Genomic DNA, 144,179 nt, shown 5'->3' with positions numbered 1-144,179 from the left:
TCAGATTCCCAAACTACCGCAGTGACAGTCTTCTATTAAAAGCAATGATTTTGGATCCAAGGTTCAAGTCTATACTATTAACCATGGAGGAGAAAAAGCTTGCAATCAGTATGATCAAGAGGGAAATTTCAACCTTCAATGAAGAAGTGGAACCGGAGGATCCAGTTGATAAAAGCGCAGCCAGTGCTAATGCTGTCAAAAGAAAACGTTTGTGGAGACACATAGGCAAAAAGACGGATCAAGCTAAAAAGGCAAAAATGGGCCTAAGTGAACAAGTTAATTTTTATATTGAGGAAGAAGTAATTTCTAGTGAGAACAATGCATTTGACTATTGGCGTGTTAGTCAGTCGAAATGGCCACAGCTGTCCCAACTGGCTAAAAAATACTTGTCAATTCCTGCTTCGTCGGCTACAAGTGAGCGTTTGTTTTCTGCAAGTGGTGCTACTATGACGGATAAAAGGGAACAACTTCTTCCTGAACACCTAGAGCAACTCACACTGTTAAATATCTACCTCAAGAACAAGACAGCTGGGAAGGCTTGTGTAACCTCGGATGATAATTAATTTCATTTGAGTACTTTCTATCTCTATTTTCTAACAATTTCTATCTGACATTTTTAAGCCAAAACTGACATTTAAAATATCAAAAATTGTTATGTAGACTAAGTTTTTAGTTTTACAAGATTTCAAGACTTAGATTTCATTTACTCTATCGCTAGCTGTGATACAATCAGATATAAGAATAGTTGTTACTAGTTATTTTTAGTCAATAAATATAGTTTATTTTTGAAAAATGTTTTACTTAATAAACACAATTATTCGGAGCCTTTTTAAGCTAAATCTATCACGGAGTACTCGAAACCCCCTTTATAAAGCTAGGTCTTAGTAATTATTCAAGTACTCGAAACCCTCTTTTTAAGCTAAGCCTAATTCTTCGAGTACTCGAAACCACATTTTAAGCTATGCCTAAAAGCTCGAAAGCTCGGTAAGATTTTAAAGCTCGGCTCGATACTCGAAAAGTGAAATTTTTAATACTCGAAGCTCGACTCGAAACCCAAAAATCAAGGCTCGCACATGCCTAAAAAAGGTATTTTTTAAATTTTTAGTAATTAGAGCTGCGGCTAGAAGTCGTTATAATCGTATGAACCAAGGCGGAAACACTTTATCAAAAGGGACGGTAGTACCTATGCATGGTCCAGGTATAGAGTAGAGCACCTACCCGAGCACTTGCTATGTTATCTCGAGTAAGAATGAAGCCGATTGTACCCCCTCCTATCTCAAAAACTATAGGTCGTATCAAAACAAGTGATGCATCGTTTGAAAGGTTACAGGAACTCGACAAACATATACGAATTCCATCGAACAGGGTTGACGCGACGTTTCGTAGTAATGGGGCAAAATAAGGCTTAATTTTTCTTCTCCTTCTTCTATCTTCTCCTCGCAGACCACTCTACAGCAAAAACTACTGAACCGATTTAAATGCAATTTGGTATACAGTTTAAAATTAAGCTCCCATTGTGTCCTTCAAAGGAGAAGTTCATATCTGGTATAGGTCTTGAGCTAAGGCGACAAATGTACAGTTCAGCGAGTCGGTAACATAGCCAGTGAGTCCTGCCCTGAGTTACATTTTCATAGCTAGGGGGCATCTACGAATCAAATTTCGGGGCGGTTTTCGCTTTTCGGGAAGGTTGGGAGAAAAGGAAAGGTGGTGGAAGCATAGCTTTGAAAGTGTTAAATCCCCAAAACCCTCCTTTAATACGCCATTGTTTATTAGTAGTAAACAAAAGTCTCGCAAAAAGAGTCGCATAAGGGGGCCCCCAAAAAGAGTTTCGCGGGGGGGGGGGCCCCGAGGACCTTAGTTACGCCACTGTCCAGGCGCCCTCGCGACCTTATGGCGGCAGCCTTGAAAAACGTGCGCTTTTGTTGGGATCTTGCTACCTGATGGTGGGCTAGTGGCCCGCGAACATAATAATTGTTCCATGGGATCGCTGTGAGCTAAGGGGATATTATTGGTCTAGTTCGGCAAGGTTTTGGGATAAAACCTGGGTTGGGGCGGCTCGGAATGTATTGCACCATGGTCTTGTGACCGAGAAAAAAACACTTTCATTAGCCAAGTATTAAATTTTAGCCTTGCTGAAGGCAGGGATTTAGTTTATAATTTATTGTGAGAGAATGGTTTAATTAATTAGCTAAATTTTATCATTTATAGCGGGGTCGATCGAGTTCTATTGCATGTATTAACTTTATTTATTTCGTATGTGGCGTTCAAAAGTTATTTAAGTTTTTAGTTTAACATGAATTTTAATTATATATAACACTGGGATTAGTTTCTATTAAATAGGTCTTTGAATTCTAAGACCTTTGATATATGGGGCTTTAAGAATACTTAAGAATAATTATAAATCTAGAGGGTCATGATTGCAGGGGAAAATGTAACAGCAAAAGTAAATAAAACACAGAAAAATAAAAAATAAATTGAAGTATGCGGGGGAAAGTGAATTTAGCGTTTCCAATCGAAAGTCCCGGGGGGTTTATATGGGTAAAACTACACTGGTTCTTAACAGTTTAATGAAAAACGATTCCTATTTTTTATAATATTTACTGAAACTTAAATTATAAATATAATTTTTGATCATAGCTTATGTAAGATATAATTTACGTTAAATAAGGTTCGTTGAAAAGTTTTTTTGTTCTATATCTTTTCTGATGCAGTAGGGTACGCGATGACACAAGTTTACAGATAATTTGTTTATGCTATACTAATAGCGGAAATCCATTTAAGATTTTCATTCAAGTGTAAAAACGGGGCTAAAAAACGAAAATTACAGATAAATAGTGAATAAGGAAAAAGCAAATGTGCCAAAATTATTATTTTTTTGGTAATGTCTATTTTAGCCCGTTTTTCGAGTTAAACTAGCGCGCCGTGAAGTTTTTAGCTATTTTAGCCCGAAAACAGGCCAAAATAGTCTCGGCATTATTAGCATGTTTTTCGGGCCAACGAGTTTGAATGCTAATTTAGTTCTTATAGAGTCAAATCACTAATTTGGCCCTGGATAAAAGCGAAAATAAAAACAGGCCAGTATGGTGTTCACCGCGCGCCCGTGAATATTCTCCCCCTACGTTTTCTTTTTTAATTCATAAGTGCACTTTTGTTTGGGGTCTTCTATTTGCAACCCCTCTCGTATCATTTTAGCCGTGCCTTCTTCCAACGCCATTCTTGTGGAAATTATTACTTATATGCCCCCCCCCCCCCCTCTACCTGCCAGGCCAACTTCAACTACTTAAAACCAAAAGTGTGACATTCGGACCTTTTCCTTTATGAATGCTACGAGCGAATTAAAAGACGGGAGGAGAAATAGGGTATGCCTTGGTGAGGGAAGGAAGTTAAAACGCCACGTAGTGAGGAACGGAAGAAGTTAGGTCTGGTGGTGATTTGGGTATTAGCTTAGATGATTATTATTATAATTGCTTTGTAGCAATGGGCCAATCTAGCGTATCTATCGAAGTCGCTCTATGGAGACACTATCGCCAGCTATCAATGATATAGTACAAAAAACTAAAAGATACCAAGAGTACGATCTTAAATAGTCTTCTATGTGGTCGATCTAGAGTCGATTCTTCATTAAACCTTGAGCATAAGTCCATAAGAAAGTATAGGGAGTGTCACTTTTAGTAATTATGTCACTTTTGTTAAAACTAATAAGTGGCGCATTGGCGCGTGATCTAATGCGCCACCTCTCTCGCAACGGACCCTCCGTGTTAAGTCAAAAGCTATTAATAATTTAAATAGGAATTTGACTAGGGTGTCAATCGCTAGTTATTACCGCCCTCTATTTAACCATGCCAGTGATGCTGATATTATTTAAAGGGGGTTTACATCTCTCAAAAAACATTTGTAGGTTAGGCAGTGATGACGAAGAGAGAGCCACTCAATAATTTCGTGACCTTTCCCCTAATTGAGAGTTAAAATGGCTAATAATACGTATAGGACCACTGGCTCCGACAAGCCAACCCGTGCCCCGCGGCGTAAAGTTTGTTCTTACGTCCTCATGATCAATGAGGCAGAGAACGTTTTCGACGATCGTGGCACGTAACGTTCGGTAGTCATTCGCGACCGAATCAGTTCTAGGTGGCCTTGGGGCGCCCATGTTTTCTCGCCACCTCTTCTGTCCCTAACGTCTGCTAGAGCCGAAAATGCCTAAATCTGGGAGTCGATGCTATCCTGTGTCATATTGTGATAATAAACCAAGTAAAAAAATATATTTTGATCAATAGGTGATTCTATAAATTGTGAGGGGAAAATGTTGCCCGTGAAGTCGTTCTGTCAAGTAAGAGGGCGCTCGTATTCAGAATGATAAGATTCTAGCGATTCTGTGAGAAAGAGAGGCTCTCATTTCCAGAGTTATTTCGGGCATTTTCGGTGGTGAAACTGAAGTCGTTGCCTTGGTATTTTAGTAGATTATTTTCTTGATTTACTAACAATTTAATTATATCTTAGCTTCTACATTATATTTACAATAATCGGTTACGGTTTTTATTGACGTTATGGCATTTTAACAAGTAATTTTTTAGAAATTTAGTGTAATTTATACTCTAGCCTTGGCCTAGATAATAACTTGCTCTTTAAAAACTGTAGTCATTAGTTTTAAAAAGCATGGTTGGTAGATATTGTTGTGTACCTGGTTGTACGTCAAGTACTTCAAACAATCGCGGTGCAACCTACAGCCCCATTCCAACAAATGAAAGCTTGCAACATTGTTGGATTAGGATTATAAATAGAAATGCCAAACCTATCTTTAGCGAGGCCTTGGAGCACACCTGTATCATGGAGGCGGCGGGGCTGAAGCCCCCATTGGGAAAAATCAGTGGGGGCTTTGCCCCCATTGGTAAAACCGCCGGTGTTAAAGGCCGTTTACTTTTAAGCATCCGTAGCAAGAAAGTGTTGCCAGCAGCCTCATTCCAAGTTTATTAGTGAGCTTCGGCCCCCATTGGGAAAATAAGCGATCGGCGCCACTGGGCTCTGGAATTACTAGCAGAGTTCCATGAATTCACGCGCGAACATATCCAACAACGAGAACTGCGATCAAAGCCTTCTACTTCATAATTATCAAAAATAGTTTATGAACAAATAACATAAATTATGGGAAAACAAGTTATAGACAGATTTATATCTGAAATAAATGGTGACTCAATTGTGAGGACTCAACAACAGATTTGTCCCACAATGACCAACTAGCTATTATAGTACGATATTGTGTTGAGAGAAAAGTATGAGAAAAATGTGTATCTTTCATCAAAATTACTAGTCACAATGGCTTATCTTTGCTCAATTCTTTACAAAAAAATAGAAAAAATGGACTGCCTCTGGATAACTGTCGACGACAGTCGTTTGACAACGCTGCAAATATGTCCGGCCGATAGAATGGTGTGCAACCGCATCTCAAAAAAAATTAAATTCGCTGATTATGTGCCGAGGGGCAGATCACTTCCTTGATTAACGACGTACCCCTCAAACTATTAAATCCGATTTAATTGTGATTATTTTGATTAAATTCAATTTAATCACGATTAAGTTGATTAAATCACGTTTAATCATGATTAAGTTGATTAAATCACGTTTAATCATGATTATAATGTTTAAATTGATTAAAATGATTAAATCCTGATTAAAATGATTAAATCCTGATAAAAAAATTATATCGTGATTAGTATGATTTAATCGTACTTTAGTTTTGATTTTAATGATAAATTATCGATTTGACCGATTATATTGATTAAATCGTGATTAAAATGATTAAATCTAATTAAAATGATTAAATATGTTTAAATGATTAAATCCTGATTAAAAAGATTAGATTATGATTAGAATGATTAAATCTCGTTTAAATCGTGATTAGATTGATTAAATCGTGATTAAATTTTCTAATCTTGATTAGATTTTTTAATCTTGATTACCCTGATTTAATCATTTTACTATGATTAAGACGCACCCAAAATGGAAGTGACCTGCCCCTCGTTATGTGCCGTGTGCTGCGCACTCCCTAAATCTAGTTGGTGGGGAAGCGGTTAAAGTTGAAACTCAAATTGTGAACCTTTTTGGAGTAGTGCAACAAATATATGTTTTCTTTTCCGCATCTACCCATAGGTGGGAACTTCTAAATGGTAAAACAAAACTATAATTTTCGATAAAAACTTTAAGCCAGAATAGATGGTCTGGCCCCGGCGTCCACAACTAGCAAATACTCTCATGTTACAGTATATACCTAAGAGCTCCAGAGAAAACGCACCCACCTTTCCATTAATGCGACTGACTGTTATAAACTGCCACACCGTTCCAATACACAACGAATGCCACTCCGGCACACCTACTGGACAACAAACCGTCAGTAAACCCCTCTACCCCATTTAAATTGGGTAGTTGCTCCTTGATGTTTATATTGCCCCTGACCAGCTGGGTGGTCCTCCCATGGGTCACCTGGGTATAGGTAGTTACCACTTCGTAACTCCACCTCGAGTGCTTGCTGTCCACTCTGAAACAGAAGTATCTGAACACAGCAGCTTCCTGACTCACCATCAGGTCCAACGGTTGTAACCCATCAAGGACCCTTAGCGCATCGCTTGAGACAGTTCCGTATGCACAAGTTAAACGTAGTGCAGCAATTCTCTGTATCGAGCCCAACTTCCTCACCATAAAACTGTTCCACGTGCTCTTCCACCATGCACCGCAAGCGTAAGCCACCACTCTTACAATGCAGCCATTGTAAATAGTCCTTAACACTTTATGGTCAAGGCCCCACTCAACCTTTGCAAAACAAGCAATAGCTTAGTAACAGAAGACAGACATAGAACACGGCCCTATAACCGCGAAGGATCTCGTTCGTGTTCATTCGTTCAGACAGAGAGACACACAAAACGTCGCCGATTGTCTATATAAAGAAAGATCGTTTTGTGTCAATGAAATTTATAGGAAGCGAAGACAGCGAAGATACCAGCAAAACTTGCTAACTGAAATGAGGTTAAATCATTTTTGGTACACTCTTAAAACAAAAGGTGTATATTCTTGTCCCATATTTAACACCTTAACAGGTTTATAAAGGATGTTATTCTACACATTAAAAAGCAGTTTTCCTGCTAGGGTGTTTATTTACACTGTTTGGGATGCTTAGGTCCTCCGTTTTGGTTACTTTGTTATACAGTTTGTGGTATAAACCTATTCCCTTCAGGGTACAAGACTACTCCTTTTAGGGTACCAAACGACTCCCTTCAGGGTGCTACAATACTCCCTTTAAAGTGTTAAAATACTCCTTTTAGGGTACTAAACTACTGCCTTAAGGGAGCTACACCCTTACGAGGTGTTAAATCACTCAATTTACGGGGTAATATAACACCCTTTATACACCTTTTCAAGTTTTTAATTTGGGACAATAAAAATCCCTTTAGATCGTTTAAATTAACATTAAATAGTGTTTTTTTACAGATATTACACCCTTAATATACCATTAAAACACCCTTTTTTTAAGAGTGTATGTTAACTAAATTTAAATTTTAATTCAGCTTAATTCTTTCTTAGTTTTTTTCCGAATGTCTAAAGACCAATTTGATAAGCTTCTGAAGTTGGTGGGATCATCAATAACTTAGAAATACACAAGGTTTAAAGAGGCTATTCCTCCAGAAGAAAGACTTTCATTGACATTGAGGTAATCAGTATTTATCTATCTTAAAATTTTAATTACAATTTTATCCTTAACTTTTTCTTTTAACCTTATTAGATATTTGGCAAACGGAGATATGCAGATAAGTCTGCCATTTGGATTCCAAATTTCAACACCTAGTTATCCTTAACTTTTTCTTTTAACCTAATTAGATATTTAAAAATCGGAGATATACAGATAAGTCTGCCATTTGGATTCTGGATTGCAACACCTACAGTTACTAATATTTTACGTGAAACTTATACCGCAATTTGGAAAGTACTGCAGCCGATTTATCTTAACATGCCTAAAAGTGTTCCCAATTGGTGGAAGATTTGCGATGGATTTGAAAGAAGGTGGAATATGGCCCATTGCCTCGGGAGTATCGATGTCCTGCTGATGTCTTCTAATGTAAAACCTAATGAGACCTTTTCCTGGTCAATGTTTACTTTTTAGAAAAAAGGTTTTAATTATCGTTTAAGCCGGGTAAGGAGGGCTATTGAAAATTGTTTTGGCACAGCAGCTGCACGATGGCGTATCGTTCAAACACCAATTAAACATTGTTTATTAGCATAAAAGCTGGATTTTCCGATGCCATAGACATGGATGAAAATACGATTGAAGGTTGATGGAGAATGTATGATTTGGAAAACAAATTTTGTGACTCGATCGCGCTACTGAATGTTTGCTTCTTCGTCTATTTTTTCTTTTATTTGCTACGTAGTTTACAAATCCATAACGAGGTCGGTGTGGGGATGGGGCGTTAGCTTTCCAAGGCTGGTGTAGGGCACGTATGTCTTCCGAGAGAGGTGAAGTTTCACCCGACGTTTTATTTTAGGTAGTATCATTTTAAAGGGATGTGCAACATAATTTGTAGAAAAATGGTAAAAGTTGGGAGTAGTGGGAATACGAAGTGAACGCTGATGCTGTTAGAGGGATACAAAACATCATTATCATTAGAGGGATACAAAACATCATTATCATTAGAGGGATACAAAACATCATTATCATTAGAGGGATACAAAACATCATTATCAGACTGATAAATTCAAATGCTGCAACGTAGGTTGTGAATCCCTTGAAATGCAAAATTTTGCATTTCCTGTTCCCTTTAAATATAAACCAAGAAATAACCTTAAAGGGAATATAACCTGCAAAGCAATCTTTATGGAAGACCCCTTCCATTTTTCAAATTACCCTGTTCAGTGGCGTCAAACATTTCTGAAGCCAAAGGCAAGAGCTGTAGGATCTGCAAACGTTGGTGTTCCACACCAAATACCTGAGGTTATATTCCCTTTAACCAGAATCAACTAAGAATATGACGGATCAATTAGGAAATACGGAATTTAAGTAAAATTTTGATTATTTGGAAACTTATCAGAATCTTAAAATCAAGCAGAATCCACGGTTTTTGAAGGAATGCACGGAGTTCGAGGGTGAAATCAGAAAAATCAATTTGAATTACGAAATAATCAGAATGGAATAATGGAAATTATGGAAACAAGGCGGAATCACGGAATCAAATGGAATAACTTATTTTTGGAATCAACGAGAATCAACTCTAAGATACCTTGATTCGAAAACTGCCAAGTGAAAACCGCGCTTTAGAATTGACTTTTCGTACTTTTTCGAAGCGCTTTAAGGTCGCGACTGACAATGTTCCTTCTAAGCCGGTTTAAAGCCTCACCAAAACCTCAGGTTACGCTGTCGAAAGTTTCGTGGCCCTTTTTCTGCTTTTTCGAAGCTTTCTAAGGTCGCACCATCAAATATTCTTTCCCGTCGGTTTAACGCCGCGGCTGAATCTGCCGGAACGTTAAGGTCGGATCCTGAGCGCGCGTTGCTTTGGGTTGCGAAAAGTCCAAAGGTATCCTTCCAATTATGATGGTCCGCACTCCTTCTGTTCTGGAATGCCAGTATTTAAACTGAAATTAAAAGTGCACCGACGACTAAGGCAAACTAATTAACAGATATTACAAATCCTTACCTCTACCTGCAGATCTTCATTAAAAACCTTGTCTATAAAGATATATTTTATAATTTGTGGGGTCTTCAGAATTTTTGTTTCGCAACATTTACTTATAAAAATTTGATTTTGATTACAATACGTGTAAACTCTTGAACTACTTTTGTTTACAATCACCCAGCGGGGGGGGGCGGCCACTTCCGGATAGTAATATGATAATAGCAAAAGTTCGCCCCTACGATAAGCTCCCTCCCACCCTTACCCCGCCCAATACCATGAATCTATTTAACCCATGAATATTCAACTATGTCATTAGCTATGGTATACTCCAACTTCTAAGCAAACGTGGGGCAGACGAGTTATTCACTTTTTTAAGTCAATAAGAACGAATCAGAAATGATGTCATTTTAGGGCAAGATAGTTTACGAGAGTACTAGAAGAACTACAGCGAAATGACTTCTCACGGACGCGAATGGGACGGTTCGCGTTATTTTGTGAAAAATTTGTAATGTAAGCATACAAACTATCTCTGAAAAGCTACGCCTCGGTGATACTTTGGAATAAATCCTGAGTCAGTGTTTGCCATTTTATTATTATTAAAAAATTAATGCGCTGTTATAATTTTACTATAATAATAACTATTCTAATAATATTAAATAAATGCATTAATTTATTTAAAGGGAATATAACCTGCAAAGCAATCTTTATGGAAGACCCCTTCAATTTTTCAAATTACGCTGTATAGTGGCGCCAAACATTTCTAAAGCCAAAGGCAAGAGCTGCCAGAGCTGCAAACGTTGGTGTTCCACACCAAATACCTGAGGTTATATTAACTTTAAACAAATAGATTCATGATAAATACTGCAAAAAAGGAAACCTAACCCTAATTCACTATTTTAGGAAATAACGCGTCAAAATTCTAAGAAGGAATTCTTCTCTTGAGAAGAGTTCTTCGTGAAAAAATTTCTCGCTCGAAATTTCTCTCCATGAGAACTCGCTTAAAAGCGTCAAATCACTGACCGTGTATCTCTAAAGATACACAGAAACGATGACAATGAAAGAAGAATAGGCTTAGCTGTGGCCCTAACTTAGCTCAATTATTCCTAGTAGACCTGTCCGACTAGTATAAGATAATTGTATTTTCTCTCGCACATTCGAGAGGGCTACCTACTGCGTTTTGAATTTGACACTGGGTATATCTACTATTTTTTTAAAAGCTATTGTTTACATATATACTGTATAAATATACGAAACGAAAACCACCTAAAAATGGACCAAATCAGCCATCTTTGACTGACTTTAAACCAAAATAACGTGAGCAAATTCCGGAAATCTTTTCGGTATGGATAAGCAGGGTGTCATTTACTACAATGACGATGAAAAACCTTTGCGAGAGTTGTAACCTTTGACATTCGAAATGACGAAACAATTTCTTTATTATAGCCCGAATCTAGCCTAGATTTGCACTATTTTGGGCTCGAAAAAATTTGTTGTTTATAAAAAAAATTCTACCTAAATTTTCCTAAAAATTATTAATTTATGAATACTTATTAATTTATTTTATTTGCACTAATTATTAAATTCAAAATGTTCGGAAACATTTTAAATTTGGAAATTACACGATTTTAACATAAATGTTGAGTTTCAAATTCATTGCACAAATTTATTTATCCACATCTGGAAGTAATTAGGGGTCCCAGTAGAAATATTTTTTCAATTGATAAGTCCGGGCTAGAAACCAAATATGGTAATGTATTATATGTAAACTCCGCAATGTTTGCCCAAAACGAGTCATTCTGTTAGAGGCGATCGCCGCGTTCGGGATTTCCCCTTCTGCATTTACCATGAATAAAGGACGAACGCGTACATAACGCACTCTTTGTATTCCTCCGCCGAGAACGAAAGCTCCGCGCGCACCTTAAACCAAACTAGTAGCGCCTCTACTGGTGTCTATGTAGATACACAAAACTTTCGGGGCCTCTCGGACTCTTTGGCTTTGGGGAAATATTGTAATCCAAAGCGCCCCCCAAAATGCAGCGCTCATAGGCCTTATAGGCATATACGCCCACGCGGTCTCAACGGTATGTAGGTATCAAGTTCTCTCTTGTTGAAGACACTATATATCCCTAAGCGGACGAGAAACGCTCGAATTTTTAGATCCCACCACAGTCGCTTTGCGGCCAACTACAAGAGTTCGTATCGATCCAAGTGCCCCAACTGAATAAAGACGGCCGTACTTTAAAAACGGAAGATTTCAAGTTCATGTGAAGCGCTTGGAAGCTTACGTTTGTTCTCCCCTCTTTCAAACCGCGACTTTAATGCAGGAAGGTAAGGCGATTTCTCGTCCCCTGAGAGATATACAGCGTGTTTCAAAAGGTTATGCAAAGATTTTAAGCAGTTGTAGGGGCTGAGTTGAGAAGTATGCCTTTTTTTCCCATTTTCCTACGATGAGTTAAAAGAGCGCCAGAGCTTCAAAGTGTTACGTACTAGCCCCTGGAAGTAGGCTGCTACAAGCTTGAGCTAGAAATAGTTTAAAGTTCGCGCTCACGCTGCGATCGCTTCTGTTTTCAAGAACGCTTGTATTTTGCGCTTGGAGTGTGCGCTTGTGAAAATGGATTGGAACACGCTTCTAGCGCCGATCAAATCCAACTAGGTTTTCTTACGCCAAAGCGAAAATTTCGCGCGTGACGTCGGTCCATGTGACTTCAGCCAGCCAATGGGTATGTAGTATGTTTGTTACGAGGCTTATCACACTATTGTACGCTGTTCGAAACAAATAACAATGAGTTTAACCACAACCAAATTAACCAAAAAGCAACAAAAATAAATAGAAAAAGAAGAGAAAATAACAAAGGGAAATAGAAGTGAAAAACGATTTTATAAGCCATGTAAAAAATAACCCAATAATTTGGAACCGAAAATTAAAAGAACACCGAGATAGAGATGCAGTAAATGTTGCATGGATAGAGTTGAGCAAAATTATGCAAACAGGGTGTACCTTCTTTTATTGTTTTTGGCTTTGATAATTGCTAAAAGTTTAAGTAATAACATTTTTTCTTAAAAATAAACGCGGCAGCCACCAGCTCACGCGGCACGCTAGAAATATCTTGCATCATGAAAACGTGAACCGCTTTCCTTGCAGCTTGAGCGCGAAATATAAAATAAAGTATACGCTTCCCGCAAAATGGAAAAATCTCAATCTTTTCTTTTTCAAGCTACAAGCGTCCATGAAAACCCGGCTTTATAATATTCGGCCGCATTCTGCATGACCCGGCCAGTAAGAAGGGAAAGGCCTATCTTGCTTCGGCGCTACCATTGGACGAGAGCTCACTGGTTTCCCTCTTCTTTCCCCTCTTACTTCTCTTACTTGGCCAATTGAAAAGCTTCGGTGACGTTACTAGTGTGATGTGATTTGTTAAATAACGTTAAAATGTTCCTCTCATCTTTTTTTAAACTTCGTTCCGTTTGTTCTATGTCCGTTAGTCCACACTCTCATAGGACAAACGTCAGACTTAAGAGGTTGGAGAAATCGGCATTGGCCATGTATGCATCACAATTAAATATCATAAAATAAATTTTTATTCCTGCAAACTTACAAAACATGCTAAAAATCCAATAGAACTAAATATAACTGAAGCATATTTCATTAAAAATCAATAGACATAATATTTGTTTAAATCGTGACCTAGGACCGGGAGTAGACTACATAAATAACTGGAATAAATTATTTCGTTTTAAAAAACTGTTAATAAAATTAACCCAAAAAACTAGATACATAAGTTATATATCTTTTTTACACATTCAGCTTCAATGAACAATTTATTGAAATTAATTTACATAAAATACATCCAATTTTGAACACTCGGTTACCCGGAGAAAACGAAGCATCCGTTAAGTGATGCAATTTCTTTACATAATTTACTTTATGGAATTAAATTCTAACGTAGCAAGAAATATGGCCTATAGAAGTAGTGAATGGTCGCTTGTTCAGTATTATCAGTAGCTATCAGGCGGGTCGAGCCCTATCCCTACAGCTGAGAGAATTGACCTTCTTATGTTGCTATAGTTTTTTGCATTGGGATGGCGCCAAGTGCTCTTAGATTCTCAGGTTTTCCCCAATCCCCAAAAATAACTAAATTTCTTATAGTATTATTTGAAAATTGTGCTTTGTAGTCCATACAAATTTTGTGAAATACTTGCATAAGCACTTAACAATTGTTTAGTTAGGCCTAGTTATTATGAAGTCAAAAATGTAAAAAGGGTGATGAAGACCCTTCCGAGGGGCTGATCACTCCCAGTAATCAGTATAATAATAAAGTTTATTAAACAGGAAAAGAAAGTTTACACTTATTGCGCCCTGCTTTAGTAGGGAATGGAGGAAATATAAAATGCCATGAATGTTACAAAAAATAAGAACGAAATAACAGCAATTAGAAAGGAATGGTGATGGATATGGCAAAAGGTACAGTTAGGAAAAGTAAAATATAAATAATTATTTTTTGTCGTGTTATACAACTATGTACAAGAAAGATATTTACCACCCGTAAAACTTGTCAATCCGACTCTTAAAGGCAGAACTAGAGGATTTAATCTTAATTAGGGAAGGAAGGGCATTCCATGAGTTTACTACACGCTGTGTGAAGAAAACACGGCGCGAGGTACAAGCATTACGCTCCTTACATATCGTAGGAGCTTTCCTGCCCGTCCAGCGAATGGTAAAGAAGGAGGTGGCCTGGACGTCATACAAATGATACAACTCATAAATTAGTTTGAAGGCCTCAATCAAATCATTTCTCAGACGGATATTCGAAAGGGACAAAAGACCAAGGCGCGCAAGACGTTCAGGGTAAGACAGAGAACGAAGGCCAGAGACCATCTTGGTGGCCTTACTCTCACTTACCTGATTATATATTTAACATTACCAAAGACTGTAAAAGGTGTACAGATTTATATACAGTGGTTAACCCCTCGAACCATTCATATTCTGCAGATTAGGTATAAGTCTCTACTTCCCATCTTGAACAACCGAAATGTGAAGAGCAGTGTTCATATCAATGAGCAGAATAATCGATGGGCAGCATCTGATTTAAGAACAACCGAAACAACCTAAAATCTGTTGCAAGATAGAACAATACAATCCTGGCATTCTTAAAAATTAACCACATTGAATAAAACAGTTGAACAGTATTTACATCTGAAAAGGGTCTTCGAGTATTGCCGGCCACGTGCAAAGTCACCTAGTGAGTCCTAAGCTTTGGGCAACATTTTTTGTCGTATTTTTTTTTAATCGTTTTCGGAAAATGACGGTATATTTTATTCGTTATTAAAATATTTTTTCATTATACTTTTTATTTAAAAGTATTGAAGCTTACAAATACAACTTAAACGCAATCTTTCGCACTTTCTAGCGGCGAAATCGTGAATTAATAATTAATAATCTAAGGAATGACTTATTTAGTAGAAATTATGTTTAATTCAGAGAAAACGGCATGGTATTAGAAGATAAAACTTATTTTATACAAGACGTTTCGAGCCGAGGCTCTTCTTCAGTCGTTCGTTAGTTTTAATTTGATTTAAAATTTTACCACGCGCCATATTCAAGTTCTAATATCACGCGAGCAGAAGGTCAGCGTGTTAAAAAATAAACAAAAGTTTTACTGATTTTAACAATTTACGTGTGTAATAGAATCAATGTAACCGATAAATCCAAAGTATATGTAAGTCAGTGTGAATTATTAAAATATAAATATAAAATAAAATAAAATTTTAAATCACAATATTACCCCAATTAGTTACTTCTTGACATCCTTTATCTAAATTTAAATTACCTAGTTTACGAATATACAATCCTTCATAGAATTTTCTTTTGTACCAATTGGTTTCCCGTTTTAAAATTTTGTAATCATCCCATTTAATAGAGTGGTTTAACGTAGACCAAATATGTTTTGAAATTCCGTTATTCATATCGCCCTTAGCCACGCAGGATTTATGTTCACGTATCCTGTCTAAAATGGAACGTTTTGTTTCACCAATATACGTTTTTCCACATGAGCAAGGGATTTCATAAATAACGCCTCGAATGGCGGAATCTTCTATTTTAGGTTTTAAATGAGAAATTTGATTTTTTAGTATATTAGTGGTTTTTGATACTAAGTTTATTTTATAATTTTTCAAAATACGTTTAAGTTTCTCTGTGGTTTTAGGTATATAGGGTAAAACTAAAACCTCCTCTTTAGGTTTACTTTTCATATCAGAAGGCATGCTGATTAAGTTTCTGTCAAATATGGTTTCTATAAGTGTTTTTGGATAATCTGATTCAATTAACTGATTTTTAATTTTTAATTTATCCGCAATTGGGTTATCAGATATGGATTCAATATGGTGTTTTAAACCTTTTACGACTGATGTTTTTACATGGTTGGGGTGGTTTGAATTAAAGTTTAAAAAGGTTTTTGAATGAGTAGGCTTTTGGAATAATGAAAAGGTTAGTTTACCATTAACATTTTTAATAAATAGGTCTAAAAAAGGAATTTCGTGGTTAACTTCTAGTTCAAGAGTGAAGTGAATAGAGTTATGTAAATTATTTAAATCATTGTGAAAAGTCGTTAATGAATCCAAGTCTCCCTTCCATACAAAAAATATATCATCCATAAAACGAAGCCAGCAAGCCAAATGATTTTTGTCCATGTCCGACCCAAAAATGGTATCCTCTAGATTTTCCACGAAGAGATTTGCTATAACCGGTGATAATGGATTCCCCATTGCTAGGCCGTCTTTTTGTTTATAAATTTGGGAATTAAAGTCAAAATAAGTACTATTTAAACATAATTCCGAAAGCTTAAGAATTGTATTGATTTTAAGAGGAGATCTTTGTAATAAATTAGGGTCATTTCTCAATTTAGATTCCAATAATTTAAGGGCTTCATTTATAGGGATACTACCATACATATCGGTTATATCAAAACTCCCTAAGACGTCATTCTGGGATAAGACAGGGCAATGGGATTTTAGTTTTTTAATACAATCTTCAGAGTTTTTTAAACAAGAAATATTGTTTCCAATTAAAGGGGAAATTATATTACATAAAATTTTTCCCGTGTTGTACGTTGGGTTTCCATATGAAGCTACTATAGTTCGTAGTGGGTTATTCGGCTTATGAATTTTGGGTTTTCCATAAATATGAGGGGTCTGAACATTGTCATTATAGAATCTAAATCTCTCCTTTTCCGTAATTTCTTTTGATTTCACCGCTTGATTTATAATAATCCTAAGTTTCCTATCAATGTCCTGAGTACAGTCATTTTTTAGCTTTAAGTAATTGTTCTTATCTAAAGACTCAGCCATCTTGTGAACATAATCAAGTCTATCCATAACAACTACTTTTTTACCCTTATCCGCTTCTAAAACAATAATGTCCTTATTTTCTTTAAAGAATTTGAGAGCTGTTCTTTCAATTTTGTTTAGATTTGATGGAGTTAAGTTTTTCACTTGTTTCTCGTGTTTGAACGAATTTTTGATTAGACTCCTTATTTCCTGTTTATCTTGATCGGATTGTTTTGAAGTGCGTAAGAAATTTTCAGTTGTAGCATAGATATCATTGATATTGGGATTGGTTTGTGTTGGTTTGAAGTTAAGACCCTTTTCTAGTAGCGAAGTTTCGCCGGTTGTCAATTGTCGATTAGAAAGGTTGGTGATTATAGAAGGGTTAGATGGATGATCAATGTGATGTCTCGATTTCGGATTACTTGTAGCGTGTCTGAGGCACAGTTCGTTGAATTTTCGGATATGTTTAGATTTAGCTTCTTGGAACTCTTTAGAGTTAGAACGTGAGATAACGTCAAGTAAAATTGATAAAATCTGAGTATCAAGGGTGTTGGAGAGGCGGTTAGAGAGAAATTTAAATTCTTTTTGAAGGTCCGCTTTCTTTCGTCTTAGGGCTAGAATACTATCATGAAGGATGCTACTCTCCAGAGTATAAGTGTCGCGTTGAATTCTTACATTCCCACCCGACGTGGGTGTATAGGATGATCTAATTCGTAATCCATTAGGTATCAAATTCCATGACTTACATTTACTCAAGAAGGTTAGTTGATTCGATACTCTTGCCAAAGTATTGCCAACATGACGAGTCCGATAAAATGATGATACATGTCTCTGATCATGTATATAATCGTATATATTAAACTTATTATTTACCATGGTGAATATTAGTAGAAATTATGTTTAATTCAGAGAAAACGGCATGGTATTAGAAGATAAAACTTATTTTATACAAGACGTTTCGAGCCGAGGCTCTTCTTCAGTCGTTCGTTAGTTTTAATTTGATTTAAAATTTTACCACGCGCCATATTCAAGTTCTAATATCACGCGAGCAGAAGGTCAGCGTGTTAAAAAATAAACAAAAGTTTTACTGATTTTAACAATTTACGTGTGTAATAGAATCAATGTAACCGATAAATCCAAAGTATATGTAAGTCAGTGTGAATTATTAAAATATAAATATAAAATAAAATAAAATTTTAAATCACAATATTACCCCAATTAGTTACTTCTTGACATCCTTTATCTAAATTTAAATTACCTAGTTTACGAATATACAATCCTTCATAGAATTTTCTTTTGTACCAATTGGTTTCCCGTTTTAAAATTTTGTAATCATCCCATTTAATAGAGTGGTTTAACGTAGACCAAATATGTTTTGAAATTCCGTTATTCATATCGCCCTTAGCCACGCAGGATTTATGTTCACGTATCCTGTCTAAAATGGAACGTTTTGTTTCACCAATATACGTTTTTCCACATGAGCAAGGGATTTCATAAATAACGCCTCGAATGGCGGAATCTTCTATTTTAGGTTTTAAATGAGAAATTTGATTTTTTAGTATATTAGTGGTTTTTGATACTAAGTTTATTTTATAATTTTTCAAAATACGTTTAAGTTTCTCTGTGGTTTTAGGTATATAGGGTAAAACTAAAACCTCCTCTTTAGGTTTACTTTTCATATCAGAAGGCATGCTGATTAAGTTTCTGTCAAATATGGTTTCTATAAGTGTTTTTGGATAATCTGATTCAATTAACTGATTTTTAATTTTTAATTTATCCGCAATTGGGTTATCAGATATGGATTCAATATGGTGTTTTAAACCTTTTACGACTGATGTTTTTACATGGTTGGGGTGGTTTGAATTAAAGTTTAAAAAGGTTTTTGAATGAGTAGGCTTTTGGAATAATGAAAAGGTTAGTTTACCATTAACATTTTTAATAAATAGGTCTAAAAAAGGAATTTCGTGGTTAACTTCTAGTTCAAGAGTGAAGTGAATAGAGTTATGTAAATTATTTAAATCATTGTGAAAAGTCGTTAATGAATCCAAGTCTCCCTTCCATACAAAAAATATATCATCCATAAAACGAAGCCAGCAAGCCAAATGATTTTTGTCCATGTCCGACCCAAAAATGGTATCCTCTAGATTTTCCACGAAGAGATTTGCTATAACCGGTGATAATGGATTCCCCATTGCTAGGCCGTCTTTTTGTTTATAAATTTGGGAATTAAAGTCAAAATAAGTACTATTTAAACATAATTCCGAAAGCTTAAGAATTGTATTGATTCTCGCGTGATATTAGAACTTGAATATGGCGCGTGGTAAAATTTTAAATCAAATTAAAACTAACGAACGACTGAAGAAGAGCCTCGGCTCGAAACGTCTTGTATAAAATAAGTTTTATCTTCTAATACCATGCCGTTTTCTCTGAATTAAACATAATTTCTACTAATATTCACCATGGTAAATAATAAGTTTAATATATACGATTATATACATGATCAGAGACATGTATCATCATTTTATCGGACTCGTCATGTTGGCAATACTTTGGCAAGAGTATCGAATCAACTAACCTTCTTGAGTAAATGTAAGTCATGGAATTTGATACCTAATGGATTACGAATTAGATCATCCTATACACCCACGTCGGGTGGGAATGTAAGAATTCAACGCGACACTTATACTCTGGAGAGTAGCATCCTTCATGATAGTATTCTAGCCCTAAGACGAAAGAAAGCGGACCTTCAAAAAGAATTTAAATTTCTCTCTAACCGCCTCTCCAACACCCTTGATACTCAGATTTTATCAATTTTACTTGACGTTATCTCACGTTCTAACTCTAAAGAGTTCCAAGAAGCTAAATCTAAACATATCCGAAAATTCAACGAACTGTGCCTCAGACACGCTACAAGTAATCCGAAATCGAGACATCACATTGATCATCCATCTAACCCTTCTATAATCACCAACCTTTCTAATCGACAATTGACAACCGGCGAAACTTCGCTACTAGAAAAGGGTCTTAACTTCAAACCAACACAAACCAATCCCAATATCAATGATATCTATGCTACAACTGAAAATTTCTTACGCACTTCAAAACAATCCGATCAAGATAAACAGGAAATAAGGAGTCTAATCAAAAATTCGTTCAAACACGAGAAACAAGTGAAAAACTTAACTCCATCAAATCTAAACAAAATTGAAAGAACAGCTCTCAAATTCTTTAAAGAAAATAAGGACATTATTGTTTTAGAAGCGGATAAGGGTAAAAAAGTAGTTGTTATGGATAGACTTGATTATGTTCACAAGATGGCTGAGTCTTTAGATAAGAACAATTACTTAAAGCTAAAAAATGACTGTACTCAGGACATTGATAGGAAACTTAGGATTATTATAAATCAAGCGGTGAAATCAAAAGAAATTACGGAAAAGGAGAGATTTAGATTCTATAATGACAATGTTCAGACCCCTCATATTTATGGAAAACCCAAAATTCATAAGCCGAATAACCCACTACGAACTATAGTAGCTTCATATGGAAACCCAACGTACAACACGGGAAAAATTTTATGTAATATAATTTCCCCTTTAATTGGAAACAATATTTCTTGTTTAAAAAACTCTGAAGATTGTATTAAAAAACTAAAATCCCATTGCCCTGTCTTATCCCAGAATGACGTCTTAGGGAGTTTTGATATAACCGATATGTATGGTAGTATCCCTATAAATGAAGCCCTTAAATTATTGGAATCTAAATTGAGAAATGACCCTAATTTATTACAAAGATCTCCTCTTAAAATCAATACAATTCTTAAGCTTTCGGAATTATGTTTAAATAGTACTTATTTTGACTTTAATTCCCAAATTTATAAACAAAAAGACGGCCTAGCAATGGGGGATCCATTATCACCGGTTATAGCAAATCTCTTCGTGGAAAATCTAGAGGATACCATTTTTGGGTCGGACATGGACAAAAATCATTTGGCTTGCTGGCTTCGTTTTATGGATGATATATTTTTTGTATGGAAGGGAGACTTGGATTCATTAACGACTTTTCACAATGATTTAAATAATTTACATAACTCTATTCACTTCACTCTTGAACTAGAAGTTAACCACGAAATTCCTTTTTTAGACCTATTTATTAAAAATGTTAATGGTAAACTAACCTTTTCATTATTCCAAAAGCCTACTCATTCAAAAACCTTTTTAAACTTTAATTCAAACCACCCCAACCATGTAAAAACATCAGTCGTAAAAGGTTTAAAACACCATATTGAATCCATATCTGATAACCCAATTGCGGATAAATTAAAAATTAAAAATCAGTTAATTAAATCAGATTATCCAAAAACACTTATAGAAACCATATTTGACAGAAACTTAATCAGCATGCCTTCTGATATGAAAAGTAAACCTAAAGAGGAGGTTTTAGTTTTACCCTATATACCTAAAACCACAGAGAAACTTAAACGTATTTTGAAAAATTATAAAATAAACTTAGTATCAAAAACCACTAATATACTAAAAAATCAAATTTCTCATTTAAAACCTAAAATAGAAGATTCCGCCATTCGAGGCGTTATTTATGAAATCCCTTGCTCATGTGGAAAAACGTATATTGGTGAAACAAAACGTTCCATTTTAGACAGGATACGTGAACATAAATCCTGCGTGGCTAAGGGCGATATGAATAACGGAATTTCAAAACATATTTGGTCTACGTTAAACCACTCTATTAAATGGGATGATTACAAAATTTTAAAACGGGAAACCAATTGGTACAAAAGAAAATTCTATGAAGGATTGTATATTCGTAAACTAGGTAATTTAAATTTAGATAAAGGATGTCAAGAAGTAACTAATTGGGGTAATATTGTGATTTAAAATTTTATTTTATTTTATATTTATATTTTAATAATTCACACTGACTTACATATACTTTGGATTTATCGGTTACATTGATTCTATTACACACGTAAATTGTTAAAATCAGTAAAACTTTTGTTTATTTTTTAACACGCTGACCTTCTGCTCGCGTGATATTAGAACTTGAATATGGCGCGTGGTAAAATTTTAAATCAAATTAAAACTAACGAACGACTGAAGAAGAGCCTCGGCTCGAAACGTCTTGTATAAAATAAGTTTTATCTTCTAATACCATGCCGTTTTCTCTGAATTAAACATAATTTCTACTAATATTCACCATGGTAAATAATAAGTTTAATATAAATGACTTATTTAGTTTTAAATTTAAATCATTGCTTATCCAGGTATTCTTTCCTTACTCATCATTGTGCGTTGGTATGTCTTATTCAATTTAAGCTTAGAAAAGCTTCCTCCTGCACTAACAACTGAAACAGGCAGAGTTAGCATAATTCGCAGAGCAACAATCAGATTTGGAAAAATTTCAGAAACTGTTAAGGAAAATGAGTAGCAGCGTTGCCAGGTCCCAAAACTGAAATTATAGTATCGCAGCCCAAAAATTATCGAATTTTCTAGAAAATTATAGTACACAAATACGGCCAACTTTGATTACTCGCTATAGCATGGTAGCACTTTATCATAGTTGGCCGTTACTAACTTATTTCGATTTCGTTAGGCTACAACACGCTTGATTAGTCACGTGGCTGTATTTTCGAGTAAAAACCAAACACTCCAAGGAGTATAATATTTCAATAGTTCTTTTTATAAAATAACCTTGGCCATCTTGTTGAAATGTTGCCTCCCCGTTTTCCCTCCCACTAAAGAGTTTATGAACTCATTCTTAGGCATTGGCTGAACTATTCCAGGGCAACATTTCAACAAGTTGGGCAAGCGTAACGATATTTTATAAAATCAACTATTCTTAGCCTAATAGGTGTAACATAAGAAACTGGAAACGCCGTTCTTATGTTAACAAAAAGGAACTTTCTAATATTTCTTAAATTATCGCACAGATATCGGAAATATAGTAAACCTATAGTACAATTATCGCAAAAAGCGTACTATATAGTACGCGATTGAAATTATAGTACGGAAAATTTCGAAAGGTAAAATTATCGAAATGTACTATAATTATAGTACGGTTGGCAACGCTGATGAGTAGACGACTTAAAGCTTCTTCGGGTAAATGTAACAGATGGGGTAGGAAGTTGCAAGATCTCTGACCAACCGTTAAAGGGGTTTTGCCCAGAGCTCTTGGGTTTGCCCTTTCCATAAAACCTTGATGAGATTAACAGTAATAGTTAATGTCGGGAGCTTTTGGCTCACGTGGAATGAAGGGCTTGCCACCACCTTTCTACGCATTGTAACCCGGCTGCCTGAATTAATTGCTTTAAAAGTATCTCGATGACTTACGCCTAAGGTGGTGCCTTCGCTATTAGCCTAGCTGGTTATTGGATGTAATTAGAAATAAGATCCTTTCCTGGGACGGTATTTTTTGAGATTTCCAAACCATAATGAATTTGGTCTCTGTGAACGGTTTGTTTGTGGTGTCATGTCTGTCCTTTTTTAAGCCATCCGATTTTTTTCTACATGGAAGCCGTAGGAGCTGTACCGTTTATGGAGTTAAAATATTTCTTCCAGGTTTCAAGTATTAGGGGGTGTTCTTCACATTGTTCGGCGTAAACAATGAACTTCCTTTTGCGAGGCCTGAAGGCCTATAGTCCACCAAGGGGAGCATGTGGACAATTTTATTTCGTGAACTGAATATAAAATCTCATTGCTCGGCGTAAACAGTGGCGAGTCGTAGCCACATGTTTAGCTTTAAAACTGATTCACCTCACATGTACGTTGCAGTTTTTCGTATCTGTATAGTACATGCCACAGCTCGGAGAGGTTGGTTTCCCATTGCATTGACTTCGTAATGTCCAGTCTTATGACAAACCTTACACCGTAACGGTCTCGTTTCATATGAGCATACTTTACAGGGAGTTACGGATAAGTATCATAGTATGTCAAAAATGAAGTGAAGTGTCATATTGAGTCGAAAATGTCTTGTGAACATGGGTCCCTAAATGCATTGCTTCCGAGTAATTGGCCTTCAAAAATCGGTCTCCAAAACGTCGAAATACGGGCAAATGTTCAGTTTCTATTATTCCTTGGACCCAATTGTTTCATTTTACTTCGAATTTTTTTTTCGAAAAAGATAAACCATCACTAGTATTAAAAGTGCGATATTAAATTATAATAAGTAGGATAAGTGTGTAAATTACATTTTAAGTAAAACGAAGGTGTTTCAAAGTATCACCGTTGTTTAAATGAATGTTTTTATTTGAATTGGGAGCTTTTAATACTTCAAATGTCATGAAACATGTACAAATTTTATTTAAATACAACAATGGTTCAAACTGACCACGCAAATGATTCTTAAACCCGTTGGAAGATTCCAGGCATTTTCGGATAGTTTCACAGTCATCAATTATTCGTTGTCGTATGTCATAAATGTCGCGAACTTCAGTCTTGTAAACCAAGTCTTTAATGTGTCCCCAGAGGTAAAAGGGAGATCGAGCGGACGACGCAATGGTCCCCCCCTCGACCAATCCATCTTAAAGAAAACGCATCATCAAGAGGTGCTCTTACTTCTCGGCTAAAGGGTGGTGGAGCTCCGTCGTGCCAAAACCACATGCACCTCAACGTTGCTAATTGTACGTCTTCCCGTAATTCTAGCGAAGTATCTCGTAGAAACCGTTAATACTCCTCACCATTTAGCCTGTTGGTGTGATATAACAGTTGTCGCGTGAGGGTTTCTTTGACTCCACTGATGGTTATTGTGCAGATTGATAATGCCGTCACGATAAAAATTGGCTTCATCAGCAGTTAGGATTATAGCCGGAAACTGTGCATCTTCAGCGACTCTGTCCACAAACCACTGGCAAACCTCAACTCGCCTAGGATAGTCTGCTTCGTTCATAGACTGGACCTTTGGCAGATGGTAAGGGCGATACTGGTGACCATGAAGTATTCGCCACAATATGACGTGATGTGCCCCCAATTGCCTTCGCACTTGCCGGGTACTTCTTTCGAGATCATTTTCTAAAATGGTATACAAAGCACCAAAATATTAGAATTTTTAATTATTGACTCTTTATATATTTATCAATAAATGGAAATAAATACTATTTTCGGTAGATTAAAAGCTACGAAGAAATGATTATAAAAATGCTCGTTTTAAGAAAAGGTGCAATTACTTGTTCTTCGACGTGTTCTGGAACATCTTCTGCTCTTTCACGATTACTTGCTGGTTGAATATGACCACGCTCTCGTAAACGTCTATCAACGGCTTCGAAAGTGCTTCTATCTGGTAATCGTCTATCGGGGAATTGCTCATGCTATAACCGCCTCGCTTCTAAACTATTACCATGTGGCCGTTCGTACATCAAATGCCTATCCGCGTACCTAGTGCAAGGATCGGACCGAGCCTCGGCCTCGGTCCGAGGGTCGTCTAAATATAGCCGAGGAACCGAGTATTTTTTCGCACTTATTAAAAACATGAATAACTGAAATTTTGGACCATTTTCTACCGTAAAATCTATATCTAAGGTGAATGAATATGTGGAGACGATCGTCCGGCTACCCAGTAGTGGCCCCAGCAAGTTTTTCTGGTGGTGCGAGATCTCATTGTGAGGTCAGGCGTTTCGGTCTTGCGGTCAAAAGTTATTCATTGGTTCCGTCGTCATGATCCCGTTTCGGCGCCCCCACCTATGACGGCGCCCGGTGCGGTCACACCGTTCGCACCGCCCTAGGGCCACCGCTGCGGCTACCGGCACCTTGAACGCTTTTTCCCCTGTCTTGCGCGGAGGAGGAGTCAATACTCGAAAGTTTTAGTTCTAGTTTTGTAACTTTTGTTTTAGGTTCTTTTCGTGGGAGCCGTCGAAAAGCGAAACGTGAGGGGGCGGGGCTGCTTGGAGGGGCGAAACATCTAGAACTTACGAGTCTCGACGTAGCCATGCGCTAAAATTCGGTAGTTTTTTAGTTTTAGTTTTGTTTTAGAATCTTTTCGTGGGAACAGTAGAAAAGCGAAAGGTTTTAAAGAGTCGGTTGCAATTTGTTTCAAAACTTTCAATGTCTCTAGTGTGGGATTTTTTCGAGGTTTGTTCCTATGATTCAGCCAAAGCTAAGTGTTTGAAATCATTTAAAAACTAAACATGTACTTCTATACGTTTATTCATTTAACCGTTGCCTCGGCCTCGGCCTCGGCCCAAGGCAGTTTTTCGACCCTTGTTCGATCCTTGACCTAGTGTTAGTGAAATTCCCCGTAGCTGGTATCATTTTGACGCAAAGTAATAGTTTTTCGAAGCAGCACGTTATTTTATAAGTGAAAATTAACCGTTCTGTTTGTGAAAGTTCAAAGTTCCCCTGCTTTATTGTAGCTTATCGAAATACTTTTTTATAACTAGATTTAACTCCGTCACTTTTTATAAACTTAAAAGAACGTAAAACACCCAATATTTAAGTAATTACAATTTTTAAAGGTGATCTCAGTGACCACGATTCTACATGAAATCAGAGAAAAAAAATTACAGAAACTGTTAAAAATACCAAGAAAAAAATTATTTATCTGAAATTTTTTTCTTAATATATATACATTTGATATTTATATTGCATAATTTCTTCCCCTCCAAATTCAGTTTTTATTTTATCTTCTCAACATCTGGTCCATAAATATTTTGAATTAATGAAAAAAATTACATTTAATAGTTAAATATAAAACACTAGTAAACTTTGCGGTACTTACTTCTTATATTTCCAATGAAATTTGACATTTAATTAATTGAGCGGAACGAGCGAGCGAAGCGAGTGAGTGCAGCTCTCATTTTCGTGATCTCGATGGGAAAATTTTTGTGTTCGTCCGTAGCCTTTGGAGGAGGGAAGAACGGGGACGGCACAAGATAGGAGAGAAAAAATTTGGCCCTCAAAGGGGGGGGGGTGGAGTACGGGAACGGGGGGGGGGAGAGTAGAGAGAAAATTTGGCGTTGTGCCCGAAATACTAATACGTGTAGAGGATTTTTTTGTTAAAAAAAGGTTTTATTTTGTACATAATTATTAACATTATAAATAATATCTTACTAACAGTATAAAAAATAGCTTACTAACATTATAAAAAATAGCTTACTAACATTATAAATAATAGCTTACTAACATTATAAATAATAGCTTACAAAACTTCTAATTAAGATCTTCGACATTCTTACTAACCTTATTAAATATGTTAAATATATTAAATGATAATGGTTGCACGCGCGTTCCGATCAAGTTTTTGTGGAGAAAACCGGTTCCTGGTTTGGGACGTCCTATTTTATTAACATAATAATTCAACTTTTTAAAATAATAAGAAACAATATGCAGACGTTCATTACTATAAAAAATTAACACTAGCGACATCGCGTATAGAGATCCTCTCTTCAATTCCCGTATTGTCCAAAAACTGGTACGAAATTTTAACATTACGGGAATAGGAAGAGACCTACACTCTTTGGTTAAAATTTCCATTTTTAACAAAACAATTCATTGTTTATCCGTAGTTTCAAACCCCAAGAAATGTTTAAAAAAAATTCGAAATAAATATCCCCGTAAATCCTTCGTACAGAAAATATAGCGCCATCTATAAATAATAATAAATCTTTTTACAAACTTTGGTTCCGCTACAAGCTATATGGGCAAATTAGACCTCGGCTTAATCTTTTTAGATCATACCAACAAATGAAACAAGGCTGACCAAAAATATTCAAATGTTATTATCTTTATAAAAACAAATGATAAACTTAATATTTCAACGATTATAATTTATTAATTATCTCAAAACGTGTAAAATGTAAAAATTTCAGAAAAAAAACCAACGGGTGTAGGCGAGTTGCAGACGATGCTGGCCTTCTTTCTTTGCCACCAAACGACTAATTGCGCGAAGTGGAATAACTCAATCGACTCTGATTGGCTGAAAGATTCTGAACCAACTTGATTCAGGCCCCACGATAGAGGCCGCATCAGTGTGAGAAATAAGGCACTATCACAAGCCAATCGCCAGTTTAAAAATTAACTCGGCCAGTTTAAAAATTAAATGCTTGGGGTGTTAGTGGCCCTGGTGACCACTTAATTAATTATAAGTTTTTTCCCTTCATAATTTTAGTTAATTAAAAAAATACTATATTAATCCCTAAAATTGTTTGGTCTTTGCTTCTATGCTGTGTGCTTGGCCTTGTGTTAATTGTGTGTGGGTGACTGGATGTCGTGAGTTTGTCTATTCTAAACTCTACACACAGTATATAAGAAGCGAATTTAGCAGTTACCATAAAGAAATATAAACACTCTCTCTCAGTAGGCTTGTTCGGGTCGGGTCTATAGCACATATTGCCAAGAATAGATAATTTGACCATAAATTATGAAAGCCTGATGTTGAAGGTTGAAAATTAAACTACCTAGGCACCTACTAGTAGAGGCCACAGGCCCAGTTTAAATAAAATCCTTATTTCTCACCCTGGCCCGCATTCTAGTTACTTTTCCATGTTTTACCCTATTAGATTTCTATGCTTATAATACGTGCTAGTGTATTTATTTTAATTATTAAATCATAAATATCGAGTGTTTGAAGAAAGCGGAACATTTCAACGTGACATCTATTGGACAGACAGGTCTACTCTAACCTATTATGCCATAATAAAACATTAAGTCTTATACTTATCTGCCACTGAAATAAAATCGTGTAAAATAAAGAAGGGAAAAGGGATAAATATTGTAATAACTTATCAGCACTTGCTTAACTTGTTAAATATTTAAAATTTTAAAATCATCTCAAATCAGTAATGGTATTCAATGTCATTAGATTGTAAAGAGGAAGACTGGATTTTTATTGCGAATTAAATTCCCTTTTATTATTAATTTTCTTTCTATCACTTTATTATTTTCAGTAGATTTTATTTAAGCTTAAAATTGATGTTCGTAGGCAGATAAATGAAAATCTTGAGGTGGCGCCGCACAGTCACAGCGAACTGAACTGAACTAGACTGCTTCGATCGCGTTCACTTCTATCATGGAGAAAAGAGGGTAGGGAGATGAAATAAGTGGGGTGCTTCGCTCCCCTTCCGTGCCGCTTTCCACCCAAAGTTGGGAGAATTGGGGGACGACCAAAAGGGGTATCCAGGTAAAATATTTGTCACGTGAACATGCTGTAACATCGCGCCCTCTTTCCATATAACAATATACATCTACAAGGTCATGCGTTCGGATTATTTTTTTTGTATGTTTTTATTTCCTCCAATTGAAGTTATTATTACTAATTTCAATATAATTATTGATCATACTTATCATAAATCACGTAATTTTAAAAAGCAGTCAAAGACAACTAAATAACATCGAAAAATGTTAAAAAAAAACTAAAAATAAATGGTAAGCCTTGGTGTAAATACGTTCACTAGCTCCAAATAACGTTTCTGTTTAGGTGTTGGTTTTAACAAAAAAATCTCAGCGTTTTCAAAAACCCAAACCGTTAGAGCATGGCCATGGCATGGCCTAGAGGGAGCCAGGTAGCTAACAATATCACGTGACAAAAGTTTTACCTGGATGCGCTCCCTCTTTTTTTCAAGCCCCATCCACCCATTTGGGGGATTTCGGCATCAAAAGCCGGGTAGAGTTTCGAAAATCAATTCATCTCCCTACCCTCTTTTTCTCCATGCTTCTATAATAATTCAATCTGATCACCGCCCTCTGGAGGTCGCTCACGTCGCATGCTCGCGCCGAAGGTTGCTAGGGGCGTTTGTATGGCTCCCGCCCACGCCAACGACTTCCGCAGACAGTAATCGGATGCTCATCTATGTACCTATGGAAAATATAGTTTAGGAATGGCTAATGGGCCGAATTATCGTCTCAAGACACTTTAAGGCATATTAATTTCCAGTAATATTATGGCTAAATATATTATAAACATTGAAATATATTAACCGAAAGTTCCCCCCGTAAACCTTTAGCATTACGATTTAGTCTTGCCAAAACTAGTTGCTATTCCTCTAGCGGAGCCTACGTTATTAAAAAGGCCTGTGCACACTCGATATCTAGGGGGTGATAGCAGCTTGTGACTTACGCGTGAAAGACGAGTAGGTGGCGGTCTTCGCTGTCTTTAACTTTTCAAATATTTGGCAGTTCGCGCCATAATTTGAATTTTATGGCGGGAGCTTTAATTCCAAATTAATTTCTCTTCGGTTTTTCACAACTTAAAGCTTAACTTTAAACTAATAAGTAAAGCAACTTAGTATGAAATATATTATATAATATCAGAAGTAAATGAAATAAGGAAGTAAATTTACTTAAAATAATACTTTTAATAAAATTGAGATCTTTTAAAACCATGGAGCTGTTTTTCTCCGTGTTATCACAGTGAAGTTAGCTAGCTTTTAAAACCTTCCTAGACCAAGGTTTGACATTTAATTTTTTTCTCACTTCATTTCTATCTGAAGCGTCAATTGCGTGGTTGCACAAAATTGGTCTTCGGAACTTTTTTAACAAGATTCTTTGGGTGTGGTTTGCTCCACATTCACAAGCGAGTGGTTTAGAAAAATATGGTAAAATTATCATTACTTAAGACTCAAGAACTTGGCTTCTAGGGAATAAATGTAACGATGCTTTTACAAAGTCGTTAGTAAGTTAACAGTTGAGGAATCGGGTCGGTTATTTTTAAGCAAGTGTCGGCTCGACGTGAAGTGGCTCTTTTATCAACAGATGTCGCTAGCGTCATGATCAAAACAAGATTCTTAAGCTACATTTTTCCTAAAAAGCGGAACATAAAAGTACCCCTCACGTTGATTGGCTCGTTTGTAAATTTGACAATAACTTAAATTATAGTCATTTTTAACAATATATTTTGTATTGGATAAATAATTTAGGTTAAAATTCACTAACAATGTAAGTAGAGTATAAGTTGTCTAATTATAATAATTATAAATGGTTCTCTGACGACGTTATTGTTTCGCTATTTACCATTTTAGCTTCCTTTGCCATTAATAGATGGCATCCCGCTCTCCAGTAAAGTCGTTATTTCGAAGAATCGGATAGATTCATTGCCATCTCTAATAACAAGGGCCTTATCATAATACAGGTGACAACGATAGATCCGACTGTTGCTTTAACCCTCCATTGTCTTAGGCTGATATGAGAACATGTAGTGGTGACTTTGATTGGGGAACAGACAATTTCTCCAGGCAACTTTCACATTTGGTACGCTCCTCTGCCACTCTAACTATAAACCCTCCAGCTTGTGCTATGCTGCAATTTTGAATATAGATAAAGCAGTTGTCTAAATATAAATTCGACATATTAAAGGACGACACCTTAAATTTTAGTAAACAAATGCAGTACCATTTTAATTTTTTTTATTTCGCCAAGTAGACCTTGTAGAAATGGGGTTAATTCTATAGTATCTGGCTTTAATCTTTCTAGCTGCCTGACAGGTTTGATTTTCTACCGTTTTTCATTGTTATTGTCCGAAATCCCGAAATATTGAAGCCAGAATTAGACCATTAATGCAAATGGTAAGTGTACCGGTATCTTACCAATAGGTTCGATTTCCTTCCCCCATTTGCATTGGAATCTCCGGGGGCTTTCATTATTCCTAATTTCTTGAAAGCCCCAGAGTTGGTTTTGGCCAGCGTTGAACTTTCGATATTTTCATTGTACATAGTACGCAATTTTTGATAATTCAGCTCATGCGTACGATAATGTACGATATTCTTTTTAATTGGCTGAAAACCAGTTAAAACTGGGATTTTTAAATATAAGTTTTCAATCGGTCGAACTTTAAAGGCTAGTTCCCACTTGGCGAATTTTCGAGACGAATAAAATTTTCGCGCAACGAAAAAAGACGCCTTTTTTCGGTCAAAGCGGTTCTCACTTTAGCGCGAAAATTTAAAAACGCTGAAAACAACTCGTGCGGGTTTTTAGTAATGTTTTAATTAATCATGAATATAAGAGCTCGATTTGCGTACTGCTTGGTTCTTCCGTACGGACCAAAATCCACAAAACCTTCAATGATGTCGTTTCCTTGATTGTAATTTAGTTTTTCTTTTAAGCACATTTCGTCAAAAGAAAGTACTACAACTCTTTCACTAATTTTCTTATTTTGAAATTTTATTTTCAAGGCCTCAAGCGTTTTGTGGTCGAATCCAGGTTCAATTTTTATGTGAGCTAACCATTTCTCCAGCGTTCTCTTTGTTGGAAGGCATAAAACACCTTGCCACATTTCTGTATGCCTGAGGGCTGTGATAAAATATAGAAAGAGCCCATTTCTTTACCATTGTTGAGTATCTCCTTCCCTTTTTCTTTCTTTGTCTTGGTTTCAATTCAGAATCAAATAATTCCTTAGCAAAGTCAGATAAGAACCTAGTAGCATTTGTGACATCGCAAATATTTTTACTGTCTGCCAGTTTAACTTTCATACTTGCTAACTGCTTTTTCATTCTTAGGATTTTGGCATTTTTCTTATTAAGTCTTTTAAGAAGGCTTAACTCTCTTTTGGTTTTAAATCCTTTGGTTTGAACTGACTTACTTTTTACTTGCTTTTCCGAAACTACAATTTCTACCTCTCCTCCTATATTTGGTACTAGTATAATAATTTAAGTAGTTTAGTTAAATTAATTTCAATAAATATCAAAACTCTTATCTTACCATATTCATTATTTGAAGCGTAGCTTTCGTTTGGATGGTTATAATTGTGTTCTATTTGAATGCGTTTAGTTGACAATATCAATTCTGGGTTTAATCCAAAGTTCTTTTTCCATTGCCATTAAGTTTATCAACTGAAATGTTTTATCAATTTAAATCTAGGGTTGATCTGGGTTACAACTTCAAATTCAAATTACCATTTTGGCAATTTGATTCATTAGGGAAAGCGTAATTGTGGATTTTGGAGAATTTGTTTTGTCCCGTTTATCTCTGACCCGTGTGTAGCCAACGTGTTTTCTTTTGAGATATTTTCTAACCCATTTTCATTTGTCCAGTTTTCCTTTACTACTTGTTGGAATAATTAATTATTAATAAATATTAAGAAGCAAGTTATCCTGGTAGATGTTTTTATACCTTTAATAGGCGCACGGGAAACTGAAATTTGATCTTCATTATTGCAAAAAATAGTTGGTATAGCAAATGTTGTTAGTCTATTTCTGGTTTTAACATTCATGAAACAATCGTCAGTAAAATGGAGAGAACAAAGTGTTGGTTTGTGTACAAATATTCAGTTGTTTTATGTAAGAGTTTGTCATTGTTGACATTTTGCAGTCACAATATAGAACTAAAGTTTGAAAATTAATATATATGAATATAAGACTATCTAATAAAAACGCGCATTCACCCGTCTTTATCGCTTGCAAACTTAAAAAAAGATAAACGAGACTTAATTTTCTTAGTTGAATTTCTCAATCACCGAGCAATACATAATTAAAAGATTTATTGATGTTAATTTATCCAACAAATAGAAATTTTTTTGCGTCGTTCTACGCCTAATATCAAAAGTAGCTCTTGCCTTAGTTTCCCATAATTAACTCCAGGTTCATCAAGATTTTTTTAGTTCTTCTTTGAATGGAACGCCAGGAAGATAGTTGTAAGATATTGGAGCTTCTTAACGCTTCATAGACAGCGCGGCTGCAGCAGGCAATAGCTAAAGCTTTAAAAAAATTGTGTTAAAATTAAATATGCAATTCAGTATTTTTCCAATGAAATGTAAAGTACCGATTCTGTATGTGATAACACTCCACTTATTTTTCCGACTTCCAGTAGCTATGTCACATAAAATAAAAATTAGTTCGACTGAATTGTTATTAGAACTACAATTTAAAGGGGCTCCAAAGTAATAATCATAATCAGCTAGGCTAATACCCAAGGCACCACCTTAGGCCTAAGTTCGTCAAGCGACTTTTGAAGCCTTTAATTCAGGTGGCCGGGTTACAATGCGTAGGAGGGTGGTGGCAAGCCCTTCATGCCACGCGATCGAGCCAACAGCTCCCTACACTAACTATTACCGTTAACCTCAAAATGTGTGTAAAGTCAGTAAAGTGCGAAATTTACGGTTGACTCTGCCCGCCTCTGCCAAGGCCGAGTGAGGGGTTGGGGGGGAATGAAAAGCATGCTCAATTTTCTTTTTTTTTTACCACTGAACTTTGGAGCCCCTTTAACTTACGGTTTATGGTTTGATCTTTGGCAAAATCCTTCGCTTCATTTTCTAGGTATGATGTACAATCTTCATTCCAAGCTTACCGCAAACGTTTCCTCTTCTCAGTGGCAGTTTCATCTTGATCAGCGTTAGCTTCATTCATAAAGAGTGTCTACGTTATCTGCAAATTTATCTTGGATTATGGACGTTATGCTTTTCATTTCATTGTGTTGTTTTTCGTTCAACTGCATTTTCAATGAATCCATTTTCTCTTTAAATTTGTCAATCTTTTGCTTCATATTCTGAAATCTTATTTGCGTTAAACGTTTTTTCCTAGCCACACTATACGGAGACAAAAATTTCGATGGCAATCATGGCACATGTGAAGATGGGTCTGATTTTATTATATAGCCCCAGATCTCCGTTTCAAACATACACGTAAATATCTCGATACAGTTTTTACAAATTTTGCTCTTCTCAGATTTAACATTTACATGTTTTCGAAAGAAGATTTCACATTTTATTGACATGAAGTGAGTTACAAGGTGTTTGCAAATAGCCAATTGTTTTGGTTTATTCGGAAGCTTGAGTAAAATATCACTAGAATCACATCCAAGTCCTTCGCAAAAAAAAATCTTCACTAGGAAAATCTTGAAGAAGCTGTTTTGCCAGAAATGACTATGAAATATATGTTAAAATAATTAGTTAAAACTATTTATATTATTCCCTGGGATGACAATTTGGTAACCGAAAAGATGCAACACTAACCTGTTTATCTGAAGACAACTTCCCTACCCAAGACAATGAGTTAAACGGTAATAGTTAGTGTAGGGAGCTGTTGGCTCGCGTGACATGAAGGGCTTGCCACCACCCTCCTACGCATTGTAACCCGGCCACCTGTTACTTGATCACGCACAAGCAACATTGCTTATGTGGTCGAAAGGTGGTGCCTTGGGTATTAGCTCAATTTTAAAAAAAATAAGCTAATCACTGTGATGATAGATTTTCCAAGCTCACGTGGAAATAATTTTACTGACACAACCTCATCCGTTTGATCGACCACAATTGCAGTTTCAATTTCAGTTTGAACAAATGCATTAACTGTATCGCGACTATCACCCTCAATTAACTGATTTGTTCCATCTGTTTGCACATACACGTTGCTAAGCCTAGCTGCTTAGGACTAGGACTGAAGCCTAAATTCGCCGCATCATATTTTGAAGTTCTTTGCTTTGTTATTTGAGTACACACATTTTTCTTCTTCTCAGTCGTTTGCGAGCTAATGCTTCTTGTCTTGACATTGTTAATATTATTGCATTGAGTACAAATTTGATTATTATTAGCAAAAGTAGCATAAGACCCAAAAGTGTGTCAGCTGTACCTTCGCGCCTATTAACATTTCTAGTGAGACCTAGTCACCCTATAGACTACATAACCTACTAGTTGGAATAGTACTAACAACATTATATTTAGTCTATAGTCTGGCCGGCGCGATTTTCTCTCTTCTATTTACTCGCCCGTAGACGTATGTTCTAAAACGCCTCACTCGGCGGCGCTGGAGTAACTCGATTTTGATGACGTATTTTTCGACCCCTCTTCGTTTCCCTTTTTTACTTTGCAACAAACTCTCATTAACTACTATACCATTCTGACACACTTTTGGGTCTTATGCTACTTTTGTTATTAGCCATGACAAATTTCCGATGCAAGGGAACTCGAAATCTCAACACGAGCTTACGATATCGTCCCTACTTTTTATTCTCGAGAATTCTATTGGATAAATTAGAATTTAAATCAACCAACGGGAAAAAATCGACACTTTCACACCAAGCCCATAGATCAATCAGTAAATTCTAGTACTTTTCCATTTAGTATAGTATGTTAGGCGCGAAGGTACAGCTGACACACTTTTGGGTCTTATGCTACTTTTGCTAATATTAAATCGAGCGCCGCTCGAGGCGAATGGTGATAGTGGCGCCCTCAAACGTCCAAGACTAGTGGACATTTTAGCGAAAAAAACATGCGACGGATTTTTGAATGAGAGGCGCCTCTCTATACTTTACACTCTGCTAATACTATCGAGATAGATTACATGGAATGCTACACTAGAATGAGCGATGTCCTACTTTCTGGTTTGTTCTTTCGTTTCGTGTTCTGTATTGAAACGTAGATAGATGGCGGTAGTGTTTCCGTCGAGGGGCAAAAAAATCAATAAATTAGGCGACAATATTTCTACTTTTGAGATTCATTCCGTTTCGTCGATATTTTAACTGATATCACTTTTTAAATTATACTCACAGACCGTTTCTAATATCATATTAACTGATTAAAAATAATTGAAAGTTTTATTTGACGAAATCATTTTAATTTGTGGTGTTTAATACGCTCTCTAGAAGCGTTTTAATTTGCTTAGTTGCGTCTATACGTTTATTTAGTACTCTCGTCAGTCCTCCTTCAACCCAAAAGTGACTTTTTTGGAAAATCAGCATGTGTGTAGCGGTTGAGAGTCTCCTTTGACCAAGTCCTGTAATTTCTATCTTTCATTTTCTTAGATGACTCTAGCAAGAACAATGCGTCATCGCCCGTTTGGTGATTCTATAAGGTTTCGCGGCGAGTGAGTATGTTATCGCATTATCTCTACATTTACTCAGTCCGTTCATTTTATCTATTTCTTGTTATTGCAACAGGGAGATATCCGAATGAATGGGGAAAAAGATGTATGATTTATGGTTGTTATACGGGAAAGGATGAATTTCGATTTGGTCTTAGTGTCGCAACATAACAAATCCTAATTGAAAGGATTACATTTACTGTATATTTCCACAAAATGGATTTCGCCATTCCATTACCACCGCTAAAAGAACTATGTTTAATACAAACATCTATATGTCTGTGGAGCTCGGAGGACGTAGTGCAGCTTATTCTTGAGCACGAACAGGTTGAGTACCCATAACTTTGAACATATTTATAAAAAAAAATTATTTTACTAAAGCAGTTTAAACACAGATTTAAGGGGGGTGGCGGAGTGGTTAGCGTTTTCGCCTCGCAGCAAGAGGAGCCGAGTTCGATCCCATTAAAACTTGTAGAGGTTAACAGTAATATTTAGTTAGTGTAGGGAGCTGTTGGTTCGCATGGCATGAAGGGCTTGCCACCACCCTCCTACGCATCGAAAACCCGGCCACGTGTTTAAAGGCTAGATAACTTGGGCCTAAGGTGGTGCTGATTATTATATCTTATATAAATGGGAACTATCAAGGATCAGATATTGATGATATTTTACATTTACAGATGAAGTTTTGGGAATATTTTTAAAAAATAAGGTGTATTTTAGTTTATTTCATAAATGTTTTAATATAATTGTACATGGAAATATCATAATTAACTAGAATTTGGCCGTCTTTGGCGGGGCATGGAGCAAGTTGGTCTTAAACATTTCAGACAATGTCCTAGTGGTTCCGCTTCGCTCAATAGGCGCTTAAATAAAACATCCTTCAAGGAAATCGCCAAGAAGTAATATTTACGAGAGCCAGGACGTGCACGTACTTTTTATATAGTGCTTGTTGAAATAATGGAAACTTTTCACCTGTAAACAGAACGTCGTGTTTTTGCCAAGCCTTATTATGTCAAAAAAGCTACCTGATTAAAACGGAACACTTGTTGCATACCGTATAGGTGAAAAGTTTCCATTATTTTAACAAGCACTATATAAACAGTGTCTTGCAGGTCCTAGTTCTCGGAAATATTACTTCTTGGCAATTTCCTTGGAAGATGTTTTATTGAAGCGTCTATCAGACTTAATTTTGCGGCGACAATAGCTTTAGCTCGGTAAATTCACGTAGGTTTTGGCTGTAACTTTTCGATGTTGAGATTTCAAAGGTTTTGAGTTATTTATTTGTCTATAATCGAAATATGTTTATTATTTGTTTTATTTTTATGTAATAATTATAAGGAACATTTGATGCGTCGTTTTGAAAGAAATTAGCCATGTTTCATTTGATGGTGTGCTTTAAAAACCTTAAGCCTAGGTGTAATCTGCCTAAATAGCCTGTAATAAAGTTTATAATACGTTCTTTTTTCCATCTAAATTATGTTGATTATACGGGGTGTTACGGATAAGAGTACCGAATCTTCTATATTGTATTCTATGGGTCCCTACGAGTTTAAAATGTAAAATGAACCATGGTCCTATAAAGCGCCATTTCAGAGAACTTAACGAGCTCTCAAAAATCGGCCTTAAAAACATCGAAATCGACGCCCATGTAAAATCTTCATTTTTCTTTGGCCCCAATTGTTTTCATAAATTTGTCGGTGTTTTTTTAGCATAATAAAATTGTTATCTTTTTTAATAAAAACAAAAAAATATTTACAACTGTTAAAAATGCCCACCTTTGGCTCTAAAACACAAACGACAACGTCGTAAAAATGACTGACGAACGTTTTTAAAGATTTCTGGTGTCTTATGAATAGTCTCACATTCATCAATTATGCGCTGCGGAGTTAGTCTTTGATATGTCCCTAAAGATAAAAAACGCGTGGGTTCAAATCGGGAGATCGTGGCGGCCATGGAATGGCCCCTCCTCGTCCTACCCACCTCAAAGGAAATGTCGCATCAAGATGATCTCTTACGGCACGGCGGAAATGTGGTGGCGCTCCATCGTCCAAGAATCACATTCGCTGTCTAGTCGCTAACGAACTTCCTCCAATAGCTCTGGTAATGCTCGTTGAAGAAATTCTAGGTACGACTCTCCATTTAGCCTATGCGGAAGGAAGTAGGGTCCCGCTAAATTGTCTCCAACAATGCCACACCAAATGTTGAGATTGAATTTCTCTTGGTGCGCTGCGACAACAGCTCCGTGAGGGTTGTTTTGGCTCGACTAGTGGTTATCGTGCAAATTGAGAATACCGTCTCGGGAGAAATTGTCCTCATCGCATATTTTGATAAAAAACCATTAAAAGGACGATCATTTTTTTGCCATACCAAATCATTGGGGAAATTACATTGTCCAAACAAAACTATTGTCTCTTCAGGTACACTGTTTAATCAAATTCGCATATTTCACCATATTAATACACTTTCCATAATTTTAGTGTTCAGGTGTTGAAACTGGTTACGTTTATTTCTACTTCATCGTCAAATATATATCTGTTACCATTAGAATTCGAGTACTTTGACGCTAATAATAATAACATAAGCCTATCATAAGGTCCCCATAAATAAAGGACTGGCATAGAGCCCCATGTTTACGGCATAATTGTCCATGCGAGAAGAAAATTAACGTACGACGATAGGGCAGCCACGCTCGGGTTGTTAAATGCCACACAAAACGCATCTAAATCTCACATTTGAAAAAAAAAATACCTTCAGAAACACAACTCTTATTTCTAATAGCCAGTTTTAGGTTCTGATGAATCATTTTGCAAAGATTAAGTGTTAATTTTAAGTTTTAAACCCACAGAATTGTGCATAAGCCTTGGCTACGGTGCTAAGGGCTGACGGCGGAGATTTCTCCTTAGTTTCTAAATTTCTAATGCATTTCGTGAAATTTATTTCAGAAATGCATAGTTGAGGACGTATGCCACTACTAGGTGCAAATTTTGAATACCTACCTCTTAATAACGGGTATTTTATCGTCCAAAATTTGGCCTAGACCTTTGCTTATGGGGACCTTATGATAGGCTTATGATAATAATAATATTATTTTCTATGGTTTTTTTTTCATCTTCTGAAGGGCACCAGTATACTATAATCCTAATATACATTCAGAGTGCCCTAAATTTTAACTTTTGATACTATAATCCTACCTGTATTTTAATATTTACAGGATGAAAAATTGGTGAATAAGTAGATAAGTCCATAATGAAAAGGGATAATAAAGCTAAACCCTAAACAAATTTGAAGAAATTCAAAAACTTACTAATAGCTCGTACCGATAGGTCTTCGAGCGGATGAAAACGCGAAACTCGGACCAAATAGATCTTCGAGTGAATAATTAAATAAAATAAAATAAAATAGCCAGAAAATCCAACGGTAGACCGGTTTCGTCCTATTTGGGACTCGTCAGTACCGTGCGGGAAATCTGGCTTGCGACTATAACACCGAATAGAGAAACTAAGCCTAAATATCCATAATGAAAAGGGATAATAAAGCTAATTTTCTATGGTTTTTTTTTTCATCTTCTGAAGGGCACCAGTATACTATAATCCTAATATACATTCAGAGTGCCCTAAATTTTAACTTTTGATACTATAATCCTACCTGTATTTTAATATTTACAGGATGAAAAATTGGTGAATAAGTAGATAAGTCCATAATGAAAAGGACTCGTCAGTACCGTGCGGGAAATCTGGCTTGCGACTATAACACCGAATAGAGAAACTAAGCCTAAATATCCTATTCGGTGTTATAGTCGCAAGCCAGATTTCCCGCACGGTACTGACGAGTCCCAAATAGGACGAAACCGGTCTACCGTTGGATTTTCTGGCTATTTTATTTTATTTTATTTAATTATTCACTCGAAGATCTATTTGGTCCGAGTTTCGCGTTTTCATCCGCTCGAAGACCTATCGGTACGAGCTATTAGTAAGTTTTTAAATTTCTTCAAATTTGTTTAGGGTTTAGCTTTATTATCCCTTTTCATTATGGACTTATCTACTTATTCACCAATTTTTCATCCTGTACAATGCAGTCCATAGGTGGTTCCTTTTAACTTAACACTTTTAATATTTACAGTCGATCAGAAATACATTAAATAAAAGGATTGATTTGGAAAAGCGTAGAAATGAAACCGAAAGTCATCATTTATGGACAAAGTTTAAAAACCACGTGAAGGATAACCTTTCCAAATTGCCATTACCCGGCATCTGTAAATCCGCCGTCACGAAGTATATCGATCCAATCGCTGGCCAAATAGAAAGGTGGTTGATAGACAGTACCCCGTTTCCGGTGGTAAGGAGCAATTTCTATCACCTGTTGCGGCGCAAACGCGGCGGACATTCCGTTTGCCGTTTCTCTTGGTCCAAAGCGAAAAACTGGATCACGACGTCCGTTTCTCCGTCACAAAGAGTGGAACGGGAACTGACGCGTTTCTACTTGACGCGTTTGCCCTGGACTTGCTTGGGTGTCGTCGACAGGAGCAAATTGGCTCCTTTAATAGTGCGCGACGAACGAATTGAAATTAGGCATCGTTACCTCGTCGCTTACTCTCACAACTTGATCCGAGAAGTGTTCGACATGAACGCTCGTTGGTCGCGTGAACGTTTGCTCGACTTCCACGAAAACCACAGAGACGAAATATTTGACGGTAAAGACTTCGCGATTAAATTCTTTTGGAGTTCCTTATCGACGGACGAACGAGAAAGCTTGATCACTCGTTGGCAACCTCATTTGATATCGGCGGAGACGGCGCTTTTCTTGCTGAATCGTGTTGGTATCGCGGAACAAGTGAAATTTTTGGAAAGAGGGGCTTACGTTAGACTATTAGAATGGCCCTATCTGAATCTTTTCGCGCGGGTTTCGCAAAATTATCCGGAACTTCTTCCGGAGAAGCTGGCGTTCGCCGCTTTGATCTTTTTGTGGCAGATGATCGATCTGAAAGGTTACGAGTCCGTAGAAGGTGAAACTCTTAAATACTACTTGCTATTGCTACCGTTAAAAGGGGTTCAGCTCTTCGCGGCGTTTGCGTTGCTTTTAATTATATACGAGGGCAAAGATTTATATTCAGATTTGCTGCCGCAAAATTATTCAGAGTTCAACCATGTTTTGGAAACGGAATACGAAGTTCGGTATGATTTGAAATGCGGAACGTTTTTATTGGATATTCACCGTGATCTTAGAGAACGTAAAAACCTGAAAGAAGACGATCTGGTCCGACTAACTAAGTGCCTGTTAAGCCATTATTTGAACGAGTGCTCACCCGACGCCTTGGATTCGACAAACAGCGTCGACGAATGTTTTTTAGCTCTTGAGTGCGAGGTGAACCTTTTAGGGTCCCATCACGTGGCATTTATTCGCATTTCGGTCGCGAAAATCCATCAAGCGAGATCGACTGTGATAGAATATCTTGAAATTTTAAAGCAGATTTCGTAAGCTATCCGGTGATTAACTGGCAGCCCAGCGGTCCTATAATTCCTATGTTATACTATACCTTTATACTTAACCTATATTTTTAAACTTATCCTTAATTTTTAAACCTATCCTATATTTTTAAACTTATCCTTAATTTTTAAACCTATCCTATATTTTTAAACTTATCCTTAATTTTTAAACCTATCCTATATTTTTAAACTTATCCTTAATTTTTAAACCTATCCTATATTTTAAACATATCCTCTATTTTTAACCTATGGTCAATTTTTCAACCTATCCTCAAATTTTTCAACCTATCCTCAAATTTTTTAACCTATCCTCAATTTTTTAACCTATCCTCCATTTTTCAACCAATCCTCTATTTTTCAACCTATCCTCCATTTTTCAACCTATCCTCCATTTTTCAACCTATCCTCCATTTTTCAACCTATCCTCAATTTTTCAACCTATCCTCCATTTTTCAACCTATCCTCCATTTTTCAGCCTATCTTATATTTTTAAACCTATCCTATATTTTTAAACCTATCCTATATTTTTAAACCTAGTAGAGTTGTTAATTTTCCGGGAAAATAAAATGTGGAAAAATTTCCGGATAATATTCCGCAAATTGGAAAAATAAAATGTTTATAGAGATAGGAGCAACTGTTTGTTTGATATTAAAGAAAAACTTCGGTATTATCTATAGAATTTTTTTTTATAAAATATTTTTTTAGAAAGAGGTTACATTATGTTGTACAATTATTAAGATATTTCGCTATGTTGTACAATTATAGAAGAAGTTCCACTATGTCGTGAAAATTATGAAAAAGGCTCCGTTATCGTGTATAAATTATTTAGGAGGTTCCGGTAAACTGTACAAATTATTTAAGAGTTTCCGCTAAACTGTACAAATTATTTAAGAGGTTACCACCTGTTACTTATATAGTTTCTGAATCATGTTTTGTTGAACACAGAATTTTCCCACCTTAAGTTTATCTCGATGACTCTGCAAAGAAATAACGCCACTACACTTGATTTCTTTCAGCTAATGCTGCTTATCGCTATTATCGAATTTTATCATTTATTTTGCGGTACAAAGTTTCTAGATCCGATAAAGGTTGATTTGGTCGTTGACTTTTAACTAACAACGTCAATATTGTTCATTGAAAAGTTTCTGGTACTGTTTTTTCTAATGGATTTGGCACCTTCTTTGCCGCCGTTAAAAGAACTGTGCGCAATGAAGACAGCTATATATTTGTGGAGCACTGAAGAGGTAGTTCGCCATATTCTTCGTCAAAACAAGGTTAAGTAGCGCTAAATATTGATTTTCAAGCGAACAATATTTACAAATATTTTACTACGTTTCAGATACAACATTCAATCTCCGTTTGCGCAAAAACGATTGGTTGTACGATATTAGGTGGTTTCTTTTCGCTTGTTTCGGGATTTCGGAGTAGGGTAAGAAGAGTAAGGCTATGACGTCATTTTACTCCGATTCTGTGGTGGCGAATAGTTTGAGTTGGAGTATAAAGATTTTTCCAAAATGGCTGTCTGTGGTTTTTTTCGGATAAATTGTGGCTAGCAGACGACAAAATCCGAGTTTCTCCTTTACACTTCCTTTTTAGGAGTAAAAAGAGTAGCCCTTATACTCCGGAACAAGCGAAAAGTTTATGGGAGGAGTAATTCTCATCCCTGGAATTGGCGAATAAAACGTTTTAGGTGATAAAGAGTACACATTTGGTCCGAGAACAGGCGAAAAGAAACCACCTAATAATTCCTTAAGCCTTTATTGCAGAGCATTGGCTAAGCATTAATTTGGTTTTATAGCTCTAAATGCAAATCGAAAGTATCATTGGACCTTTATTGCAGAGAAATGCGTTACCTTCAATTTGGTTTATAGCTCTAAATGCAAATTGAAACTAGATATTATCGGAAAACCATTTTTGTGCACCTATTTTCCTTCATAAAATATTACGCATGCCACCAAATGATGGGTGTTTTGATACATTACGTTTAAATTCAGAGCGGTTGCAGTTGTTTCGGAAGTGAAATCCTAAAGTTACTGGCAGTAGGGTTACCAAAATGCCACATTTTGTTTACTGGCTGTAGGGTTACCGAAATGCCACATTTTGGTTACTGGCAGTAGGGTTACCGAAATGCGACATTTTGGTTACTGGCAGTAGGGTTACCGAAATGCCACATTTTGGTTACTGGCAGTAGGGTTACCGAAATGCCACATTTTGGTTACTGGCAGTAGGGTTTACCGAAATGCGACATTTTGGTTACTGGCAGTAGGGTTACCGAAATGCGACATTTTGGTTACTGGCAGTAGGGTTACCGAAATGCGACATTTTGGTTACTGGCAGTAGGGTTACCGAAATGCGACATTTTGGTTACTGGCAGTAGGGTTACCGAAATACCACATTTTTAGAGAAATGTACATGCTAGTGGAAAAAAGTGGCTAATAACTAACTATTGCATTAAAATGATGTAAATTAGGTAAATGCAAAAAAAGTAATGGTGAAGCATGATTTAGGAGAGTTAAATACTTAGGATTAGGAGCGTTGGATCTTTTGAGAAATTAGATGGCTCAGATCACTCAAACTGAGCGTTTCATTACCATAGACTTTATATGGAAAATCCTTCAAAGAAAATCACGGATTTTGATAAAAATCCAAAAACCCGTAATACAAAAGTCCAACCACTCGTGGGGAGCTCTGGAACCCTTTTTAATTTATAACGCCTAGATGTTTTCTACTGTTTGGAAAATGCATATGAAGTTAAAAAATTTAATTTACACATTTGCAGGCATAGTTTTATATAAAGTTGTAATTACTACACTGTAAAATCATGGCCGAAATTAAAAAAATACCCGATAATTTTGATTACTCTTCTTATTTAAGCATTTCATATCTTTCATTATTTAGGAGTAAACCCACAACAAAAACCTACAAATGCATTAGTTGCCCCTTAATTTGAAGTATATTTTTGGGGATGAGTAAATGCCCACGTTTTGCAACATTCCCGTAAACACTTATTTTTTATTTTAATATTCACAGCTCATACGTAAAATAAATTACAAGAAAAGGAATCGAATTGAAAGCAAAAGACTTAAATTGTGGACAAAGTTTAAAAATCGTGTCGCGCGTAGCCTTAAGAACTTGCCAATACCTCACATTTGTAAATCCGTTATCACGAAATACATTGATCCTATTTCTGGCCAAATAGAAGAATTTCTCATAGACGGCAATCCGTTGGCAATTGACAGAAGCAATTTCTGTCAACGGTTACGCCATGAACGCGTTGGACACTTGATTCGCCAGTGTTCTTGGGCAAGAGCGAAGCAAGCTACCGCAACCTCGATGCGTTCGTGGAAAATGTTAGAACTTGAACTAACACGGTTCTACTTAAGGCACTTGCCTTGGATTTGCCTGGGAGTCGTTGACCAACACAAATTCAACTTATTAATAGTGCGCGACCAGCGAATCGAAACTGGATATCGCTATTACGTCGCTTGTTCGAACAACTTGATACAAGAAGTGTACAACATGAAGGATCCTTGGGCACCGGAACCTTTGGGAGAGTTTTACGAGAAACATAAAAACCAATTATTTTATGGAAGAATTCTTTTGGAGTGTGCGATCCTTAAGGCGCAATTTCAGGGTCATCAATAAGATGTTTCGATTAATTAAATACTTGATAGCTCAATCTGGCTGCGTGCGAATATAACAACCTCGAATAGTGTAATGCGCTGCTAAGACAAGTGGCTTATGTCATTGGATAGCATTTGAAGATTCAACAAATATGGCAACGTACTTCCCAGAAAATAATTTAAGAAGACTCAACTATTTCGTCGTCTCATAATTAATAACAAGTTTCGATAATTCAACTCAAATTCTAATAGTTAATAAAAAGTCATTTTGTAATTTTGATTAGAGATATTTTAAAGCTCCCTTAACTGATTTGTTTATGCAAGATATGTTTCTAACAACTCAAATTTATTTGTGTTTTAGTATTTTTCTATTGATGATTACTTTTTAATCGAAGTGAAACCACTGTAGAGCCATATGTTATCAGGTACAATAATTAAATTTCAATACTCTGTAAAACATTCATTGTGTAGAAACCAACTAATACGTCACTAACGGTTTAAATACACAAGATAATTAACTAAAATTTTCGATTGGAACGAGGGCGAAGGAAAAACATCACCAATGAGATGCAGGACTTATTTGACGTTACTCTTCGACCATGAGGGGATTGTGAGCCCCGCTAGAAATCTTCTCAACTCACATTCTTCACTGGTGTTCTGAAAAAATGGAAGTATAGTTTGAGGGGACCTAATCCTTTCGCCATCCTAATTGACGCTACGATGGTAATCGTGTTCCAAATTCATTTAAATTATGTCGCTGCAGAGTTTGTAAAGCGACTAATTCGTTAAATTTATCGAAACCGTGGGGTGCCGGAGTGGTTAGCACTTTCGTCTCGCAGCAAGAGGAGCCGGGTTCGATCCCAGCTTGTGGCACTGGGTGAAAACTCGGAACAACTCCTTCTGCGTAGAGTTTGCAAATTATTTCCCCACTGGATTAAGGGGTTTTTCCCGAGTTATTCGGTTTCCCCATTCATTAAAACTTGTTGAGGTTAACGGTAATAGTTAGTGTAGGGAGCTGTTGGCACGAACGCGTGGCGTGCAGGGCTTGTCACCACCCTCCTACGCATTGTAACCCGGTCATCTGAATTAATGGTTTCAAAAGTCGCTTGATGACTTAGGCCTTAGGTGGTGCCTTGGGAATTAGCCTAGCTGATTATTATTATTACTTATGTTACAAAAAATTGATGTATAATATTGAAGTATTTTTTATTAAAAGACAATATTATTGGTTGGAAAAATAATTAAATCATGTACAAATATTTTCTTTATAGGTTCCTATAAAATCCCCTGAATAAATCCACTGAATAAACATTAATTAAATGTTGACGGAATTTGTAACTAAAAGTAGCAATGGTTCAATATTTTTACTGGTCAAAGATTCTTTCACAAGCCCAAGTAATGTTTCATACAAAAGACAAACGATATGAGCTTACTATTATAGTAAACTATTTCAATCCAACCTAACGTAACCCTAACCTAAATTAACCAACACAATACGAAAAACTAGGTCTAGAAATCGATTCACGAATCAGATGAAATCGATGACGTAAGTTGCCAATCGTCGCTTCTTTGATGGTAAAATTGTTTTTTTTTAACTTCAATATCATGACAAATTCCTCGAAACATTAGACAATATTTCCACAAATTTCTGTACATCAGAAAAGGAATTATACAGAGGAACTGCCGCCACTCTCAGGACACTGGTTCTCTCGTCACACTAGAAATGAAAAAACTATGTTGAATACTGACCAGAACTCATAGGTGCTACTAAGAATAGTTATCTTCTACGGTACGACAATGACCGAACATTTGTTTAGACGAATTTAACCTCACAGCTTGCCAGTATGCTCCTCCCGTTAAAAAATAAAATCAGTGGTTTATCCTTGGTTCCCTAAGACTTACGTGACGGAGAGAGTGTATTTAGGAGAATGAGGATGTTGCGAGATTTTAACCTTGGCCTTATAAACGTTTAAAAAGTAACTTAGCACCACTTACAATAACACCTCGTTCGAGTAAGGCTCGGTGTACTTGGCTTTATTAACTTTAAAAAATCAACTGATCACCACTTACCATAACACCTCGTTCGAGTAAGGCTTGTTGCACTTGGCTTTACAAACTTTTAAAAATGGACTGAGCACCACTTACCATCACACCTCGTTCGAGTAAGTCTTGGTACACTTGGTCTTATAATCTTTTACAAATCTATTGAGCACCACTTACAGGGAGGCTCTGTATTGATTGAGCACCACTTACCATAATAACTCGTTCGAGTAAGCTTGTTGCACTTGACTTTATAAACTTTAAAAAATCAACTGATCACCACTTACCATAACACCTCGTTCGAGTAAGGCTTGGTGCACTTGATGAGTTTTCCCCCCGAACAAAAGACTCAATTGACTTCCTCTTTGTTTCGGATCGGAAGGCGTTATTATCGGAATTTCCGGAAGTTTCGACTTTAACAAGTACTCCATGTACCCGGTTAAGAGATATTGTTTTTCCAAAAGCATTTCACGCTTCGCATCTTCAAATATCTATTATAATAAATATGTCTTTAAATTTCTACTAGGGTAAGAAACCACCTTTAATAAAGAGATCTGTAAAAAACGTTACTTCAAGGCTGCTCAACAACATGGCGGTCAATACGGGTGATTGGTTGCTTAATTTAAATCGATCCGCGCCCTCCGCTGGCTCGAAATCTAAGAACAACACGCCCAAGAAAATTAGTACTGTGTCAAACCAGAAGTTTCTAATATATATCTGACGAAAGAGTATCCATATAGCCATTAAAATTAATTTAGTACTTTCATAGGCTCGGAACTGATTCCGTTGGGCGCCAAAAAAATGCAAAATGTAAAAATTACACCGCGTAGGGATATTAACCTATTGATGACCTATATTTTACGGATGGAATAGAATAATAAAATAAATATATTTAGCCTCGCACTATTTTTTCTTCCCAAAGGGTTTTTTTTTAATATCCAACGGGGCCCTGCGTAGGCACATGTATCATGCGAGATAGGTAGATGAATTGCTATTTCGTACGAGGTATATAATTTACTTCTGGTCCATCCTATTCGTTTCAATCGATCCACAGAATTCCAAAAGAAAATTACCTACATTCATGGAAATCAAATCTAGTTTTCAGATCATTTCCCCACCAGCCTTTCAAGAAACGTGAGTCGCTGTCTTCACCGGTGTATTTCTTATTGACGTAAAGACCTCCAAATCCTCCAGGTCCTCCGTTCAAATACTATTTAAAAAAGTCGAATATTTTGAACTTCTTCAATCGTATATCTCAAGCAGGTTGATATGGAATCAGTGACTACCTTGTAACAACACCAAACTGCAAAATCTGGATTCCATTTATCTAGTTCCACCGGGACATTTCCAACTGAATGTGCCAAGTCCAATCCGATTACGCAACCCTGCAAATAAACAACATTTTAACGCACACTCTTATAGCGTTTGACCGCTCTCAAGCGCTCTGGATCGCTCTGATCAACAATGTTCCATTTGCGTGCTCGGATCTGCTCCGATCAAGTTTCGCGTGTTCCATTTCCCGCCCTCGGGTGCTCCGAGATCGCCCAAAACCAATCGGCCGATTTCGACAGATCAACGGATCGAGATCGAGATCGGAGGAAATTTTTGCGTGTTCCTTTTAGATTTTTTGGCAAAATGGCAGACCAAGACGCGAAAATTCAAATGACTAGCAGACGAAAAACAACAAAACGCGTGAATATGATAATGGAATGTTCCATTTGCGGTTTTACTCTAGGCGATTGGAGCGAGATCTTTCACGTCATAGACAGGTTCGGAGCGAATCTCGAGCAATCAAATGCAAAACGCTGTTAGAAATCGCAGTTCCGACCATAGATATATGATATAGTATAGATCCACAATTCTACGGAAGTGACAGCTAGCAGGCAACGTGTATTTTCTGGATGCGGTACTTTATAGCGCCATCTTTCCATCAAAAGCAAAAGAAAATACACCTGATTTCAACTCCACGTTACTATAGGGCTATCAACATTATTCGGCCTAATCTACCGCGTTCATTTTTCCAAATACTAATTTTGAACACCGATAGATGGTACTATTACGTAGCGCATTCAGAAAATATTTTCCAAATAATAATTTCGGTTACCGATAGATGGCACTATTACGTAGCGCATCCAGAAAATATGTCTTCTGCTAGCTGTCTCTTCCGTGTTCTTCCAACGGGCCGTATGCAGCGTAAGGTATGCTATTTAATATATCTATGGTTCCGACCCTGTTCTATTTGAAACTAGCCAGTTATAAATAGAACAAATTCGGTTCTATCTTGGCAAACACTGTTCCCGGGGACGGAAATAGTTCTACTTAGAATTTGGGAGTCAATGAGAACTGTACTCAATAGAATTTTTTTATTTTGATCTAGATAGAACAGTTTATATTTTAATTCAACACTGGTTTATTTATAATTTCGACTTTTCAAAGAAGCAATTTATAATATTTAAATGCATTTAATAAATTGTGTATCGATACTTTTAGTGGCCTTTAAATATTAATTTTAATTAACATAAAAATAAAGATGGTGCTCTTAACCGGTAAAAATGTATTTTATCTTTCGAACCCTTACCCTAAATTTCTGTTGTAACAATAGGCCAAATAATTGTTCGCTATTCCACGGTAATTAGTGTAAAGACAGTAAAGAGTTTTTAAAAGATGGCGTAAGATGGTTTTCTACATGTTTTGAGTCATAGTCCTTTCAATAAATGATAACTCATAGTCGATTATAGAGTTTGTGCTGCTGCGATTGGACATATTACTGGTTTGTATATGGTTTTTCTTTATACTGCCAAAGCTGAGAATTTTCTATGCATAGATATGGCTGCTGTGGTGTAGTACTAAAAAAAAAGAACCGGGGCGCTCCCGGGTTACAGCCAACTTCGATTTCACGCGTAATCGAAGTTGGCAGTACCGGCCACTATATATGTACGTCCAACTTCGATTTTTAGCGTGACCGAAGCTGGCCGTACCTAGGTAACGATTTGAAATTGTTATGGTATTTTCCTGTGAGCAAAATATATAATAAATTCACACACCCTTTATACGAGAAAAATGATTTACGAAATAGAAGCAAGGTGCGCCCTGGCAAGTTGAAAAAAAGAGGCAGGGCGCGCCCTGGCAAATTGGAATAACCAAGGCGTGGCGGCGCCCTGCCTTTGAAAAAAGCACCGGGGTGACGCCTTGGCCCGACTACACCACTATTCTGGCAGCATTTTTAAACAGGGTTCAAGACAGTCATAGTGAAATTTATTTAAGAGCCTATTAACCTTTTCAGTTTCCATAGAGCTCATAGGCTGCTGGATTTTTGTTTGCTCAGCCGACGATTTCCCATTATAAAAACAAAGCGTCTGTTTAACCGATGAAAGTCGAGCAACTTACGAACTTCTTGTCTTGGCCGCTACGTGGGCCAATGTAAACTGAAAGGACTAATTTGCGGAGTTACTAATACAAATGGGCACGCTAACCAACTGCTGATTCATACCCGAATCGGTTGTTCGGGTTGCGGCGTTCCATAGCTAACGGACAGGCGCGGATCCAAAGGGGGGGGGTTGCACAAAAAAACCAAGACGAATGGAGCTCGGGGACTGGTCGCATGTATGAAATAACTTGTATATTAAAAAAGTCTTAAAATAAAAACTTAATTTCTCTTTTCACATATAAGATGTATCGGCCCCCCTCTTTGGCAGATCCTAGATCCGCGCCTGATAACGGAAGGGTATCAAATTAACCTATTCGACGAGCTAATTTTTCCGATTCGTTTGGAACGGTTTTGTAATCGTCTGCTTATTGTGGAATATTTCTTTTAGTCGCCATTTTGATTGATTAGCCTTAAAATGTTTTTTAACGTTTTGACGTTGAACAATGTTAAATAATCAAAAGAAACTGTAAAGCTTGTTTTCCACTAGCGCGCGTCATAATGTTATTTTCTTTACGCGCGTTAAACCGTTAGAACGTTTCAAAGCTGAGAAACGCGTCGTTGCGCGCGCCAGTGGAAAACAAGCTTAACGCAATCGGACGTATCGGGACCCAAAAGTGTGTCCACTCTAGCTTTGCACCCTTCAAAATGTTTTTGGGAGCTAGTCTCAGAAAAGACTACATAGCTTACTAGTTGACAAAGTACTATCAACTCTATATTTAGTCTATGAATCTGGCGCGATTCATTTATTCGCCCGTAGACACACGATCTAAAATGACTCACTTAGTGGCGCTGAAGCGGAGAAAATTTAGAATTTTTATGACGTGTTATTTACCACTCTCACACTACCGATCTGACAATTTTGGTTGTAGAACGAAGCCAATTTGAATTTTCAAACGATTTTTATAATTACAATACAGATAAATTAGAAGGTAATATTTCCAATTGTCATTATTACCGATTAAGTGTAAAAAGTGTAACCCTAAAAGTCACAAATACAACGAAATTCTATCAATAGTTTAAGTTGTAGGGTTTATTTATGGTAAAATTGGGATGCTAATAATTTGTAAAAAGTGTATCCTTTTCTTTCCGATCTAAGAAAATTATTTTCATTTACTTCTGGTAATGGGAATTTCGTCTGTCAAACATTGGCAACACTGTTTGCAGATTCGCCCACGATTTCAACCATTGAAATCTCATAGGTAACTAGAATGCTGCCGTGTAACTGGCAAATGGACCAAACGCCGTGGCAGACGATAGCCAGATTTCAGCCAATCAGAGCTCAAAGAGTGGTTCTGCCAAGAATTTAATGTCACCAGAGAGAATGACGTCACCTATCTCTCGCTATAGTAGCGGAACCAAGGAGGATTATTATCCTCCTTGGCGGAACCACTCTACGGCCTCTCATTGGCTGAAGGTTCAAGGCGAACTGGCGTCAAGCTCGGCCGTAGGCGGCAGCATTCTAGTTACCTATGAGATTTCTATGATTTCAACGAGTATACAATTATTTTATATACTTTTCGATATTTAATTGTATATTTATTATTTAACTCAGGATGCCAATAACACCGTGAATGGTTTTGGAATTAAAAAACGTTTTGTCATCGAACATCTCTCTCACGTTTGAAGATCAAGAAATATTTTGGTCGAATTCAAAACGAGCGATTATTTGTTTGTTTAGCGCAAATTACGCTTTTCATCTACGGTATCGTCTCAAATTAAAATAATCTCTATGCAATCAATATACAAAAAAATATTTTCAGACTTGACGCCCAAAAAGTGTTAATTTCTATAACAAGTTTTGTCAACAGGATCGCTTAAATTATTTTTAATATTCATTCAAAAAATGGTTTCTTTATAATGTAAACTTTAATAGATTATAGTTTAGTACTAGAACTGTAAAAAGTTCTGAAATAACAGAATGAAGTTCCGCCCGATAACGTCATTTCATTTCAAATGCAACCGTATTAAGTTCGGCCCGAGAACGTCATTTCATTTAAATTGAAACCGTATTAAGTTCGGCCCGATAACGTCATTTCATTTCAATTGAAACCGTATTAAGTTCGGCCCGATAACGTCATTTCATTTCAATTGAAACCGTATTAAGTTCGGTCCGATAACGTCATTTCATTTCAATTGAATCCGTATTAAGTTCGGCCCGATAACGTCATTTCATTTCAATTGAAACCGTATTAAGTTCCGTCCGATAACGTCATTTCATTTCAATTGAAACCGTATTAAATTCTGCCCGATAACGTCTTTAATTTCAAATGAAACCGTTTAAGTTCCGCCCAAGATCGTCATTTCATTTCCATTGAAACCGACACCGTATTGTAACGGGGAGCCGTATCGGGAAGCCTCGGTGTGTTTGTTTATGTTCATAGTACCCTCGGGAGTGTAGAGATGGCGCCACCAGTCCGGCGGCAGTCAGCCGTATCTGGAGTTCAAGGGTCGGCAACAGCGGGCTTTCGGATGGATATAAAGAACGTGCTGGAGAGTCCGAGGTCATTGCGAATCCTGGGACCGATCAACAATCGATTTACCTCCTGTATTAAGTTTAATTTGTAATCGGTTGGTTTAATAAAGAGTTTTTAAGAATGAATCCTGTAGTTTCAATTCGGTTGGACAACAAATAACTCAGTGACCAAACCTTGGTCTCCCGTACCCCTACATTTTTGGAGGCACCGTCGAGATCCTTTTCGGTTTGGTAGCTGGTGAGTCGGAGTTTTTTTTCTCTCCCCGCTTCACGTTTGAGGTCCTGTGGCTATTGCTTGTTTTTAATTTAAATTTTATTGGGTTTATTTACTTTTTCTTTTTAACTTGTTAATTTGTTACGTTTTTAGTTATTGGGTTTTTTTCTCGTATTTTAGTTTAAGGGATTTTTCCCTATTTTTAGTTTTGAATATGTATCTATGGTTCATAGCCGTGTTCTGGTCCTTAGGAGTTATTGTTGGCATTTGGTTGAGGGGCTGTTGGGTGGATCCCTCTCTAGGTCATCTTGGCGGTTCTCGGTTGTCTCGGGGTAGGGGCCGGTCTCGGTTGCCTGGTCGGGGCGGTCAAGGGCAACGGAGGCGAAGGTACAGGGCTCATCGTTCGTCGGATAGTGATCGGTCCTGGTTTCCGGGGGTGTCTAGCTCCGATGGGGATACTGCGTATCGGACCATGCGGAGGGAGGCGTTAGACTTCGAACTCCGTAGACAGCGTCCGGGGGCTAATCCTGTTCTGAGGGAAGTAGATAGGGATTTAATGGATCTAGTTGCTGGGCGTCCGTTAGCTCCGGGTGCGTTGCCTGATCCGGGGGGATCGCTGCTCAAGTTTTTCCTGTACCTGTTAACAACGGTCGGTCGGCGGATGTGGTTGAGTCCTCGGAAACTTTATCGGTGGGTGCAAATTCGGATGATGTTGGAGTGGGGCGATCTGGTTGTTCCGTTTCTCACGGTCATCAGGGTGAGAGTGGGTCTGTAGCTGATCTTTGCCGGGTGCTGACTGAGTTGGTACAGGGGTTGTCCGGTAGGGTTCCTCAGCCAGGGCTTAATATGCATAATCCTTTGGCAGGGCCTGTATCTTCGGGGGGACAGGGTTCGATTGGTGACCCATTTTCATGTGCCTGTTGGGGGGGCAGCGGCTGGAATTCTTCGGGGATCTGGGGTTTCCATCTCTTTGCCTTCTTTTTTGGGTATTCCTTTGGAGGATCCTCGGGTTTTTTTGGGGGATTTCGACGATTACGTTTTGTTTCATGGGGTTGGTCCTCAGGCGGTGGTTCTTCTGTTATCACAGGCATTGCTTGATGAAGCCGGCTTGTGGTTTCGCGATCTTAAGACGCAGCTGGCGGGGGCGGTGACCTGGGATATATTTACTCGGGAATTTCGGGATCGTTTTCTTTCGCCTGATAGGGAGAGTGCCCTGAGGGCTGATCTTTGGGGAATTGTCCAGTCGGAGGGGGAGAGCATTCCTGCTTTTCGTCGGCGGGCGGTTGCTTTGAATTCTCTTTTGGGGAATCCGTTGCCTGAATCGGAGCTTCTGGGTCTTCTGTTGTCCAGGGTCGATCGGTGGGTTTGGGTCTGTTTTTCCCGGGCGCCTTGTAGGTCTATTAAGGAGTTTGACGCCGTGGTTAGGAATCTGGGGCTGGAGCATGGTATAAGGGGAAGGGTTCCTCTGGATGATCCAACTCGGTTTCATACAACGCATGGGTTTGGATCGGTGTATAGGCTGTCTGGGGGTGTGGCTCATGGGAATCCCTCTCAGTTATCGGTTGGTAATCGGAATGGGGGCCAGACTCTTCGGTATGGGACGGAATTGGTTTCAGAGGGGGTGGCTGCCGAGGTAGGTCCTTTGGGGAGTTTTGGTGGCGTATCGTTGACTGTTCTCCGGTGTTAACGACTCCGGGTGTTGTCTCGGTTGGTTCGGGGGTGGTGTCCCTAGTTCCGGAATCTTTGGCTCAAGTTGATGGGGATGCGTGGGAACGGGGTTCTGGGGAGGTGTTGACTTTGCCGGGTCGTTATGGGTGGAATCGGTTGTTGGTTGCTCGGAAGGAGAGTCCTCGGCAGGACGTTTATTATATTACCCCGGGGCCGGTTCGGGAAAAGTTGCGGTCGGGTCCTCAGGTTGCGACGTATCTGCGGGATCATCCTAGCCAGGGTCGGGTGTTGAGTTTGGATAACTTCACTTTTTCGTCTCGGGCGGTTGATTTATTTTCTTGGTCTGGGGGGGTTTTTCCTCTGGTGGGTTTTTCCCGAGGCTTCCCTTTTTTGGGGAGGGGGAAGATGTAACGGGGAGCCGTATCGGGAAGCCTCGGTGTGTTTGTTTATGTTCATAGTACCCTCGGGAGTGGAGAGATGGCGCCACCAGTCCGGCGGCAGTCGGCCGTATCTGGAGTTCAAGGGTCGGCAACAGCGGGCTTTCGGATGGATATAAAGAACGTGCTGGAGAGTCCGAGGTCATTGCGAATCCTGGGACCGATCAACGATCGATTTACCTCCTGTATTAAGTTTAATTTGTAATCAGTTGGTTTAATAAAGAGTTTTTAAGAATGAATCCTGTAGTTTCAATTCGGTTGGACAACAAATAACTCAGTGGCCAAACCTTGGTCTCCCGTACCCCTATAGTATTAAGTTCCGCCCGAGACCGTCATTTCATTTCAATTGAAACCGTATGAAGTTCCACCCGATAACGTCATTTCATTTCGAATGGAATAGTATTAAGTTCCACCCGATAATGTAATTTCGATTCAAATGAAACCGTATTAAGTTCCGCACGATAACGTCATTTAATTTCAAATGGAACCGTATAAAGTTCCCACTGAAATCGTCATTTAATTTAATTTAAAATCTATTATAAAAACGATATTAATTTCTAAATCGAACAAGGCCTTGCTGTTCTAAGTTTACCAGCGAGAGTTGTTCTTAAAATAACAAAATTTTATCAAATACGGGACAAGCACTTAAAACCGCCTTTTGTTCGAAGTTGAGTTTTTTTTCTTCTAAGAGTGCGTGTTTCAATCAAATGCAAGTTAAATAAATGTGAATTGATGGTTGGAAACCAGGGATAATAGTGATTGCGATCAAGAATGTATTTATTTGTGGTTAGGGAAAACGACTATGTTGAAAGAATTTTAGCTATGCGCCCAATCTACCTTACGCTCTAGCAGTTAAGCTCCTTCCTCCAAAAACAAATCAAATCAGCCCGGTATCAAATAGGTTCCCTAAAAATGTCGTCTCCGCCGGTGACGTTTTGCCCTTCCCCCTCAATCGTGCTGGTGGTTAATTGACTGTGCTGCCCCCAAGCACAAATAAATTCGTTATTGTCGCGATATAAGTCATATTCGTTTTAAGTACTCTATGTACTGGAGACTCACCTTATTGCGAGCGGCAGCAATTATGGTATCTGGTTCGAATCGTTGTCCAGTGTAATATTGGACCCCTGGCCATAAAACTATGGCGATTTCATCTCCATATTGTTCTATTAGTCGTACAATATCTTCTATTCTTAATGCGTATTCATTCTAAGAGACAACAAAATGCTATTTAAATACAGGAAAGTCAAGGGGAATGTTAGTGATGGAGCACTTGGAAAAGGCGACTGCAGTTATGCATAATTTGATTACCTTTTCGTGAAAAACAACACTTGCCTCAAGGTGGTATCGAACCACTAACCTATGGGTTATGGTTCCAAAGCCGCTACCATTAGCCTACCGAACCGGCCTCGGTTGTCCAATGTATCGTAGGACCCGGTTGACGGCCGTTTAGGTGGTTGATGTGTGTAGTATTTCACAGTCAAACATTTAAACCAGGTACATTGGACGTCCGAGGCCTCTTCATTCCTTGTCTCGGTAGTTCAATGGTGGTGGCGGTAGGACGATTCCACATCGAGGCAGTGGAAGTTTTTTGGGGTCGAGAGCAGAGTATCCTTGATCCAAAGAGCTATTCAAGTTAATTAAATATTTCATAATAATAATAATAATCAGCCAGGCTAATACCCAAGGCACCACCTTAGGCCTTTGTCATAGAGCGACTTTTAAAGCCATTTATTTTAGGTGGCTGGGCTACAATGCGTAGGAGGGTGGTCGCAAGCCCTGGAAGCCACACGAGCCAACAGCTCCCTACCCTAACTTTTACCGTTAACCTCAACAAGTTTTTATGGAAGGGGAAACCGAGGAGCTCGGGGCAGAACACCTTATACCAGTGGGGAGAGAACTTGCAAACTCAACGCAGAAGAAGTTGTTCCGTGTTTTCACCCAGTGCCACAAGCTGGGATCGAACCCGGCTCCTCTTACTGCGAGGTGAAAGTGCTAACCACTCCGCCACCCCACCTAAACAAATAATTTCTCAATAATGTACAGTTGTATTTGATCAAGAAGCTAAATGGAAAAAGCATTTAATGTATTTAGTTCTGACTTCCGTAACGTCATCCATCTTAATTCCCGATTCCATAATCAATATCACAAAATAGCAGTTGCCCTTTAATTAATATTGAGCTAACTGTTATTTTGCGTCGATGTCATCGAGCTTTAAGCCACCACCATAAGTAACATAATATCCTTAAATATGACACTTCCAATTCTTCTGAAGCATTTTTAAAAAAATAATGAACTACTTCACCATAGACCGTATAAATGATTACGTATCTAAGTACTGAGAACTATCCGTTAACTGTTACCAGTCTTTGATAGCATCAGTTAACGGTAGGATCATATAAGGCTTATTGAAAATTGAAACGCTTTCGACAATAACTAACCTGCCGGTAACATACTGTATAACTTTTACCTTTCGTGGCTTAGCGAGTATCAAAGCCGTCTTGGGGTCGTACCCACTCTTTAGCAATTGAGATTGAGCAACATACTGGAATGATTAATTTAATGATTACATTTTCTTTTAAGCTAACAAGTGAATTAACTTACCAGATCCGAAGAAAATGCGTTTTCCTCCATCAATATCTTATATCGATTTGTGGTTGGTTTGTAAAAATATGTCTGCATATAAATTATTGTTATTATTTTTTGTACAGAATTTTTCACTGACGGAATCTACATGTAATTATCTTGAAAATACTTTTAGGTTTAATTCCACCCATCCCAATTTTGTGATATCAGCAAATAAATTGGTTACATATTTTTTTGCACTATTACTTACTATAATATACGCGAAATCTATATCTGCTACTAGGAATAGTTAAACTCACCATCATCAAGTGAAGATTAACTGTCAGTCCATTTGTAGCTGTTACGTCTTTATAACTACAACCTACAAATAAATCTTGATTAATTGTAGCGTATAATTTTTAAAGCAGAAATCGCAAACCTACCACACAAATTTGCCAATAATGTTTTTAAATATGTCTCGCTATTAGCGAAAGGAAGAAATCCCGAAAAATGAGATTCAGAGCCACTGGAGGGGTAAATATATTTGAACCAAAACTTTATTATTAAAAGCAAGGATGTATTTATTTATACTTGAAGAGAAAGACTTAGTTAAGACGATACGCGAGGTGAAAATGACACCGGCTTCAATTAAGTCCGAAGACGTAAGTTTTAGGGTACCAATGAGGTTAGAGCATGACGTTTACTCCTCGAGCAGGAGTGTAACCGGGAGCAGGAGTGTAACCGGGAGCAGGAGGGTAACCGAAAGCAGGAGGGGTTCCGAGAGCAGGAGGGGAACCGAGAGCTGGAGGGGAACTGAGAGCTGGAGGGGTTCCGAGAGCAGGAGGGGAACCAAGAGCCGGAGGGGATCCGAGAGCTGGAGGGGAACCGAGAGAAGGAGGGGAACTGAGAGCTGCAGGGGTTCCGAGAGCAGGAGGGGAACCGAGAGCCGGAGGGGATCCGAGAGCTGGAGGGGAACTAAGAGAAGGAGGGGAACTGAGAGCTGGAGGGGAATCGAGAGCCGGAGGGGATCCGAGAGCGGGAGGGGAACTGAGAGAAGGAGGGGAACTGAGAGCTGGAGGGGTTCCGAGAGCAGGAGGGGAACCGACAGCGGGAGGGGAACTGAGAGAAGGAGGGGAACTGAGAGCTGGAGGGGATCCGAGAGCAGGAGGTGAACCGAGAGCCGGAGGGGATCCAAGAGCAGGAGGGGAACCGAGAACCGGCGGGAAAACGAGAGCAGAAGGGTAACCTAGAGCAGGAGGGAAATCGAGAACCGGGAGCAGAAGGGGAACCTAGAGCAGGAGGGGAACTGAGAGCAGGAGGGGAACTGAGAGCAGGAGGGGAACTGAGAGCCGGAGGGGATCCGAGAGCCGGAGGGGATCCGAGAGCCGGAGGGGATCCGAGAGCCGGAGGGGATCCGAGAGCCGGAGGGGATCCGAGAGCCGGAGGGGATCCGAGAGCCGGAGGGGATCCGAGAGCCGGAGGGGATCCGAGAGCCGGAGGGGATCCGAGAGCCGGAGGGGATCCGAGAGCCGGAGGGGATCCGAGAGCCGGAGGGGATCCGAGAGCCGGAGGGGATCCGAGAGCCGGAGGGGATCCGAGAGCCGGAGGGGATCCGAGAGCCGGAGGGGATCCGAGAGCCGGAGGGGATCCGAGAGCCGGAGGGGATCCGAGAGCGGGAGGGGAACTGAGAGAAGGAGGGGAACTGAGAGAAGGAGGGGAACTGAGAGCTGGAGGGGATCCGAGAGCAGGAGGATAACCGAGAACCGGCGGGAAAACGAGAGCAGAAGGGTAACCTAGAGCAGGAGGGGATCCAAGAGCAGGAGGGAAACCGAGAACCGAGAGCAGGTGGGGAACCGAGAGCAGCGTTAAAAATCGTCACAAATCGAGAATCGTCACAACATTATCACTAACAATTGTTAGTGTAAATAAATATATTCTTGAATGTATTTAGGATTGGCATTTTTATAATAGATAAACACTTACCGATCGCTCCAGTCTTTCAAAACGCGTTCGATATAATATTTGGTTTTCTTCGGTTGTAGTCCCAATGAATGGCCGCACAAATAAATACATTCATCTGATTAATAAAAGAAAGTCATATACTAGCAACCAACTGCCTCAAGACATTTGTGCATGCCATAAATCTATAATAATATTCCGTAAGTATTTCTTTACTTTCTAAATGCTTAGTGATATCTTTGGTAGAGGCCCATTTCCGTACTCGTGTGAGGCGGGCGAAAAGTACCAAAAATCCCACGCTCGGTTCCCGCTTTTCAATTTTTATGGGAGCTAAAGCGGGTGGCATGTTTCGAAGTTTTAATCAACTTCCGCTTACGCGTCGATTAAAATGATTACGATATCTCCAGCTTTCTCGTCGATCGAAACGATTCGGTTATTTCCCGCTTTCGTGTCGATCGAAACGATTCGGTTATTTCCCGCTTTCGTGTCGATCGAAATGATTCGGTTATTTCCCGCTTTCGTGTCGATCGAAACGATTTGGTTATTTCCCGCTTTCGTGTCGATCGAAATGATTTCCCCATCAGTTTCCCCTTTCTATAAAAACTTGTTGAGGTTAACGGTAATAGTAAATGTAGGGAGATTTTGGCTTTCGTGACATGAAGTGCTTGCCACCACCCTCCTAGGCAATTTTATCCAGCCACCGGTAATTGACTTACGCGCCGGTTAAAATGATTCGTAATTTCCTTCTTAGGTGTTAATCAAAACCATTTGAATATTTCCCGCTTACACGTCGATCAAAAAGATTCGGATATTTCCCATTTACATGTCGATCAAAAAGATTCAGATTATTTCCCATTTACACGTCGATCAAAAAGATTCGGATATTTCCCATTTATACATCGATCAAAACGATTCGGATATCTGCCGCTTACGCGTCGATTAAAATATTTAGGATATTTTCCGCTTACGCGTTGCTTAGGCTCTAAGAGTTTATTTGGCTGAGAAGAACTACCAATACCGTGATAAGTTAATCTGATTAGATCATAATTAAAGTGGTTAGAAGATACTTAGAATAACTAGTTCATATAAAAGATTAAGTTGTAATAAAAATTAACAATTTAAATGTTCGTGTCGAAATTGAAATTAACATAAATTGAAATAAACAGTTGAGATAAAATAAATGTAAAACTAAAAACGGCCCACTGCGCATGCTCTCGCGTTCTCTCACCCATAGCGGCCAGCTCAATCAGCCCAAAATCGCGAATCCCATTTGTGGCCGCTACGGAGATTGTGGCGCTATAATCCTACGGAGATTTGTTGGTTTCTGGTTCATTATGAGGAAGATTGAGAATTAGTCGACATTTTCAAGGAAATGATAGACAAAACCACACTTTTTATACATTTTAATTTGTTTTTCCCGTCGAAAATAATATTTTAAAACCGCCAGATGTCAGTGGCTCTCGCTACTGAGTCAGCTGTTGACAACATGTGGTTGTAGTCGAAGAAAAGAGATAAGAAAGGAAAAGGATAATCGTAAGAGAATAAATAGTTAAAACATATGTACTTTTCGCTTGTAGCTAATTACTAGCCAATAATAAACATTTTAATAACGAAGAAGTCGAAAGTAATAGAAGTTTCTTTTAAAGCAAGGAATACTTCTGCCCATGATTCCATACCAGAGTGACTGAGAAAAATCATATCAACTCGGGCAGGAATTGAACATACAACCATTGGGTTACCGTCCCAACGCCACTACAAGTTATTATTTACATAGTTACAATATGTAAATAATAAATGTTGTACTGAATGTTTCACATTTTGAGAAACTTTCTAGATTGCGGCAGGTTCTTTTACTTTCTCTTAACGAGCTGAAATGGTCCGTATTATATTATCAACTAAAGGTGGAATTATTTTGTGACAGATAAATTTTTCAGTAGTTGAAGCATGGGTGTCATTGAAATCACACTGTAAAAGAGGTTATATGGAAAGTTTCGGAAATAGGTAGGATTAAATTTGGTTACAAATTCCAGGAGATTCTCGAAAATATGAATCCCACTTGTTTGCTTCTGTTATAAGCCACTCTTTAATTAGTGATGTTACCCTAGTTTATCCGTTGATTCCGCCCAAATTAAAAGTACTCTTTGTGAGTCTTTGAAGGCGATCTTAAGTAGCCAGATTTTAGTGGGTGTCTGTAACCCTTGGGAGAAGTTATTTTCCAAATTGTACATAGCCGAACGGCAGTAGCGTAGACAAGGGGGGGTTTCCGGGTCCAGACCCCTCCCTTGGGCCCACCTTTGACTGTACTAAATTTCCACCCCCTTCTCGACCCCCTCTTAACATTCACATACTTCGACCCCCCTCTTAACATTCACATACTTCGACCCCCTCCTTGACGAATTTCTGGCTACGCCACTGCCGAACGGTAGCGATGTTCCACGTTGGTCTCTTTTTGTAGTTGTTGATCAAATCGAGTAAAAATAAATGCCTGGTCATCACCCTCTTTAGCGTCATTAATAATAGTTTGAAGTTTTTGAAAAGGTTGTTCCGCGTACTGTCTGGTTCCGATTTTTACAGAATCAATTTTGTCTTAGGCCTATCGGTTTTGAAGTTTTAAATTTGTCGCTACATTTTGGAGTGTAGATATCTAATATTTATTTTCATTATCTCAGGTCTGACGAAGCCCCCGAACGGGTATGGCGAAACTAGTCGTCTCCTTTTAATAAAAGTGCCGTCGTTATTTCTATTATCTTGGAAACTACTGCAGTGAAAACTGAATGGGGTCGGATTACAACGCTCCCGAACCACGAGAACACTATTTCGCCAACTTTTGATTCGCGCCAATACACGGATTTTGCATTCTTTGACGCGGCCGCTATGGGCGAGAGGACGCGAGAGCACGCGCAGTGGGCCGTGAACTAAATTACCACCGCCAAATTTGTCCGGGTCAATTTCATTTGGTAAAGGCTTCGCGTCCCTTTTGGGAAAATGAAACTGGCTTCTAAAGGCTTTCAACGGGTCGTTTTCGTCCATTGCAGATGCAAATTCGTCTGTTTCAATCTGTGATATCCCGAAATTCTTCGCTTTTTCTAGAAGAGCTCTGCTACACATTGTGAATCTCTGTGAAAATATACCAAAAATGTTCATAGATACAGAAATAAACTATATACGTATAGAAGTATACACTTCGAATGTCTAAGGAAGACTAAGGTGGCCCTGATGACTCTTAAAGAAACGGGTGTGGTTTGCGGTGGAGATTTCGCTCGCGACGTGCTAAGCTACACTCGGCTCCTAGTCAACATTAAGCCTTGTCTCGAATTTGATTTCACTTACCTTCTGCGCTAATTTGAAAGCTGAAACCATCTTAATACGTGACTCTACGCGGAACTAGAGCAGTTTCCCGATGGACAAGACAAATTCTCCAAGATCGTCAATGTGAGAACTTATCGGGGTTTCTTTTATTCATTTTCTGATTAGTCTATTTTCCAGGTGAGTTGCCTTCAATTTCTTTCCGCGGCGCTGTTTCTTAGCAACCGCAGCCAGCCAATCAATTTGTCGTACATTTGACTTACAAGGATAGTACCCGATGTGTTTATTGCCAATTTTGTTCAAAGTCGGGCGTAATGTAGACCTTATGAGACATGAAATTTCCCAAAAGGAGACGTTGCACTACCCATTCGATTTGCCATGGCAACCGAAAACGTTATTTTCTCACAGTTAAAATATGCGCTAATGTAGAATGCAAAAATTTTAATCTAAAATTTAACGAAATTATAATTAGTTTAAATTTAAACAGAGGATTAAATTTCCATTTTTAAAAGCGAATTTTTATGAACCAGATAAAATTCAAACTAATAAAGTAGTTCTTATTATTCAAGCCTAGTACCGATACCAGTTAAATCTTTACTTAGCTCCTACTAAGATTTTAATCGAATTTAATTGTAATATTAATTTTTAGTAAAAGATAAAAAAAATTTAATTTATAAAAAAATAGAGCAATATTACCAAATTTCTGAATGCTCTCCCGTGCTTCAAATCGGATGAAAAAAGATAAATGTTGTTTATCGGAGTAACTGAATACGCAGCCTTCCTCTAAAAACCCTCGGAAATTTCTTAACTTGCAAATAATATAAAAATTTGAGAACCTCAATCAGCTATCCTTATTTCGCTTCGAAATGATTAGATTACCCAGATAATAAATATATAATAAATCAAGAATGAATAAATTAAATTATGTACCATTATTGACCTCAAACGGTATTGAAGTAAAAAATGGCAACTTGCTTAAATAAAATTTTCTCTTTATACTAAACTAAATAATCTAGTTTTTCGTGTCATGTTCTTATCGATAGTTATTTTGTTTTTCTATTCGCGATTGGAATGTAAAGATTAACGTGTTTTCCACAAGATAAATTCAATAGGGCTAAATGATAGTTTAAAGTGGTTGAGGCGTAACTTTAACTACACTAAATTTACACCCTCCCCCTCAGAAATGTAGCATACGGCCCTTGAATATTTATGATCAGCAAATCTAAGACTTATTCTTATTCTGTAAACCAACCCAGAAAATAATTATTTTACTAAAATGAGGAAGGTTTTTGATGCGGAAGATGGCGCTATACAACACTAGTGGGCTTTCCCGCTTCTATTTACTAACGGCGCAAGCTCCGTGGGGCGTTCTTATTAAAACGATACACTGAGCAGCCGTCGCGCACCGTTATTAAATAGAAGAGGGAAAGCCCACTAGTGTTGTATAGCGCCATCTTCCGAGAAAAACCTTCCTCATTATTAAGGACCAGATACATATTTATCAACCAAGGGGATGAATCTAACGCCGTCCTAAAATTGGAATTAGAAACCCTGTTCACATGTTATTCAATGGCATTTAAACCCACACCCAAAGGTTGCGGTTTCGATTCCTGCCTGAGGCCATTTTCACTGTCTAGTACGGACAGTGGCGAGGTCAGAAATTTGTCAAGGGGGGTCTTATTAAATGAAATTTCAGAGGAAAGTCGAAAAGGGAGTAAATATTTAGTACAGTTAGGAGACACCCAAGGTTTAGTTCAGCCCTCAACAATACGCCAATGGGTATGCAAACCTCGCGTGGTAAAGGCACGTCGATGCGATATTGAAGTATCAGTAAGAAATCTAAATTTAATAATAATAATCAACTAGGCTAATACCCACCTTAGGCCTAAGTCATCAAGCGACTTTTGAAGCCATTAATTCAGGTGGCCGGGTTACAATGCGTAGGAGGGTGGTGGCCAGCCCTGCCAACAGCTCCCTATACTAACTATTACCAGGATATTACCGTTAACCGCAACAGGTTTTTATGGAAGGGGAAACCGAAGAGCTCGGGGGAAAACCCTTTAAACCAGCGGGGAAAGAACTTGCAAACCCAACGCGGAAGGAGTTGTTCCGAGCTTTCACCCAGTGCCACAAGTTGAGATCGAACCCGGCTCCTCTTACTGCGAGGCGAAAGTGCTAACCACTCCGCCACCCCACTTGTATCGCTAAGGTCCGATACCCTAGGAGTGAATCTTGTCGATGCTCATACGATTTGTTGACAAGCGTCAATATATAATCTTTAGCTCGCACGATGTTTCAGATTTCAATTTAAGGCGTTGACGATGAAGCAAGTGAGATCATCCGATTGAAGAATTTGGAAAATCGGTTGACAGTTTCGGTTTTTATCGTGATTGTACATTGTAACAGCAGCTACATATTGATATGTGGAAATATTCGTTTGCTTCGAGTCTTAAGTCATTAGCCTTCTAATTCGATTAGAAACGTGAAACGAAATTATTTCTAGTGACGTAGATGAGGGGAATTATGTACCCAATAAAATTAATTAATAATTATTTTTTATGGCTAGTATTATATTCAGGGTGTCCACTAAAAAAACAAAAAATTATAAATAACTGAAAAACGTTTGTTTTAAAAAATTTCTAATTTCTATGGAACATTCCTCGTGCAGGGGGGCATTTACCAGTGTAAAATTGAATGACCTTGAAGACGGATTTGGTTCCAATTAGAAAGTTGTTGCTCGCCATATTATTAGTTCAAATAACTTTGATTTGACCAAATTTGACCAATCAGAAGCCAATTTATATAAGTAGTAACCACAGTTTCATCTTTACCTGGAATTCTCGTGAATCCTAATATAAAGGCGATTTCATGCGGAATGTAAACTGGGTTCCTTCCTTTAATTTCAACCACCACCCGCCAATTAGGAATATTGTAATAAAACTCGACCCTTGAGTTAGTTTTTTTACCATCATCATCATCGAGTGACATAATCTCTAGTAATTCTTCGGTATAACCGTAATAGTATGCTTAAATCATGCATTTTATCTTTCAGATCTCTATTAACAAAATTTTCGGGGCTCTTGTCCCAAGTTGTCCCGTTTCACGTTTCAGTTCTTTTTTTTTTGTTCTTGATTTCATCGTTGGGTTAATTGGTTCCGGTAAATACGTCCTGAACTTCCTGATAGTGTTGTTTTTGAAATAACGTATAGACGATTTCGAGGGTAAGGTAATATAGAAACTCATAGTACTACGATTTCTTGCACAAAATCTGAACTGTAACCACGCCAACGTACAAGAAGCTCTTTCGTTCCGTCGGGTTTAGTTCTTTTCCTCAAATCTTTATCGATTTTAAACAAACAGATTTTCTGTATTTCCTCCTGGTAGAAGTTAGAACACACCCGAAATGGGCTCAGTCTTCAAATCCTGCAGCTTATATACCGGAGGGTCCCTCGGTAAGCGCTGAGCTATTTTGAATATTTCCTTAGTGTAATTAGCTTTGTATCCCTTTTCGAAAGTGGTTTTATTCTGGCTCATACGAACCAAGTAGCCTGTTTCACAAGGAAACGAGTCTGGGGTGGAAAATACACTTTCCCGTATAAATTCTGCGACACTTGTTTAGAATTTCCATTCGTCACTTCAACGGGTTTGCATTTAAAGGGGCTGGAAAGTGGGGTTTTGAAATCGTCCAGTGACGTGGTATCTCCAAAAAAATTCAGACCCTGCTTTATTTTCTTTTTTCCCCGCTTGAGGAATTTGGCTCTGGCGGAGATGTTTTGAAAATAGTGAGGAGCGACCCGAGATAAACTAGTGACAGGTATTCATATGCGAACTAAGATATTCGGGCCTTCGTGGACGTGGTTTTGGTTCTAGTAATTTAATATTTATTTAATTATAATGAACGAGTTTAATTCAAATAAAAAACCGGAAACATGATGATACGAAAATATCTCTTGTTGGTGAATTAGATAAGCGGTAAAAGGCAAAAGAACGGTGGTTGAGTACTAAGGTTTATCAAAATGCTCCAGTGAAACCAAGGCCCTGAGAAATTAGCTTCGTTTCATCTAGCGTTTTGTTACAAAATTCGATGAAACTCGCAAATAATAATTAAAAAAATTACGAACACACTACTGCCAAAAGACCTTATCGCTCAAATGAATTTTTCATTAATCATTTGTTGTTCACTAAACTAAATCTTAATAAAGATTAATGAAATTTTTAAACTTCCTACGAGCTCAGCTAACTCTAACCAAGACCACGCTGGATTTCGTCACACAAAAATCCCAACACTGACGAAATCCCAACACAGCGGTGCTTGTTTACGTCTTCGCGAACTTGAAAAATAGTAGTTCTACGCGCCAATTTCGTTAATGACGTCACAGATGACGTTTTTCAAAACCCCACTTTCCAGCCCCTTTAATAGATTTGTGGTAGTTGTTGCTATAAGCATCCAATAAATCTGGTAACACATCGATTGATCTGTGCGTATCTTTCTCTGTAAAATATCGATACATTCGAGACTTTAATGCTCGATTGAATCTTTCTATAATACTGGATTTTACTTCGGGTCGCGTTGTGAAAAACTTGATTCCTTTACGTTCTAATTTGCCTTGAACTTCTTTGCATAGAAACTTATTTCCGTGATCAGTCTCTACAATCTTCGGGTGTCGACTTTATTCTAAATAGATTTGAGTGACTTTACCATCGTTGGTCATTTCTTATCCTTGATGAATGTGTATTTGCTAAATACATCGATACAACATAAGATATATCGGTTATTGTGGTTTTGGATATCTGGCTTGTCTACCAGATCAAGTTGCCCTTGTTCTTCCCATACACTCTCGTCTTGTTTCTTCGGAAATTGTGTCTCACTGGTCTGTGTAACGTGTACGTATCTTGCCGTTTTAAAAATTATCTCACGTCGTGTATGGTCACTTTAATAGCCTTCGTCCGGGTTCTCCCGGACGGACCGATAAAGTACATTTACGCCCCCGTAACTACGCCAGCGTCCTTTACATTGAAGTATATTTCTTCTAGCTTAGCCATTCCTCGTTTAGTTCATTTTGCTTTAGTGATATCAGTACTCAAAATCAAATAGTTCAAAAACGACAATAATAAATAGGCCGTAATAAAAACGCCGTAACAACTTTGGGTGATTTTAAGTATGATAAAGATAAAGAGGTTAGCAAGCAAAAAGGGAATTGTATCGTTGCTTCTTTCCACGTTGAGGTGTCATTCGTGAATGAAAGAACTGAAACCTGATATGGGATTATATTTATTTCAAATTTATCCAACTCAAAAATCCATTGTCAGGAATCCATACCTCTACTTGGAACGCTTATCGCATCAGATTTTCGTGGCTGACGGGTTTTTTGACGTCACTAGGTTAACTTAACAAACAACAACGTGAGAGGGGAACGCGCGCAGAGGGGATTTTTTTCTCTCGTAGGCGGGGCCAAAGCCGTCAGAGTGATCTTACCATACGCGATACGGCAGGTTAAGCATTCCAAGTAGTGTTATGGATTCCTGCATTCATAGATTCGAGACTGGGGGTAAATAAGGTGGGGTGGGGGTAAATAAGGTGGGGTGGCGGAGTGGTTAGCACTTTCGCCTCGCAACAAGACGAGCCGGGTTTGATCCCCGCTTGTGGCACTGGGTGATAACTCGGAACAACTCCTTCTGCGTTGAGTTTGCAAGTTCTCTCCCCACCGGTTTAAGGGGTTTTCCCCCGAGCTCTTCCCCCTCCTACGCATTGTAACCTGGCCACCTGAGTTAAAAGCTATAAACGTCGCTTGATGACTTAGGCCTAAGGTTGTGCCTTGGGTATTAGCCTAGCTGATTATTATTATTATAAATCTAATTATCTTCTCTGGTGAATCATTGGAAGTAAGAGGTACATTATCAATGGGGGATTCAAAGGGGAATTTATTTTTACAAGTGAGTTTGGTACATTTTCCTTTTTCAGCAATTCATAAAAATGATCTAATCCAACAATTTCGTGTTTCGGTTTGGTTTTGTATCCTTTAACTGATTCGTGTAAAATGTCCATGATATTATATCTAATTATAGGGCACCCTTTCAGTGGCGTAGCCAGAAATTCGTCAAGGGGGGGTCGAAGTATGTGAATGTTAAGAGGGGGTCGAAAAGGGGTGGAAATTTAGTACAGTCCAAGGTAGGCCCAAGGGGGGGTCTGGACCCGGAAACCCCCTCCTTGTCTACACCACTGCATCCTTTATAAATAAGTTCACCATTGGGTAACCATTAAATTTTATTGTTTTATTTAATCCACTTGTACAAAGCAATGACGAGTTTAAGATGGAAATGTGGTATCGCGTTAGTTATTTCCGAATACCAATCTTTCTTTCCTTTCGGTTCTTCAACGATTTTTGCCTTCTTAGTCATTTTGTTTCGTTGTAATAAATGGTTGTACTCCACTTCTGATTATTTAAAACCGTTTTCATATCGACCTTTTTCATCAGGTTTCGGTTGCGAGCTGAATAGTTGATAAACGTTTTCGGGAACTAGGATCATCTTTATATACCTTTTTGATAGCTCTACTTATAGCGGCACCGACTGCACTACTCACAATTGATAGAAGTGGCGCTAAGAGTAATAGTAAAAACCCACCCTTTTGCATAAGATATCTTTTTCCGTTTTGCGACACTATTGGGTTTAAATATCTACCACAAAGGCTTACAATGTCACTTTAAATGCTTCTTCTGATCATCTACATGTAGGAGCAACAAACACAGCACCCCACTCAAGGATAACGCAACCCGTCAAAAGTCGTGCATTTTCTTGCGTACATTTTTCATTGGTTAGATGTTTCAGCGCCTGCTGCCTTCGGAAGGGGAAAATTCGGAAATTGTCTTCCCCCCGCCCGTAAAACGTTCAGCGTAAAGGCTCGTCCAATGAAATTTGTGCACAACACTGCGTTAGCGTGTTTAAAGGCTAGCTGCGTTCTCCTTGTGTTTGTTGCTCCTAGCTTTAAATTGCCGCGCAGAACATTTCTACAACATTCCAGTTTCCCCAATAGCTTTGATCCGGTCATTATTTGATGGCGGCATTTCTCTGACACGTATTACACGTAGTCAGATATTTTCAAAACTTCTTATGGCTGTGAATTATCTTCATTTTGGGATAAAAACAGCAGCTTCTTCTCCTGGTATAAGCCCGGATCGTAATCTGTGTTCATCTGACGTAGTTGGTTTCAAATCCACCCCAAGTCTGTATCAATGGCTTGATGAAAGGCGTCGATGATGTATTTACTGTTAGTGTTGGAAATCTGCCAAAAGTTACATAATTACCGAAAGTGTCAGAGTTCCTATACAATGCTTAAGATTAACTAAATGCTGCTATCGAGATAGACCACATAAAAGGCTAGGCTCGGATAGTCGATACGCACCGTTTATGGTTTGTTCTTTCGTGTTTTGTATTAAAACGTAGATAGATGGCGGTAGCGTTTCCGTCAAAATGGGAAACAATTAAAAAGACTGGTTTTTTAAAATTAGCTCAAATTTTCTGGCGCAAATAATATATTTAAAAATAAAGACAACGAACTGGTCATGGTACAATTATCAAGACTCTAGATAACCTGGGTTGAGTTTCAACATTAAGCTTTTAAACTATTTGTGCACAAAAGCAGTTCGTTGACTTAATTTTTAAATATATCAACATGACTGCCAGCTTTCCTCAGTGCTTCTTTAGTTCTCGAAGCTACCGCCAGGCGATACTATTTCTACTTTTGAACTTCATTCCCTCACCAATGAATACCCCCTCCTCTCGCCCGAACTTTCACTTCGCGCGTAACATTCATTTCAAAAACGATTACATTGACACACTTTCGGTAATTATGTCACTTTTGGTCTAGCCAAATGAAATGAGGTTTTGAAAATTATATGATAGTGGGCGTTTAAATTTAATGTTCTAATTTCCTTCCCATGATAATAAAAGTTTTGCATAAGTACAAAAACCGACGTGTTTTTATGATGGGAACCTCTTATAAACAAATTAGTGACGTCCTTGTTATTGGATATTTCCCAAAGTAAATCATCAAGTATAACAAAATTCTTGTCGTTATAAAAATTCCTTAGTCTTGTCAAAATGTCGGTGAACTTTGGGGTACCGTGAGCCGACATATTTATCTTTTTGTTGGACGATGATGGAAGACACTAGAAATATTCTGAACGAGTTCGATAACCCTATCACACGGCGTATAGCAACAGAAATGGCGATTTACATTTTGTCGATTTTTAAATAAACTATACGTTTGTAAACTGAACAAGATGTCTCGGACATTTAAGTACACACAATCCTCCCGATATATATTTTAAATATTAAATTTGAATTTTAACAATTTTTCAATCATCTTGTAAATTAATTTAAACAAGTTGGCAAGCCAAAATATACCTCTCCTCGGAAGAATTGTCCCTAGTGGTATTAATTTCTCGAGACGACCCTTAAAGATATCTCCGCAATTCAGAGTTATTTACTAAAAACGTAATCCCGGTTCAATCCCGCCCGGTATAAAATTTTAATTTTAATTAAAATAATTGAGACGAAACAACCGAGTTTAATTTATTCAGAATAATATAAATTAAGTAGTTACAACAGCGAGTTAGACGTACTAAAACAATGCACAATTGAATTTAACCCTATTTACAGAACAAGTTTATCAGTTAAATATAATACGAAGCAAATTTTAATGAAAGAAATATCTATAGAGGGTATTTGTATTTTTCTCGCTTACGAAATACTTGCCGCATCTTTAACGCTCATTTTATTTCAATACTCGCCCTTGATGAAGATACCGTAGAATAGCTATATTCGACATCTGGTAGTGGACGACTCGTAGACTTCCTGTTGACGTTGTGACACATACCGCAATATCATATCGCACACCCAGGAAATCAATGACTGTATTAGGAATCGTAGATGTCCAAATATCCATACCAATAAAAAATGTATTAACAAGAAGAGAAAAACTTACCATTCACAAAGCACAGAAAGCCACTTGACTAAACGACAGCTCGTATATCAAGAAATGACCGTAGACGGAGTAGTTAGGGCTCTCTATAAATAAAAACAAACGAACACAATGGATGAACTGCATTAAACATCTTAATCAGTCGAGAAAACGTTTAAAATAAATTACGAAGTAATGACGACCCAGTTAAAAAACCAGACCACTATGTAAACAACTCGATATTTTCTTTATAAATGAACTATTACCCTTGAAAACTAATACGCTAAACACCCAATAGATAAAAATATACGACTGAAAAAACGAAATAAATTACAAGAAACTAACGGGTTCTACCTTTTAACCATCTTATCTGCTGACTGCGCTAAAACAAGATTTGACCTTTAAATTTTCATACGTAAAAAATTGAAGTTAATAACTTTAAAACTGCTCAGCAAGCGTCGGTGGCTCAGTGGTTAGAGTAAATCTTTTGCACGCAGCAGACACGGGTTCGATTCCCGGCCGGCGCCAATATATCGCCTATAGACACTAACAAATTGTAAGACGAATGCCGTGAACAATTGGTGGAAACCCTGACATTGGAAGTTGAGAGGTTGGCATAACACTCAGCACTCAAAAGTCAATAAGAAGAAGTTGAAGAGAAAACACCCGTACACACACAAACACAACACCCACAACCATCATAACACAACAAACACAAACACAACACCCACAACCGTCATAACACAAACTCAACATTCACACCCTACACATAAACATTGCAATAACGAAATATCCAATCAAACTGAGTTAAAACTGTTGCGTCGGTGAGCGTTAACGAAAAAAATATCCAAATCAAACCCAACCGCAAATTAATCCGCTAACGCTCACCGTCACACGGTGGTTTTGCCAACCCTACGAGAAACTGCAAACGCAGAGATTTCGAGAAACTGCGTACGCAATGATTAAGCTTTGCACCGTTGCACGGAAAATGCGAACGCGTTCGCAGGACACACGGACAGACACGGTGATTGTATAACACCTCCTAGGGGACTATGTCCCCTCGGAGAGGTAAAAACCCAAGAGGAATTTTATTGGAAAATTAATTTTTAGAGTTACCTGATTTTGGAAATAAGGTAGCGAAACGCGACTGATTTTTAAAAATAAATACTTTTGTTCTCCTTTACAAGAAACTGTTTCGTAGCCATTGAGTCCCGTCAAAGAATTCAAAATCAACGACTATCGATTTTTTAGACCTGTAGTTCAAAGGCAAAATAAAAATATGATCTCCAGAGAAAGGTAAAAATACTAAAAGGGATTATACTAACATAGTTATACTTAGCTGAATATTATTATTCTTATTATTATTATTCTTCTTGACTTGAAACTTCTTCGAGTTCGAATGGTCATACACTCTAGTCGCTCGACTTTATATACTAAGTTATTGCGTTATTTTATTTTACGTCAATATGGCTTTGTACGTACAAAGAGGGAAAAAATTATCTGGGTTTTTGCACCACCCTATTCGCCACTTTAATAATACCGGGGAAATCAGTGGTTAAAATTTTAATTTGATTAATATTACGATATGTTGTTTATTTCCTAATTCATAATTTACGCGATCCTCGTACGGTATAATATGTACGATAGTATCGGAAAACCGTTCGCACTTCATACAAGTGGTGCAGGTCGGGGAAAACTGACCATAAACCATTAATACACAGAAAGGCTGCTGCCTACTATAAGCCTTTCATTTTAGAGGAGTACAGTCTGTGCCCTTCCATATTCAACACTCTCTACAGGGTGTTTTAACTTGGTCACCCGAGGCATTTTGCTCAAAAACTAAATTTTCAGTGTGTACACTATCGGGAAAGGTCGTTGTTATTTGTAAATTTCAGTAAAATCGTGACATTTTTCATGGTTTTGAAATTTTTATTTTTTTAACGCTAGGTGATAGACGAAAACTGACAACGAACAAGTTGTAAATCAAACTCTAAAACCTTAAATGAAATTGGTTTGGTGGGAATAGGTCAATTCGTCACTGAGATATTAGGTCATCAAAAATAACAAGTTGCTAGTAGGTGGCCGGCGCCTTTTCTAAACTATTTTCTTTTATTGGTAATTCATTTTGAGAAAAAAAAAACAATTTCCGAAAGTGTTACAAAATTTACAAATGTACCAGTCTTATACTAAATCAGGTTCATTAAATCCACTGCTATACACGTTCGTGCGCGATACAGCATATTTTGAAATGAACCACGGATCATAGCTGGAGTTACGAGTCGAAACGCTGCTATCATTTCTTCTAGCACAGGGTCTCCAGTTGCTAAAAATCAATCACTGCACTGACAAGGAGAGTACCCGAGGTGTTTATTGCTGATTGTGTTCAAAGTCGGGCTTAATGTAGACCTATGTGACATATGAAATTTCCCAAAAGGAGACGTTGCACTACCCATTCGATTTGCCATGGCAACCGAAAATGTTCTTGACCACTTAAAACAAAAAATCTCCATTTAAAATTTTAAAATCACGAAATGGGTAATTTGAACCACATTTAGGTAAATTTCATCAAGTTTGGGTAAATTGGAACATTTTTGGGGTAAAATTGTAACAATTTTTGGGTCAAAAACATTTTCGGTTGCCATAGCAAATCAAATGCGTAGTGCAACGTCTCCTTTTTGAAAATTTCATATCTCATATAGGTCTACATTATGCCCGACTTTGAACAAAATCGGTGATTATCACTTCGGGTGGTCTCCTTGTGAGTGTTACGTGATTAATGGTGTACCGCAGGGCTTGGTGTTAGATGTTCTTTTGGTCATATTTATCAGTGACCAGACTTTTGTAATTTAGGTTTTTTTTCTGTAACTGTTTACTGCTTACTCTAAGTTGGCCGTGAAGTTGCACTCTCGGCTCTTTCAAAGTGATCTTGACCATATTTTAAATCCCGAAAAATCACTGTGGAGATGATAATTCTTGTTACAAGTATTACTTCCACTGTTCCTTTTGGTATCGGCATGTTGTGGTCAGAAATTTATATACCGGTGCTCCAAGCGTAACAACAGCCTATACACCGGTGGTCTCATCAGAATGCCCTACGCCAGCGTCCCACTAGCCCGGACAGGTGACATATCCAGCATGGGTAGTATTACCCTACTACTGATGGCCTCACCCTCGACGCGAGCCACTCATCCCGACAAAAGGTGCAGCAATGGGGCGACCAGTTTCCACTTCGCGCACAGCTGTGGGATAGAGAGTGGATGATATAGCAACTCCAGCCGACACCCTACCTACGTATTTAAAGAGTCATAGCCTTCAGAAAGAGTGTCTAAAGGGGAACGACGGGCACACAGCGGTCCACGTTACCCAGCACAGCTGGCACCGGACACCCGGTGTTGCCCCAAAAGGGATATCGGCATGTTTACCCTACTTCGGTTCCTTTTCTTATCATGAGGACCATTTGGTTTGCGAAATGTTTGGAGCCCCTCATTCTTCGATTGCCCTCCCACGCCACAGGCCGTTATTGATACTAGTGGGAGGATCTCCAATACATTATGAAGGCCCTATTTTCCCTCACATTTAGCACATAGGTAAAACCCCGTCACGGATTCAGACCCACCCGCTGAGATCTACCACTCAAAAGGTCCCAAAGCGGTAACTCTAGACTCAAAGTGAACCAAAGACTTTGATTCTTCCTCCAATGTTCTTAAAAAACCATGTTGAAGGGAAGGACTTGATTGAAAGGTAAAAATAATTCATGGTAATTTATAAGTTACCATTATCTAACCTATTTACTACTTTCATTTTTCATAGAATGAAGTCTCCTTTTAGTTTATATATTCATTTATGTATTTATATATTTACTGATACAGGTTGTGAAGCGATGGTAGCTTATGTACCGCCTTGCAGGGATACAAGATGTAGGTGTGAGTTACAGTACTGTTGAGAATAATTTAATAGTATAAAAAACAAAAGAAAACAAAATGGAGTAGGGACGAAACGTTTTAGAATATAATATGATGTACAGGGACCAGGGTGGAAGCCTCAGCCATGGTCCAGCCTCGGTACTTCTCCTGGTACACTAGAGTGCTGCGGGTGCAACACTTCTACAGGCGCTGCTTCGCCCATTTAATCCGTTATTTAATTATCAGGCCTAGGTTTTTTCTGCCTGACCCCCTTTAAATTAACTTAGTGGAGCACAAATACCCTGATGGTAGGCCAACCGCTGAACATGTTGGCCTAATTTAAAGGGGGACAGGCAGAAGAAAACCTAGGCCTTTAAATAATTTTGGTAAGAACAAAGTTACGCACCTACTTGGTTTCCGCGATAGCAGACGACGATTTAAAACCGAAAATGCAAATAAAGACCGAGTAAACATCCAGTTAAAATTTGATAACCGATAATTAAATAATGGATTAAATGGCTGAAGCAGCTCCTGTAAAAGTGTTCCACCCGCAGCACTATGATGTACTAGGAGAAAAAAGACAATTGAATTAGAGCTCAGAGAGGATGTGTTCACGAACACTTTGGCGGAAGGCCCAACGGGTAGTGTTGTTGAAAACTTCTTTCGCGTGCGAGTTCCAATTCTTGATGGTGCGATATGTAAAGTGCCATTGTCTTAATTTACTGTTTACTCTGGGCTTGGAGATTTTGTCCATATGGCCCCTAGTTTGAATAATGTGTCACAGTCAGTGTCGATGTTCTCAGACCACAATTTCCATAGATGGACAATGTCATTAACCGTGCGGCGGATGAGAGGAGAGTCGATGTTCAATTTTGGGTTCCTGGACTCCGGTGGCAGTTTTTCTAGGCCGCGTGTTAATTTGATGAACCTGTTGTGTGCCTTCACTAAACAATCCTGGTCACCGAAGGCTGATGAACTCCGCACCTCAGAAGCAAAATTGATGTTAGGGAGTACCAATGAGGTGTAACTTGAGCGCATTAGACGCGGGGAGCGGAAGAAAAAGTGCGTCTTGTTAAGCCAGTAATGTAGTTGATCCTTTTAATCAATTTGGAGGTATGGTGGCTAAAATCCCTGGCAGAGTCAATCCAGACACCCAGGTCACGGATGGGGCCATTCAGGGTATAAGGCCACCGAGGATTCGTGCGGCAAAAATGGTTTACACCACTTTTGGACACGTTAAAGCTCCTTCCGTGATCGTTCGCCGAAGTAGACGCCGCATCAAGGTCAAGACGGGGTTGAGAGCGTTCCCAATCAGTACGGACAGGGTTCGCGAGTTTAGTGTCATCAGAAAACAGATTTTAGAGTGCTCGACCACATCAGGGAATTGAGGAAGATGTTAACAAGATTGGGCGAAGCACACGTCCCCTGAGAACCCCATTAAGAGGAGTCAGGAGGCATGATGTATGGCCTTGGAGGACAACAGCTTGTTTTCTGTCTGTGACAAAATCCACACGCCAGTCCAATGCTTTGCCCTGGATTCCAGCATATATCAAGGACTGAATCAAGAACTTATGCGGAATGGTGTCAAACGTCTTACTGAAATCAAGATATATGACATCTACCGGCTGGCCATCATCCAACCAAGAGGTCCAAACATTGGTAGCAGATAATAGGTTGGAGGTGCATGACGATATGGCGTGGCATGCATGTTGGGCTGGATGGAAGAACTTGTTAGTGTCCGATAAGAAAGTGCGGAGAGGCTCATTGGCAAGGCGTTCACCGACTCTAGCGACGTGACGGGTGTTTGCAATTGGCTGGTAATGTGAGAGGTCATTCCTTAGGCCAGCTTTGTGGATGGGAGTAATGGAAGCGCGCTTCCAGTCGATGGGGACAGCACCCGTGCCGAAACTTTTATTGATAATGATCGTAAGCGGTGATGGCAGGGACGAAGCTAGTTGTTTGAGGAGGAGAAGGTCAAATATAAAAATACTATAATAAAATATAGCAAAATTGGTAACACAAATTAGTTCTCTATTGAATTATGTTTCTTATATTACAGGAAAAAACGGCATTTTCAGTCTTATCTAGATAGTACGTTCTTGATACGCCCTATTCTGAGCGATGTAATGGCCCCCTACTTCAAAGGCCTTCCCACAGTTAATAGGTCTGTTGTACCATAGCTACGCCACTGCTGGGTCTGTCCAATGAATACTAAATTATCACATTATTTACGTTTTGATTACAGCACTACATTTAAACAATGGAAAGTTAGAGACAGCTTATACCAGCGCTAGTAAAAACGTAAATTGCTTCAAATATTTCCTGGCCTTTTAGTTCGACAATTCTGGCTACTAGGTAATGTCGTATCCGATCGCCGTTGCCTTGGTTTCAACTTGCAAGATTCTCGATACGAATAAAAAATGTCTTTACCAAGTGCAAACTATTGAATAACAAATTTGGGATGTAGTTAACTTTTTATAAAGGAGTTTAATCCCAAAAATTTAAGAAAAACACGTGAAGACATTTCACTAATTTAAATGGTTCTAGCATAAATTGTTTTTTAGTCTCAATTGAAAACGTTATGAAAACCCCTTATAAGGTACAGATCAGCAAAGAATCAAAATGTCACGTGGATAAAATGTCCCCCTCCAGCTTGATAGCGAGGCGTATATACGTTATACCATAAACGTATAATATTGTTAAATAAGTGTGACACTTCCAATTCTTCACAGGCACAAGTTTTACTGAGAGCTATTCACAAGACAGACTGCATTACGGGCTTCGTCGCCGTTTTGCGTCCGCATGCTAACGCGTCACACGTAGCCTTCGACAGCGCCTCGCTAGGGGGAGATTTTCTTCTAGTGATGATGTCACTCCGTTACTAGCTCTCAGTAAAATATTCCCCAAAGTGACCAACTTTTGGATAAATATTATAGACTTATACCAACCGTTATAATAACGTAGGCAACGGCAGGGGTAAAGTCTACGCACAAAAAAGGTAGGTCTATACATCAATAGTTTCGGTGTCTATGGCCTATTGGTTGACACAATTTGTTCCGTTTTCAATAAAAATACAGCTACACCTTCCCTTGCTAGAGTGGGCTTCACCATTGAGTTGGGAATATAGTACTTCTAGAGCGACAATCTTTATCTTCTGTGGCTGGGGTCTTGAGGAACACTTTCTTGAAATCATGTACGAACCGAAACATTTATCATTAGTCGGTCACCTACAGGATTGGACTTAAGGATATTTTTTTTGGTAGTCAGCCTCCTATCTAAATTTATTTTAGCAGTCACTAACTAGGGGGGGGGGAATGGGGGGTATAAAAACAACATTTTTCTTTGCCCGTCAGGCCCTAAATGGGTTAGAGTGAGCAATAACTGATGGCTTTACCGGGGAGTCGGGGTCCGGCTCTTGTAACCCATAAGGGCGGTAGCGCACTAGGATATGTTAGCTCCGATCAAATGGTTCTATCTCCATCTCTGACTTCGGTCAGGTTTGGGCTGGAAACTGCGCTTCGGCTCAGGCTAACGGAGAGGGTCCGTGCAAACTGGCCACCTCGGTGGATTGGGTAGCCTGCTGTGGGGCGACGGGCCTCCGTATAAGGGCACGGTGGTCCTGTTTCTCGGCCTTTTGGGGCACACTGGATCTCCGGTGCCAGCTGTGCCGGGTTATGTCGACCGCTGTGTGCTCGTCGTTCCCCTTTAGACACTCTTTCTGAAGGGTATGACTCTTTACCTACGTAGGTAGGGTGTCGGCTGGAGTTGCTATAGCATCCTCTCTTAATCCCACTGCTATGTGCGAAGTGGGGATTGTTCCACCAAAACCATTCAGTGGAAAAAAGTTGTCAACGTTGAGCTTCACTGAACGTAGCCAGGTTTTCAAAAAAGTGACCCTGCGCGTGAAGTTGAGCACGCGCAGTGGGCCTGTCGGATCTGTTTATGCATTTCTTTAACCCTTTGTAAATTAGAATAACAAATTTTTTTGATTAAGGTAGTTTATTTTGAAGCCGTAAAAATGGCTTAATACAAATTTTAACCTAACAAAAAAAACTGGACAATATTGGAAAACTATGAGGCTTCAAAGTACAAGAATTAAAAAAAAAGAACAAATAAAATGAATTATCTCCTTAGAATATTGTAGAACTGTATAAATACAATGGTGACATTACGCTATTACAGATGAAAAATTTCATTAAAAGCTTTTTCATCGCTTAATATCACAAGAAGCCAAAGATCTAAAAGGTTACTTATGTTTACGCTACTCCTACAAATACTTAATAATAAATCAACAAGACCATTTCGTATTTAAAATTTGTGCAAATTGAACACTCCACAATGTATTAATTTATGGTAAACAATATTTATAAGGTCTTGGGTTGATTATTAAAATTGAGATTTTTTTCAACAGTATATTTTCATATTTTTATATTTAACTGTATACTCGCAAAGCTTTAACTAAGAATTATGAAGATTCGGAAAAATATGATTTTCATAAAAAAAATTTACATTTTGCGTAAAAATGCAATAAAAATTTAACTAAAATGGATCAAAGAGATAATTTGTTTTAAATGTAACTACGTGGTAACAAACGGCTTAAGCACAACTTTAGTTGGGAAAAGGGGAACTATCATTTATAAATAGCTTTTTGCCTTAAGATTATAGTATGAATCATTTTTTTGGAAGCTGCAAAAGGGTGCGGATCTCCTAGGAGTGTGTTGTGCTCTTAAATCTCCTTCGTGATAACCCTTGGACTGCATTTACTGAGTTTTTTCTTTTTGTCCAAAAGGAATCTTAGATTTAACTCTGAAATAAGTAAAAGTTATTATTGGGTGACATTTAAAAAAAACTACCAGGGTTATTCACACTGAAGCTTAAAACATAGTTTATGTCAGTTTGAATGCCAGATTCGAGCGCCGACGATAATTCTAGGTTCATACGTGCAAAATTGCTTCAGCCCTGGTTCGCTTATAGCCAAGGCTTAACGTCATTTTGAATTACTAACAATTAGTTAATCATGTTTACTATAGGTGTCCTGTGGTTTAAATTTTGGTCCTAAGCATCGCCCCTACCGACCAAGTTTTGAATATATGCTGTCTGTTCGTTCAAAATTATCTCTGCACAACAGCTGAAAGTTTCAACCGAAAAACAAATTGAAAAGTCGTCTGCTATTTCTTCACATAATTTACTGATATTAAGGCACATGGCGCTTTATTTCCTAAGCTCTGAGACTATAGATAAAGTAATATTTGACATATTTTATAATTGTAGTCCCATTATTTTTGAAAATACGAGCAATTTTATTTCCCCGCCTTGTCATTTTGAAAGAGTTTCTAAGCGAACAGACTTGGACGAGCTGCTTCCAGAACCAACACGAAGCGATTTCTCGCATGGGTTTTGAAAACTAGTTAACTAAATCGAAGCGATTTTAGGGGTAAGCGTGAACCTGGCCTTAGTTAAGTCAGAATTTCTCGCCCCACCTGTATGAATATTTTAAAGGCGTCTTTTAATATTAAAAGACCCATGATTTTATAACAGCGAGCTCTACTATAGAAGCTTGTCAAAGAATATTAATTAGGGGTGTGCGAGTACTCGATCATCATCGAGTACCCGACGTTTTTTGAGGTTGAGTACTCGAACTCGAATAAGAAAATTTAAATACTCGTCAATTATCGAGTAGTAAAAATTTGCCTTATTCGAGTACTCGACTACTCGAATAAGCCGCTTGCTAAACTCGTCGAGTTATTTAATCGTCGATAATATTCAGCCCGTCGTGTAATCGTCTAAAAAACGCCACACTCCCCCTCTAAAAGAGTCTCTTTCTCTTCGTCTAGCCCTTTTCTCCACCGATGAAGAGTTTTATTTTATCTTCAACGCGCGGCTGCGCAGTACACAGCTATAATATAAATAAATACCACAGTTACCTGGTACTCTTAGGCATACGGTACGACGGCTAGCTTTAAATTGGTAGTAGTAACAAGTAAGGCGGACTTCCTGTACTTCTAGAACTTTCTCTAAAGTTTTGGTTTCGAATCGAGCTTCACTTAGGCGGTTTTTCACGACTCTGACGGGGTGACGGCGGCGTTTTTCGGGTGTTAGGCTTAACGTATTCTTTTAACAATTAAAAACTGTACGGAACTATGTTAAAGCTAAGTAGAAGAATAATATAATTAAGTTAATTTAGATTTTAAAGTTATTAAAATTAATTAAAATTTTTAATTAGGTACTGGTTTTTCTTTAATCGACAACCCCGGGCGATTTTTCAAACTACTCTAGTACCCGAACGATTTTTCTTAAATACTTGAATAAGGAAAATTTTTAGCTTAATCGAGTACTCGAGTACCCGACTCGACTACTCAACGAAAGCTTGTCGAGTACTCGATACCCGACTCTTCACCAAAAACCACTACTCGCACATCCCTAATATTAATGCATTGACGTGGTAGATTATTTAAGAAAATAATTTAAAAAATTCAAAACCTTAGGTAATTTAATTTTCTTTAGTAGTAAATGCCATTCACAAAGTTTAGTAAATAGGTTACCAATAAGGCGCTTTTGGGCAATAACGAAAAGAGTGGGAATTTTGGGAAAGTAGGTCTTGACTTATAGACGCAATCACAAAGCTTCCTTAAATCAACCATTTAAAGTTAAATAACCCTGTACATTAAGACTAACAAGGTAAAGAATTGGAATTTGAAAGATTGCGCTATAAAGTGGATTTTATGTTTCACATTATTTGGGGCTCAATATATCGATCTAACCCACATACTAAAATAGAAGACTTACGTTGCAATTACGCCTGACACTTGAGAATTGACTAAATTGAGGTACTGGTCAATTTGTGCTTTATTTGTTTCGTAAACCTTGGGCAAACTGAAAATAGCGATGAAACCTGAAAAACAAAGACCAAAATTATTAACCAAGTCTTTATGCAAGTGATGTAATAAAATACCAACCAAGTGTAATCAACGTTAGTCCATTGAACCACGCGCCCAAGTAGGTCAAGCACCACAAGATAATTCCAAACTGAAAGAAAACAAGTTATATCAAAAAACCGTAATAATATTAAAGCAAGTGTCGGCTCGACGTGAAGTAGTTCTTTTTTCAACAGATGTCGCTAGCGTCGTAATCAAAACAGGATGCTTAAGCTACATTTTGCTCCAAAAGGCGGGACATAAGTACCCCTAGCGTTGATTGGCTTGTTTGTAAATTTGCCAATAACTTATAGTAATTTTTAATATTATATTTTATATGGGATATATAATTGAGGTTAAAGTAAAATTGGTCAAATTATAATTATCTCAAATGGTTCTATGACGACGTAATTGTTTCGCTTTTTTTAATTTAAGCTTCCTTCTACATTAATAGATGGCACTAAGCTCTCCAGTAAAGTAGTGTTTTCGAAGAATCGGATAGATTCATTGCCATCTCTAATAACAAGAGACTTATCATAATACAGGTGGCAATGATAGAGCTGACTGTTGCTTTAAGTTTAATCAAATAATAATTGGTGACAATGGGACATTATCATCTGTATTTATCAACATCTGTATAACACCAGGAATGTAGGAGGTCTCTTAAAAATTATATACACCTTTGAGAGCTCTGGGGGGAGGGGTCATGCAGTCGCCGTTCGTGGCATTTACAAAGATACTAGGATGACGTTTTTTGAATCGCCTTTCGTACCCTCACACTGCGGAATGCGTATAGCTACCATAACCGACCTAACAAAATAAAATTTCAGCCTTTCCCAGATCTACAGGTACGCCAGTTGACGTATGTGCCTTGTGGACTTTTAAGGGCCAGGTTTCCCTAAGGGCCAAAAGCCACGACGGCGTGCGTCGATGCGTAAGAATTGTATTAAGCCTGGTTTCCACTAGCACGCGTAACGACGCGTCTTTCAACTTTGGAACACAGAAAGAATTGTGACGCGCGCTAGTGGAAACTAAGGCTTAGGCCTAACGATAATTTTTTGCGTCGTAACGTTTTTGCCCTAATGAAAACCAGCCCTTAAATCTTCCACGAAGAACTATACTATTGGCGGATGACAACACTACCTTTATTGAATCCAGCAAGTCTTCAACGAGAAACGCGCTTCGGAGCTTAACGATGGTAGTAACTGCATGGCCAACGACAGTATCGGCTGTCTCGTGAATTTTCTCTTGAGGAATGGAGATATCTATTTCTAAGAATTCCCTGTAATTGGAAAATCAGCGTTAGACTACCATTTCGAGTGGTATTTAGAGTAAGAAAATGCGACGTTACTTAAATGGATGGCCTTCGCCTGACTTCTGGACCGCTTGCAGAACGTATTTGTAGATCCTAAATGACAGAGTGACGCTGACCACTGCCAGAGCCAAATAGGACAGCACGCTGATGAAGGAGAAGTATCTCAATGAGATCAGGAAGAGCAGCGACACACCGAAGGCGATTCCACTTTTCTTGGGGTCTTTCCAGTACACTAAACTCGTTACTGCAAAAACGAACAAAATTGCCATTAAATCATTTACAACGCGTTACGTCATCGTAATTGATCGTCCACAGGCTAAAGCATGGTGAATAAAACTATTTTTTCCAAGTTTTGTGCCATCTCCCTTTTTCGGTTTGGTCAGTTAATTTGGATGAGATTGCAATACGTTATTTTATTCTACCGGGTAAAACATTTTTAACAGCGACACCTGTTGGTCTATGGTAAATATTTTAAGGTAAATGACACGCCTAATTAACAATTTTTTTCCAAAAATTTTCAAATATAACTCTTTTTGAGTTTGGTCTTAGTTTATTGGTCTATGGTAAATATTTTAAGGTAAATGACACACCTAATTAACAAATGTTTTCCCAAATTTTCAAATATAACTCTTTTTGGGTTTGGTCTTAGTTTATTGGTCTATGGTAAATATTTTAAGGGAAATGACACCTAATTACTTCCAAGTTTGAATTTTCGATTGCGTCAACCAATTTATGGTGCAAACGCCATCTAGCGTCTAAACGTCGTGACAACGCGAATTTGATTGTACCACGAAATTTCTAATTCCATCTACAATATCCATTAGAACATTATTTACCCGCTAGGTGGCGCGGAGAAGAGTAAATCGCGTTTTAGCAACGTGATTAATTAGTTAAATTGTGTCCTGACAGACTTGGAAGATCCATCGCGGCGTTATTTCCAGAACTCAGTCTTTGGTGAAGAACTTTAATGCAGAAACAGTGAATTGATAAAATGATGGATGGTATTCTAGACTGTCAAAATCAGAAACGTGCTTTTAAATATTTATCAGGTGCGAGAACCGTTTTTATCCAGTGTTTACTGACGAAAACCAGAAATTATCAACTATAGAGCGATTCCATTCGATAAACTAAGAGTTGCCATCTTGTTTAAACCCTTGGTCCCATGCCTTAAATCCGTTACATAATTGACTAGTCGTTGGTAGTAAAAATTAATTTATGTAGAAATTTCATGTTAACATAATGGGCTCTTTTCACGTATTACCAGAAGTGTAAAATCAGTCTCTTACGAGATTTTGAACTTAAATATCATTATTTAGCCTCTATCTTGTTAATAACATTCAGATATAGAAAATTTAGATCTTACATATAACCGTATTGTCAATTACATTTTTTGTAATTCTAAACGTAGTTTGAAATAGTTTTTAAAGTATGCAACAAAATAAGTTTATTAACGTGGCGATTTAAAGTTAAACCGTATCTGAAATACGAGCCGAAACCAGAAATCGTATCTGTAGTCTTTGAAGCTTTTTCTTAAATAGGTCAGGCCATATGTAATAAAAGCATTTCCATATTAGTCTATACGCTAATAAATTTTTACGATACCGACGAGAACTTTAACATTTGTCTTAATCAGCGTTAGTCATCGCCATAGAAAAAAATTCCGAAAATAGAGCCCATCGAAATTGGGAAATATAATCCGAACGTTATGTCGTTATCCTAACGCAATAACCGACAACGCCACGTGCGACTAACGTGACTAAGGCAAAACTTCAAACGCGAAATATGACTGCAATATTGCCACAAATTTCACGTCTACGTCTAACTATTATTAATTTATTTAAATCTCACAAAATTAATACTGTAGAAATCGCAAATATATAAATAATTTCAAAATGCGTTGAATTATTATTATTAAATATGGAATATTTCCACAATATGCCATTGAAAAGAATTATAATAAAAAATGCGCGATAGACTATCGGATAAAAAGCCAGACTTCGAAGCCACCATAATTTAAATATCATTCTAATATAAAATATTTAAATACGGGCATACCTGATAATCCGTCCATATTGTTAAAAAGCAATAAAATTATCCGTCGGGTGGCGAGTCGCGCTTTCGAGCTAAAGGAACTCGTCACGTGACCTACTCAAATTGATAGCCCGGCCCTCATTTTTCAAGCAATGGTTACAAAACTTCCGTTTGTACGCGTGATTAAACGCTACGTAGACTGCCACCTGCCCAACGGCGTTTTCCAGGAAACGACAAATATCGTCCACGTCTTCAAGATTTTTACGAATTATTTTTTTTGGTTTGTTTAGCCTGTCCTATTTCGCGCGTAGTGGCGCGGTTCAGGGCCGATGCCGATTAATTACAAGCAGCTGTTAATTAGGGGGACCCCCCCCCCCCAACCCGGACAAACTTGGAACAAAAGGATATCTTTAAAACCCTTTACTGGTTCATATTTTTCGACAACCTTGAAAAAGGAGGTTGTTGACATATTAAGAGCTTGATATTTCGGTATAAATTTCTAGTCATGTTTAATTAATAACGTCGCTCACAGATGGTGCCAGGGTCTCCAGATCGAATGTTTCGCGGATCCATGCTCATTTTTCTTCTATTTAAATTGAAAATTAAGTATATTAAAATTAATCATTAATTTTCCAATTTATATCAATCAAATATTAATTTTTTCCCAACCGAGATTAATAATTTTTTCCCAACCGAGATTAATAATAATTTTTTCCCAATCGAGATTAATAATAATTTTTTCCCAATCGAGATTAATAATAATTTTTTCCCAATCGAGATTAATAATAATTTTTTCCCCAATCGAGATTAATAATAATTTTTTCCCCAATCGAGATTAATAATAATTTTTTCCCAATCGAGATTAATAATAATTTTTTCCCAATCGAGATTAATAATAATTTTTTCCCAATCGAGATTAATAATAATTTTTTCCCAATCGAGATTAATAATAATTTTTTCCCAATCGAGATTAATAATAATTTTTTTCCCAATCGAGATTAATAATAATTTTTTTCCCAATCGAGATTAATAATAATTTTTTTCCCAATCGAGATTAATAATAATTTTTTTCCCAATCGAGATTAATAATTATTTTTTCCCAATCGAGATTAATAATTATTTTTCCCCAATCGAGATTAATAATTATTTTTCCCCAACTGAGATTAATAATTATTATTATTATTATTTCCCAACTGAGATTAATAATTATTATTATTATTATTTCCCAACTGAGATTAATAATTATTATTATTATTTCCCAACTGAGATTAATAATTATTATTATTATTTCCCAACTGAGATTAATAATTATTATTATTATTTCCCAATCAAGATTAAGAATTATTATTATTATTTCCCAATCAAGATTAAGAATTATTATTATTATTTCCCAATCGAGATTAATTATTTCCCAATCGAGATTAATAATAATTATTATTATTTCCCAATCGAGATTAATAATTATTTCCCAATCGAGATTAATAATTATTTCCCAATCGAGATTAATAATTATTTCCCAATCGAGATTAATAATTATTTCCCAATCGAGATTAATAATTATTTCCCAATCGAGATTAATAATTATTTCCCAATCGAGATTAATAATTATTTCCCAATCGATATTAATAATTATTTCCCAATCGATATTAATAATTATTTCCCAATCGATATTAATAATTATTTCCCAATCGATATTAATAATTATTTCCCAATCGATATTAATAATTATTTCCCAATCGATATTAATAATTATTTCCCAATCGATATTAATAATTATTTCCCAATCGATAATAATAATTATTTCCCAATCGATATTAATAATTATTTCCCAATCGATATTAATAATTATTTCCCAATCGATATTAATAATTATTTCCCAATCAAAATGTTTTTTATCTTTTTAATATATTTCAATTATTAGATTATTATTTCAATTATTAGATTATTATTTCAATTATTAGATTATTATTTCAATTATTAGATTATTATTTCAATTATTAGATTATTATTTCAATTATTAGATTATTATTTCAATTATTAGATTATTATTTCAATTATTAGATTATTTCAATTATTAGATTATTATTTCAATTATTAGATTATTATTTCAATTATTAGATTATTATTTCAATTATTAGATTATTATTTCAATTATTAGATTATTATTTCAATTATTAGATTATTATTTCAATTATTAGATTATTATTTCAATTATTAGATTATTATTTCAATTATTAGATTATTATTTCAATTATTAGATTATTATTTCAATTATTAGATTATTATTTCAATTATTAGATTATTATTTCAATTATTAGATTATTATTTCAATTATTAGATTATTATTTCAATTATTAGATTATTATTTCAATTATTAGATTATTATTTCAATTATTAGATTATTATTTCAATTATTAGATTATTATTTCAATTATTAGATTATTATTTCAATTATTAGATTATTATTATTATTAGGGATATATGAATTTTGGTCAGTAGGTCAACCTAATTTTTTTACAGAATTTGCAGTACCATTATAACCCTAAAACGGTCTATCAAAGTCTACATTTGAAATCCATTAAATTTGAAAGGGTCAAATATTTAAATATCCGAAGTACGTGACGAAAATCAACAGACTTAAAAGAGAGTTCCATTTGGCAAGCTTTCACGAAATGCTCACAGATCTGGCAAGGGCTCCAAATATTTATATTTTAAGAATAGACTTTAGAGGTTACTTCCTATACCGAAGACTTTACTAGTCTAGTTTCCCGAAAACGTAAAAATAGTTCATAGGAATTATTAAAGCCGAGTTGCCAGGTATGAATAATACTCAATAGAAATACCGCAATTCTTAGAAGAATTTGGGTCGAGAATTAGGTTGACCCCGATATGGCCTGACAAAAATCACTTATTACAAGGTTGCCACCCAATTTTAGAATTCAAATTCCCTGACTATTCCCTATTTTCCCTGACGTTTTAAGGCCAAAATGTTATATTTCCCTTTAATCAGAAGTTAATAAATTTAAATGGACTTCTATTTCAATAAAAAGGTTATTGCAATGTTGAAAAAATTAGCCAAACTTTCAAGGAAATAAATGATAATCCTAAAACTTTTCATAGGTCTAGAGTAAAAAAACCTTCAAAAAGTGTTAAGATAAAATTTAAATTCCCTGACCTTTTACAAATTCTTAAAATTCCTCGTCCTTTCCCGGACTTTTTAGGAACTTTTAAATTCCCCGACTTTTCAATTTTTCCCTGATTTCCCCTTACGTGTGGCAACCCTGTGTTATTATTCAAATTTGGCTAAAGTTCCGGTTTCAAACCATTATATTAAATGGGTTAAAATTGACTAATTTAATTTTTTCAAGGCGAGATAATTTATCCGAATTTGACTATCTTAACTTCCAAAAAGGCTTTGGAAATTATTTAAAGGGACACAGAACAATTTGAAAAAGTCTGCCCGAATTTCAGGTAGATCCTCCTCTTCCCTACCTCGCAGATTCAAACTGGCTAAATAATAATTTTGTGTTAGTTAATGCTATTTTTCTAAACGTTATAACTTCATATTTCCTGTAATTAGATTTTCAACATGGCAAATATTTTCTGATTTGATATGTCGTACCCATGTCGGATGCCATTTTGGAAAATGGCAGGTGCAATTGTATTATGACACCATTAGTTAATTCTTGAAGATCTACTAATTGCGCAGTCAAAGCTTACTTGTTTACACGCTATTAATTTAAAATCAATTGTGTAATGAAGTATAGTCGGAAGGGTTCAGACAAATTCCTAGAATCTTCAATTTCAATTAAAACAATTTTCTAAAATGAGACAGATTTAAAATTTTTCAAAATTAATTTTGAATATAAAATTAGTTTAAAAAATCAGACTTTATTTTAAAACTAATTTTTAATTTCAAATCAGATGTTGCAAAATCAGTCTGATTTCAAGGTTTAAATTTAATTAATAATTTAGCTCATAATTAAATTTTAGGTCTCTTAATTCGTTTGCAAATATATTTTTTAAATTTTTAAGAATTTAAATACAATTTATTAATTAATTTTTTTGTAAATGAGATTTTAACGAATTCCGACTGGAGTATTTCGTAAGTGTGATTTTAAGTTAATTCAACCCGAAAAACCCAAAAACCATATGGTCTCCAACGGCAGGCGCAGGTTGCTTTTAATTATTTCCGGTTTCAAGAGTAATTTATCATTTAGCGGAAGTTGCTAAGGCACCTGAGACACTTCCAATAAAACCCATCCGTCCATTTCCGCGTACTACGAAGAAACCACAAGGGAGCGCCTGCAATCAATAGAGGTTAGTTCGAGGCAAACACGTCGCGCGTCTCTCGCTTTGAGCGGGCATTAGCTAAACCTAACACGTGTTGAGTTGCGAGACGATAGGCCTAACGAATGTCTGGTAAAAAAGTCGATACGGGCGCCGTTTTCGCCGTCGCTGAATCTCGCGATAATCGTCGGTGGATGGCGACCAGTCATTCATATCGTAAACAGTAAGCCGTTTAGTCTAGGCGCGCCTACAGGAGAGATTAAAGTAAGACCAAGCCCTTTATCGACCGACCAAATTCCACGTCTCGCTGTAAATAAAAGGGACACGTCTACACCAGCTAGTCAGTGATTCCAAGTCGGCAAAATGAAATTTCCCTCACAGGGTCTTTAAATTTCCCTTTTTGACCCAAATTTTCTTTAGTTTTTCCAAAAGCCTAAGAACTTTGTAAATTTTTTTCTTTATTGGCCTTCAGAAAGTGATATTGAATACATAGTGCCAGTTTTAATTTGTAACTGGTTTAATCAACATCGTATTCAGGCGTTAGGCCAAACTTACCACAATGAGAAATAATAATTAATAATTGCAGGGAAACCTGATCAATCTAAATCTTTACGCTTTTTATCTAAGATTACTCTAATAATATTTTCTTCAAAATTAAATCAATTATTTTAAATATTGTGATTATTTAGATAAGTAGCTTCCCTAGATTTCGCAAATTTTTGCTCTATTTCCCTTTTGGGATTTTTAAGGAAATTCCCCTAGATCTGGGAAATTTCCCTCGACCTGGCATCACTGCAACTAGTCACCAAATGTTATAAATAAGGATTTAAAAACTAGCCATTAATCTTCCAACGTCAATTCGATGACTGAATCCGACTACAGCATTGTATTGAGGCGTGATTCGACAAAATGCCCATTGTTTTAAAATCTATATTTTTGCCGTCCAAAAAATCTAGATATAACTAGATTTATCCGGGAAAAAAAGGAAAATCTAGATTTTAAACCGGGTATCCCCAAAATCAATGGTTTTCATTGTTTGGTTTTGTCATTCCAGCAATTTCATTAGTCGGTCGAACTAAATGTATAATTTTAAATGTAAATGACGTTCAGCTCGGCTAATACCCAAGGCGCAACAATAGGCTAAAGCCATCTGGCGACGTTTACTGCCTTTAATTCAACTGATGCTTTGGCCCTTTAAATAATTTACAAGCATTTTCATAATTTTAGAAAATCAAATTAGGAGCAAATCTAGTCTTCTTAATAAAGGTACTATGAACTAAATAAAAAACTCGTCTCCTAACGACTTGTTTTAATTATCCCTCGCTTCGGTTAAACCTATTGGCAAAAATGCGAAATTCGTTGTTCCACCTTTAAAGGGAATATAACCTCAGATATTTGGTGTGGAACACCAACGCTTGCAGCTCTGGCCACTCTTGCCTTTCGCTTTAAAAATGTTTGGCGCCACTGTACAGGGAAATTTTAAAAATTGAAGGGGTCTTCCATAAAGATTGCTTTGCAGGTTTAAGAAGCTTTAAGAAGCTTACATTTTTTTATCAAGTTCGTATTCCCTGAATTTTCCAGGTTTTCCCTAGCCATTCTGGAGATTTTCCCTGACATTGTATGCCAAAATTTAATTTTTTTAAACTATTAAAATTAAATTCCCCGAGTTTTATACTAATATTTAAAATTCCCCGACTTTACCCCTAGTTTTAGACCCATTTTCAAATTATTGACTTTCCCTAATTTTTAGACCCTTTTTCAATTACTCGACTTTTCCCTTAATTTTTTGACCCATTTTCAAATTCCGACTTTTCCCTTAATTTTTAGACCCTTTTTAAAATTCCTGACTTTTCCCGATATTAGACCATTTTTCAAATTCCCCGACTTTTCCCTTAATTTTTAGACCAATTTTCAAATTCCCCGATTTTTCCCTTAATTTTTAGACCAATTTTCAAATTCTGACTTTTCCCTTAATATTTAGACCCATTTTCAAATTCCTGACTTTTCCCGATATTAGACCATTTTTCAAATTCCCCGACTTTTCCCTTAATTTTTAGACCAATTTTCAAATTCCCCGATTTTTCCCTTAATTTTTAGACCCATTTTCAAATTCCCCGATTTTTCCCTTAATGTTTTAGACCAATTTTCAAATTCCGACTTTTCCCTTAATTTTTAGACCAATTTTCAAATTCCACGACTTTTCCCTTAATTTTTAGACCAATTTTCAAATTCCCCGATTTTTCCCTTAATGTTTTAGACCAATTTTCAAATTCCGACTTTTCCCTTAATTTTTAGACCAATTTTCAAATTCCCCGATTTTTCCCTTAATTTTTTAGACCAATTTTCAAATTCTGACTTTTCCCTTAATATTTAGACCCATTTTCAAATTCCCAGCTTTTCCCTTAATTTTTAGACCCATTTTCAAATTCCCCGACTTTTCCCTTAATATTTAGACCCATTTTCAAATTCCCAGCTTTTCCCTTAATTTTTAGACCCATTTTCAAATTCCCCGACTTTTCCCTTAATATTTAGACCCATTTTCAAATTCCCCAACTTTTCCCTTAATTTTTAGACCCATTTTCAAATTCCCCAACTTTTCCCTTAATTTTTAGACCCATTTTCAAATTCCGACTTTTCCCTTAATTTTTAGACCCATTTTCAAATTCCCCGACTTTTCCCTTAATTTTTAGACCCATTTTCAAATTCCCCAACTTTTCCCTTAATTTTTAGACCCATTTTCAAATTCCGACTTTTCCCTTAATTTTTAGACCCATTTTCAAATTCCCCGACTTTTCCCTTAATTTTTAGACCCATTTTCAAATTCCCCGACTTTTCCCTTAATTTTTAGACCCATTTTCAAATTCCCCGACTTTTCCCTTAATATTTAGACCCATTTTCAAATTCCCCAACTTTTCCCTTAATATTTAGACCCATTTTCAAATTCCGACTTTTCCCTTAATTTTTAGACCCATTTTCAAATTCCGACTTTTCCCTTAATTTTTAGACCCATTTTCAAATTCCCTGACTTTTCGAGAAATTCCAGGTTTTCTAGGTACTGTGGCAACCCGGTATAAAAAAGCCTTTACAAAATTCCTCGCGTGTACCTGAGAATCGCGAAGGTTTACGAAATAAAGGTGGGTCCAGCGAGAAAATGTTTTAAGTGATTCCGTGATCGCTTCTCGCGATTAAACGTTACATTGTCTCCTGTAGACAAGTCTAGAAGAAAACAGCTAGAAATAAACTTGGAATTCGGCCTTCCAAGGTCATGCAAATTTCGTAAGCGATCCTGCAGAGAAGACTTCGCACGAAGCGTTTAAAAAAGCGCATTGATGGCAGAATACGGAGTTGTAGATGTAAGCCATTCAAGCAATCGATTTCGCTGCAACCCATTAATAAGATACCAAGGGAATTTGCGATGGTACAATAAAACCCTGTCGACATTTCTTACTAATTTACTATTCAATCATTAAAATAATATTTAGCAAATATTGGATTAAAAATATTAAAATTACAGTAGATTTAATACCAAAATTAAGGGAGATTTAATACCAATAAAATTACCAACGTAGAGGTATTTTTATCAATTATAGGATTAAAATACCAAAATTAAGGGAGATATATTACCAATAAAATTACCCATGTACAGGTATTATGCAAATAAAGGTTTAAAATACTAAAATGAAGAGATTTAATACTACTAACATGACCAATGTACAGATATTATGCAATTATAGAATTAAAATACCCAAATTAAGGGATACTTAATACCACTAACATTACCAACGCACAGGTAGTATGCAATTATTGGATTAAAATACCTAAATGATGGGAGATTTAATACTACTAACTATACCAATGTACAGGTATTATGCAATTACAGGATTACAACACCTAAATTACAGTAGACTTAATACCAGTAACATTATCAATGTTCCAGTATTTTATGCAATTACAGGATTAAAACACCTAAATTACAGTAGACTTAATACCAGTAACATTATCAATGTTCCGGTATTTTATGTAATTATAGGATTAAAATACCTGAATTACAGTAAACATTATCAATGTTTCGGTATTAAAATACGAAAATTATAAATTTAATACCAATAAAATTCTTAATGTACAGGCATTTTATAGGGTGAAAAACAGTTTCACTCGCAAACTAACCCCTGAAACAATTTCAAATTGAATCAAAACATTTAAACCAGACGTTAAAAAATAACAGGTAGCTTGTTAGCACTATATCGTCTGTGCAGGTAAAGGTTTCATAAGTAATTTTTATACTAGAATTTTTAAATTATCAAGTGTTATATTCCCTTTAACATGGTTGCCACAAACTTTGAGATTCAAATTCCCTGTTTTCCCTGGCCATTTTACGAGATTTTCCGACTTTTTAAGGCCAAATTGTTATTTCATATTTGACTTTTTATCAGAAATTTTAATGAACTTATATTTCAGTAAAAAGGTTATTGCAATGTTGAAAAAATTAGCCAAACATTCAGGGAAATAAATGATAATCATAGAATTTGCCATATATCTGGTCTAAAAAATAACCTTAAAAAAGTGCCAAGATGAAGTTTAATTCCCTGACTTTTTACAAATTCTAAAAATTCCGACATTTCCCGGACTTTTTAGGTCCATTCTTAAATTCCCTGACTTTTCCCTGTTTTCCCTGACGTGTGGCAACCCTGTTTAAGAGACAAATATCCTTAAAGGAAGTATAAACTAAACCAAAAATAAGACTTGTTTTTAAGTAACTAGCGTCAATTATATCTAGCTCCTGGTGGCAAAAATATTAAATTAAGATTAATTTTGTAACCTTTCGTACTCTTATTTACGCATTGTAAATCGATTATAATTAGAATAATAACCAATAACTTAAAAAATAAATTAAATATATGGTGAATTATAATTAATTATAATTAATTATAAGTATTTAATAAGACTATTTCATAATTATCTATAACATTGGAGTGCTTGAATCCCTGATTCTATTGATATTGTTAAAATTGATAGCGTTGATAATGACGAAACGTTTAAGTGTGTAATTTTCTAGCTCGCTTGTCAATAACGCTTCGGGTTCCTGGATCATAAACACTTTTCAGTTGCCAGCAGAAAATAAATCAGCGGAAATGACCTTTAAGCGGCCATCGAAGTAGCGCCCCCCCGTCGCGATTCGAATAATTGGCGGGTGTCTCGCGCGGCGTTGAGAGGCAATTTACCAAAATAAGCAGATCCCCTTTTCAACGAGGGAAACCAAACCCCGGAGAAGCACGAGCACAATTCATACCCCTATTGGCAAACCGAATTCCCACTGATATTTCCCATATTTTCCCAGTTAAATTTCCCATATTTTAACAGGTGCAAGTTAACCTCAATCAAGGTCCAGGATAACTCATAATATTTCCCTGATTATTTACCGAAGAAAACTTAATTTAAAAGATATTTCCCTGATTTTTTACTGAAGAAAATGGATGAACTTATATTTCCGAATTTTTACTGAAGAAAACTAATTTAAAAGATATTTCCCTGATTTTTTACTGAAGAAAATGGATGAACTTATATTTCCCCGATTTTTTACTGAAGAAAATGGATTAACAGATATTTCCCTGATTTTTTACTGAAGAAAATGAATTTACCTGATATTTTTAACTTTTTACTGAAGAAAATGAATTTACCTGATATTTTTAACTTTTTACTGAAAATGAATTTACCTGATATTTTTAACTTTACAGGGTTCGTACAAAATTTCCGGAATTAAATTCCCTGACATTTCCAGGTTTTCCCTGACAAAATTGCCAAATTTCCCTGACCGTTTTTGTTGAATAAATTTATGTTTTGAGGTAAAATCTTGGAAAATGTTAATTGTGTATTTTTAATACATTTTTCAGAAATTTATTTGCCGGATTTTTGTTTTTGGGGTCATTTTAAAATTCCCTTACTATTTCGGACCATTATAAATTTCCCTGACTATTCCCTGACCATTGGGAATAATTTTCAAATTCCCTGACTTTTCCATGACCTTTTGGAAACATTTTCAAATTCCCTGACTTTTCCAGGTTTTCCAGGTATTCCAGGTCGTGTACGAACCCTGCTTTATACTGAAGAAAATGAATTTATCTGATAGTTCTGATTTTCCCTCTGATATTTCCCCTTATTTTAATAGGTGTAAGTTAACCTAAATTGAAACTAGGCGGTAGAGACTAGCGCGTGATATTTTCCTGGACATTTCCAGGTTCCCCGGGTCGACATGAACCCAGACGAGTGTCGAAGTATCATTCAAAAACCACAATCGTTCACCATGCTAGAGTCGTTCTGTTTTGTAGGAAACCAAGCGCGAGAATAAAAAAGGCGGATGCTTACCCACAGGGTGTAATCTGTTTGGGTCAAACAGAGCACCTGCAAGAGAAGAGTTGAAAAGGCCACAGTTAGACAGAAAAGTAGTCAAAAGCGAAGAAAAGGCTCCGAGATGAATCACAGCGAAAAGTGATCAAATATTATCAAAAGTAAATGGACCGAAGTTATCAGACTGCTATATCCCCCATGTTGGGGGAGTTTTCCTTATGAAGTTACATTTTTACCTCGAATTTGAAATTTTGCGCGCTTCTAGGCGTTTTTGTTTTTAAGAAACCATTTTTTTATACATAGAAATATCAATACTCACAATTCCCAAGTGCAATTTATCACGTCAAAAGACGGGGATGGAAATTAGCTTTTATTTGAGTCGATTTTCTCATTATTTTCATAAGGAAAACGCCCTCCGATTCCGAGCGCTATTTCGATAACTTCGGTTCATTTACTTCCGATATTATACATTTCACCGCAAATAACCTTAGTAATTGGCTAAACGCGGCTGATTAACACACTATTATCGAGGGGCCAGCCACGACAGTAGAAATTGCGCACCAGATTTCCAATTTCATTCGATTTAAAAAAAATTCTTTGATTTCCAGTAATTTATGTTTACGAAAATAATATCGTTTTATAAGATTTCCATTTAAAATTCCCCGATGATCATGGAATTTTAATTTTCAAATAATTCAGTTTTTCTAAGATTATTTTCGTTTTTCTAAAATTATTCTTCGATTATATCAGTTTTGATAAAATTATTTTTCGATTATATCCGTTTAAGATTATTTCTGTTTTTCTAAGATTATTTCCGACTATCTTATAATTTAACTGATTTCTTAAGATTTAGAATATTTTTGGAAATTTTATGGACTTTTTGATTTTAAGAAATCAAGCAATTGTTTTCTCCAAACAAGTGGCTATCCCCTCGACTATTAATAATACATGCCCAATAACAACTACGTGAGAGTGCGGTTACGGTGTTATCATTCGTGCATCAAAAGGTGCATCAAGTTGGTAACAGTTGAAACCATTCTTGCAAGAAAGATCAGAGCATACTGGCAAACCATTCTTGCGAGAATGAACTTTTATAATAACCAACTTGACGCACCCCGTATGTGACGTGTTTGAGATTTAGTTTAAAGATTCAGGTTAGACATTCTCAGAGAAATTAGCAATATATAAATTGCAGTTAGAATTATTATTTACGCAAAATTAAATAAAATTAATTAATTGGATTACGGATGGATGACACTGAAACGGTAGTGGAGATAATTACAAACATTTCCTGAATGACAGTGGAATATTTACTTTGTGTTAAAATGTTGTTGGGAGGTTTCGAAATCACTACGTACAAAGTACAACAGCTTTGTTTAGGAGATCAAATTTCGAAATAGCCAGTATGCCGATATCACCCAAAGATGGGGCGACAAAATTCACTTGTCAAATTTTGTACAAACGCAGCGGTCTAGTTACTACTAGATTTCAAACAAAAAAACTCTAGAAAAAATTGAACAGCGGTGGTGTGTTAAACGTCCACAATTTAGAAGAGAGAGGTTCAGCACAAGTCGCAAACGGGTACGGGATACGTGTAGGGGAAACAAGTCATCGCTACGTCTTTTACACGTTTCAGTCTATTGATTATCGATATTTTTTCGAGATCGACGGCGAGCTGGGCACATGGTGGCGCTGTTTAAGAGTCGATAATAAACCATGAATACCAACAAGCTTTTAAACTATTACCTTACGGTTACTAAACTTAGGGAACTAATTTAAGGTAAAATCTTTAAAAATATTATGTATTTTTAATACATCTTTCAAAAATATATTTGACTGATTTTCAAATTCCCTGGTTTTTCCCTGACCTTAATTTTAAAATCTTTTTCAAATTCCCTGACTTTTCCCTGACCATTTTGAATCATTTTCAAGTTCCTTAACTTTTCCCTGACCTTTTAGAATCATTTTCAAATTCCCCAGACTTTTTCCGGACCTTTTTGATTCATTTTCAAATTCCCTGACTTTTCCCTGACCCTTTCGAATCATTTTCAAATTTCCTTACTTTTCCAGATCGTGTACGAACCCCGTATTTGTGTATGACTTAATAAACTGTCGACGCAAGCGCCACCACTGTCCAAACCAATGCATTTAGTTTCTCTTAAATACGAAATAAATATAGAAGTAGAATCCGTTTTTCGCAACGTCACGAGATAAATTCTTCGCATAATATTCTTGAAGCACGCGCCAGAAAAACGTTGATAGCGACTCTACTTCTAGATTTACAAGAATTACCGCTTATGACGTCGAAGAACACAATCACGTGATTTCTAATATTTAAAGGGTAACGTATATTAAAGGGCCACAGAATAGTTTGAATTTTAAGATGGGTAGAAGGCGTGCCTTCGTCACGTGACGAAAGGGGAGGAGCTACGACTTAAATAAGTCTATAAACATTTTCGAACGATTCTGTGGACTTTTAAAACAATAACACACAACTAAAAACAAATGCATATACAAGTAATTCTAAAGGAAAATTTCAAATACATTATAAAAGTGAAAACAAATACTGATTAAGGACATTCGCAAGATCTTTGACAAATATATTTGAGAAATTTATCAACACTCAAACTGATAAAACGTTCTATTTATAGGATAGCCAAGGAAGAGATTTTGATAAGCCTAAATTTGGTTTAAATAAGAAATTCTGATATAGGATTATTTATGAGTTTCAAAATCTGTTGGTGTAACTGCTTTGATAGCACTGCCAAGTTAGCTTAACGAAAAACGTCATGGAATTTTTGAAATTGGTAAAGTTAAACTAACATTAAAATTAAACAACCGATAATTTTATTAATTTAAGTCAAGGTACCCAACTTAAATTCTCAAACAGTCTACCTTAACAAAAGAAAATTTAAATATATTTTCTTCTCCAGAATCTCCATAACATTTAACCAAACGCCAGAACTTTGGCTGTATAATAATGAAAAATATAGTAACTGGGTCTAAGGGTCCGTTCAAACTCGAGAGTGCATGCGTGGTTTAGGCCTAATCGAGTTTAAGCAACACGCGTGTGGACGTAAACGTATAGGTTTGCACAATTGAGATATATGTCAGAATACAGTAATAATTAACATTAAAAATGATTGAAAATGGGATAAATTAACGTGAAATCCGAGAGCCAACGACTCACCCGTCCGTTCAAGAAATATCACGTTAATACTTTGAAAAGCAAAGTTTTGATTGCAAATTAAAAAACGAATTTGATAATTTCCTTAAACAACAAGAAATTCTGAAGTGAACGAACAAAAACGTAACAAAAATAACTATAAAACTTCGTACGTCATAAAAATTAAGTAATAATAATTGCATTAAAGCAAGAAAGTTAATTCGTAATTAACTTAAACTTTTGTATAAAGGATTGAAGTCAGAAATAACCCAACTCTGTAGAAATATTTTGTCCCTGAGGATGACTTGTGTTTTACGCAATTTCTTATTTTAAAAATATTACAAAAGAATACGATGAAGTGCATTTAGGAAATTGCCTACACAAGGCAAATCAACCGTGTTTTTAATATATTCTACCTGTATATTAAAAATAAAACGTAATATAGAGAGAGGCAACTTAAGCCTAGGCCCAACCCCACTAACCTTCACACCCGAGGCAGAGCGAAGGCCAAGGCTTAATAAAAATTGGCTATTCTCTCGATATTCGCGTATTTGCGTCGTAAAAAAACGTAAATTTTCTTACTTGGTGAGAATGGGCATCCACCAGCAGACCCTGCCGAAGGCTTGGACGACGAAACTTCCGTACTCATCGTGGATTTCTTAGCGTTATAAGTAATTGGTTCGGCAGGAGTCTCTTTTTTCGTTTCGACGAAATCTTCCTCAGCGGCGGAGTCGTGCGGCTGCTGCTGCTTCTCGGATAGGGTGTCGACCGAATCTACAAATGGGGATATTTTTAGCGCACTAGGCTTCTCTTCGAATCGCGGGCTATCCTTGATGATTTCGACGTCTCCCGACGCGGTTTCTTCGGCGGGGCTTGGAACGTAGCCGGAATCGCTCGGTGGGTGAACTAGTTTTTCGGTCGCCTCCGAAATCAAGCCCGGGGATTTCTCTAAAAAGCTACTTTTCGCCGACGGCTCCTCGAACTGAAGCAACTTCTCGCTAGGCCTCGCGGATGTAGTTTCGTACGCTTGATGAGTGTACCTTGGTAAATGTGACGTTTGACTTACGCTATCGAAAGCGTCGCCCAAGAGATCGGCCGACGACTGTTCGTAAGGTGGTGGCGCATCGTTGTAAGCTCTCGAATAATCAGATTTTACGTGATCCTTATTACTATTAAAATCTCCCAACAAATCTTGACCCAGGTTATTTTCGTCGTCGGCCACGTTAGCCGACTTGGGACTGAAGGCGTTATCGTTGCTCGGCTTATTTGTCAGGCCCATCAATTCGTTGTCTCCCAAAATATCTCGAGATTCGACGATATCACTGTTTTTATCCTGAATAATGAAATTTTCCAATTTTTCGAAATCATCCAGACTGGGATCCCTCAGAGGCATTCTCAGCTGATGCTCTTCGGGTATCGGCGAATTTTCTTTAAAGTCAGCCATTTGGAAACCCCCGCAAATCGACCGGTAAGCGCGACGTTGTTTCACTTCAAATACCTGGAAAATACGGACTAGGTATAGTTAAAGCTCTAGTTTATTATTTAACGAAGTCGGAAACCGAATTGAAAACTGCGTAGTTACATTACCTGAATGCGAGGCCGAAACGAGATATTCGATGACGTTCGCTAAGCCTTCGTCGGCGGTACAGGCTTAGAGCTTTCGCTTTGACAGTTCGCTCGCGTAGCCCCGAAAAGCGAATAGTCAGTTTCTAGGCGATTGTGGGGGCGGGGGCAGTCTATTTTCCTCTCTTCAGTGACTGACGCCAGGGTAAAAGAAGCGGACCGTGCTAGACGATGACTCATTTTTAGACTCATATTTTTTAACTTAGTACTAGACAAAAAAGTTTTGCCAATTATTTTATAATTATTAGGCTAACTACGTGATTGTTTTTATTGTTTGTTTATTCGCGTTATCAGGATAAGATATTTTTCAAACAATTAAATATATATTTTTTATGATCTGTTCATTTTCCATGTCCTTTTAAGTTTAGAAATTGGGGGAGCAATTATTTACAAAAAAAAATTGAGATATCACAATTTTTCCGTTAAATTCTTAATATAAACAACTTTGAATAGATGTTATTGTGGGATAATCTCTAAATAGCCACGCACTGAAAATGTTTCTTTGCCGCACGGCACACGTGTATTGAAGAAGATGAAAGTCTTAGGATAATTTTAAATTGAGTTTCACGGCGCCATCTATTTAATCATAGCCGAACGAGTCGACAAAAGAGCAGCCATTACATTAATTTCAAATCGAAAAGGTTCTAGGTAGCGCTACAGCGGCAAAGTTTCTTTTCTGCTTCGGTGTCACTCCTTACGTAGCGTCTGCTCAATCCCAAAGTTGGACGTCTAAGCCTAATATAATCTGTTTATACTTTAAGGGGTCGGAGTGTGCAATAACTGGTGGCTTTACTGGGGAACGCCAGACTCGCATACTTTGTAGCAAAAGCTCGTCTACTCATGCCATTCTTTCACACAGTGTATTTGTTTTTTGTAGGTGGCACCAAAAGCCCCATATAAGACAGATTCAGCAACTCGACGTAATGTCAAGTAATCTCAAAGATATTGGAATCAATGTTGAGGATAAAACGTTACTCTATTCTTAGGTACCTGAATGTATTCTTGAAGTCACTTGATTACTTCATTATTCTAGTGTACTTTTATTGAATTAGAACAATATTGGCAGCCCAGTGTCCCTGACAACCTTCTTTGCGCACGGAAAATGGACCTAAGAAGAAATTTTGGCCACTAGTGGCGTGACCGAGCTAGACGTCTTGTAAGCAGACAATGCCGGACTATTCCATTATGCAGACTGGGTGTGTTTGTGCTTTCTGAAACGTACGTCTTCCAAACTACCAATTCGCAACCGAAAACTATCGCTACGCCCCCTTTGGTTCGCCATTGAAATCTAGATAGGGAGCAGCTAAAGTAGACGCTATTAGTTTTTCCTCATCGTTATTGGTAAATTTGACTAATAGGCTTCGAGCTTAATAAATATAACGCCATCCACATTTATATCCGTCAACTAAGTATGTGAGAAAATAGCAGACGACTTTTGGGTTTCTTGGTTTTTCGGTTGAACCAAAGATAATTTAAACTCGTACCCTAGATTCGAAATCACTCTCTCGCGCGTTGCCGATAGTGTTTACCCACTTCCCGCCGGAACTCAGAAAAAACTAGCTCCATGGTTTGCGCCTTACCGCAACCAATGGAGCCCGATTTTTCTGAGGTCACGTGCCGGAAGAGGGTAAACACTTCGTAACAAAACCGTCAATTGGAAAGCTCTCAGTATTCGAATCTAGGGTACGAGTTTAAATTATCTTTGGTTGAACTTTCAGCTGTTGCGCAGATAAAATTTTGAACGAGCAGACAGCTTTCATATAATCAATTTAAAACTCGGTCGGTAGGCGGCGATACTTATGACAAAAATTTAAACTAAGCACGAAGTCTATACTTGCATTTTAATATAATTTTTACATCGTTTGCTTATATTTTGATATGTTTATTTCAGAAAAATCGTTCTTATGAATTTTTAATTTGACTGTAGCAGACGCTAGATCTAGGCACTACCTCGGAAAAGCTAGCGCCGTTACGCCACATAGACTCGCTTCGGTCGCCAATAGATTGTCAAGACTAAAATCGCCTCCTAAATTCTGCTCCTATAATCATTGTAAAAGTATCCATTTGAGTTAACCAAACAGCGCACTGCGCACGAGCGACGCTTGAAGTCACTTAGCTGCCAGATTTTTATCTGCTAAGTAGACGTTTTATCCTTGGGACGTTTCGGCTCCCGTAAAACGAAAAAATACTTATTCCGATCCCCTTGCCGACTAGAAAATGTGTAACTCACTCTGCACATGTGCGAACTTATCACACGGAGCTGTCCTTTATAAAACCCAGGAGACCGAAAGCAGAAGCTATCGCTACGCCCTCTTTTGGTTGCCTCCGAAAACTAGATAGGTACAATAATAGCAGACGCTAATAGCTTGTTAAAGACTATGATAGTTAAAATAATTATACGCTATAAAATGTTAAACATTTCCATTTTACCATAAGACTAAGTTTGAAACGAATGGGATTTTAACGTTAGGCTAATGACTGGCCAAACTGGCTACGTGAATCCATCTGGTGGAGAAAAACTGAAACTTATGCACAAATCCCCCAATGTATGCTAGAGGTAGTGTAGGTGGCAGGGGTGAGGGTAGATAATTTTATCTTTTCCTTTCCCAGGTAGCGTAGATTCTATTATTTTTTCTCCAGCGCCTTCTCTAGTGCTGAATAAATGTGTCTTATAGGCGCTTAAATAAATCATCCTCCAAGGAAATCGCCAAGAAGTAATATTTCCAAGAGCCAGGACCCGCCAGTTATTGTTTATATAGTGCTTGTGGAAATAATGGAAACTTTTCACCTGTAAACAGAACGTCGTGTTTTTGCCAAGCATAAATATGTCTAAAAAGCTATCTGGTTAAAAAGGAACGCCATGGGGAACGCTTGTTGCTGCCGTAAAGGTAAAAAATTTCCGTTATTTTAACAAGCATTATATAAACAGTGACTTGCAGGTCCTGGCTCTCGGAAATATTACCTCTTGGCGATTTCTTGGGAGATTTATTGAAGCGTCTATTGCCCAATTCAAACTTAGGTGGCCATTGATAGCCTTATGATTTTACTAATATTTTACGCTGTATTGTGTTTTTCCATGGTAACATACTATTCACTCTCTGGTAACACAGAGCACCGTAGTGCTATTATAGACTCATTTCGGTAACAAATATTAGCAAGAGACATAGAAGGTTCTATTTTAACTGAAAAAGCTAGCTGATCCAGCGTTGATAAGTCCTGAAAATGAAATGAAATGCCAGGGCCAGAAAATTACCGTACAGATAAACGTTATCGTACGCCTCAAATTTGAATTTTGAAAAAATAATGGTGTTTAACTTGGTCGCAGTTAATTCATGATAAATACATAAAATAATAACACTTAAAGGGAATATAACCTCAGGTATTTGGTGTGAAACACCAACGTTTGCAGCTCTAGCCGCTCTTACCTTTGGCTTTCAAAATGTTTCAAAATTTGAAAAATTTAAGGGGTCTTCCATAAAGATTGCTTTGCAGGTTATATTCCCTTCAAATATTTATAAACGCGGTTTACTGCTAAATTGAAATCCTACATTATCCTACGCTTAAGTTGAATTACCCATAAAAGGAAAATAGTACGCTATTTGAATTATCGTGCGGCCCCAAAACTGCCTCGAAACTAACCTTTTCAGCTAGAATAGAAATCGGATAACAAACTAGAACGCTTAATCGAATGGCTGACAAGGTACCAATTAGATTCTTGGCTAAAACGATAGTAACGCCATCTGCGCTGCCTGAAGAGGCGCGCTCGCGTGTAACTTGGTTAAAAGTCCCCCCCCCCCATTGAAATTAATGGAAAGTTGGCGATAATTAAACGTTAATTAACCTCCCAAATGATATAAGAAATATTCCACTGACGATTTTTCTCGTTTATATGAACTTAAATGTAATATAAAATCGTCTTGAAAAATCGTTTATCGCTTTATAACATTCAAAAATAATATTTTTCCCGCACCATGTAGATAACCGAGCATCTGCTCGTCTAGGTAAAGTTTTGTGTTGTCAACGCGCGTAATAGAAAGAAAAATGAGATTTTAGAAAGTAGGTTGTAATTCGGAACGATATTAATACTTTTCACGAATTTTGTCATCGGTGAATTATAAATATGACTTGAAATAAGTTTCAAGGTTTATTTAAAAGCTAGTTTCATAACTTTTCATCCATTGGTTCGTTCAGAATGTATCTTTAAAGTAGACGAAAATTTTAAGGCGCGGAATCTTGCCCAGTCTTAAGCCTCGGTTTAATCTACTGCGTATTTTGAAACGGAAAAACCCGATTACTCAGGGCCGAATCTAGGATCTGTAGACTTCTAGGCTGACCTGTGGTGCGGGCCCTTCTGGGGCAAGGACGTATATAAGGGGGGGGGGTTTAGGGGGTTCAACCCCCCCCCCTTAGGACTCGATTCCTTTCTTGCGAAATTAAGTTTTGCAAAACAATATCAATTTTGTTCTTTGTTTTATTATCATTTTCTCGCAAATGTATTAAAAAACGTCGTTTGATACACGTGCGGAAATGTCATTGTCACTCGTCCCGAGTCTAGCCAGTACTTTAAATATGCGTTATTGCTAACGAAAAATTTCGCGCTCGCTGCGCTCGCGATTTCATCTGGTTGTGTTATAACCCGCCCCCCCCCCTTAGACTTTCTATATCTACGTGCTTGTTTTGGGGGAATCCTGAAATCCTCTTTTAAAGAAATTTTTATGACTAAAAACCTGATAAGACTATTAAAGCTTTTTATGAAATTTTTTACATTTTCCTTTTGTGGTGCGGGCCCCTAGGCTGCAGCCTAGATAGCCTGTGCGTAAAAACGGCCCTGCGATTACTATCGTTAAATCTTGGTTATATGATGGCGAACGCTCCTTGTAATAAGAAACAAATAACGAAATACGTTCTAAGCTTATTTAACGCCAAAAATTCCACGTATTTCGTTATTTGTTTCGTATTAAAAATATCATATTATTAATCCAAGATTTAACAATAGTAATCGGGTTTTTCCGTTTCAAAATACGCGCGTTGACAACGCAAACTTTTTATATTATTTATGTTAATAATTTTAATATTATTTTTGAATGTTATAAAGCAATAAACGGTTTTTCAAGACGATTTTATATTACATTTAAGTTCATATAAACGGGAAAATTTGTATGTTGAATATTTCTTATATCATTTGGTAGGTTGATTCGCTCGCGTTCTACATGTCGAACAGTCTCATCGGTGTCGTGTTTTATTTTCAAAGCATTGATACTGGTCTTTTGGATTTATTCCTTACTTAAATTGAAGTGACCCATTATTCCGACTTTCTCATCATTTTGTCTCACACATCCTTCACAATAGCTTCATTTTCAAGCGATTTATTGCAAAAATAACAAGAGTTAGCTGGGTGGTAAATTTTAAACGCGGTTACATGAAGAGCGGCGGATGCGTTTTAAGTCAACGAAGGCGCAAAATTGTAAGACGCGTTTCAGGTACAACGTTAAAACCGCGATTACGACACAACGATTGCTCGTATGTAAATCCTTGGTAATATGTTCATAGAACATTTTTTGTAGGAAATAGCCGGACCCTAATGTTCATACTTGGGTCTATAGCCGTACATACAATACTAACGTAGATATTCGCGATAAACCATTACTGTGCACCGGTTTTCCCCATAACCATTGCTCGTAAAACAACTATTTCTAACAGTAACCTGTGAAAAGATATGTTTTTGTTTGAGTAATTACTCCTTAAATATTTAATTACGTAATTTTGAACCATTCTTCATTTTTTATTTAAAAAACTATCTTTCTATGATTGGAAAGAAACGCGTGTTCTAGTGCGTTCTTAGCGATTGGAAATTATGGTAAAAAAACTATTTCTAACACTAACCTGTGAAAATATATGTTTTCTTTTGAGTATGTACTCTTACACGATTTGATTACTTAAATTAAACATAAGTTACTGTTGTATTCGAGATTATCTATATGTTGTATAACTGTGATACTCACCAATAGAGGGCGATACGGTTTCCGTAAACCATAACTGTTTAAGATAAACGACCGGTGTTTACCCATGGACGGTTTATAAACCGTCCATGGTTTACCCTACCGCCCTCATGCGTAAGCCGGCAAGACAGCGGCTGCGTATGTCGGTATCTCCAGTCTAAATGTAATTATATTTCTTAGTTATTATTAAATCTATATTCATCTCAGTATTAAGCTTCATCATTAAGTTACAAACATAATAGTTACTTTAAAGATGTAAAAAAAACGCGTTAGCGTCGAGATAAAGTCGGCCATTTAATTTTAGGCGAAATAGAGTGTTAGTTCACCAGTTTGGCACCGATGGCGTAACTTTCGTTGCCAGCCAAACGAAAAGCATGGGCCGAAGGCAGGGTTTTTTAAAAGTTCTAATCGGAACCCGCGAAAAAATTTCAAAAATCGTTCTAGTTTGTTATCCGATTTCTATGCAACAGACGCGACAAGTTCACTGCTGCTGCATTTCACCTGCTTAGCAGATAAAATCCTGCAGCTAAAATAAAGTACGCTAGGCAACTCTAAATTGCTTCTTAATGGATCGATGACGTTAGGCATGGAATTTAATTTATCCGAGCAGGAGTTGAGAGCAGTTTCCGAGCAGCCCGAAGAAAAACGCTATCAGAGAGAAAACATTTAATTTGAAAATTGCATGACTGGAAGACATCACAATTTTTCGTACATGTTTGGGAAAATTCTTATCAATGAACGAAATTTATTGCTACCTAGATTCTTTCAGTGGCAAAATGGGAGATATTTTTTTACACTTATATGCTAGAAATTCAATTCAACCATGGATTAATTAACGCACAGCAAAAGTGACTTATGTCACTTTTGCGCACAGTGATATCCTCGTAGAATTTCCCCACGCAAGAAAATGAAAAACTATATGTGCGCATACGCGATAAACGAGACCTGGAATTCATCTAGGTGTACCTTTTTTTGCGTGTGCCCAGATATAGTTTTGCATTTTCAGGCCGCTAGAGCGTAGTATATAGTTGGTACGTAGTATGTAGTTTAAGCTCCGCCCGTTTTTCCAGACATTCCAAGAGCGTACACTTAAAATTTCCTGATTCATTAATATAATGACAAAGTTCCCTGCAACGTACACACCCAGGTTTTATTCATTTTCTTTGACAGCACAGCAGAAGTTTTCCTATCCTATCATATTGTATTTCAATGTATTTCGAAAGACGAGTCTTGAAAAGGTAATTTCTGAAACAATGAAGTTCTAGAAAACACCGCTCAGACCACGGTCCCTGCAGGTGCTTGCTATGCACTCGAGCATTTACCGCGGGATGTGCAAAAAGCTACTAATGCTTTCATACTTGATAAAATGCGATTACAGAATTTTCTTACGTCATGACGTAAGAAAATTCTGTAATAGAAACGCATTATCTCCAAAAATGGCATTTCGCAATAAATCGATTTTTGTAATTCTTATGCAAAATAACAATACTACAGTATTTAGGTAACTGAAAACTAGTTGTTAGGGGTTTCTTTTGGTCCACAATCTAAATATGCCAAAATAAGTAAATCTCAGAATAATTTGACATAATATACGTTTATATTTGGCAGAAACGCATTATGGGCTATAATATTACTGAGTAACTGTTACCCTGGGAATGCAGCTGAAGAAATTAGAGCAGACAAAATTATACGAAATGAAGACTCTGATTGGTTAATAACGACATAATGCGTTTTTGCGAATTTCCGGAGTATTTTCGAAACTTTTCGATTTTAATGCGTTTTTGCATTTGCACATCTCGGAAACTAGACCAGGTAGATAAAAACGGACTTCAAATTTAGAATTAGCGCCCTGAAATTAGTATGACGAGCATTAAAACTCAAAAAGTTAAAAATGGTCGATAATGCGTTTCTGAAACGCAGAGATCCAAGGAGTCGCTACGCTTATAGAGATTAGAAGTTCCATCATCCCTCAACAAACCCTGCTTTTCAAAAGCTGTCGGTAGTAAACGCTGTTACTGACGATTTTCTGTTTCGGAAATATCAGTCTGGTTATATCCAATACTTACTTAATATTTAGGTCTTTTGCGTGACTGGAATATAATTTCTGTTATGGCAGACTTGCAGTTCTTTAGGGCTGCACTGTATGCTCACGGAATGCTTCCAAAGATGAAATTAGCTATCAAGATTAGATATTAGCTATGCCTTTTAATTTTTTTGCCTTAAATCTCTACCCCTAACGTTTATCCTTAAAACATAGCTTTTCACAATGAAAAATCGATATTCGTGACCAAAACGAGTCTAGGTGGCGCTGTTGTGACTACACACACCCTAAAAGCGTCTGCTAACGCACTACCTATCTAATTTTCAACGGTAACAAAAAGAAGGCATAGCGATAGCTTTCGGTAGTGAATCGCCTGTAAAATTTCAATTATTAATTAATTAATTAATAATAGCTAATGAATGTCCGAGCAGCCCATCGAGAAAAAACCCTGAGCAGCCCAAAGAAAAAAGCTATGTTGTAAATAACGAAAATAGGTCTTAAATGAAAGCAAACAAATTTATTAGTCTTTCGGGTTTCATACGTTGTCTAAACAATAGGGGTTTTCATAAATTAAGACCATAAAAAATTAAAAGTATTCGCGATAGAAACGATTCTAGGTGGCGTAACGGCGCTAGCTTCTCCGCGGTAGCTCCTATGATCTGCTACAGACAAATTAAAAAGTTATAAGAACGTTTTTTCTCAAATAAAATTATCAAAATATAAGCAAACGATGCAAAAATTATATTTAAAAGCAACTATCGTTATTTAATAAGGCAAAGTTACGAATAACGATGAGGAAAAACTAATAGCGTCTGCTTTAACCGCTATATGTCTAGGCATCAATGGCGAACCAAAGGGGGTGTGGCGATAGTTTTCGGTCGCGAATAAAATGTTTTCTTTGCGTCACGAGCTTTTTAGTACGTTATTGGCACCGTGGCACGAGCGTTTCGCACGTTCTCTACAAATTCCAAAATCTCTATCGACTTGAGCGCGTGCTCTGTATATTCAATAACTATAACTAGTGACGTAGAAAAAACATTTACACGAGGCCTCCAGTATTTTATAGAAACACTTGTTGGTTTTAATATTACAAATTGAATCAGAATTGTAATTATGGTGAAACCCGCTTCCTCTCTGCCGACAGGCGTCGCTCCTGCCATAAAAGTACAGAGATGCGTCGAGTCGCGTTTTTGCTATATTTTTACATCTCTTTAAAATGCCGGTTCTCTGCATCTTGAAATTAGAAACTTAACTGACGCTCGAACCTTTATTTATAACGTAGGCCATGGCCTATAATGTGTATGACGTTATTGTACATGACTCATTCGGCCAATGAAATGATGTAAAAAATGCATCTCTTCTGATTCTGCGCGTGGACTCTCCCAATTTTCTCACGAATTTTTGGCCATGGCATCGCCGCCATGTTTACGGTGTCCTGAAGATATTATGCGGCTTCGATAATTAATTTGAGATGTAATTTTATAGACTGTATATATTTAACTCTTTTAAGTACACATTTAACTTATATGGTTTCGTTAGGTATATGATGTATGCAGTTTATTTTTCAAATTATTTTAATAAGTTTTCGGCGAAAAAAGTGATAAGCCTAACATTCAGCCTGTCAAGACGAAGAACCAAGTGATCTTCAAACTGGACAGGTTCAGGTGTGGACCCTTTGCCGGGCTTTAGTCGAGTTTATCTAGGCCTAGCCTTTTTCCCTATTAATATGTAGGCCTAGTTCTAGTATTAGGTCATGATATGGAAGAAGATGAAGGCATTATAATTCTAGCTTTGTGTTTACCGTTTTTGGAGTTAGTTAAAGTTTTCTTTTCACCCGTAAAATACGTAACTTGCGTTTTTTAACGTTCACCAAGTTAGAGCCAAGGCCTAGCGTATATTGTGTTTTCCAAGGATACAATAAATCCATATCATTTTTAATTACTGGTATGTATTTATTAAAGAATTCTAGGATGTGTAGGATATTTGTTTTTGGCTTGTGTATGCATCTTTTCATTTATAGTGTTCCAACTTTTACCATTTCTCATTATTAATGAATTATTTTGAGTAGCTCTGCTCTAGCGCGATTAGCAAAACCTTTAGAATGTATTCATCTTCTCATGAAATGTTACTCTCCTTGCTTTTTCTTCTAAAGTGACGGAAGTTGCCATTTTTGGTAATTTAATCATTTAAGTTTTCTAATTTTGGAAGTATTCCGAGTAATCAAACAAGCATCAGTTTTTATCTTTCTCATTTTGTCATTGTTTTTGTGTAATTTCCCCACTTTTATGTACAAAATTTCCGTAGTTTTAGGCTTTTTTAACCTTATAAGTTATAAATTTGCCTAGGCAACTTGTTCAGAAATGCATTTACTCAAAGCTACATTATTTTAAATCAAAAACCACTTTATAATCAATAATTAATTTTTTAAAGTGCTGATAAGGATAATATTGTGTAAACCAAATAGTGCAGAAGTATTTCTTAGATGAAAATCATTCAAATTTGAGTAGCCAATATGTGGCTAACCTCGATAAGTCCTAATCAGTGCAACTTTTTTTTTAAGTAGGGCAATAATATAGTTTTTTTTATTAAAAATTTACAGGGCTATTCTGGATGCTATTTTTTCTTTCTGGATAAGGTACGCGCCCCTCGCTATGTAGGGCCCCATAAAGCTGCCTCTTGTTGCGGTTGCTAGAGATAATTTTTGGTGGGGTGTTGCAAATGTAAAGGAGTCTGTATTGTAGGTTATAAATTCTTGTATCGTTTATGTTTAGCAGATTCTACACTATTTTAGTTTTTATTTGGAATGAATGTAGGGATCGTACAGGGGTGAGAATTCAGTCAGGTTTGAGAATGGGGAATAAAAAAACCCCGACAAAATGGGACAGGGCTGGGATTTATTTAAATGCATGTTTAGAGTAATAGAAAATAACATAAAGATTGTTTTCTACCAGGGTTGGCTGATTTAAATACATGATTTTTAAAAAAAAATTTGTGTTTAAATCAATTTTTATGTAGTATTTTTGAAAAAGAAAAAACCCCGCCAATTGCTATAATTTAGGTTTAAATATAATCTTTCTTGTACTTCCCCCCCTAATGTTGCTTTGGAATCTACCTGTAGGTGGAGATTCGGCTTAATTTTATTTGTGAAGTACCAAACTAGGTTTTAAAAAATAAAAACTTTATTAGCTTAAATTTAATAAATTTATTTTACGTATGTATAGATTAAGTCTTTAAAAATTAAAAAATTTGTTTTAGGTAAAATTATGATACTAAATTATATAAAACTTGGAAATTTAATTAAAATAAATAAAAATCCGATTTAAATTAAAAAAAATCAATTTGATTTTTTTTGAAAATCAAAAAATTGCCAACCCTGCTTTCTACTGAAAAAGCATTCATAGAATTTCAAATTACATCAGTTCTTCATTTTGTTAGCCGAGCAATTTAACGGATTAAGACGGTTTTTTCCGAATTTACAATTTTGAAGAAATTCCTAACCAGTTACAGTTTAACTGTAAGAAAATATAATGAAGGAATCAATGTTTTATTCACAACCCTGACGTAGTTGAGGTCAGGCAGGAAAACCTGGACATTCGAGACTTTCAGGGTTGGGTTTGGGTTTGACATATGAAACCCAAATGAATGATCCTTCTGGAATTGCTTTAAATTTAATTTTAGTCCTTGATAATTTTGAAAGTCAAATGAGGGCGGTACCAATTTTACAGTGTTGCCTTGGAGATGTTTCTATTAATTATTTCATTAATCTTACTCTTATGAGATTTTTAATAGGGTTGGCAAAATTATTTGTAAATATTAATTTTTTTTTAGCTTTGTGTGGAATAGGTGTTTCTATGAAATATGGGAGGTCACGTGTAAATGTTTTTTCTATGTCACTGGCTATAGAGATAGAGAGCACGCGCTGAAGTCTATAAAGATTTAGAAATTTGAAGTCCAAGTGCAAAACGCTCGTGCCAATAACGTACTATAAAGTAGGAGGATGGAAATTATGGTGTAGACTGGGTAGGTAGGTTTGGCAATGTGAAACCATATACGCATATATGTTAATCTAGTAACACTGTATGCCGTAAGATAGTGCCATAGGCTTAGGTTAAAGTTTTAGCTTGAGCTACGCTACCGTAGGTGTGACGTGCAGCTGGTTTTGGGGGAATAAAGTTTTCTATTCCAGGACACGGATCATTACTTATATTGCTAGCTAAGAAGTTAAGCTTGTGACGCAAAGAAAAAATACTTCAAATTTTTGATCGTTTGTTTTTTATGGAAATACCTATTTCCAAAAGATCAAATGTATTATGAACTATTATTTTAAACCCACCTGAAATTAAAAATTTATAAAACACACCCAAAAGTCAAAAACCACCTAAGATTCGAAAACCGCCAAATCTTTTCAAAAGTAGGAAGTCACTGAAATATGCCCTAAAATTAACTACCAACACCTGAGTCATAAACCAACAAACCCAAAGGGAATGAAAAATACCAAAATCTTAACGCCATCAAAATTTAGAAAGTAAAAAAAGTGGAAATCAGATCAAAACTTCAGTTACCACCTTGTTTGTCTTGCCTTAACATAACATGCTTAAACAGAACCCAATAGTTGATTTTATAAAATAAAAAGTGTTCTTGCCCAACTTGTTAAAATGTTGCTCTTACGTCACAAGACACAGCTTTATTGGTATATTTTGCGCACGAGCAAATTTCACGCGCGCTAAAAGACCTATATTCCTCGCGACTGGAGCGCGCACTAGTAGGCTTGTGAAAGAAAGAGACTGACGTAAGAGCAACATTTCAACAAGAAGACCATGTTAGTTTATAAGAAGAACTATTGATGCAATCAATAAAAGTAATAAATATTTAATCCATCTCAATATATTGGGCCCGTGTTTAAAAAAATTTATTTCTTAGTTAAAAACTAACAATAATAATCTAGTATAATATCCATGATGCCCACCTTTGGCCATATCAAGCGACTTTCATTTCTTGGAAGCGCCAAGTTTTTCCATATTTTCTATTTCAATGTTGATGGAGGTCCTAATTAAGATAAAAAAAAAACTTAGGTAAATAAACCAATTATGTTTAATTGATCAGAAGTTGTTTTTTCATATCGGTATCAATCTGAATCACTTATTTTACTCAGAACTACCGGCAGAGTCACTCGGAGGAAAAAGCAAAATCCAACTTGCATAGGTTAATGTATGCTTTTATATAAAACGGTTGTAGAGTCACCATGGTTACAGGTTGGACTCCAACGATGCTATTTAATGTAGTCTAAAGTTTCAGAAGAGGGGTTATTAACATTTTATTATATTGTAATGATGAATTATTTCCATTTTAAATTTATCAATACCATATTTGGTATAAGTGGAGAAGTGATGGAATAATTTAAAAGATTAAAAGTTGTCCCCCTTTTAAAATAACAATCAATTAATTATTTGGTAACATGATTTTTAGTTTTCTTAAACTTAAACCTTTCGTCAGTATTTATTACCTCAAATGGGTGTAATTGGATTTGGAGGAACTAGAACCCTGCAATGACAACAATGCACATGAACAAGAATCTTTTCCGTTAATTGTTTTTAGACCCATAGAATTGAGTCCCAGAATAAATATTCCCTTTTTAAAGCATTTTTTTTTCTATTTTCAGGCTTAGCATTCACATTTAGTAATCATTGGGGGTCTTCACTATTGGTATTTCTATGAAAATGTCAGCTGGTGTTAGACCGCCACCACTGCAAACAGTTCCAGAGTCAGTAGCAACTGATCAGGTACCATTTATGTTTCCCTTAAATTGTACATTGGCGTTTGTGCATGGTCTTATAATAAGGGTCATCACGCGTAAAGGAATAAAACAACCATGATCAGTCAGCAAACAGAAATATAGAACCTTTTTAGGAAATTAGATCTTTACAAATGGACGTCTATGGTTTTTTAAATGTTGAATCTTTCTATTTATTTTAATCTTATTTATAAGTTAAAAGAAGTTAACTTATTTTTAGAACAATTAACTGTTAATCTTTGTATGGAAGTAATTCTTTTAACAATAAGGTAATTTTTAAATTTGGTGTTCTAAACCTCATTGTAATATGAAAAAATTATGAACTGGATTATTCACACATTCAACGCAAATGCAAATGAACTTGTTATCCAAGTAACGACTCTTCTTTAGCTGGATACCAAAAATCAATTGAAAATTGAATTTATTTTGTATTATGTTCTATAAAAAGTCCGTTAAAAAAGAAAATAGTTGCAATAGAATTTTTTGTGTCTGTCTATAATAACAGGAAATTTATACGAGTTTGTTTTAGAAAACTTGAGACTAGACGCCTATGTACTGGGACCTGCAGTAGCGAGAAACTATGGTGGCTTCGTCAGAGAACCATCCTCGTAGGCGCCTAAGCTAAAGTTTTATATAACGAAAATGCTTATAACTTTTTGTTATTGTTCATAGACAAAATTTCAATTGTCACTATTATTTTGTAGCAGCCTTTCTAAGTAACATAACTTTTTATCAGCGTGCAATTTGCCCTTTTAGATAATAAATTAATATTAACAATTGGAATTTTGACTCTCTTTAATAACAAAAGATATGTATTCAACATTTGAGAAATAATTTTGAATAGGCGGCTATGTGACTAACCCAAGTTAACTGATTTAAATCACTAATTTAAATCTTTAAATCAAGTTATATTTAAAAAAAAGGTGATCCAAATTACATAATCAGGAAAATATATATTTTTACACTTGGAATGTCTAAGGAAGACTATGATTGGCCTGATAAGTCTGATAGAAATTTGAGAATTACAGCCAAGGTTTTCACTTACAATAGCAGCCAGCCAATGATTTAAAAAATACCATCGTTTTACATAGTTAAAGCCCCGCCTGTTCCTCCAGTAGCATTGGTGCAAATGGATCCATTGATACTTAGTCCCTCGCGTAATATATATGAAGGAGTTAGTGGCCAAAACGTAAGTTCAATTCTATTGTGTAGCTGAACTTAAACCAAATCATGAAATTAAAGTTTAATTACAACCAAAGAATATATCAATTTCACAGAACTATAGAACAGAAAATCAATAAATTAAAAATTTGTTGTCTTCAGGGCATAACGAAGTGTTTTATTGGGGGGTAAAAAAAGTGGTAGGAGCAGCTCCCCCTTTCCTCCCCCAATCCTATGCCCCTTGTTGATTTGATTTCAAATAAAGAGCTCATAAAAATAGGTATTTTTATTTGATTCTTGCATACATTTTTCCTATTTAGAGCAGGTGCTGAATGTAAATAATTAACATATATAAATTGGCCAAACGTCTTTCTCAAACTTTAATCAGTACTGTTATGCTAGAACTTTTTTTATTCTATGTATGCTACATATTTAATCACATTTGATCACATGATTGTTTGTGAAGATATTCTCGCAACATAAGCAAAAAATATTTCATTATTATAAAATGAAAGTAGAAATAAAAGTGCAAATATCTCAACCTACCTTTACCCTATTTGAAGTATAATAATGTGCAGTTTAATAATTATGGATTATGCAGCTTTATATTGAAGAGCTAAAAATGCTTAGTTCAAAACTATGTGATACCATTTGTGGAACAAGAAATAACTAGTTAATAAATTCGTATTTCTTTTTTAGGGTGACGAAATGACTCCAGTACAACGACCAGTGTCCTCTCGTAGTAGAACTTCAGAAGAACCCCACATTGGGAGATATCGTCTATTAAAAACCATAGGCAAAGGCAATTTTGCTAAAGTAAAATTAGCTAAACATTTGCCAACGGGTAAAGAAGTTGCCATAAAGATAATCGATAAAACACAGTTAAATCCTTCAAGTCTACAGAAGGTATTTATTTAATATTAATGCCATTAATGTTTTTTTTGTGGTAACTTAGTACAATTACATTTCAAAATTCTGTTCAGATTTACTGAAGTTTTTACTTATTCTTTTTTAAATTAACATTAATATTGACAACTATTTACAATTACTACATTGATGAACTTGCTGCCTTATAACCAAAACTTTTTGTGTAATTTTAAAATTTCAATTTTATTTTCAGCTGTTTAGGGAAGTTAGGATAATGAAAATGTTAGATCATCCAAATATTGGTAAGTTTTTTTCGGTTTTTGGAGGGCTGCCACAGTATCTGGAAAAATCAGGGAATTTGAAAATAGGTCAAAGTCCGGGAATTTTAAGAAATTGTAAAAAAGTAAGGAATTTAATTTTAGTTGGAAATGGAAAATATTAACTAATATATAGGTAAAAAGTTAAAGATATTTGGGTTTAAGTCAGAAATGCTACAAATATGGTCAAAGAAAACCTGGAAAATTTACGGAATTTGAATTTAAAAAAACTGTGGCAACCCTGTTTTGTGTAGATCATTTTCCCCTTTCAGTAATGTGGAACTTTTGCATGCATCTGTAATGGTACTATTTTAAATTAAATTTTTGGGAATAAGCCTGCTAGATCCAAACACACTGTAATAGTTGTAAGGTACAATCTTAATATATTTTAGAAACTGCTTGAATATTGAACTTCCTTTTATAGATCTTTAAAAACCATGGGTTGATGCCTTTTATAGATCTTTAAAAACCATGGCTTGATGATATATTCTTAATGTTATTTATTTTCAAAAATATATAATTGAAGTATCATAAAAATTAGTAATTTCAATGAGTTTAAAGCAGTTGGCATCAGTGGTGGATTACAGCACATTAGTCATGTGCCCAGGGTTTCTTTGTCGCAAAGGGACCCTCAAGCATTACATAAGGCTGTTCAAGTATTACCTAACTCAAAAAATTGCTTTTTCAAATCCCCTCCTCGTGATGAAGTTTAACATTGGTAAGCCCCTAACATATAAAAAACCATGAACCTTAAAATTAGTTTTCTTTAAAAAATTTGTGAATTTGTTTTACCTCTAGAAATCTAATCGTACTGTTGTAAATGAGAAAATAATTGATGTAACATTTCAGGGACCCCTACCCTTCTATCTATAACATTTAGTAACGCCCTTACAGCTTTATGTAATTTGTGATTATATCCATGGAAAAAACACTCGCATAAAGGTCTTATAACAAAATTGTACCTATTGCCTCCAAGGAAAATTATCCGCCACTGATTTGCATGTTTTACAACAAAAGGTATGAGCTCCAACGTCGAGGTTCAGTCTTAACAGATTACCCATATAACTGTGCCATATAGTTCGTAGCTTTGGTCATCACATTCCCTAGTATGGAATCTCATTTGAGATTGGTTTCTTCATGTTGATATAACAGTAAGGACTTTTACCCTGAGTTGGATTGGATAGCTATTTTTCTGTGAAGCCTTAAATCTTGGTTTAGAAACATTTCAATTGTTTAATTCTTAATTTGTTCTCCCAGTTAAATTGTATCAAGTTATTGAAACGGAAAAAACCTTATACCTTGTGATGGAATATGCAAGTGGAGGTAACAAAATATTTTTCCTTCTTTTGTTTCATACTGTTAAATATTCAAAATTTCCATTTATTTCCAATAATTAGTTTCCCAAAACTGTTTTTGAAGTATTAATATTTTATAAATTTATTTATTGTATGAGTTTGTTAATTAGCCATTATTTGATCCCAATCAGTTAGGGAGAATGACTATGTTGAGGTGTTTTCGGGGGTAATGACTGTTGAGGTGGTTTTGGGGGTAATGACTGTGTTGAGGTAGTTTGGGGATAATGATGATGTTGAGGTGGTTTGGAGGATAATGACTATGTTGAGGTGGTTTTGGGGAGAATGACTATGTTTAGGTGGTTTTGGGGATAATGACTATGTTGGTGTTTTCGGGGGTAATGACTGTTGAGGTGGTTTTGGGGGTAATGACTATGTTGAGGTGGTTTGGGGATAATGTTGTTGAGGTGGTTGTGGGGATAATGACTATGTTGAGGTGGTTTTGGGGATAATGACTATGTTTAGGTGGTTTTGGGGATAATGACTATGTTGGTGTTTTCGGGGGTAATGACTGTTGAGGTGGTTTTGGGGGTAATGACTATGTTGAGGTGGTTTGGGGATAATGATGTTGAGGTGGTTGTGGGGATAATGACTATGTTGAGGTGGTTTTGGGGATAATGACTGTTTAGGTGGTTTTGGGGATAATGACTATGTTGGTGTTTTCGGGGGTAATGACTGTTGAGGTGGTTTTGGGGGTAATGACTATGTTGAGGTGGTTTTGGTGATAATGACTATGTTGAGGTGGTTTTGGGGATAATGACTGTGTTGAGGTGTTTTCGGGGGTAATGACTGTTGAGGTGGTTTTGGGGGTAATGACTATGTTGAGGTGGTTTGGGGATAATTATGTTGAGGTGGTTTTGGGGATAATGACTATGTTGAGGTGGTTTTGGGGAGTGACCATGTTGGGATGGTTTTTATTCTTGCTCCCAATCCCCCTTGCACTCGAAGAGAAAGCTACTTCCTCCCCCCAAAAAATTAAATAACACAGGTTCTCTAAAACTGAAATTGTTCAGCACAATTTGAGCACACCTTTGACTTTCTCCTCTCCCTCGTGCTATGGTAAAATTCGATCATGATCCTATCAACATAATCATTCTCCCTAAGTATAGATAAATTATTGAAGCTACTATGACATTTTATCAACAAAATGTAGAAACAGTTGAGCATATAAATAATTCCTTGTGGTCATCTACTGACCTACATGTGTATATTTTCCTGCAGGTGAAGTGTTTGACTATTTAGTTGCTCATGGCAGAATGAAAGAAAAGGAAGCAAGAGCAAAGTTTAGACAAGTAAGATTTCAATCTAGGTGTTTATTATCATTATCAGTTTGGGTTTGTATTTTACACTAAATTTATTCGGTCCTTTTAACAATACATATGCGGGGCTCAAGTTCATAAATTAGTGTACCTCTTAAACCTTGTAGATCTTTAGATTACCTCTTAAACGTTGTAGATCTTTAGATTACCTCTTAAACGTTGTAGATCTTTAGATTACCTCTTAAACGTTGTAGATCTTTAGATTACCTCTTAAACGTTGTAGATCTTTAGATTACCTCTTAAACGTTGTAGATCTTTAGATTACCTCTTAAACGTTGTAGATCTTTAGATTACCTCTTAAACGTTGTAGATCTTTAGATTACCTCTTAAACGTTGTAGATCTTTAGATTACCTCTTAAACGTTGTAGATCTTTAGATTACCTCTTAAACGTTGTAGATCTTTAGATTACCTCTTAAACGTTGTAGATCTTTAGATTACCTCTTAAACGTTGTAGATCTTAAGATTACCTCTTAAACGTTGTAGATCTTTAGATTACCTCTTAAACGTTGTAGATCTTTAGATTACCTCTTAAACGTTGTTAGGCCTCTAGATTACCTCTTAAACGTTGTTAGGCCTCTAGATTACCTCTTAAACGTTGTAGGCCTCTAGATTACCTCTTAAACGTTGTAGGCCTCTAGATTACCTCTTAAACGTTGTAGGCCTCTAGATTACCTCTTAAACGTTGTAGGCCTCTAGATTACCTCTTAAACGTTGTAGGCCTCTAGATTACCTCTTAAACGTTGTAGGCCTCTAGATTACCCCGTAAACGTTGGTCTCTTGTTTACCTCTTAAATGTTCTAGGTCTCTAGATTACCTCTAAAATATTGTATATTTACCACTAACATATTTTGTTGTTACTGGTCTCTTTGGATAATTTTGTTTTAATTAAAGATTATAGCATTTAGAAAATGATTTAATGTAACATTTAAGTGTAGAACTGACAATAACATACCACTAAGACCGTAGAACAATAATACCCAACTGTTATGGTTAAATTCTTGTAACTTCTTTTTTATCCCAACCATAGTCAAAACAAGTAGTTTTACGCCACTGATCTCGAAATCAAACCCTCAGTTGGTTAATAACCTTAAGGAAGTTATTATGAATTATAACTAAGCAGCTGCTTTCCTATCCAACTCTTATATTGCTATTCCACTTTATAGATTGTCTCTGCTGTTCAATATTGCCATCAGAAAAGGATAATACATAGGGATTTAAAAGTAGGTTTACATTTTGAAGGCGTATTAACACGAGCCAACATTTCTCCCAACTTTGTAGATGAGCGTAGTATTTGACTCTGTTTCGCGAAATACATTGAGTTGTTGTTCACACGTTTGCCAAAAAGTTGCTTACTTTTACTAAAAAATAATAAAATTAATATGAATAAAATTATTTATTTTTAATATTATCATATAATTTTTGTGTAGTGAAAAGAGTGCTTAAGAAAATTATGAAATTGAAATGTTTGTTATTTTCTCCATTCACATGGTGTGACTCAATTTGTCCAAGAATGTTGGCTTCTGTTAATAGGCTTTTCCTTGGTCTATCGTTGCTGTTCCGTAGTTCTCATTTTAACTTTCCCAGGCTGAAAATTTGTTACTCGATGGCGAAATGAACATAAAGATTGCAGATTTTGGTTTTAGTAATGAATTTGTTCCTGGCCAAAAGCTTGATACTTTTTGCGGTAGCCCTCCATATGCTGCACCTGAGCTCTTTCAAGGAAAAAAATATGATGGTCCAGAAGTCGATGTGTGGAGCTTAGGTGTCATCCTGTATACTCTAGTCAGTGGATCATTGCCATTTGACGGAGCAAATCTTAAGGTAAGCCTTTTCACTTATTTAAATATTCATCATAAATGTTAAAAAAAATTATCTGTTTTAGGAACTTCGAGAACGTGTGTTAAGGGGGAAATATCGAATACCTTTTTACATGTCTACAGACTGCGAAAACTTGCTAAAGAAATTTTTGGTTTTAAATCCGGCAAAGAGAGCCTCCCTTGAAGTAAGCAAGGTTAATTGTTTTATGTTTTTTTTCTTTTGAAATCTCTTCTTGAAACCAAGCTTAGTCTTTTTTCTAAGTATTAATTTAAATTAATTTTTGATGTAACTAATGTTATAATTTCATTAGACAATTATGAAAGACAAGTGGATGAATCTTGGATATGAAGATGATGAACTTAAACCATACATCGAACCAGAGACTGATTTTGCTGATCCCAGGAGAATAGGTAAGCCTTCTTGTACGTAAAGCGCTTCTACACTAACAATTCTAATTGTTGTGGTCTTGCATGTTTGTTCGGATGGCTGTACTTCAATTAAATTTAGCAACTGAGTCTACCATACTGTAGTACTTAACTATACTGTACCAGTTTGGAATAAGTTACATTTTACTGCATGAACTACTTTAGCATCTAATTGGTCATGTCCGGACACTTGACTTAAACTGGTTTAATTTTTGGTGAAAAGTTAATTTTAATTCCTTTTAGAATAAATTTTGTATGTATATACTGAAACCTAGGAGCAACAAACACAAAGAGAACGCAGCTAGCCTTTAAACACGGTAACGAAGGGTTGTGTACGGATTTCATTGGACGAGCGTCACGAGCCTTTACGATGAACGTTTTACGGGAGGGGGGAAGACATTTTCCAAATTTTCCCCTTCCAACGGCAGCAGGCGCTTTAGCGTCTAGCCAATGGAAAACGTATACAAGAAAATCAATGACTTTTGACGGGTTGCGTTCTCCTTGTGTGGGGTGTTGTGTTTGTTGCTCCTAGCTGAAACCAAATTACTAACTTCTTCCTTTAATTAATACAGGTTGGAAAAATTATTAGTATACTTTAAAAAGCCTAGTTGGCTTGATTACTTATTATTTTACAACTTGGTAATTAATTTTAAAGCATTCTTGAAAAGATTTTTTTTTGGCTTTCATAAAATGACTATTCCCTGTAATTCAGTGATCTTTTACAGGTTTGTGTTTAAGTTATGATTTGAGTATGGTTTTTAAGTTTCTTTTGGACTTTTCGTTTCAGCTGAAATTCTCATGCAAATGGGTTATAGCAGAGATGAAATAGAAGAATCATTAAAGAACAAGAAATATGACGATATTATGGCAAACTATTTACTTTTGGGGAAAAGGCCAACTGAGGTATGTATATTGAAACGTCCCCTGTGATTTTCAAACCATTGTTAGGGGATAAACATTTATTACTCAGCAAACTAATATAATTACCAAATGTTTTTTAAATGAATGTTACTCGCTAAATAAATGTTGAGAGGAGAGGGAATGAAGCTCAAAAGAACTAAGGAATCCTCGAGGGATAAAGCTAGCGGGCTGGTTGATTTTGTGACTTGACTGAGGTGCTATTGTTATCTATCTTCATTTTAATTCAAAACAAGAAATAATCAACCAGAAAGTCCATACTAGTCTAGCCTTCTACACGTTCTATCTCGATTGCATCATATGGGATGCTTTTGCAGTCAGTCAGTTTGGCTTTTAGTTGCGATAACCAGATAATGGTGTGGCAGCTGGACTAAATGAAAAGTTATCTTATTCCTCCATTTTCTCCTCCAACATCGTTAGGGGCCATGAGTTTCTCAACTGGTGTAGCAAAACCAAAACTTTACTGTAGCGTCTGCATTTCATAATGGTTAGGCCACAAGCGCACTGTGAACCTTAGCCATTAAAGCTTTTTGCTTTGGTGGGAAAGCAGTACTAAGCATTTTTTAAATTCTGTTCTATGGGAAAAAATTATCAGTAATGTAAATTTTTATAAGAACACTTAGTTGAAAGACTGTTCTATCTAGCGACCTATTGGCTGTAGCGTCATTATGGGGGTGCGGACCACCACTCTCCTATTCGGTTTAACTTGGCCACCAGAAAAAATGGCATTAAAAATTGCTTGCTAACTTGGGTATATTTTGATGCCTTGGGTATTAGCCTAGTTGATTACTATAATTATATTTATTGCTTTGAATTAAATTTCTATATTTACCTTTTGATTGGCTAATTCATTACCCAATTTATTTAAATGATACATAGTATAAGTGAGAGGGGAAGGGTGGATTGTTGTTTTTATTAAATTTAAACATTGAATTTATGTTAAAAATGAGATAAATGGCATTCCTTTTCTTCTTTTTTTTATAATTTATTTAAGTTATAACCAACCCCTTACCAAAAAATAAGTAGTCTAAGAACTATTTAAGTTGGTTTTAAGTTTGTATTTGAGACAAATACCAACTAAAAACCTACTTAAAACCAACTTAACACCAACTTAAAACCAACTAAAAACTTACTTAAAATGTTACTTAATAAAGACCACTTAAAGCCAACTAAAAACTTACTTAAAATGTTACTTAATAAAGACCACTTAAAGCCAACTTAAAACTTACTTAAAAAATAATATGTAATTTTCTGACCACTAAATACCAACTTAAAGAAAAAGGCATTTTCCCACCAACTTAAAACCAACTTATTACCAACTTAACTAGTTTACTGAAATATGCTGACCACTTAATATCAACTTAAATGTGAATACCAACTAAATACCAACTCATTTTTTGGTAAGGGACTTCTAGTTTCTTTAAAATACGAAAATTGAGCATGAGATGAGGTGAATGCAAGTGTATCTTCTGGAAATTTAGTACTCTAAACTGTATTAAGAATTAGAATCGGAGTCTTATGCAACATTATTGCTTTCTAATATAATTTTTTTTATCGTTTTTAGAATGAAAGTTGTGATTCTCGATCGAGTTCCAGTTTGTCTCTTCGTGCTGTACGTCCTCAAGTAGAAGGTCCCATTAGTAACCAATCTCCTTCTCATAACAAAGTACAACGCAGTGTGTCTGCAACAAACAAGCCAAGGCGCTTCAGCCATGGTGGGGGTGATACCACAGGCAAGTGCAGTTTCCAAACTGAACTATTGCCTTTTTTATAATTTTTTATAATAGTGTATTTGGCCATGCTTTAGACATTTTTAAGGCTGCACTTTGCTTTAAGCGATTACTTTTCTCCTACATCTGTAGATTTACACTATCAAACAATTTTATTATTGTGTTTTTGTTAGGGAAAATAGTCATTTCTTTATCTTTAAATGATTTCAGTACGAAAGCGCTAAAGACACTCGTAGAATTTATCTAAAAGATTAAATATTCATATTCTACATCAGAAGTAGAAACAGAGGATCAAGCATGTGTATTTTGGGCCATTGACTAAACGGTTAATGAAAGTATCTTTACAATTAATTTTCCTTCATTCTATTGAATGCCGCATCACGAAAGATAAGACTACTCTCTGTGACTTGAGATTCGTATGCTGACTTCTCCCTGTATACTTCTGGTGTAAATGGTATAAAATTATCATTGTAAGCTTACTTGTAATTTTTATCAATCGTGAAACTCATTCGTAGCTTGATCGTGGGTGTGGCTTGTGTTCGTTGCCATGATAATGCGTATGGGTTGGCCATGACATAGAGACGAACATGTCGGTCATGTGATTACTTCGCAGAATCGTTTGGCATTTAACCTCACGATCTGTGATGTAAAATTAATGTCATGGCGGCCGTTTTAAGGTGACGTATGCCTATGACGCTATGGGCAACCACCCAATTATTTTTCCCATCGTGAATAATTAGAAATATTGATTAACTTTGGAGACTACTCTATCTCTTTTGAACCAGACTATTGGAGTTCATATTCCAATGTTTTGATAAAATGACTGCATTCCATCTTAGGGGGCTTAGTTCTATCTGTTACTTGATAATAACAATGAAATATTAATTATACCTATTGGCTTCATTTAACTAAAAATGACCTAAAATACCAATTTTAGTATAAGTAGGTTATGGCTTAAAAGACTAGAAATCGAACAAGCCCCATCTCTACTATTAATTAAGTACTTTGGTGATTGTTTTTAAATATATAGTAGAGTATGTATACACTTGGAATATCTCAGAAAAACTGTGATGGCCACAATGATCCTCACAGAAACGGGTAGTTATTTTAGCTTGCGACGTGCTAAGCTAAACATTTGATAATTTGCCTAAAAAACAGTTCACTTTGCTCTTTTTTGAAACATTTAAATACGGAAGAACTAGTTTTGTGAAGAGCATGACAAATTCTCCAAGATATTCAGCGTGGTAACAAATTGGGGTTTTGAAAATTCATGTATATTTTTTCAAGTGCCATTTATTTTTCTGTGATGAGGTTTTTTAGTGATGGCAGCCAGCCTATGAATTAGAAAAAACTGGCTGTCTTACATTCGATTTAGCTAAGCCCCACCCATTTCTCAAACCACCCCTTACCGAAAAACGTTAGCCTAATAATCGTTAAAAAGTTGTTGCATTAAATCTTCCAAAAATTGCCTTCAAAGGTTGTTAAAAAGTTACCGAAATATTGCTCCACAGTTGCGCAACGGTTGCGCAACCGAGACCCAACGGTTGCGCAACTGAGGCCCAACGGTTGCCTGATTTTAAGTTATGTAAAAATTGTTTCCAAAAGTAGCTTGAAAATAGCGTTAAAATCAATGGGAAATTGCTTATGAATGTCAAAAAGTTGCCCAACTGTTGTAGTAATTGTAGTAAAATAATTAAAAAATGATATACAACCAAAATTAACTTTAATTATAATTAAACAAACTTTACAAGAGACTAGAATATTCGGACATGTCACTGTCACTAGTTTTTTCTCCTTGCAATGGGTTCATTTCACCACCACACTTTTCCTTGGCTTTTATCTTCCTCATTTGCCTCACGGCCACAGTCACTTTGTTGTTAATCTTTTTCACTAAATAGTTCTCCTTAAATTTAGAAGTCTTGAAATACTTTCCAATGAATGCTAAAAGATATAAATGTATAGTAACAGCAAACTTAATTTTGATCTTTAAAAAAAATTAATCCCTTATTTAAATAAGGATCTTAAAATATTAAATTTCAGGAGTAGATATATATTTTCCATTACATTTTACATGTAATTAAATTAAAACTGGGTTTGGACATGACCAGCCAACAGGACTGAGCGATATAATTAGTCTACACTAATAAGTCCTTCAGAAAAAAAACCTAAATAAACATGTTCTGGAAAATTATAGTTTTAAAATGAAATATATCTCATATCAAATTTATATTAATAATATATTAAAATGTTTACAAAAGATAAGATCAATTTAAGGAATTCGCAAATTTTTCTTTAAAAATAATTAGTTTAATATTTTAAAACCATCATAAAAACCATACACACCAGTGATTGCATCCCAAACAACCGGCTCTATCCCTTTTTTTGCCCCTTTTCCTTTAGCACTAAGTTTCGCCAATTCCCCGGTGGTGTACTTCGATCTTAAAATCGCACCAATTGCGGCTGATGCATTTTTCTCGTATGAGATGTAATATCAAGAATGTATTTATTTATACTCAGGGAGAATGAATATGTTGATTATTTTTAGCGTTTCTCCAATTCCACCCGTTGGGCCCCCCGGTATGCTCCTCCGCTTTAATAAAATCAAATAATACTGCAATCTCATTGGCTCTTATAAATTACGTTTTTCGACGCGATTAACGCTGCCGCTGCGAGGACGCAAAAAATAAGAACGACTCCTCCCCCCCCCCTTAGCGTGACGGGGTTAAGGGCTCAACGTGTCCGTCGATAGTCTCGACATGTTCATTCTCCCTGAGTATAAATAAATACATTCTTGGTAATATAAATATCTGATATTACTTACTTTGCCTCTGTGGTTCCAAATAAAGCTTCTCGGAGAAGTTTGTTTTCCAGCTCTAACCGTTGATTATTGCTTTCTAAAACTAATCACATGCGAAAATTAAATGTTTGATTCGAGAAAAATAAGTAAATTAAGTGATTTATGATAATTACTTTCGTATTTCCTTTTCAAATCGTCCAAAATGGCATCGTTCTCCATGATATAAGTGAAAGAGCCCCACCGGTGTTTGGAAAATTCACCCAGAAAATCAGGTAGTGGACGACGCGTTGTAGCTTTCCCTATGTCTTCAATTCGCGCGGGAAACTGACGAAATTCAAACGCCATCTATTGCGCGCGAAGCCACTGATTTCTTATATTAATAGTCTTTGGCAACGTTTTGATAATTTTGTGGCAATTTTTGAAACTCGTCTTGTGTCACCCTGAGTAGTCCTTTTGCATATCCTATACCTTTTTATCATTTACTATATTTTTTGCTGAATATTCAGCCTGCAATGTTTTAACAGCAACTTTAAGGCAATCTTTAGGAGACAACAGTTGAGCTGATTTTTGACAAACATTATAGCAACCTTTAAACCATTAATTTTCTTTATAAGTACTAGAAAATCTCAACAAATAAAGTTGTGTTTGGTTGCCTATTAGTTGCCCCAAAAAGTCGAAGTTTCTCTATAGTTGACAAAATATTGTCAATTGGTTGTGTGAAATTTTTGTAAGGGACTCACTGCACTGGCAATTCATCCATAGACGTTCCATGTGTATTCATGTATAGTTTCGTGATAGTAGTAGTAAACTTATAACATGATGGGCAAAATTGCACTACAGCGGCCTCATGTAATTTCGTGTTTTTTTTTGGTGGAGAATGTAGCACTTGACGCGTAGATTACGAAACTAATTTTTTTTTGGGGCCGCAAATGATAATTAAATTAATTAACTTAATGTTAAAAATGTACTAATTTTAGGGAATTACCGTGTTTTTGTATTTTTGGGTGGCGGAGAATGTAGCACTTGACGCGTAGATTACGAAACTAATTTTTTTGGGGCCGCAAATGATAATTAAATTAGTACATTTTTAACATTAAGTTAATTAATTTAATTATCATTTGCAGCCCAAAAAAAATTAGTTTCGTAATCTACGCGTCAAGTGCTACATTCTCCGCCACCCAAAAATACAAAAACACGGTAATTCCCTAACATTAGTACATTTTTAACATTAAGTTAATTAATTTAATTATCATTTGCGGCCCAAAAAAATTAGTTTCGTAATCTACGCGTCAAGTGCTACATTCTCCGCCACCCAAAAATACAAAAACACGGTAATTCCCTAACATTAGTACATTTTTAACATTAAGTTAATTAATGTTAGGGAATTACCGTGTTTTTGTATTTTTGGGTGGCGGAGAATGTAGCACTTGACGCGTAGATTACGAAACTAATTTTTTTGGGCCGCAAATGATAATTAAATTAATTAACTTAATGTTAAAAATGTACTAATGTTAGGGAATTACCGTGTTTTTGTATTTTTGGGTGGCGGAGAATGTAGCACTTGACGCGTAGATTACGAAACTAATTTTTTTGGGCCGCAAATGATAATTAAATTAATTAACTTAATGTTAAAAATGTACTAATGTTAGGGAATTACCGTGTTTTTGTATTTTTGGGTGGCGGAGAATGTAGCACTTGATGCGTAGATTACGAAACTAATTTTTTTTGGGCTGCAAATGATAATTAAATTAATTAACTTTATGTTAAAAATGAACTAATTTTAGGGAATTACCGTGGTTTTGTATTTTTGGGTGGCGGAGAATGTAGCACTTGACGCGTTACTAAACTCCCCGTATTGGCGCCTGACGGCGCCGCGCACTCACTTCGCTCAAGCGCTGGGGGCGCGCAGCTCCTCCCCAACCCCATACTAAAAAAAGCGATGGGCCATCTATAACGCGACCTAGAGGACAGTACCAAGCCTTACGCATCAAGTATGTACTTTTAATCTCAACCATTAACAAAGTGGCCCAATAATAGAAAACACCGAGAAAATTAACAAAAACTGTAAAAGATTTGATAAAGTACGGGAATATCACTTTGTGGCCCAAAAATACAAAACACCGAGAAAATGAACAAAAACTGTAACTGATTTTATACAAAAAGGGAATATCACGTGGAATTCATTAGGACACCGAAACTGTGTTGCCGGCGAACACACGACGGAAATAAGTACAACAAAACACGTGCAAATGCCCAAAAATTAGAAATTTAAAATTACATTAAAAAATTAAATAATCATTTGCGGCCAAAATCTACGTGACAAGGTCTATCAGGCGCAACCAAAATTAATATAAAATTCAATGAAAATGAGAAATTTTTAAAATTAAAAAAATTAAGTTAAACAATTAAATAATCATTTGCGGCCAAAATAAAAATTACCCTCGACATCCACGTGACAATGTCTATCATACGCAACGAAAATTAATATAAAATTCAATGAAAATGAGAAATTTTTTAAATTAAAAAAATTAAATTAAACAATTAAATACTCATTTGCGGTCAAAATAAAAAATACCCTCGGCATCTACGTGATAAGGTCTATCAGGCGCAACCAAAATTAATATTAAATTCAATGAAAATGAGAAATTTTTAAAATTAAAAAAATTAAGTTAAACAATTAAATAATCATTTGCGGCCAAAATAAAAAATACCCTCGACATCTACGTGACAAGGTCTATCAGGCGCAACCAAAATTAATATCAAATTCGATGAGGCCGCTGTACTACACTTCACCCACATGATGTACTAAATTGTCAGAGATGGGGTGTAGTTCTTCATTAATTTTACTGGTTTGAAAATCTACGGTGCAATTGTCATACGTTGCCAACTAGTTACTATTTAATTTAGAGTGAATATGCATTTTAGAAATTTTTATTTAGTGTGCTGGACTATCAAAAAGCTTGTAATATACGATTAGGTGATGAGACAGCTTAAACAATCATAGGACAATAATCAGAAACTTACCATCATAAGTAACAATAATCATGAGTATCATTTTACAAAATTTCTTTGTATTGAAATATTTACTTAAATCAAAGGCTTAATGAAATTTTTTGCTATTTCAAAATGCTTAAAATAAACACTCAAATAAAGCTCCATCCAAGAAAGACTCTACCATGAAGTAATGTTAAGAGCAATTTCTTCTAACACTCATTTTAGGTTGAGGTTCGAACTTTATTCATTTCAAAACCACTACTGCCTTGAGTTTGCAAGTTTCCATTCCATTCCATTCATGATGAGTGAAACAGTTTCCCCCTTTCCATAAAAACGTGTAGAGGTTTTCAAAACAAAAGTTAGTTTGAGGAACAGCACCATTTCTAATAATGAAATGTAAACAAACCTCACCAGCTAGCCACTGGTACTTTTTTTCGAATTCCTCAACCCAATATCTACGCTCTTTCTTAGTGCCACCTAAATTTGGAATTAATAAACTTATACCAGTCCAAAACAATTATATGACAATCTAAATTTAAAGGTGTATTAATAAACATAAATTTTCACCACTGATAAAATGCACGACTAAGGCTAAAAGTTTCATCCTTATTGTTATTGTTACTTATGTTACAATGGTAAAAGCTTAAGTAAATATGGAATAACAGTCTGCAGTTTAGCATCAAAAGTTTTGAAAATCTATCATATTGTTTCATCTTCATTGTGTAGCATCTGTTAGGTTTCTTTCTTAAAGAAAGTGACATTTAATCAACTTGGGTTCCTAAAATATCCTAAAGGACCTATTTTCCTTAAGGTTCCCTAATTTACCCTAATATCGATTTAGACCCTGAAGTACCCGAATTTCCATAAATTAGAGGAACAGCATCATTGGTGTAAAATGTTTTTAAGGTAGTTTATGAAATGTTCAAATTTGAAGTGTACTGATACACAATAGTTATAACTTACCTCACTAGTCAGTTTTTCTGATAGTTAAAAACTAAAATTTTGGGATTAGATGCTAAAAGAGTATCACCAAACGCCTGTGGGAGAACCACTAACGGAGACTCTGTGGGAATTCATTTGTTAATCATCTACTGAACTTCTCTGTCAGACAGTTTATATCGTCAACAATAGCTGAAACATGCAGGCTATTTTCATACCTAAATACTTATTTAAAGTGCTACATCATAGATTTTAACGTCCATATTTTTAAAAATTTCATATGTGCACCAAATCACGAAACTTGTTATGTGTCCTAGTTAAAAACTTTGACAGCATATGCATTGATTTCACCTTAGTAGTGAGACATTATAATTCCATGTATACTTAATTAAGTTAAAAATATAGACATTTGCTCCCAATATTATCGTTCAAATGAACGTTTTGCCAGGCTTTTCGCAAAATGTAAGTAACGTATTTTCTTTGACTTAAAACTGTTCAGAAATGCATATTCACAATTTTAAATTGATTAAATTCAATTTTTAATTTAAGCTAATTGAAAATTTATCCAATTACAGTCAATTCTACTATTTTAAAGGGAGGTTCTAAGATATTCCATGACCTAAATAGCGGAAGTGTATAACTAGAAATTGATATCCATAAAAATTAAAATACTGGCGGCACAGGGTCTAGTAACTTGTGTCAGATTTCACTGCGCTCTCGTGTAATGCCTGAAGATAATTTTTTTAAATTTAAACCATTAATAGTAATTTCCAATTAAAGAATTAGATTAATTTTTTAAATGATTTAAAGGTGGGGTGGCGGAGTGGTTAGCACTTGCGCCTCGCAGCAAGAGGAGCCGGGTTCTATCCCAGCTAGTGGCACTGGGGGAAAATCCGGAACCACTCCTTCTGCGTAGAGTTTGTAAGTTCTCTCCCCACTGGTTAAAGGGGTTTTCCTCCAAGATCTTCGGTTTCCCCTTCCCATAAAAACTTGCTGAGGTTAACGGTAATAGTTAGTGTAGGGAGCTGTTGGCTCGCGTGGCATGAAGGGCTTGCCACCACCCTCCTACGCATTGTAACCCGGCCACCTGTTACTTGATCATGCACAAGCAACATTGCTTATGTGGTCGAAGGTGGTGCCTTGGGTATTAGCTCTAATTAAAAAAAAAAACTAAAAAGTTTTTAAAATGTGCAAATCTGATGATCTGATTATATAACTTACCATAAGTGGTATTAATCTAAGTACCCAAGACTCGCTGTTCTCTGGGACGTGTTCTTCCACTTTTCGTGACGTCAGCACGTGAGGTGGTTCAGGGGGCCGTTGCGAGTGCGAAAAATCCTCGAGAAAATCGAAGAGAGAAAAATTTGAATTTTATTTCTGCTAGTGGCGCCCACTAGTGTGCCAAACGGGAATTAACGTGGCGGTGGAAACTCATCGGGTTAGGCCGTTTCTCTTGTATAGGAGATTTTGGGGGAAAGAATATTAGAAACTATCCCCCTCTCCGGGAATCAGGAGGAAACTCAAGAGACGTTCGTTTTTTTTATTTCCTTTGGTTTTCTATTAAACGAGCACTAAGGCGTAAGCTTACCGCGGCAATAGTTAGCATTCATTTTAATAGCAGGTAGAGGTAGTTCTATTTTAGAGAGAGAGAGAGAGTTGGGCACACGGACACGCATGGCCCCCATAGAACCGGTTCGAACTTGGGTACTTAGAGTAATCCCACTTATGCACTTACCTTAAATTTTGTGAGTATAATTTTGATATGTGTGGGAATTGCTAACTTCGTTTACACATTTTCATTATCTCATAAAATATTGGTATACCCCCATTCATTTTCATAATTGCACTCTGGTAGTAAGTTTCCATAATTTAGTGCACAGAGTGACTTTAGCAGAAATGTTTTAAAAGCAATTATCACCCACCATTTTACAATTTACCCTCGTAAAAAATGTGCTTGTGCATGGGTAAAAGACTATGAATGTCAGTATCTCAAGAATGTAAACGCAGCGATTGAGAACCCCCACATACTATGTATTATGAATTCCATATTATAAGCAAAGTTAGATATATACATTCTATGAATCTGATTGGCAATGGCACAAACATAATAGGAAATCAGAATGCTACTGGTGCTGCAACAACTTACAAGCAACAAGCAATGAATACTCTAGGCCCAGCCGCAGGAAAAGAATTAACAACTGGAACGGGGTCAACCACATCACCATCTCCTAAAACTGGACCTCGTCATGTTAAAACTGCTCCTGGTGGCATTGTAGTTCTTGAGCCACCTTCAGGTAAAAAAATGTCCAGGTTCAACTGTCTTAATGCACTAAAATGTATTGTGAAGTCTTCATCTTTGAGATGGTTATAATTAATTTGAGACAAGTTTTTTTTTTGGAATTTAACATCATCCTGTAATTTGTCCTTTGGCTATTTCACTTGAAAGAAAAAGGGTATATTTAACCACTTGTCATTTAGACGGTACTAATAAATCTACTTACTCTACTGTGTACATATAACAATCAGTCTGTCGGATATTATTATAAAATTCATTTTTTTTAATTAATGTTTAGGAGTTCCCTTACAAGCACTGATCAAATTTGAACAATATCCAATCTTATCATGTACTATTTCTTACCATATTTTTGTTTAGTCTTTATTCCTAGAAAGTCAGTATTTATTAGATAAAAATTTGGGCTCTCAAGTTTCCCCTGTCAGTTTAGCTTAGAGTAGTAATCCCGCTTACTATGCGAGTAGTTTCTTAGATCTCTTGCACCAGAATTTAAATAATTAATTTTCTTTTTTTGCTCACCTTTGCAAAATCCATTTAATGAGGCCTATTAATTTTAAATTGTATTGAAATTTCTTTACAATCATGTAAGACAAATAACTGGCTCTACTACAACATTATTATTGTAAAAATATTAACAATGTATTTTTAAAGCAAGGAACTGGTTTTAATTGGGTGCTCAGTTATAGTTTTTGGTGAAGATATACTATTTTAAGTCGGTAAACAACTCGAAACTGCATGTCTTAAGCTCTATAAAGCACAATTCTGTTGCATGTGGCGTTTATTGTAATACTAATCTAGTCAAATTCAGTTATTTTGGTTTCTAACTCTGTGGAACATAATAAGCATGATTGGATTTGCACATATTAATCCAAAAATTTTACACAGTTTAGGAATTTTAGTTTTGGTTTTGCTTTACAGGAACTGGAACTGGCAGCAGTCCATCCAAAGCTTTGAGAAAGACTCCATCTAACGCATCAGCTGGAACTGTGAAAACAACTTTTAGTGGAATTCCTCGCAGAAACACTTATAACTACTCTGAAAACAAAACTGCTGCAGCTGAGAGAACATCTAGTGTAGATAATACAATAAGGTTGGTTTACGGGGGATTTTTATTAAAATTGTAAATACACACTGCTTTCTTCGTTGGCTGATAATAATTGCTATTAGGAATTTAGAAATTTACTATTACTAACCTGCATGGTCCTTTGTGTTTGTTTTACTTTACTTCAACTAACTTTACAGCAGTAACCTTCCTATGACTGGTGATGAAACCCCAAGGCCCAAAGGCCATATCAAGTCTGCGTCCGTATCCTGTACTGGACGCAGTGAAATTCCTAGTGTTGAGTGTTCTGCTGACCCACTCCGACCAAGGTAGTTAATCTCTGATCTATTTCTATCTTTCATGCCATACTACTCTGTTCTAGGCAGAATTTTGGTTTTATTGCGGATGTGATGATAATTATGATCATTGAACTATCCTAGCGTAAATGTCATCGCTCCCAGGGTAAAAATAATTAACAAAGGTGGTGAAAATTGACCTTTTTATATGAATAAATGGGCAAATACCAGTATTGATTTTAAAAGTTTTAAAATTATAGTTATGGCCAACAAAATCTTATCTTCTTAAACCAAGTCCAAATAAACAATTTGCAGCGTCAGTGAAAAATTTAATCAGAGTTAATTACAATGCTTACAAACAGCCACAAGGTGCTTGATAGAGCTGACATTAATCTGACTATGAAAAGGCTTAGGCAATCTGAATTAATCCTTAAGAAATATGCAGCTCAAAAGATATTTAGTCGCATGGTTTTTACCACCATTCTCATTTAGTGTATTTATGGAATTCAAAATAGTGTGGGAAATAAGTATTTACTTTGAGATATACTGTGGCTCTTCCAGAACTAAAACTTTCAAAATTTTGGGTATGGCTTTCCTTTCAATGTATTACCATTTTTGTACCTATGGGATCCCACAATGGGTGTTACCATTTTTTATAAAAGAAAAATGATGCAGTAATAGAGCAAACCATTGGATGTGACATATTTTTAGGTCTATCTACCCAAAATTATAGAACACATAATCAAATACAAAACATAACAGTAGGCACTTTACTCTGTTAAGAAAAAATGGTTAGCTCATACCCATATGTAAAGGACAAGGTCGGACACTTAATTAGAAAGAAGCAATTATAAGCAAATGCTATTTATAATATTATAATTCTATTTAGGATGTAACTAAATCTCAAATATGAGAAAATAGCAGGCCTAAAATCTTAGTATGAAAATTACTCTCAAATCTTAGTTTAAAATTTCTCCAAGTAAAATTGGTTTCCTACCCATAATACAGTCGACCATAATTGACAGAATTCAAGTTTCACAGCTAGTCAAGTGTAATTTCAAAATATTTGATAAAATATATTTTATCTCTATAAAGAGCAGTATAATATTGCTCTACTTTCTAGTTTTGCTGAGCTTTGCTAGTTTTGCTATATTGTCTACCTAGCTATAGCTTTTTTAAAATGATTTATGGGTATCTATAAGACATAAAATTACATCTTTTCTGTGAGTTATAAATTTCCTTTTTAATTTTTATTTCTTCTTTATAAATATAGTACAGCAACTGTGAAGCAACCTTCTGCAGTCTCACCGTTACCAACAATTAATAGAGCTTTTCCAAGAGGAACTGCAAATAGAAGCACTTTTCATAGTGGACAAAATAGGGAACGACGGCATACAAGCACCTATAACGGTCCTGGAACTGGTCCACTTCACTCTCAAGATACCTCTGGTGTATCTCATGGTAGTAGGCAGTCATTCTTCAGCAAGTTGTCCTCCAGATTTAGTAAAAGGTGATAAATACTTGTATAAATTTTAGTTTAAAGCAAGGTTCTCTTGTTTATAATAAACATTTTTAATTGGAAAACTGATTCATATACTCTTGGGTTTTTGTACAATCTCAGATTCATACTTAATTCTACATGATTACCCTTACTGATCTAACAAATATGCTAAAATTAACAAACCCTAGAACACTTTACTACTATATTGATAAAACTCATTATATAACGCTACTGATAAATGAAACATGAATGGGGTTTAATAAAGGGTCAGTGGGTGTGAGTCCTCCAGTTAGTCAATCAGATTACTGTGCAAAACTTTTTATAACCTAATCCGCTTTATCCGCATTTAATTATTATTGTCCCAACTAATCAGTCATCATATTCATCATTTGAGAAACTAAATCAGTCACATTCAGACCATTTGGCAGAATACAAATTTAAGCTTAAGGCTTAAATTAAGACCCGCGTATAAAGCCCCAATTGAAATTTTTTTAAGTTTTTAACTTCATCGGAGTTAAATTTCAGATTTATTTGAATTTATTGTTATTTTAATCTTTCGTTAGAACAATGAATGATGATCAAGTAAAACCTCGATCCTTAAGATTTACGTGGAGTATGAAAACTACATCTTCCAGAGATCCTAATGAGATCATGCAAGAAATCCGTAAGGTTTTAGATAAAAACAACTGTGACTATGAGCAAAGGGAAAAATTCCTCTTGCTTTGCGTTCACGGGGATCCTAACACAGACTCTTTGGTGCAATGGGAGATTGAAGTCTGCAAGCTTCCACGGCTTTCGCTCAATGGAGTGCGCTTCAAGCGTATTTCTGGCACTTCCATAGGTTTCAAAAACATTGCATCAAAGGTGGCGAATGAACTGAAACTGTGACTACCAGACCTGGTGGAGGTTGACGACCTTTAAGATTGAACACACATATAATGGGGAAATGACTTCACCATCAGTCCATACCTCTTTAATAAAATAAGTCTCGGCAGATTATCTGAAAAGAAAGAATTGATGATGCAATATTTTCTGTCATCATAAATGTGTGTGTCTTTCGATAAAGGGACAATTGATGAATCATCAATACTTACTCGCCAGCCCTCACCATTCCTTCCAAAACGATATTGTTTCTCTCTAAGGAACATTTGATATCCCCTTCCGCACCTTACTTCTCTTCTGTCTCCATGGAAACAAATTTCAACTCCAAATTATATTTCCTCCTGAAGCAAAGATTTTTCTTTTTCGTTTTGTGAAGGAACCAAAAAAAATTCTGCCGAGATGTGCCGATTCTAAAAGTTAATTGAACCACTCAAAATGACTAAATAACAAGAAGTAAAAATAAAAAAATTTAAAAATTTTGGACAAGGAAAAACATCCCTGGATGTTTTAACCCCCTTTCCCACTGTTTGTGGTGATGTACCGGTAATTGTGTACTATACAGTATCTGACTTAATCTGTCAATGTACAGGTGTGTTTGCTTTGCAACACTTTAGAGTTGCTTTTTTATTAAGTTGAGTATTTTTGAAGTAGTAATTTTTCGGTAGAAACTAGTAAGCAAAAACTGAGTGAACGAAAATTTAATCACTTTTTTTGAAAGAGAAATAAAATAAAATTTATAGAAATTATATAAATCTGTGGGCCTTTTAGGAAAATTTGCAAGTTGTAAATTTATTCATTCTATATAAAAGTTATTCAGGTTTATAAAAGGACACTCCTTTTTTTCCTGGGAGAATTGCGTGGGAAAAATGTGTATAAAGTATATAAAACAAATTTAGTGATAATGACTATTGTACTGGGGGAACTACACAGACTGAAACTTAAGTTGATAGGTTAAATTATTACATGGCTTTCCATCTTCTTGCGAGGTAAAATTTTGTAGTTCTAGTACTATATTTAGCCATTTTTTTGTTTTGAGAACATCTAACATGATCTGTCACATTATTGCTGTTTTCATTCCAAATCCCTGCTGTAGCTCTCTGGTTGAATCATCCAGAGAATAATAAAATTACCATCACTTTGAGTATCAGTAACGTAAACAAATATTGATCTCCCTATTTATGATCGAGCTTTTTCTATCATGCTGGAACCAAATTTACCTACAAATGTTTTGACTCTTGTTTTTATTCCTTTATATTTTTCTGCGTAATACGTTTCATTTGGATTTAAACAAAGAGGAATGTTCGATTAAAATATGAAACATAAATTATTGAAAAAATACTCCAATTGTTAACTCAGAACTTCTATTTCTCTTTTCAAAATAATAAAAATTGTACTTAGGTGAGTTCTTAAAAAGTAAAATAATTTTTTTAATCAAACCCATACCATCCATGTATTTACAAATGGGTCAATGTAATATCTTGTACATTAGGTATTCAAATGACCTCTAAATATATTCTCCTGAAGTAGTTTTTGGGAAATGTTAATCAGCCAGTCAGTAGAGATGAATTGCTTTTAGATACTGCTTATTTAAAACGTTTGCTCATTTAAAATAAATCGTAGCTTATATGCAAAAACTGTAGAATAAAAAATGTGAATAATAGAAAGAATGAATGTAACTCTGTCAAATGCTCGAATTTAAAAAGTAAGCTTCCTATACAAAGGCTTTTGTAAAACTATAAATGCTCCAGAAAGCTACTGCAGGTTCAAATGCTAGAACTAAATGAGCAATGATTTATGTAGATTTATTAGTTGGTATTGTAAAGTGTCTTTCAATGTGTTTGAAATGCTGGGGGTAATATTTTGAGAAGATTTTTGGTTTTTTTTAAATTTTTGGCTAATGTACAAAACTTACGGTGTTTAAAAAACACAAAAAGGTCATTTCTATTGAGGTAAGCTTCAATATAAATAAATATTATTGTAAAAATTAGTTAATGCAGTTTTTTAACCTATTCGTAAAAGTACTAGAAAAATAACGGATTAGTAGTTAATGTAATGGTTTGAATTAATTAGTTTGTATGGAATTTCTCGCTGCGCTTGCTTATTTCCCTAAATGTACTGCCTGTAGACCTAAAGATTTAGATTGAGGATTTTCCAATGTTTTATAATAACAAAATTATTTTGGCATGTTTTCTACATCATGACATCTTTCAAATTGAAACAACAAAAATGTACAACTTTTTAAAGGTTTATAACATTATTAGAATTAAATTTTGCAATACCAACTAAAGTAAATTGATAAATGCTCATTTCTCCCTACAGCGTGACATAATAAAAAAAGTTGGCAAATACATGTTTATATAACGGAATATTTTAGCTAATTGAATTGGGAATTTTGGTCTATGAATTCCTAATTAAATTCTATTTGCATTAATTTTAAAATTTGCAAGGTAAACACAGAATAAAAATAACCTTGTACACTTGAGCAGTGCATAGTGCTCAAAATTGTTGGTATACTTCTATGTTTATAGTAGATAATTTTTCTTAATTAGCTTGTATGGGAATCTTAGAGAAATTGTGACAGCAAACAACCTATGTGTATATGCACAAGTAACTTTTTGTAAATAGTCTAATTTAAAATAAAACTACTCCAGATATAATTTTGTATTATTCTCTGGACATATATATAAATGATTCGTAGGTAAAAAGGATCTGTGTGCTTTAATCATTGTTTTATACAGGACTCGTTGAAGAGAGGCAAAGTAGAAGAATAACTGCTTCAGCTTTATCGAAAACCACTGACTGACGACATAATTGCCATAATTAAAAACAATTTGGTATCTTTCACAACATTTAAATTTATTGAATTGAAGGGCAAAGCAAGTAGCTTGGTGCAGAAAGTCGTCTGTCGGTGATTATTTCTGTGGAGAAAGGGGTAGTATAAAAAAGATAGAAAATTTACTATCATCAGTAACGGAATGAACTACAACTTGTGCAGGAAAGGAGGATGGTTGTGATAAAAGTCTAGAACAGTATTTTGACCCAACATCCCCCCCCCCCCTTGTGCCTGGCCATATTAATTTGCCCTTTATATCATCTTCCTAAATGATATCCTATTTAATTATTTATTTATTGTTAAGTCTCAAGACATTGCTAGGATAAATGTACCCATTTAATTTACTTAAGATAAGCTATTCATTATAGTCCTATGTCATAAGTGTGATCAATAGTGAAATAAGACCCAAAAGTGTGTCAGTATGGTATAATGTTTAATGAATTAAAAAGAGGGAGTGGGAGAGGGGGTTAATAATACGTCATCAAAATTTTAAATTTTCTTAATTCCAGCACCAACAAGTGAGGCATATTAAAACTTATGTTCTATTAGCGAGTAAATAAAAGAGAAAATCTCACTAGACCATAGACTAAATATGTTGTTGTTAGTACTATTCCTACTAGTAGATTATGTAGTCTATTGTGAGACTAGCTCTCAGTAAATATTTTCAAGGGCACAAAGGTAGAGTTGACACACTTTTGGGTCTTATGTTGCTTTTGGTGTGATTAATTTTTCCTCATTCCTTCAGTATATTGGACTATCGAACTGAGACTAGCTCAGTTAGCTTTGAACAGTACCCAGGAAAATGAGACCTTTTTACACTAGATTGTTCCGAGTGATGAGACTGCCAATTATAGGAAAATTCTAAAACCACCATCGGGTTCCTGAGATCTCAAATATTTGAACTGTCATCACTTCAATTGCTTTTTAATTAATTTTAATAACAAATCTATCAATTAAATGACATAAAGATGATTTCAATGATTGTCTGGAGCAGGGTTCATACAGACCTGGAAATATCATGGAATTAGATTGTAGAGTGAAAAGTCGAAATTCAAATTTTTTTTGTAAATAGCAGGGAAATTTATAAAGGTTCAAATTTTTGCCTTAAAGGGTACAAATGGTTCATGAAGATTTGCCTTTCACTTCTCTTATATAATATAGAATTTATTTGATATAAATGGAGAAACCGTATGCCCCTTATAGAAAAGGTGGTTAAGTTAACAATGACATGAAAAATTATGCTAAGTAAGAGGTTATCTCAACAAATTAAATGCTCTTGCATCTGGAAAAAAATCAGGTAAATATCACAAATTTTCACGGAAGTTTGGTTGCCAATAGTTGTATGAACCCTAGATGTGAAGCCACTAGCAGAAAATGTGGTTGGGGAAAGTAAAGGGGTGAGCCGTGCCAGCCAGAGATTAAGTTGAACAGCAAGCAATGAGTTAGGGCAAAAAATCAAAGGTTTGTGCTGCAGGCAGAGAGAAAGATTAAAATAATATGTAAATTTTTCCGTTATATGATGGTAGTGGAATCAAGCTAAACCCCTACACTATTCATTCCACGATAATTCAATGTTTTATTTTATCACTATTGGTTTCAGAAACTATGAAAATCATTAAGGGGCAAATTTTAAAAGATTTCAATTCCAAATTATTTTGGAAATATTATGATTAATCACAGTTTGGTCATCCAGTAATTACAAGTTAATTTCTCCAATTTGACTTATTTGAGTAATAATTTAAAGAACTTTTTAAAAAATACCATTTAAATTTCCAAAAATGTTGGTTCTGTAACAATTAAAATTCAAAATTCTCCATTGCCATTTTCCCCTAGTTTCTGTAGGATGTCCAGTATCAAAGAAGGACAAGACGCTTGATTGCATGATTATTGAGGGAACCAATTTTTAATTTAATATTATTATTGCTTTGTTTAATATAGAATGCAGTATAAGACTCCAAATGTAAAATATTATGCAACTTAGCATTAGGATGATTTTTTGAATGCATATGGTTCCCAATATTCTTTCTTGCTTTCAAAAATTGTGGCAAGAGTGATAAATACTTATCCCCAGTACCAATATTTTTAAATAGTAATTCAAAACGGGAGCCCACAATTTAAAACCTGACACACACGAGCTTAATATTCATCCATATTGGTAAATCAGGAAACAATTTATGCACTTGGAATGATGACCTGATGATTCTCATACAGCTGGGATTTCACTTGCGAAGTGCTAAACTGGACTTTGGCTCTTAATTTTAGATCTCCCTAATCAGGGCTTTCTTTAATCATTTTTTGTTGAATCTTTTTCCCTCATTTTCTTTCCGTGATGTGACCTGCTAAGGTAAACTTGGCTCCTAGTTAACATTAAGCCGTGTCTATAATAGAAGTTCACTTACCTCCTTAGCTAATTTTTAACCA

General features: G+C 36.3%; 7 protein-coding genes across 19 annotated transcripts in view; 4 read left to right on the top strand and 3 right to left on the bottom strand.

Annotated features, from left to right (window-relative positions):
- LOC149943278 (zinc finger BED domain-containing protein 4-like) overlaps window positions 1-563 on the top strand; it is a 9,203-nt gene extending 8,640 nt beyond the window's left edge. Inside the window, exon 3 of the mRNA XM_090179604.1 lies at window positions 1-563. This exon is cut by the window's left edge and continues 544 nt beyond it. Coding sequence (XP_090035730.1) covers window positions 1-563 — 563 coding nt within the window.
- A 35,987-nt stretch (window positions 564-36,550) lies between these two features.
- LOC149943277 (uncharacterized) lies at window positions 36,551-42,550 on the top strand. Of its 3 annotated transcripts, XM_090178115.1 has the most exons (4): window positions 36,551-36,580; window positions 36,644-36,705; window positions 36,779-37,029; window positions 40,822-42,550. In XM_090178115.1, exons 3-4 carry the CDS (start codon window positions 36,919-36,921, stop codon window positions 42,175-42,177), a joined length of 1,467 nt encoding a protein of 488 aa, XP_090034241.1. In that variant the 5' UTR covers window positions 36,551-36,580; window positions 36,644-36,705; window positions 36,779-36,918; the 3' UTR covers window positions 42,178-42,550. The 3 variants fall into 3 exon arrangements, with proteins under 3 accessions (XP_090034241.1, XP_090034242.1, XP_090034239.1); XM_090178116.1 differs by lacking the exon at window positions 36,551-36,580 and having other exon boundaries at window positions 36,638-36,705; XM_090178113.1 differs by lacking the exon at window positions 36,551-36,580 and having other exon boundaries at window positions 36,644-36,709.
- A 713-nt stretch (window positions 42,551-43,263) lies between these two features.
- On the top strand, window positions 43,264-47,029 carry LOC149943276 (uncharacterized). Its single transcript, XM_090177933.1, has 2 exons — window positions 43,264-43,459; window positions 45,216-47,029. The coding sequence occupies exons 1-2, from the start codon at window positions 43,349-43,351 to the stop codon at window positions 45,828-45,830; spliced, it is 726 nt and encodes a 241-aa protein (XP_090034059.1). The 5' UTR covers window positions 43,264-43,348; the 3' UTR covers window positions 45,831-47,029.
- A 92-nt stretch (window positions 47,030-47,121) lies between these two features.
- Window positions 47,122-64,266, bottom strand: LOC149943275 (uncharacterized). 2 transcript variants are annotated; one of them, XM_090177433.1, is made up of 13 exons: window positions 63,919-64,266; window positions 63,513-63,705; window positions 60,613-60,706; window positions 59,073-59,155; window positions 58,950-59,011; window positions 58,669-58,740; window positions 58,535-58,609; window positions 57,127-57,273; window positions 49,135-49,233; window positions 48,926-49,058; window positions 48,419-48,504; window positions 48,136-48,339; window positions 47,122-47,525 (listed from the first exon to the last, which is right to left on the bottom strand). In XM_090177433.1, exons 1-13 carry the CDS (start codon window positions 63,946-63,948, stop codon window positions 47,412-47,414), a joined length of 1,392 nt encoding a protein of 463 aa, XP_090033559.1. In that variant the 5' UTR covers window positions 63,949-64,266; the 3' UTR covers window positions 47,122-47,411. The 2 variants fall into 2 exon arrangements, 1 of the variants encoding a protein (XP_090033559.1); XR_016481153.1 differs by lacking the exon at window positions 47,122-47,525 and having other exon boundaries at window positions 48,209-48,339; window positions 48,922-49,058.
- Window positions 64,267-80,855: 16,589 nt separating this feature from the next.
- LOC149943274 (uncharacterized) lies at window positions 80,856-102,576 on the bottom strand. 2 transcript variants are annotated; one of them, XM_090177457.1, is made up of 8 exons: window positions 102,407-102,576; window positions 101,402-102,317; window positions 97,672-97,707; window positions 85,024-85,231; window positions 84,816-84,954; window positions 83,715-83,784; window positions 83,545-83,650; window positions 80,856-81,564 (listed from the first exon to the last, which is right to left on the bottom strand). In XM_090177457.1, the coding sequence occupies exons 2-8, from the start codon at window positions 102,261-102,263 to the stop codon at window positions 81,519-81,521; spliced, it is 1,467 nt and encodes a 488-aa protein (XP_090033583.1). In that variant the 5' UTR covers window positions 102,264-102,317; window positions 102,407-102,576; the 3' UTR covers window positions 80,856-81,518. The 2 variants fall into 2 exon arrangements, with proteins under 2 accessions (XP_090033583.1, XP_090033584.1); XM_090177458.1 differs by lacking the exon at window positions 97,672-97,707 and having other exon boundaries at window positions 102,407-102,571.
- A 9,259-nt stretch (window positions 102,577-111,835) lies between these two features.
- LOC149943272 (MAP/microtubule affinity-regulating kinase 3) lies at window positions 111,836-141,582 on the top strand. Of its 9 annotated transcripts, none has more exons than XM_090177646.1 (17): window positions 111,837-112,030; window positions 116,142-116,262; window positions 118,134-118,340; window positions 118,555-118,603; window positions 119,876-119,941; window positions 121,192-121,262; window positions 122,454-122,510; window positions 122,875-123,111; window positions 123,173-123,301; window positions 123,419-123,530; window positions 124,321-124,436; window positions 126,016-126,184; window positions 135,023-135,205; window positions 136,123-136,294; window positions 136,447-136,575; window positions 137,816-138,052; window positions 138,607-141,582. In XM_090177646.1, the coding sequence occupies exons 2-17, from the start codon at window positions 116,194-116,196 to the stop codon at window positions 138,929-138,931; spliced, it is 2,328 nt and encodes a 775-aa protein (XP_090033772.1). In that variant the 5' UTR covers window positions 111,837-112,030; window positions 116,142-116,193; the 3' UTR covers window positions 138,932-141,582. The 9 variants fall into 9 exon arrangements, with proteins under 9 accessions (XP_090033778.1, XP_090033772.1, XP_090033776.1 ...); XM_090177650.1 differs by having other exon boundaries at window positions 111,837-112,146; window positions 126,016-126,166; XM_090177647.1 differs by having other exon boundaries at window positions 111,837-112,146; window positions 136,450-136,575.
- LOC149943273 (uncharacterized) lies at window positions 128,466-129,521 on the bottom strand. The gene is made up of 3 exons (XM_090177654.1): window positions 129,152-129,521; window positions 129,003-129,081; window positions 128,466-128,619 (listed from the first exon to the last, which is right to left on the bottom strand). The coding sequence occupies exons 1-3, from the start codon at window positions 129,321-129,323 to the stop codon at window positions 128,484-128,486; spliced, it is 387 nt and encodes a 128-aa protein (XP_090033780.1). The 5' UTR covers window positions 129,324-129,521; the 3' UTR covers window positions 128,466-128,483.
- Window positions 141,583-144,179: the final 2,597 nt, after the last annotated feature.

This window comes from Leiobunum rupestre, chromosome 6, assembly GCF_980474605.1.
Source record: "Leiobunum rupestre chromosome 6, qqLeiRupe1.1.hap1, whole genome shotgun sequence".
NCBI lineage: Eukaryota > Metazoa > Arthropoda > Arachnida > Opiliones > Sclerosomatidae > Leiobunum > Leiobunum rupestre.
Note: the sequence above shows the minus strand (reverse complement) of the source record. Positions and strands in the feature narration are given on the sequence as shown.

What these genes read in the sequence shown, in the direction of transcription:
- LOC149943277 (XM_090178115.1), top strand. Translation starts at nt 36,919, where the DNA reads ATGGATTTCGCCATTCCATTACCACCGCTAAAAGAACTATGTTTAATA. An exon ending in TTATTCTTGAGCACGAACAG is followed by an intron (nt 37,030 to 40,821) that starts GTTGAGTACCCA and finishes TAATATTTACAG; the next exon opens with TCGATCAGAAATACATTAAA.
- LOC149943272 (XM_090177646.1), top strand. Translation starts at nt 116,194, where the DNA reads ATGAAAATGTCAGCTGGTGTTAGACCGCCACCACTGCAAACAGTTCCA. An exon ending in GATGGAATATGCAAGTGGAG is followed by an intron (nt 119,942 to 121,191) that starts GTAACAAAATAT and finishes ATTTTCCTGCAG; the next exon opens with GTGAAGTGTTTGACTATTTA. An exon ending in CCTCCCTTGAAGTAAGCAAG is followed by an intron (nt 123,302 to 123,418) that starts GTTAATTGTTTT and finishes TAATTTCATTAG; the next exon opens with ACAATTATGAAAGACAAGTG.
- LOC149943273 (XM_090177654.1), bottom strand. Translation starts at nt 129,323, where the DNA reads ATGGCGTTTGAATTTCGTCAGTTTCCCGCGCGAATTGAAGACATAGGG. An exon ending in TTTGAAAAGGAAATACGAAA is followed by an intron (nt 129,082 to 129,151) that starts GTAATTATCATA and finishes GCATGTGATTAG; the next exon opens with TTTTAGAAAGCAATAATCAA. An exon ending in TTTGGAACCACAGAGGCAAA is followed by an intron (nt 128,620 to 129,002) that starts GTAAGTAATATC and finishes TGCGATTTTAAG; the next exon opens with ATCGAAGTACACCACCGGGG.
- LOC149943275 (XM_090177433.1), bottom strand. Translation starts at nt 63,948, where the DNA reads ATGGTTTCAGCTTTCAAATTAGCGCAGAAG. An exon ending in TTGAAAGACTGGAGCGATCG is followed by an intron (nt 59,156 to 60,612) that starts GTAAGTGTTTAT and finishes TTACCCCTCCAG; the next exon opens with TGGCTCTGAATCTCATTTTT. An exon ending in TTAATCTTCACTTGATGATG is followed by an intron (nt 58,741 to 58,949) that starts GTGAGTTTAACT and finishes ATTTATATGCAG; the next exon opens with ACATATTTTTACAAACCAAC.
- LOC149943274 (XM_090177457.1), bottom strand. Translation starts at nt 102,263, where the DNA reads ATGGCTGACTTTAAAGAAAATTCGCCGATACCCGAAGAGCATCAGCTG. An exon ending in GGCGAAGGCCATCCATTTAA is followed by an intron (nt 84,955 to 85,023) that starts GTAACGTCGCAT and finishes TTCCAATTACAG; the next exon opens with GGAATTCTTAGAAATAGATA. An exon ending in ACTTGCTGGATTCAATAAAG is followed by an intron (nt 83,785 to 84,815) that starts GTAGTGTTGTCA and finishes GTTTTCTTTCAG; the next exon opens with TTTGGAATTATCTTGTGGTG.
- LOC149943276 (XM_090177933.1), top strand. Translation starts at nt 43,349, where the DNA reads ATGGATTTGGCACCTTCTTTGCCGCCGTTAAAAGAACTGTGCGCAATG. An exon ending in ATATTCTTCGTCAAAACAAG is followed by an intron (nt 43,460 to 45,215) that starts GTTAAGTAGCGC and finishes TAATATTCACAG; the next exon opens with CTCATACGTAAAATAAATTA.